Consider the following 144179-nt stretch of genomic DNA (forward strand, 5'->3'; position numbering starts at 1 on the left):
ACCATATCACATGTATTCTGATTTAGTCTCTTCAATACAAAGGGAAAAAAAAAAACAGAGGAAGAACCAACACCTTAATGCCCTGAGCAGTGGGTTATCATTTATACCTCTGTTCAGCCTGTAAAAAATGCTACACTTCTGAGGCAGGTGTATTAGGTGCAAATGGTTCTACAAGGTGCAAAGTGGCACCTGGGCTTGCAGCTAAATATACTCATTTGCTGCAGCACAAAGAAGGTGGAGGAATACTTGTTTTATGTTTAACTCTATTACCTGCATTAATTTATCAGATGAACCAAAAGGAACAAAACTAGATCAGGTCAGATTGATTTGTATTTTCTTTACTCTCACCAAAATGAAGCAACCAAATTAATTTGGTTGTATGACGTGTGATGGAGGGTTAACACAACTGCTCCAGGAAGAACACCTAGCTGCTTGTTACTTTCTCTCCTTTGTCTCTTACTTAAGCAATAGCTTAGTAGTTGCTTATGCAGAATAAGGAGACATAGTTTTTCAATTTCCTTTATTCTCTAAAGCAATTTGTACCCAATTTCATTTCTGAAGAGACTGTGCTAATCACTGTAATCTGTGTGTCCCTAATGCTCTGTACTCTGTTCCTGCCTTACCCAACCTTACCCTTGATGGTTGGGTAAGAACTGTAGGTTCCTACTGCTGTAGAGCACAACAGCAGTAGGAACCAGGTATTTCACTCTGCAATCTTCCTTCTTCTCTTGCTCCCCTATCCCATCCTCTTCAGGTAGACTCCTGCCCAGCGTGGAGGCTTCCTCAGTGCACAGGTGATAGAGACAGGACGGGAGGACTGACTGCTGACACCTTTGATTTACGCAGTCTGCCTGGGAAGTGTACTCTGTAAGGGATGTGCTTGCCTAAGTTCACGTGTCCAGCAGAATGCGGAGCAGGTTGTGACACAACAAGTGTGATGGCAATGCTCCAGGTCTTCCCAGCAATTGTGGATTTGGCCATGTCTGCCCTGTCTCCAATTCTTTCTTTTACCCACACCAAGGTGGAAGCTTTGCTTTACCCCATTTCCTTCTCCTCCAACTGTTAAACTATTAGGCCTTTTCATTTCTCTCCTTTATGCCCACTTTGAGCATAATGAAAGATATTCACTTGAGAGTGTATGAAGGACTTCCAGAAACACAGGTTGATGACTTTGGCCTGAGAATTTTAATCTGCATCTCTTTTTGATATTTCTGGTACTCTTTATGTAAATGTCTGTGATGAATCACACTGCAGTCTCTCTGTGGTGACGGTGAACTCTGCTCTTACGAGCACAAGACATAAACAGAGACGTGGCTAAGCAAAAAGTTCACTATTATCAGAGATTTTCTTCCAGAACTCATTTAAGAGGAAGATGAGCTTTGCAGTGTCAGTGTCAGTGATTCAGCAGCCCAGCTGCCCTGGGCTCTAATGTGGAGCCAAGAAGCTGGGACATGAACATTTAATCAGGTTTGCTGAAGGATGAGCATTTGTTTCTAACTACAAGTCTAGGAGTTCTCTGTTGTGATTCTTTGGGGCTTTAACCTGCTTTTTTTTTTTTTCAGTTTTGACTTTCAATGTTGGCTAATAATTTGACTTATTACTAAATCCCATGATTATGACTGTTTTTTCCTTTCATTTAATCTCTTTGTATCCCCTAGAGTAGTCTTTTGGTGTAGTTCACAATGAAGGAAAAGCTTTGTTCATGTTATAATCTCCTGTACAAACAGAACATTTCTAATGCAGACATGGTCTGACCCTGCTCCCCAGCACTGCAGTTGGGTGCTCTAGCAGAGAACTTGTTTTAAAACATGAAAATCTGATTTAATTGACAAGACTAATCCTCTACTTCAATTTGCCATTACGTTTAGTTTCAAAAATATTATCCCGATTTTGATGTTGTACAGAAAACCTTTGCTTGCAGAGACTAGACTGCATTTTTCCAAATGTATCGACTATATGTATAAACTAGTAGTGATGCTGGCAGCACATCATTTTTCTCTGGTAACCTGTAGCATATTTGTTTTCCTGGGAATCCTTATGACCCCTAGATTGAGAATCTAGGGGTCATAAGATGACAGATTTCTTATACATTTACTAATTCATCCTTGAGCAGTGATTTCATTACTAATTTATGTATATGTGATAGAAAAATAAAGAAGTAATTTGTCACTAGGGAGAATTTAAGGATTTTCCCTTAAAACCATGGATTTGTAGTAAAGAACAATGTTACGTGAAGCAAAAATGTATCAGGGAACCTCCTATGCAAGTATTTTTAAGCTTCTAAAACTTGCCCAGGATTATTCTGTCCTGGTCTTAAGGCTGCTTTTTGCAGCTCTGTTGGAGAGGGCTGGCGTGGCCAGCTCCTGCCGTTGCCCAGCACGGCGGGATGCAGCCTTGCTCACTTGCTGCCTTCATCTGCCCTCTCCTTTCTTGTGACTGGGGCACCTCAGGACAGTCCACAAACATGATCTACTCTTGGAGAAGTGTATCCATTATACCCTTTAATTAGACCTTTTCTCGTTTTAGGCTCCAGGCTGCTTCCCCTTGCTTTCAGCCTCACTCAGTGGCACTACTCTCTGCTTCTTAGGGTACATAAATCACAAGCGTCTTTCAAGATTTATGACATTTAGCTTGCTTTGAGGTCTTTGCAGAATTTACAAATGTCATAAAAACACAACAAAAGACTGATTTGTGAACTGGGCTGTGCAGTGCTCTACACAGGCTTCCTTATATTTAGGAGAACCCTTCAGGGCTTCCTTCTATAAGCTGATCTTACAGGATGTGTATAGATGCTCTTACAGGCAGGAAAGCTGCTAACCCCTTCCCCTAGAGTTGCTTAGTAACTGCAAGTGGTTTCACAGCTACAGCTTCCAAGTACCAACCTTTACATACGAATAGCCAAAGTGTGACTCTTAAGTAACATAGAATCCACAGCTTGGATTCTGTACCATACAATACAAGTGTAGCAGATGTTGTTTTTTAAATGTGAATTTAAACCAATATTTATTTTACATCTTATGTCTATTCAATTATTGATTTTAGCATATTTTACTTTGGAAGGCATATCACAGGACTAAAAATGTTACCTTTATAAGCCAGAACTATAGTGAGGTAATGGGAAACTGGGGGAAAAATGCAGCAGTACTGGTGGGAGTAGAAAGTGAAAGAAAGACAGAAGAGAAAATAGATAGGGTTTGGCTTTTATCCGAACTAAAATTTGCATCTGAGACAGATCTGAAATAAGTGAGAAATGGATCTTTCTGTAGTTTTTCTTAAAATTGTTAGGATTAGTTGTCTGAAATGAATAAGAAATTGCTGTGCAATGAAAATCCAGAGTTTTGTACTTAGTGGCTTAAAATTTTGCAGTAAAGTAATGAGATCTTTGAAGGCAGTTAGTCAGAAAGACCAACACTGAAATCATTTCATTTTTGATTTTTTATTTTTCCCTAAACAGAAAACAGGAGCTAATAGTCAGATAACTCTATCAGATAGGGTTGGGAATTGTGTCATTCCTTAACTCTAATTCATTCTGTGGAGATGGCTAAATCATGCCACGTGAATGCCAGGCTCCTACAGCACAATGTTGCTATTCCTATTTTAAAAAGCCTCCCGAGATGCTAGACTGACAGAGATGCTCTGAAAGGCCTCCGAGGGGAAGAGAAGCTGTAGAACTGAAGACAATATACAACTCTTGCAGTGTATTTTCTTGCATTATTGTTTGAGCTAAAAAGCAAAATATGTTTGAACCAGGTCCATGATTTTGCAAGCAGGAAAATGAAAATAAAAAATGTAGATTTTTGTAACTGTATTGCTCATTTGGGATGTGTCCTTGGTGCCTGGTTATCACAAAGCAATGCGAGATGGGGCTAGGTATTCCTAGTCATTTGTAGGTATTTCTCTTGTTCATATCCATAGCTCAGCCTGCTCAAAGCAGCAGTGGGAGAAGGCTGGGAGCTCCCTAAAGCATCTGAACCACAGGTCTGTGCTGAGTATAGCAGCTATAGCACTGGACATTGCCACGTTGCTTTGCATTTGCAAAGAACATGTGCTGTGTCCTCTAGAAATGTACGCATATTTCGAACAAGGACTACGCTGAGGATCTACAGATATATCATATCTGTATAAATATATATATATTTACTACTAGCTGCATACATCAGATCTTGATAAATGCGAATTGTCTGTGAATTTAGTCTGTTTTTAAAATTCATCAAAAAGCGCTGAATACCATAGTCTCTATGGCAGCACAATTCTAAACTAGGGAGATTTTATCATTATGTCACTACAAAGAAGTACAGTTTTGAGCAGCTCTTTTAGTACTAGCTTTTATTTTATTTTTGATATTTACGTGACAGAGCTATGTAAGCCTATAAAACTTCCAAAACACAGATATAAACCCCTCAATTGCTTGTGCCCTAGCCAAGTTCCTGTTGGGTAATTGCAGCCGGTCTGTTTAAAATTCACACTTCAATTTTGAGTTTGATATTGATTGGATGACTCTTTGCTGTCTTGTACTAAGCCATCTGTGTGCTTTTACTGTGTTACTGCACTGCATCTCACAGGTAACTGCATTTCAGTACCTGACCCTGAGGTAAACTCGAGAGGTCCAGGCTGGTTCAGTGTCATCAGCTGTCACAGGGGCTCCTCACTGCCCATAAAGCTTCCTGATAGCAACCTCTGCTCCTCCTGCTGCCGTCCCCCGGGCTCCTCCATCCTCTCTGGGGAGCTGAGGTGGCTCAGGGAGGTCACCAGCACCACGGAATGACCTGCTCTCTGCCAGTTCCACCCCAGTGAAACAGCTGAGACTTTTTGGCAGCATATCCCTTTAGAAATGTGGCCTGGAAGGAATCCTGGCCTATTAAATTAAATTCTGTGCCCTGCTATCTTGGGCAACCAAAGGCTGTGAAGTCCTTCTGTCCTGTCCTAAGCCTTCATAGCTTGTATTGCTCCCATGACTCCTATTAAAAAGCTGTTCCTGACCCTTGCCATTTTAGAGGTGCAAACTGACCTCTAAAGGCCTTAACTGGTAATCATTTTGTTTGCTTTTGGACTGTATCCACAACGATATTTTGATATTCCAGAGAACACACCTAACATGAGTATGATCTTGACAGCAAAAGCAACTGCTTCTAGAAGATCCTGGACAGAATGGCTGGAAGGTCCCTGCACAGCTGGTTGGGAAGGGGGAGGGGAAGGGGGAGAAAAATATTCTTTTTCCTCTTATCCTGAAATTTCTGTGAAGCAATCCAGGAAATACTTTATATTAGCTCCAGATAGTTTATTACATGAAAGAAAAAAATAAAATATGACACTGCTTTTCATTGAATATGTTACTGATGAACTGTTTGTATTTTTTGCTTTTTTTTTAAGCTTCACTGCATGATTACAGAGAGCAAGTCCCGGAGCTAACTAATGTTCTATTGACATCGTGGTAAATCCTTACCACTTGCTAGTAGTGTTTTATTACATCTTTCTTTCTTACTTGTTTGTCAGTAATGCCTACTGGGGCTGGAGGAGGAATCCTCCATGCAAGCAAAGGGATTCTGCTGTATTTTCTTCCTTTTTCTTCACTAGTGTGTCAATGAGACTTGTAAGAATGAATTCAAGGCACTCTGTGCATGCTTAACTTTATGTCATCACGGTTTGGAGTCTTTTTTCAAGAGAAGATAATTATCAAGAAAACAAATACCACTATAAATTAATGTGCTCTCTTCTGACTGATACCAGAGCCCACCTGTCTAGTGAGCACCACAGCAGGACATCATCTAGGGCTCTTTCTCTCTCCTACATTTGTCTGTTTGTAGTTTTATCTGTAGCCCCTTGAGGAGCATGTTTAGGATTGAATGAATTGCCCTCAACTGATTGTTTTGCTGTTTTTAGTTGCAGTTTTTTAAGGTATAGACCAAGGATAGAAAAATCATGTACACTATTCAGTCAGGTAAGTCCAAAAAAAGCATTGCATCTATTACTTTACACATATGTTCCTATTATATGTCCTCAAGTATGACATTTACAGTGCCTTCTTCTCTCTGTTGCCTGTTGACTTCATGATATATTTTGGTTCTTAAATATTAACAATAAAGGAAAATACTGATGGCCTGGAAGCACTGAGATACCTGCAAAAGTGAGATATTTAGTGATGTTCAGAATAGCCCCTTTACTAGAGGGACCTTATAAAAAATAAAATACGTAGAATGACAAAAATATGCAGTAAGATTGGGGGCAGGAGAGAGTCAAAAGCATAGATGGGCTAGGAGGCAGTTCAGAAAAAGGTGCCAGATTCAGCAGCCTGCTTACTTCTGATGGAAGCTCTTAGCCTGTGCTCTCAAAGGCAGCCGTTGTGTTCTTACCAACACCCCATGCATCCAAGCTGTCCCAGCAGTGGGAAGAATTAAGCCCAATCATCTGTTTTATTTGTATTGCTGTATTTCCTGGATGACTCCTGATACTTGCAAAGCGGCTAACATTTCTGTAATAAAGTTATTGGAAGGTTGTCTGTAATAGCTTGAGATGCTCTTCTTGGGGGACCTGCATAATGCTGGGGCAGATATGGAGCTGCTGTGAGCAGAACTGGAACTGGACAGAAAAATAGGAAAACTTATTTTAGTTGAGGACCTTCAAAAAGGGGAGGAAAAAAATGCCCAGTTAAAGGTTAGATTACAGAACACCTTATTTAAGCCCAAAAAACAAGCCAAGAAATACACTGACAAAAAGAAAATAAAGGTTGGATTATTGTAAGAGAATTGCTTTGAAGCAAGGTAAAAGTGTAGCTAATGATGCTTTTGCTAAGTATCTGAAGGCTCATTTTGAGCTTCTTGCTTTGAACAAAACCGTCAAAAGGCTATTCAAAAACCTGATATAAGAGACAATAATATCATAATTTCATCTGTCGGTTCAGCTAATGGCTTGCTATGATTGTACCCTATGCAAACATTCTCATCACTGTAGAAATACATATAAAGTCATCAAAAATGCCAGTCTAGAAGTGGGTTGGTTTTCAGTTCTAAAATCATGCGTGTTACTTGCTAACTTGGCAAGAAGGACAATATTTAAAAAATCTGACCTATCTTCAGAAATAGTCTCAATGTCTGATACACACTTCTTGGAACCTGAGTCCACCAAGAAGAAAAGGATGTATTTAGTGTCACTGGCATATTGGATTAAATTGTGTAAAGTTAAAATGTTGTTGCCACATTTAATGAAAATATTTTATGGAGAAGAATAAATAAAAAGAGCACTTAGGAAAATTTGAAAACAATTTGAAACACTAAGTCAGCCAAAGAGCTAGGAAAAAAAGAGGAATGCTTTATTTTATAACTGATTTTGGTTATTTTTGAGTCTCTTAAAAACATACAGAAAAATCCTTACAATATGTTGAAAATATGATTTCAATATGCAATATCTGAAAAGATTTCAAAGACTGTATCCATTTAAGTAGCTGAAGCAATGTGTAAGATTTAGTTGAAGCTTCCTCATAATAAGATGACCATTGACAGTGGAAATAGAGTAATAGTAGCGAGTAGTGATTTTTCAGACAGATTTGGGTTGAAGTAAAAATTATGTAAATATCTAAAATACATCAGATGCCTGTGGAAAATCTTAACTTGATGAATGTAAATAACTGCACTTATCGGCAAATATAAAGGTATTTTGAAAAGCTTTCAGTTTAATTTATTTCTTTTGGGATGTAAAATATATTAAGGAAATAAGTGCATGTGCAGCTCACTCAAAGTTAGTATTTTTTATTGAAATATGGAATAGGATATCTAACATTACAAATAGGTGTCTTCTCTTCATGCAGCAGTCAGCTCTTTTCCTTCCATCTCATTTTTGCAAAGCTGTTTTTTTGTAAATAACTTTCTTCTTGAATTATCCTCCTTTCAGCACCAGAGTAGAAGCAATGGAATATGTCAAAAAGATGACTGAAATTCAGCAGGTCCTAATGCAAGTTCTGAAGGTCTATTACAGCAAAATAATTTAAATACTTTCTTTTTTAAAAGTGATTTTTTTAATATTATTTTTATTAAGAGGATTAGAGGATGAAATATCCCTTGGGACTGTCAGTGTTCAATCCCACTGAATAGACCCTACACATTTCTCTAATTATTCACAAAACATTTTGAGCAGATGTCCACAAAATGAATTATTTGCTGTCTGCCAAAAACGACTTCTGGCAGGCAGTTTAGCAGGTAAATAAAAAGAGAGGTTGAAAACATGAATAAAACATGAATAGAACAGCTTAAGGCATTTTGATCCTCATACATTCAAAATCACCATTCAAATCTACAAGGGTACAGAAGGTAGGATAGGCAGCTGCATAAAATATGTTGAAAGGAGTGAACTTTGAAGGAAACAAGTGTTTCCTCAAGGTAGTGGCAGTATCAGCTCCAGAGGAAAAGACAACACAGCAGAGTACAGGTCGGCAGTACTTTTCAGTGGAAAAAATAGGAAGATCCAATTGTGACTTGACTTGGAGCTGTCATCTTGAGGCCTACGCATCATGTAGACCAGCATCTTGGTTTCTTAAATTTAGCTGACGTTGCGAACAGTTGGCACTCTTGCTTTTCTGCCATTGGTTAAGGTGTCCCTATGTAATGGAACTTTGTAGTCAAACTTTGACTTACTTACAGTAAGAAATATTTAATATCCTTCCATTCATCCTGCCAGTGAGCACAATGCTTTCCCATGTGAAAGGCTCTTTAGTTCTATTATTCTATGTTCTATTCTATTCTATTTAGTTCTATGTTCTATGTTCTATTCTATTCTACTTAGTTCTATTATTCTATGTCATGACAACAGAGCATCTGCCCTCTGAAGGGGCTGAACATTTACTAACAGTTAGTAAAAATACATTATTCAAGATATGTATTTTAGATTTTAAGTCCTATCTGCCCCATCTCAGCATGTATATTCCTGAGATCACATTTTAGAAATGATCTATGTGGCACCATTACTGGCAGCTTCATACAGAATCAAGCCAAAGAAAATGCCAGATTTTGGTGAGGGAAGGGAGTCCTCCTTCTCTGAAAAAAATAAAGAATCTTTAGTACTCTGGGAGGAGGCCTTATTCTACATCCATACCAAATTTTATCAGGTCAGACAAAATTCATTAGTTTGCCACAGAGAAAGAACCAAAAAAAGGATCCAGGAACAATGACTGTATATCTAAACATCAATAAATATGCATTAATAATTTTGGCGTATGGAAAGGCTGCTACCTAAGGAAACCGTAAAGGCAAAAAATGGGGTGATTAGAAAACTGTTTAAAGAAAATGAATGGTGTGCAGATAACTTCATCGTGGTTTCATTAAAAGCATTAATGCCAAGGAGTTGCCTTGTAATACTTTCAACCTATTCAGTAGAGCTATTATAGTTACTAATTCATACAGGATTATAATCGGGATGCCCAGTTGAGGTTCAGAAATGACAACATTCTCTTTTCTTCAGGGATCTATAATTTATTCCATCACCTTAGCTTGCATTATACAACATGACAAAATAAATTTTGCAAATGTTCTCTTAAATTCTGCTAACTTTGGTTCATACTGTATATGGGAAGGAAATGTTGAGAGGATTAAAAATATGGGAGAGAATTACCATTTTAATGTATTTGATTCAACCAGGAGGAGACAATAGAAGGTTTTCAGCCTCAGTAAATCCACTTTAATACATATAAATAGTTCAGATGAGCTGGTTCTATCCCATTGTCTTCATGAAAGCAGTAACAGCAGGATCTGAGTATGATAGGCCAAGTTTAGTTTAGTTACCAAAAAGGTCAAGCACCTAGTAAGGAGAAATTGGATGTTGTTCTTACAACCACTGAGTTATTATCATAATAAGTGTTTGAACAAAAGAATAATCTATTTATGTAGAATCAATATTGCAAAGGTCTCAAAAGGTTTCTTAGAATAGAGGATTTTCAAAGGGAGAAAATGGCTCATACATGTTGGGTTATTTTTGTTGTTGTGTCCTTGCCTTCATGCAAGCAACCTTATCCGAGTGAAGGGAGCAATTCTTCATATCAAACAGCAGAAACTGGAAAATGACTTTTGTCACACAAGTGTTACTGATGTTGAATAAAATAACTGCATGAGAACAGTGCTGGAACCTAACAGGGAAAAAAAAAATGGTAGAATTAGGCTGTCCCTGGAGGATCTTTAGGCATGCTAGAAATTTTCATACAAGGATATTCTAGCTATGAGAGTTATATGGCTAGCTTAAAGGGAAGAAATGATGATGCTATGGTAAGCTTACTGGAACTCAGAAGAGAAATATTCAATTTGTTCCCTAGCTTTGTCTTCAAGACAAGATTGGACAAGTGATTTCATTTGTGCTTGGATGGTTACAACTACACAATGTGCAAGTACATTTATACAGTTTTCCAGGGTTTGGGGAGAATATTAATGTATCTAACCCATCACAGTACAGTCCTTGGAAGCTACTGTGAAGAGTAGGCCATCAACCCGTAAATAAAGTAGCACTTTCCTATTAAATCTTGAAGGATTTTTTCACATGGACCAGCTATCCTTAAGTCATCTAAATGATACAGTAGGTAGGTTAGTTCTGACATGTTACGTCTTCCTACAAAGGCAACCTAGCTGTATGGTAGCCCTCTGCAAGGGCATGGTTTATGATACTGTTGTTTATGTGTAATACAAACTAGTGTGTCAGTTCTTAATGTCATTGGCTTGATGCTTTTTTTTTGCTATCCCTGAATACACTTTACTATGAAATGATTTAGAACCAAGTCAAAGACAACCTTGAATGTCAGAAATGGTACCTTTAAGGCGATTTTGGATGCATGGGCAGCCAGAGAAGTTCAGTTCCTCTTCAAAGTCATGATGCAAGTATTGTAATGCTGATTATATCGATTTGCTACCCGTTACTGACAGCTAGTAGAAATCTTTTAAAGATGCTGCACAGTACCCAGACAATAAGAAGCTCTTTGCATTAAAAGGAAGGGTATTTTTTTGTATTTTCATGCAAATGATCAAAAGTTCCATCCTAAAAATAGTATCAATGCTGTTATCATATGTGTAAAGTTAATTCAATTTTGTATAATATATTTTATGACTACAACCAGATTCAGCTTATAACATAAACAGTATCTACATTTAAGCGTGTAAGTAATGTCACTGTCTCTAATGCATGCTTAAGGACATGCTGGATTAAGATTTAGTAATTAATCTATTGCAGAGAGGCAATAGAAATGCTGACTTGCCACATACTGACAGTAGGTTTGCTGTGCTTCCAAATTATCCGTGTGCAGGGCTGGTGTACAGGTGTGTGATGAATGAGAGTTGACAAGCTTCCACAATAAATAGTGGAAATACCAAAGCAAAGACCACTGAAGCATAAAAGAAATATTGTAGTAGGCCATAATTCAAGCCAGCATTCCATTTACAAATGTAATAAGAGTAATAGAAAAAATTAACTTTCATAGGAAATTACAGCTTGTGTGCATAAGTGCATGTTTTTATGAAGTTCAGTTTCCTAAAGGCTTTATGTTTCTGCATCAATTTTAGCAGAATAATTTTAGATTGCAGTTCCAATACAATTTTAGATTGCATACAGAATGCAGTTACAGCATTCTCTATACAATACTTGCAAAGACTACTTCCCCACTGGGGACTGTGTTCTGCAAAAATGTCTATGCTTTTCAGAGTCAACTGAATTACAAACACTGTAAACTGCAGAATGTGCTCATACCTTTTATTTGAATGTAAATATATGCACAGACCTTGGGATTATGCCTGGCAAGGTGGGGCTGGGAACCCAAATATGTGGGTTTGCATATAAGAACAGTTTCTCAAATATCCAGTTCTATATAGAAGTGATGGAAGTGATGCAGATACAATTCACTGCTTGTCCCATATCATAAAACATGTCCTCTCTTTTCTACCTCCCCATCATATCAAGCCTAGGTGCTGCAATATGCAACCTCCCTATATACAGTGTGATTCAGTGCTCGAAAGAGTTGCTTAAGCAGCAAAAGATGTTCCATTTTCTCAAGCTACATACCTAAGGTCACCTAATGCTCACCATTAGGATCCATTTCCTCTAATAGCTGGAAAACTCTGGATGCAAGTTTAAGAGATTTGCCAGCAATTAGACTAAAACTTGTGTCTACTGAGCCCCTGGACAACACTATGACCCTTGTAGTGTTTATTCCTGCTGATAAAATCTTGCAGACTAATAACCCTATGTCAAAAACAACAACAAAAAATAGCCAAACCAAGAGCATCAAAGAAATCACATTGCTCAAAAATGGTTCATCAGAAATAAAAATAAAAATGTGATTATGAAAAGAAGAAAACTAAATTACTATCCTGCTTAATCCAGCCTCTGGGCTTCTATCTGACCTCTATGTTCTGCCCAGTTGTTTAGAATAACCCTTATTTAATAATTGATATCATATCTCTGTCATCTTTATTTTTTGCTGTCCTATCTAAATTGGAGCAGAACACTGAGAAATCCCCTTTGCTCCCTATTGCCGTCTGGGAGCAGCAAGCACAGCTTGCTACGGCTGCAATTCCTGCCTTGGATTTCAGCTGGACACTTTCTAGCAATATTCACAAGACAGCTTTATTGCATTCTGAGATCTGATTATTAACTGTCATGAAGGGCTTGATATCAGGCAGTGACATCCCTCAAGCTACACATGGAGAACCTGCCATAGAAGATGGCATAGTTCTCCTGCTCAAATACCACAGCTGTTTAAAATGCTGCTGTGGTCGTCGCTGGTCTCAGAAACATTAAGAGATGTCAGAGACTCAACAGGTTGTTGAAATAGAGGAATATGGCACTGATCTGTATGCACTGGCAGAGTGTGTGTTTTCTCTGAGTTGGTTTAGCTAGTTTTTGACAGGAAAAAAAATGTATATGGAGTAAAAGGAAGCTCCAGGAGGAAGGCTGCAAATGAAACATGCCTACAGTATTACACATTGTCGATCTTCATCAGTGATGAGGATTATTCTATCTGATACCAGGTAGTCCAGCTAGGACCATTACATTTATCATATTTCTGATTAAAACAGTTCGGTATTTTCTCAGATTTTCAAAATATTGTACTCCAATCTTTCATTTTGTAATTTCTTCACATTGTAAGAAGCCATTGGCTAACTATGATCCCAATATGTTTTCATTTTTATGTAAAACACCTAGAAATTTAATTTTTTTTTTCTTTAAACACAGTTCATTTCAAAAATTACACATAATGCTGATACTTGTGACTTGGCTTAATTCCGCTGGAAAGAACAAGCAAAAGCAGACTTTCCCATGACCAGTTTCTAGCTCTCTGCTCTGCTTTGAGGTCTTTCAATTTCTATTCCCTGTGCCCATCTGCCTCCTCCCACACAACACCTCACCACGAGTCCTGGGAAAACACCCTCAAGATCAATTTTCAACTTTCTGGGTGACGTAGGCATTGCAACAGGACTGCAGTCTAGGCTGTCCTAGTTGAATGAATGGCTATTTTATTTTCTTCTGTATTTTGCTCTGCTGAAACTATTCTACGAACTCTAAGTAAGCCTCATGTAGCTGATCTGTTTTTCTAATATGTAGCTCTGAGTGTGTTAGGCTTCTGGCTTTGGAATTCTCTTGACTTTAGCTTTATGACTGCATTCAGAGGTCTTGCATGACTTAAGATCCAAACTTGAGAGCCTTAATGTCATGGACCACAATCTACAGTTCTAATAGAGCTGTTCACTGTAATAGATTGGGGAAATGAGATGAAACATTATTCCTCATCTTTGTATTGAAAATGCAAAGGAAATTCAAAATAACCTGTTCAAAATAAGGAAATTTTGGACAAGCTATCAAAAGTTTGATTTGTATTTTCAGAAGAGTGTAAATAAATGATGCAAGAGGAGAATACTAGCTGAAACTTGAATAGCCTTACATAAGGTTTGGGGTTGTTTTCTTCAAGAAAAAGAAAGAATTTAATGTCTGAAGTCAAGTTAGACTCAATCAATACCTTCAGGACTCTTGAGAAATTTTGAAAATAGTTTCCTACTTGTAGTGATTTAGGGCAGTCAGCCATGTAAAAAGATCGAATCAGTTGTGTGAAATCAATGACCTCCCTGCAAGATTCCCGCTGAAATGAAAACGTGCCAATTACACCAGCAGTTTTGATAAGGCCAGCAGGAGGAGGATGTTCAAACCTCGATGAAACAGCATGAAATGTAATATCTATTATTTTTTTTGTGTCATTGATTATTAAACTGAGGCATGCAACAATATTCTGAGCACCTTATCTTAAGGCTCCCCAGAAGCTACGAGATAAGGGTTGCTGATATGAAGCAAATGACCACAGCTTCCGCATGCGGGTCATAAGCAGCCGGTGCTGCTGGCTCTGCTCTCGGACATCTGCCTCTGTGCTCAGCAGGAAGCCACAAAGCTGCTTCATTGCTGCTTTCCAAACCCCTCTTCAAAATTCCTTTTGGCATACCCCAATACCTCAAATACCAGTACTAATACCTCAAATACTAATACCAATACTCAAATACCTCAAAAATGGCAACAGAAAAGTCTGCTAATGTTCCAAAACCCTCGTTTACCATGAGGTTTGGCCTTTTCTTTGTCTTTCACCATGACAATTTGTTGTTTCCTTTATAATGTCTTTGAAGCTTGAAACCTTCCTCTTTGGCCCTCCAGAGACCCAAAGGCCAGTCTGTGGCACAGGTCCACGTGGCTATGCCTGCACCTGCAGGCAGGCCTGGGGCAAGGGACCTATTTCCTGCTTTGCAAATGCTGGATACCTTTTAACTTGAACTAGGGCTAGTGTCCTGTGGACTGAATGCTTATTGAGCATGGCATTAGACATGTTCATAGAGGCATCTTCCCTTTTTCCATATTTTCTTTCTCTTCTTTTTTCATCTGAGAAGAACCAATTCATGCACTCTTAGACTGCCCCAGAGTGTGCAACAAAGCATGACCCATGGGGAAGATGGGGAGATTCACTTCAAAAATGCAATCCTCATCCGAACCAGAACACTAATATTAACACATACTGGGTTTCCTAGTGTTGTTATAATGCAAGCAATGCTGCAAAGTTCTTCTTAGAGATGCAGTAAGACCCAGAGCAGATGTACATGATCGTTTGTCCATTCAACGTGCGTGTCACAAGGGTAACAACTGTGGCAGACAGAGAAGAGCCCTACGGCTGTACACAAGACAAGGAGATGGCCAGTCATCATGGGAGGAAATGATGGGTCTGGGAGGAAAGTATTAGGTCAGTTTGAGCTCAGAAAACAAGGACTGCAGGTTATCATAATGCTGCCCAGCCCTGTTGCTAGCCCTCTCCTCCCTGTCCTTCCTCTTCCTTCTCTTTTCCAAAAAACGATGGAGATTTCAGTTAGGGGCTGCATCCTTTCTTGGTAAGTGGCACGCAGGAACAAGCCAAGAGTAAGGATCTGAAGTTGTGACAGGGCTGGTGACAAAGCGATAAGACCTTAACCTAGATGTCACAGAAGCAGACTGGAATACCTGGGGATGGGAGCCTCGCATCCTGACTGCTTTGACTTTACATGAGCACTGAGTGATTTGTCCCAAGGGGTATGCACATTTCTTCTTTCCCTTGCCTTCCAAAAGTGGTATTACAAAGGAAAGCCAAGCAGCTGCGCTTACAGAACCACACAGAGCTTCCTAAAAGCTGGTAATAAGGTTTGACAGTCATGTCATAACTATTAACGGTGACATGAAGATGGGCCAGCAACCCAACACTCTCCCAGCTCTCCTCTATGGCAGAAACTGCTCTCTGGCTCTAAGTCTGCAAACAAAATTTGACGCAAAGGGACATTTCTTGCAAGAGGAAAGGCAAAGCAGTGCATTGTATTGTGCCAAAGAAGACTATAGTCTCAAAGGATGAAGTAGAGAATAAAGAAAATAGTTCATTCATTTTTGCTATTTCTGTTGTCCATATATTCCAATATATTAAATAGTTAAGCGAAGAATTAGGTGAATGATGGAACAGCCCAATAGAAAGGTTCGGCAGAAAGTATTGGTATAGTCCACTAATTTACAACTGGTAAAAAACAGAATTGATTCATACAAGTTTGCTGATGAAATCTTACCTATGAAAAGCCATTGTTCATTCTCTAGTACTAGGATGCTGTATAGAAGAGTTTTTGAAAGTAGTATTTGGATCTCGGTATACTTCTCCTGTAAAGCCATGTGTCCTGGTTAACATGGACCCAATAATGTAAGTGTCAGAATAAATCACAGCAAATGATACTTTTCTGTACAGATATGATGAATTTCAGAGCTCAGAGTCCTGGATTTTTTTTTCAGACCAAAGAAAGGGCTAGTTCATTCCAAAATTTGTTGACCCTCAGACAGCCATAATTCTTGGCAGCCTTCACTGTAGAAAGAATCAAAATAAAAATCAGCACTGTAAAAGTGGACGTATGAGAACTGTGTCCTTCTTGCTGTATTCACAATTGCTTTTAAATGGCTGTATTAGAGCTCCTGTAAGCAAACCAATGCAGATTTCTTCATGATCTGGGAACAGAGACAGTTGTTTACCTTAACATGGAAGCTATCAATAAACCAAGTTAATGATTTTTTTCCTTATCATGTGAATTTTAATTAAGAGTTTAGTAAGTCACAATCCAAATCCTCGGGTCTTAGGCGTTCTGGAAGGCATTATGCATATGCTCGTGCTTTGTACTAAGTTTAGGTAACTTCTAGTCAAGAATTATTACACCATTTTTGCACAGTGCTGCAGATGCAATCCTGACCACTCCAATTATCTGTCTGCTCCAGAATATAGCAGCAGTAACTTCAAGCCATCATAAAAAAAGTTTATTAATTTAGCTCCACTGAGTGCCAACCATTTTACTGCAGTGCAGTAGAAAGCTATCCACCACGTAAGAAATTTTCAACTATTTTTCTCTAGGCTTGGCTCTCTAAAAGGACTTTCTGAAATTTGCAAGGATGAATAGTGGGGCCAATTCTAAGTCTGCATGGAAGCTTTCCTAAGTCCCTGCATGTGTTCAAGGGAAGAAGCTGATGTTTTGTGAGCTTGAGAGAAGTGAAGGTTGGCTGGGGATAGCAGCAGAGTTTGAGCTCTCTTTTCTTGTAATTTCTAAGACCTTTGTGTTTGCATGGTAATACACTTCTTGCTGTGTGCCCTCTCCCCTTGCACACATTCTTGTGATAACTCTCATGGCAGTAGCTGAAGAGAAACTTCTACGTTTCTTCTCAAGCATACTCATCCCAACATTTCTCAGTCTTACTAGCCTTAACATTGGATTCATCTGGTTTTCAGGCAGAAGCCAGCACTGATGTTGGTTGGACCTTGTGCCCAGTGTGCCCATTGACTGTACGATCAGTGGGGTGCCAACAGGAAGGATTGGTGAGGCAGTAAAAAGAGATGCCCCAGAGCAGAAAAATGTTAGTATCAAATCACGAGCATACTGTGAAACTAAGGGATCTATCCTGACTCCCATAAACAAGAGGGTATAGGATTGCTCTGGCTTGTCACCCACCCCAAAGGATGAGAGGCCATGCTGGGGCATGTGGCCAGGTCTGGGGGGAGCTGAGGGGCACCGACGGGAGGTGATGCAGATTCCAGCCTGAGCAGGGCAAGGAAGAGGAGAGGAACGATCAACCAGCCCCAACCAAGCAGCCACCTCGCAGGTGTGGGAGTAGTGGAGGCAGGGGGTGTTTCACTGGGGCTGGCAGGCACATCCACCCGCTATTTTAACACCTGATTCTGGCTGACTGGACCAAGCTGCTTCTGATGTAGTTCTCATTCTGCATTTTCATAGGCTAGAAAATCCCGTAGGATTTCCCTTGGTAGAGAGGATTAGGTTTGCAATGCAAATATTTTTCAAGAGGATTGCTTAGTCTACAGCAGGAATGTTGTTTTTCTGTGTTTGAAATCTATTTGCCAAATTACTACAGAAAAAGAAAATGCCCCAAGATAATGGTAAGTCTGGCTGCTGCTGTAAAAAAAATGCTATTAAAACTAACCATGCTTTGTAACTTTGATGCCCACTAGTTCTTGTGGATGTAAAGCTTCTGGTGCACTTTTTTAAAAATTCAGTTAGCATGAGCATCATCATACAATTATACTGGTAGTTTGTCATTTCATATTCCTGTTGGTTTCTGAACCCAAGGATGTCTGAAACCCAAGACTACAAAGTCTGTCTTTGAATTACATAAGACTTCTGGCAAAATTGGTAGCTTAAATTTCATAAATACATCAACTGTGCCTCAATCTATAACAGTTGCCAGGTGTGTAGGCAGGACCCCGGGGAGTCACATATGGACACTATCCCTAGTGCTTTTGTGATCTGTGGATCTCCTAAAACTCTCTGTCAGACAGGGTATGGGTCTCCTAAAACACCCTGCATAGTGAATGTTAACTGAGAGTCAGGTTTGTTTTTCTTTGCTGTCTTTGTAAGTCACCTATAGATCCTCAAATCAGTGAAATAGAGAATCGCTGACCTATATTATCTCAATGTCTCCTGAAAGGGTGAAGCAGAAAAAAAAACCAAGTTCTGTATATCAGTCCCAGCACAGGCAAAACTGCATTAGGAGAGAGCTGTGCTGGGGTATGCTGCCCAGGGCAAAGGCACCTTCCCTGGCTGAGAGTAATATCAAGCATATTTTGAGAAGTCACAAGGTCTTTTTCTCAACTGAAAATGAGCTGTTGCAGTTCATGGACTATTACTAGTGTAGGTGCTTGAGATGATGAAAGTCTAAAGATAGAATGTCGATCTTTAGGCAGAGTACTAGTGATACAGAAGGATGGAAACTGGGGAGAAAATATGGCTTTTCTCAGATGCAATAATAAACTGATGTGAAGTAACCATTAAAAAACTGCTTCAGAACCACTTAAGTCAATGAGAGTTTCAATTTCTATTCCTTTCAGTAGGCTTTTAATCAGGCCAATAGAAGAGAGACAAAAATAGAGTGATGAAAATTAGAGAGATGTAATCAAAAAGCATGTATCAATTTGGATTTGGGACATAAGACTGTTAGTTGCAAAGAACAATATCCACGCTTTCATTCACAGAGAAAATTCTAGTTTTTTTCAGACTTTTTATAGTATTCTGAATACAAAACATCACCTATAAATTAAGGTTCAAAAGGCAGTACAGACTCAGAATATTAAATAATAACATCTTTCCCTAAGTTGAATTAACTGTTACAGCAAAATTTATTGCCAATCTGGCTACAACATCTGCACAACTAAAGGACTTGTTAAAGAAAAATGAAACTTGTCTTTCTGCCAAAGTTTGGAGAGGCTTAAGCAGAAATTAATATCCGTAAGAAATCTTGGAACATTTCTGAAAAATTATCTGGCTAACAGTACCTGCTGCTTTACAGAGAGAAAAAAATGTCACGGTGCAACTAAAACTTGCTCCACAAAAAATTATGATGCTTTGATACAATTGCCTTCAAATTTTGTTACTGCTGTTAAGGTAAATTTATGTTAATCACTGTTATTTCTAACAAAACAAATCAGATATGTATTGTCTGGAAACAGATCATAAACTCTTGTATTCTCACAAAAGGTCTTACATGTTGATGCCAAATAGCGATATGGCTGATAATGCAAAACTCATCCTTCTGTGCAGGTTCAAGGTGACAATTCAAGATAGCTGTCTCTCTTGGATCGTAAATTATCTCTCCAAAATGTGTTCTGGAGGAACAGCATATGTGTCTGAGGAATACTGCAACTGAGATGGTCTGCAAATGCACACATATGCTGTCTAAATACTGTTAATTTGAAAAATTAGCCTTGAAAACATGTAATGAAAGGTACTGAATTACTCGTCTTGCAGTTCTTTTTTGCTGTTCATGAGGAAAAAATGTTTTTGTGTATAAAATTGACAACTTTGTAATACTGGTTTCTGTACAACTGGTTTTTTGTAATGCAATTTTCTGTATCCTATCTGAAGATTAAAAATTTTGCATGTCTCAAAGACTAAGGCATAGCCTTTATGAAACCTTTTATTTAATTGAACATTATTCACAGTGGCACCCATAGCAACTAATCAATCTAATTGTTCTTAATTGTCAACCCAATGTGAATTTATTTATATCCCCTAATGTAATACATTTTCAAATTTTAAAAATATTCTTCAGATTTTGTGACTGGTGTTTGTTGACTATGCAAAGTAAACAGCCTAACCTAAAAACTGTCAAAAGTAGTAGTAAAAAGATTATTTTGGCGAAACTTTTGTGTATATATGAGGTCTTAATTTTCACTTCCCAAGCTGAAAATGAAATCAGAAAAGAAACATCTCTTTAACCAGCCTGCTATTTGTTTAACAAACAGTATGAAGAGTATGAAGATACCTGAGCAAATAGTTGGTGGTGCTCCAGAAAGCAAGAAACTGAGAATCCTGATTTTTTTCAGGAGCTGAAAAATGATTTTATTCAATGAAATCATCTAATGGGTCATAAAAGATATAGAACAGATGAACTTCTTCACCAATATACAGCCCAATCAAGCTACAAAAAAATCCTTTCACACAACTCATTGTGAATATCCAGGTCTGCTAACAAAGACTGGAGTACATAATAGTACATAATACCTTGGTGTTGCAACATCTTCTGCCAGTAGGTTGTGGCTAATTAACAATAATGACCATTTTAATTTTTTCAAGCAACTTGAGCTCTGGATTGACTTTGCACCTTTGAGGCTGGAGGGGTTCAACAGCAAAGACCACCCTGCTCTCAATGAAGGAGCTCAGCATATTGCAAGATCCAGCTCCGCTTGCACACATAAGGATTGAGATCTCTGAGATCTTTTCCCTTTGACATATTGACACAGAGAGAGCTGTGATGCTTCATGGCACTGGGATTTCGAACTTACCCAGTTCTCCCGGTGTCAGTAGTGTAACTCCCTCATGCATATTTGATTGCTGCCCTGGGTGGTAATATCCCTGCCTTTTATGTATGTGCACACTGTAGTCAAGTTACAGTTGCTGTGGGAACCGTAACTTTGAGGTTGCACAATTTTAAAAAGAAAGAATGTATTTATAGACTCTATTTATTTTGCTTATGAATCATGTTAATATTGATGCAATGAAAGAAGAAAGGAAAACAAACTTCTAAACAGAAAGCAGAACATCAAACACTGATCTGTTTATTTTCTTTTCCACAAAGTTCCCGTAACAGGCAAAATCGCAGCAATAGAAAGAAAAAAAAATATATGAAATAAGAAAGAGGGAAAAGGCAAGCAGCAGGTAGCAGAGTTTCATTATGTTATTGAGAGATCAGATTTCACTAGCCACAGATTAAAACATACTAGAAAACTTCGTGCAAAACCTTGCAGACACTGAGATCCGCAGAGGCCAGGCTCACTATGGGCAACCCAGCACTTTTGAACCACCCTCTAGTGTCATCCAGGGGAATATAGAAGGAAGTCACCATGGGCACTGAGCAGCACATGTTGCCTCTATATCTGCCTTCTGCAGTCAGTCCTTCACAAATAAGGCCACTTATGGGGTTCATTATAACTGAATTTTAAGGGGAATTATTTTGCTTCCACTGGTAAATATACTCACTGATTTCGACTACAGAGGGACAGTGTTGGAGCCAAAAGGGACAAGAATATGTTGGCCTCTTCATTTAATGGTTATTACATCTTCTACTTCTCTGGTTAATATAGTCTGATATCTATTTGATCTGTAGTCATTTTATATATGGTTAAAAAAGAGGAGCCCAAAATAATCATCTTTTTTTTCCTACATGGATGCTGCAGCAATTTCACATAACTTTATTGCCACCATGTTGAATGGATTATATATGATGGTATAAATATGTCAATTAGTATTTCAGTTAGCGTCTGTGACTAATCCTGCCCATGCTGGGAAGCTGCAGTATGCCAGTTCCGTATCAAAGGGTCTGGTTTTCTTTCTTTGTTACTCAAGTGCAATGCCAGTTGACAACTTCAATAGTTGGGGATAGGACAGAATATTATAAGCTTTTTTTTTTTAGTGAAAGATGAAAGTTTGGCTAGAAGCATTCTAGTAGATGGCTAGGTATTAAATTTTCTGTATTATAGGAAATTCTATATGCGACTGCATTTCCTACAGACTTTCTTTTAAACTTAGTGAGGAAGTATGCTATATAGCTTTGTTCACATGCTCTCTAGATGATAGTATAGCTCCTTAAAAGCCACATAGAAACAAAGAACCTCACTCTTGGCTGTATTAGCATAGCAAACACAGCACCATGTCCGTATATGATAAGGCCATTTTATATTGTCTTAATGTTGTAAATGGTCCTCTTTATAAATAGAATTCTGTATGTAATGTAAATAATCTGCTAAATTTCAAGTTGAAAATAATAAAGCCCTCAAATAAGACCATAGCACACTACAGCGAAAATGGTTGGTTTTGGCATTCTGTTTTGAAACACCTGGAAAGGCTTTTTCTTCTTATTTTTCATTACTTTCTTTATGCCAGTAGAGGGCACAACTGCTTAAATCACATTTATTTCTTAAGCAACATATCATTATAGGGCAACATAAAAATTCATAGAGAAATTTTAAAAATATACACAACAATTCTTCGTGATGACCATTTTGTAGAGTTTGACTGCATTAATAGGGAACTGCCAATAGTAAAAAAGATTATTCAAATAATTTTGCATTATAGAACTGCAAGAGTATTTGGGTGTTTCTATAGAGTTCAGCAGCAGAAATTAGTATTCATTTTATTTTTTACTTTTATTATTCCATTTGACATCCATGTAGAGGGAATGAAGGAGGACTGAATGAAAATTATAGGCTTGAAAAGGACAAAACAAATAGTTGCACATTTTATGCATATATTATGGTCATCTCTTTCCAGTATTTCAGGGGAGGTAGGTTCAAAATGAGTACAGCAGATAAATGGCCTATCTCAAATTGGGAACAAGTAATATGAACAGTAACCAGTAATTCAAATACAGAAAACTCAGGAAAAAAAGAAAAGAAAAAAAACCTTATTTTCTTGGACTTTCAGACTACTGTCTATACATTTTTGGAAAAATATGTGGAAGATTTCAGTGAGTCAAAAACCTAGTGTTGGTTTTATACTAATCCTGAAGTTAGAGATGTTATCTTTTAGCCAGCCAGCACGCTGCTGTCAAAAACTTTGATAAAATTATTGAAGAATGCAGGAACGTAAGTGCTGTGGATAGAATCATTGCTCGTGATAAGGTCACAAGAAGGATCAACATAGCTAAAAGTATCAAGACCCAACAAAACCATCCTCAGGAAGTTTGTGGCCAGGAAGTGAGCCGGATATCCTTGGCCCTGCAGGAGTCTTAGAAGGGATAAGAATCATATAGAGAACGAGAGAGTAATGTCTATACTGGAAAATAGCTGGCCCCAGCAGACTTTGTGCAAACTTTTCGAAAAAATTTTTGAGTTTCTGAGTCTTTTTGTGATTTAAAACTTTGATACTTTTTTACTTGTCACTTGTTTTTGGATCAAGTGCTACAGAATTTCTAGTGCATGCAATTTTTAAATATTCCATATAAGTAAACTGAGCAGCAGAAGAAAGTTAGCAGTTGTATCCCTGATATGTGTGAAATTCCCCGTCTCCATCAAAATTTCACATTGATGCTTTCCAAACTTTAACCTAAAAACAGTACCAGCTCGAAAGGCATTATAGCTTTTTTTTTTTTTTTTTTTTTTTTTTTTTTTTTTTTTTAATGTTTGAAAGCAGCTACCTAGTTGTAAGAAGTATTTGGTCTAAATTCATAAGGATTGTTCCCTTAGTCCCAGGCCATAGAATCCCACTTGCCTGTGGGACTGGCAATACTTTTCCTTTAAACAGAACAGATTACATCCAATTCTGGACCCTTTTTACTATCCTATAATGTTCACCTTGTAGAATAGAAATTGTTGTCCGAAAACAGTAAAATGGTAAGGCATTGAATGTAAAGTAGTTGGTGATTAAAAATAATAATAAAAGGAAAGATAATGGTGTACTTGTAGGCTGCCTTTCACGACAGAATTCTTATTAGTTTCCCTGGACACTGTGTTTTGAGGTTTCTCTAGGTATCGATTACTTTGTGTAATTATATATAAGGTGAATTGGAAACTGTTTATTTCACATTCTAGGTTTGTATATTATGTTTAAAAAATGTCAACCCTAAAATAGGTATGCACAAATGCTATAAGGAGTATGACTTAGATTTGTATTTAGAGATATATTTGTTGGATGGCAATACCATTCTAAAGGATTTCTAGCATAATTACCATGAACTGGGAGAGTCTGGTAGTCAGCAATACCAGAAACTTGAATACTCTGGCATGGATCTTTTTTATCGTAGAATTTACTAAGGATTTTTAAATTTGGTTTTGATGTGTTAAGCTACACAACTACCCTCATGTGGAGATGCAATGCCATTTTGGCTGGAGGTCATTTATATAACACTTTTTTCTTGTTTCTGTTCGAAGTAAATTTGCATAGACCCATTTGTATTCATTACTGGTGCAATTTTCCCATCAGAGTATTTATAGATCTTAGAATTATTAGCTCTTGATTTAGAAAAGTATTTTTAACCAAGACATAATGTGTATGTTCTCACAGTGACAAACCAAATATTGTCTGAAATGTGTGACCAAACTAAAGCTCTTAGGACACTCTTTTGTCTTGTTTATCTTTCAGGTATACTGTTTTTCAATTTGTTTTTTTCATAGGTCAGCATTATATATGCTGTTTTGTCTGCCTACACCTGATACTGTTGATAAAGTTTAGGCTTAAATGCACATATCTTTCGTCTCAGACATGGTTTGGTTGTCTGATGTAACTCATGAAGGGAACTTCATATTAAAACCTGAAACTACTTTATCGTATTGAAACCTGAAACATAAAATGACCTTAATTAATTCTAGCTGTGGGGCTAGACCACCACTGTGATTCCATGGAAGGTGCTGTGTGCAAAATATTAACTGATGGATGGTTTGATGAAGAACATTGCTAACACTTGTGTGTTACGATGTTTATGTTGCCGTAAATTTCACAGCTAGAACTGAAAGCTATTGAAGATAACTAAAATTCATCATTATATTTGGAAAAAAATATTGCACCAAAAGAAAAATAACTGTAAAAATAAGTCTTCTTGTAAATTTTTGGGGGTACAAAAAAAGGAAGGAGGGGAGCAGCCTGTGGGAGCTCACTGCTCCCCTTTAGTAAGTAAACAGTTACCTGATCATAGCAATCGCGTTTTAGAGGGCTTTGAATGAATTTATCCTCTGGGTGCTCACCTCTCCAAAAGTAAGTCTGAGAGAAGGATGTTTCAGGGAGCAGTAGTTTCTCATCCTATGAGAACCTTTATGCTGTGTGAAAAATCCTAGGTGCTCTAAGCCAACAAAGTACCTGATTTCTGTAATGTAAGGTGGATTTTTTGGTAGAAGTAAATCCACTAGCCTAGAAAATGCTCTATATTTTGTAAACTGTTAAACAGTATATCAAGCAGTTTGTTCAAACACAGGATGGCAGGATTAGAAAGAATCTAATTTTCTATTTAATTCTGTTTGATTAGGAAAGTTACACAGCCTGTCATTTAGCTTTTAGGACAGCCATAAAAAGTCTTTGCCTTCCACTGAACTGCTTGCCAGGCCTCCAGGCATCAGGCTTTTTTCTGCTTAACATTTGAGCTCAAGGTTGCCAATTAATAGGTAATGATAAAAACTGATCCACTGCATTTAATAAATGTGACAAAATCAGATAGAGTACCATGAAAATAATTTGATATATGGGGAAGTAATCATATTTTAATGTCTAGTAGCTGCAGATGTTCAGATTACTGCAATGCTATTAAAATGAGTATCTATTAATACACAAATATTTCAATGACACACAGAAACAGAGCTAAACAGAACCTGGATGAGGAGAGAAAAAAAGCAAAATCAAAAGTTAAATTTCCCTGTTTATCAGAATTAGCCTTCAATCACTTGCTCTCTTCTAGGAGGCAAACAGCTGTCCATCTGAAAAGATCATGCTCTCACTCTCTTCTTACTCCCATGGTTCATAGATTGCTTTTATGCCTCCATCCATCACATACAAGTATATGTGATATCCTCTCACCATTTTAGTTTTCCCTCTCTGATTTCAAGATATTTTATATCAGTTTGCACTCACAAGGTACTTAACCTTCCTATTATCATTTTCTTTCTGTATCATGCTCTCCAGTACAATTGCACGTAATTCAGTTTCTTTTTATCAGTTTTGTATTAGTTACTATGACCTGATCTAGGTCCTGGCTGCATTAAGGAATTATGCATCTGTACAACAGCATTGCTGTAGTTACTACGCTGTGTAAACCTTTAATGCATATAGCCTGTGTCAGGGTGAAGCAGGGCTTTCAGTGCTGCAGTTTAATCCAGTCACATAATTAATTTTCTTAATACAGACGGGGCCTCTCATTAGCCTCTCCTTCCCAGCTCTTCCCTCCTGCTGCTCCAGCACCAGCTATGCTCTCCATTTATTAGCAGGCGCTCATGGAGACAACAAAAGGGGATTTTTAAGATACTGGTGATTTAATTGATCGCATTTGATGCTAGAAGAAGTGTTTACCATTTACTTCATTGAAATTGGGCTTGACTGTTGCCGGATGCCTATAAGAACATAACTTTCCAATATAACATAATTTTTAATATAATGGTTCCTTGACCTATTGAGGGTGGGATTATACAAAACAGTGATAAAATACAGATGGCTGTGGGCACGAGTAGCTTCTGTGATGTTGGCTCCATATTAACAATACCAGCGACATGAAATGGCTGTGGACCAAGCACACGTGCGAGTGCAGCTTTTCCTCTGCCACTGCCACTTCAGGGAGTCTCTCTGTGCTTTGAAGAACTGGCACATTATCCTGTGATATACATATTCAGCAAACGCCGGTCTTGGAAAAAAATGCAAAATCTATTAACTGTGTGTGCAGAGCAAGGGCTCAGATAAGTGTGTATCAATGTTGGTGAAGAAGTATTTCATAAAAATAATTATTGAATTTATATTGAACACTTATTTTTAGATAAAATTCTATAAAAAGATCTGGAAAAGAAGATCTTCTAATCATTTAACTGCATATGAAGTATCATATTTTTTTCCATGTAATGTGACTACTGACATTACTATACCTGAAAGCATGGATGGAAAATGAAGGTTATACAGCCTTATAATGGGAAAGACAGAAAGTATATTTTCAAATATGCTTTTTTGAATCCTGAATATTCCAGGGTCTGGTGGCCATTTCAGATTAAGGAGTATCTTCTTTGCTTCCAGAGAAACAAATAGCTGTGAATGTCAGTAGCAAGACCAGACCAACGGTCCATCTAGTCCAGTGGACTGTTTTCCATGTTGACAGTGCTTCATAGCTCTTTCACAAAAGAAGTTCAGCTTAAGGTGAATTAGATGGCACTTCTGCTAACACCTAAGAGAGTCTTATGAAACAAAAGCATCCAGAGGACAAGCTATGATTTATTTTTCTGGAGGAAAAGCAGATAGGGGACAATAGTGGTGTACACAACAGATATAGGCAATTCACATGCTGAAAACATGTGAACACAATCAGAGAAATATTCCTTGGAAGTAGGCATAGCAACTGCAGCAGTTGGCATAGAGAACTGAGGGGGCATGTAATTAATGGGAACAAGAGTTCAGTTGGTAGTTTTAGGTCTATGCCAGCTGCCATCAGGATGGAGAGGGGGTAAGTTTGGCTCTCCTTAATGGAGAGTTTCCCTTCTTCTCAAAATGGAGTTTCTTAGCTGATTTGCTTCATTATCTTTATATTCATTTACCTGCTTACACTCATAAATTTAAGGTTTCCCCCACTCCCTTAGTTTAATCTTTAGGAACCATTTTAGAAACCAGTTTAGGAATCAGAAACCATTTAGGAACCAGTTTAGAAACATCTCATCTAATCAGAGACATGCCCACAGCAATGTTTGGATGACAAGTAGAAATGAAAAAAATCATTAGGTTGGAAGTAGAGTGGGACACTCAATTAGGTTGTTTTTATTAAACACGTATATTACAGTAACATCCAGAAGGCCTGGGTAGCAGAAGGGCATCATCAGAGCAGGGAGTGGATGAAGCCAGGCCATCTAGCTTCAGAGTCTGCAAATCGATTATCTTCAGTAAACACTCTAGGCTTTTACTCATTTGCTGTGTTTCCTGAAATGAAAAGTTGGAATACTTACTACACCACTGTATCTACATGTCTGTGTTACTAAGAGTGAGAAAGAATGCTTTCTTTTTACTTGTCTTCACAAAGGTTAGAGTCATCTTTTTGATCTTAGGAAGTGTTTCTCTGACAATCTTCAAAAAAACTGCAATTTTATGTAGTGTAGTTTGGTACCTGTGTTTGAAGGAGTTTGAAGTCCTCAATTTAAATAGTTACTGAAACTGGAAAAAAAAAATCATTGTATTAGTTGGTTGAAGTAGAAAGTGTGAGGCTTTTTTGGAGGTAGACAAGGTCATAAGGGAGGGCAAACTGCAAAAGGCATTTTCAGAATTTAAAGGATGACTGTGGTCGGTCAAGCATAAAAACACAGGCTACCCTTCCTATACAAAGCACAGTTAAAGCACATATTTCCCAGTTGAAAACTCTGCCACAGGTCTATGATCTTGTCAGGTCTCATAAGCCCAAGTGAATCAGGCACAGGGAACGTGTGAATCCGGATGCTCTGGGGAAGCTAAAATATTTAGAGGGAAGAGAGCCATCAACTGCATTTCCGATCTCCTCCTGGTCGGTACCAAACAGATGCCCTGCTGAGGTGCTAACGTCCGTGGTGCTGGATGTAGCACCTGGAGGTGCTACGCTGCAATTTGCTGTACGATCAAGGCTGGGTCAGCCTATCATGAGACTTTGTGCAATAATTTAAAAAGTTAACATTATCTTCGAGGCAAAAGTACAAAGCAGACTATTGGATACCTAACAGTAGTTACCGTACTTCATTACCTCCCACACATGAGCCAAGATACAGTAATAGACTCTGTGCCTGTTCCTACCCCACGCCCAATCCCAGCTGAACCATCTTTGTGCAAGGTCAGTGCTCAGCTCATGGATACTGCCTCCTTCAGTCGTGGCTGTGCGTCCTTGATGGTCACAGTCTGCCAGTTAAGACAAAGCTTGTAGTCTTTCTAATGCTTCCACGTCCCTTCCTCAGAGCAGTGCCACATGTCATTGCAGAAGTGACCGCGTTTCAGAGACGGATGTTCCTTAGGTGCAAGGACTCCCAGGTTCGTAGGGGACTAAAGACGGGTCTGCCCAGGCCTCCTGGTTCAGTCTGGCTCAGCGGGTGCTGGCCTAGTGTGTAGTCATATCCAAAGAAGGGGGTGCTGAAGTTTCTCTGGCTAGGACATTCCTGCATTTCACCACACATGGAAATGGAGATGGGATAGCAGCATCTTTAAAATTACTCATGGAGAAACTCAGCTCTCCACTTGGGGGAGACCTCAGCACAGCTGGGGCAGCTGCTGAACAGTTTCACAAGGCCAAGTCCTTCCTCATGTCACTGGACCTGAGTCCATAAAATCTGCATGTGGCTCCTACGCAGAGACCCGCGCGAACCCGATTCTCTCCCTGGGCTTGCAGCTCAGCAAGGGGCTGGAGTTTTTAGTCTCCCGCGCGCCAACTTCCCCGCTGTCCGCGGAGCGGCCGCGGACCCGGCGCGCGGCTCCGCGGGCCCTGGCGGCCCCTGGCGGGGAGCGGCGGGGCGGGAGGCGGCTCCCGCGCGGCCCCGCCCCGCGCCGCCCCGCGCGCCGCTCCAGAAGAGGCGGCGGGAGCCGCAGGACACGCGTGTGCTGCGCGCGCCGCGGGCTCCGCAGGTGTGTGGGCCGGCGAAGGGCGGCGGGGGGCTACTTTGCGGAACTTCGTTTGGGCTCTGCGCTCTCGGGTGGCCCCGGCGGCAGCGGCGGGGCCTTCCGCGGTCCCCGGCTGCCGAGGAGAGGCTCCGAGGGGCACGCGGCTCCCCCGCCCCGCGGAAGCCCTGCGCTGGGGCTCGTTAGCGGCGGCTCGAGCCGCGCTGCGCAGGGCGCGAGGCGACCGTTAAGCGGGCACCTGGAGCGGGCGGCGCGCGGCGACCGTTAATTGGGCGCCGGGTCTGGGTGGAGGAGGAGGGAGTTGCGCGGCGACCGTTAAACGGCCGCCCGGAGAGTAGCAGGGGGAGAGTGGAGTGGGGCCGCCCGCAGGAGCCGCGGCGTTCACAGCAGATCGTATCGCGCGTCACCCGCGAGCGGAGCTGGCGCCTCCCGGTGCGTACGTTTGGTTTTTACACTGCGTGGGGAAGGGCGCCTTATTCTGCGGGAGCGGGGTGGCTTGCTGCCTTGCAGATGTGTTTGCTGTCAAGTTCATTTTCTTTTATTCTAAAAGAATCCTTTCTGGCAAGGTGCAGTACCGGCGCTTCAGGCATCCTCCTGCAGCGCCCGCGGCACAGCCTCCCGCCGCTCTTGGGCTTCGCTCCTTCTGCGCTCCCGGGCAGCGAACCTCGCTGCATCTCCGCACCTAGCGCGGGCGCTCTCGCAATAAGCGCTCTCTGCATTTGGAGGCGTTTAATAAACCCCTTCTTCCCTAACCGCTGTGTGAGGGCAGGGAGGGCGCCCAGGTGAGCGGGTGGCGGAGCCGCCGCCTCGGGCAGCGCCTCCCGAGCGCCCGGCCCGCCGCGGGCTCGAGCCCTCCCGTGGGTTATTGGAAATCCTGATATTTCTGTATTGCCTTTCCCTCCATGGATAACTAATTCTCATGGCTGCAGAGTTGCTGAAGTTGTAAGGCTGCGTTTCTCTAACTTGAGCGCCGTGCTAATAATCCTCTGAAATTCAACTTCAGGGTATGAGCTTTTTATGCTGTCCCTGACGCTGCCGCGGATGGTAGTGTGTGCTGTACAGTTTAACTACAACAAACCTCCCGAGCGGAGTTGCGGATTTATTTATTTTCCTTTGCTGTGTTTTTTTAATCACCTATGTTTGTATGTGTATTTTTTTTGTCTCCTGCACACCATTCAGGGCATGTATACGTTTTTAATGTACAAAATGCTTTGAGAATGCTCTCCAAACAACTTTGATTTGCCTTCTTAGCTAATTATATACCCTAAACCTTTTTAGAAACAGATACTGTTTAAAAAAAAAAAAAAAAAGAAAAAGTCCTTCAGGTTATTTAGTTCTTTTCTAATTCAATTTTGAACACTATGTATTTTCATCCTAAAGTGAAGTTGTTCCTCGATTTCTATTGCATTTTGACAGAGGCAGGATCTTTCCATCAGAATAGTGGGGGGGGTGGCAGAATTCTCTTCCTGTTACACAGTCTTTCCTACACTTTCTCTCTAATTTTTGCTTGCTCTATCCTGCTTGGGTGCTTATTCTTCAACTACAGTGATTTGCTTTTGCAGGGCAGGAGAAATATTATCTCTTTTGTTATTCGTGCTTTACCAATTGTGAGCTACTGGTTTACTGGTGTGGCCCTGTTGTCACTAAATATGGTGCCAGACTTGTTTCATCTAAGTTCAGATACCATTTTTTATATGTGCTTGAGAGAGATCAGTCAGCTCCTGATGTGATATGATCCAGCAGTATAGCTGGGTACAAACTGGTCAGGCATCATTATTTTTGCTAATGATCCAGAGGATAACTAAAAGTGATAGACTACTTCTGTTTGTTTCCCCTGGTTGAAGTGCTTGTTTTGCATGATAAAAAATAGTGATTAATATTATGTGAATGCCTCACAACAAAATACAAGACTTTATGAAGGATAAGAAAACTCCTCAAACTGCTACATTTTGGAAAAGTGATTTGGACTCTAGCTTGAGCTGCACGCTAAGTTTGTCGAGTGTGATATATTTCCCATTTTTAGAAAAAAATGTGATGGAAAGTTGCAAGCAATTCTTGATAGTATTGTAATAGCAATGAAAATACTGGTGCATCTTTAATGTTTACATAGTGTTCTTTCTATATGGAGAGCAATTCTTGGAAGACTATTGATTATGCAAGAGACTTTTCATAATAATACCTGGCAAATGAACTTGGAAAAGGCACTTTGGAAAAGCTGTGTGCCAGAATATGTGTAATACCTATTATAATGTAGAATTCTAATTTGAAATATTATTGACTTGAAAATCTACTCATGATGTTCAGCTGTGGTTTAAAGGTTTGCCCCTGTCCTTTAACTGTGCTCAGCTCTGAATGTGTTATTTTTATAACCTTCTCACCCTCTATTTGGTGAGTTCCTTGGGTCACCTGCAGGCATTTACATCTCGTTATCAATTTTAGCATTGGCTTATGCTGGAGATCAACTATGGGGTTTCTTAGCTGAAAGTATGTCTTTTCTGCTTATCCTAAAGAAACGGGAGATATAGTTCACTATGAATCTGTTAATATAAGGAATAATTAACTGTTAAAAGTGCTGCATATCTAGCTAAATGAAACAGCAGCTGTAGCTACAGAGGTTGTGTTCAACAGTGAGCCAAAGTATGCCTGAAGGCTGTTTGTGGTCTCCTGGTGAAGCTTTTCTTGTGAGAATGGACAGTATTTGATGGTAGTGCACGCATATTAATGCGTTGAGGATCCTGAGCACAAACAAGAGGGAACTAGTTTCTGTCTGTGTCCTCTAGTATTTGAGTGTGGAATATGAAGTTATATGAAAAAGAATTGCAGAGCTCCTGGCTTGGTGAACCCCTAGGAAACAAGGCTGGCAGCATGTGAGCAAGTGCTTTGGACAACAGCAGATAAAAACTGAGGTAGCTAGGCTTGTTGCAGGGGATACATACTGATCACTTATTTACTGGATGACACTTCATTCCCTAGTTTTCTCCCCTTACTGTCTTATTTGCTCTCTCCCCAAAATTAGTCAGCACTTCTGTAATGTTGCATTCTTTCGGACTGTCCGGGTTCAGTGGTTCCTTGTTGCCAGATTCCTTCCCTCCTCTCTCATCTGAAGGATCACAGTGATGTGGAATGAGTATGTGTCTGGTGGTGTTAAGGTTGCTTGGATATTTTGACTAAAACTTTTTTTTTTCCCCCTCCTCTCTGCCTATTCCTGCAGCTTTTACATGAAAGTCTGTTTTCTGCATCTGTTTGCTATTCCCATCTGTAAAATTTCCACTCCTTTCAAGCATGTTCCTACAAAATCCTGTCTATGACCATGCAAATGCTACATCTCAAAACTGCTTCGTGTCCCTACTACTTTTCTACAGAATAGCAAATATACAGTACAGTGCTAGAATTGCAAGTATTTACCTGTACAGACATTTAACCACTTACTATTGTTTAAGCTTAAGGTAATGAATTTTATTGAGAAGTTATAGCTATCGAGTTCTAATTCAAACTTGCCTGGATTAACCTAGGTTACTTCACTTTTTCTATCTAAAACCAAGCCATGATGGACTACCCTGCATTAGTAGTTTTGAAAACAGCTATTCCTCATTTCACTTTTGGTATACTAATTCCTTTTTTAAAATATCACACTATTTCTGTACCTCTACTGAAATCATAGTGTCATGTTTGTAATTTGGAGGATATGTTTCAGTTTAGTAGATTTTGACAATTCTGAGCAGTATTATAGCTCAACGTATTTAGGTCTTTTTGTGAGACTTACAATCCAATAAACACAGCTGTTTATAGCCATAGGTCTCTCTTTAGAGTAAATTGGTAGGAAAATCAACTAGTTTTCCATGATGTGGCTTAATGTAAAACATAGTTGCTGTTTTCTTCACTTGCACTGAGGTCAGAACAATCATTTAAGTGTATTGTGCCGCTTGGCTACATAGAAGCAATCCCATCTAATCCAATCCAAAACAGGTCAGTAAATGATAAATTTTGTTTAGCTTACCAGCATACTTATTTTCACAGTTCGTTTACAGAAAAAAAGACATGAAATTCTGGGTTGGAAAACACTGTACTACTTGAAATCTCCTCTTATGGAGTAAAATATGTAGTAAAAATTCTTTTTCTTTTAATGGTATACTATTCCAGAGTTATTTTACGTAGAGAAACTGGGGAACTGGATTCTTGTGACTAATGTGAAGCCATAATTTACAATTCTAACTGTAATGAAATGCTCTGTTTTCATCCTGTCTTCCTAAGGAAGTAAGACTTATGCAGTTACTTTAGAAAGGTGTTTTGTCTGCCTGTTTTGTTCATGTCCCTCAGTTAGGTTGGCCTGAGGCTATTCCTACAGCTCTCTGGAAAATGGTCTGTGGCTGCTATGCAGCTACTTTCCAGTGCTTCACTGATGGTAAGGAGCTTCAACTATTTAGATACTAGAGAGCACACCAGCAGGATCTGGAGCTGTGGAAGTAAGGCTTTCCTGGGAACAAGGCAGCTAATGGTAGTGCCACTACAGAGTGATGAAGATGTCCTGGCCTTTATTGGGCCTGATCTTGTTTCTGCTGATGCAGAGGAGCAACAGTTAGCTGGTTGATGGGGCAGTTTGTGACCATACTGCACATTCATGCATAGCTATGGCTTGAATCATGATTGCTTTTATGTAGTCAACGCTTACATTTTTGTAGATTCAGTTTAAGCTTGTCTGCTATTTTCTGCTACAAGTAAAGCACAGATCACTGCTGAGCTGGAATGATGATGGAGGGGAAAGCTCAATTCTGGATCTTGGCTTATTTAGTATCTCTACCAAGCGTATTGATGTGGGCTGAAGTATATACATATCTGTTTTACTAGGGTAATTTATAGTGCACAGTATAGCTTGATTGCATTCCTAGGTTACTGTTCTCTTTGACCAACTGAACTTGTTTAACAAGTGTGTTACATATGGAACATGATGAAAATAATTTCTGCTAAATCTATTTTTTGTACTTTAAAAAACAAATGCTTTAAGGAAAGGCATTCAAACTGAAAATGATTAAGAGCTATTGGTGCACATCGTATCACATATATGTATACATTTGAGGTTTTTTTCCCCCTCTATTATAAAGACTAGTAGGAGATCCTTTATCTGCCTACATTTAATACTTTATGCTTGGAAATTGTTTTATGTTATCAGTTTTATGTTAAGGACTGGGGGAAAAATTCAAGTACTATTTTTCAAAAATGCATTTCAAAAATAATTATTTTTAAGGTTCTTTTGCACTTACTGTTTGACATTAAAATATTTTGTTGCAGAAAATTACATTATTGTAGTAAGCCAGGCTGTAGTGTTCTAAGTAATCTTAGAGTTGCTGGAAAAAAGGAAGTAAAATGTGATTTATAAATTTAATGATATGCGTAGTATAAGGTTATTATTTTATAGGCAAATATTGCATATTATTGAAATACTGCAAGTTTGGAATTGAGCTTTTTCTGGTATTTACACTGTATTTACACAGCTAGTTATAGCAGAGTTAAGTGAAAATCTTCCTTATCTCATGTTAATGGTTATCTTTCTGACCATATAAATCTCTCAAAGTTTAGTCAGGTCTACTACGTAATTTAAGGAAAAACTCACTTTATACAGGCTAGATAGAATCTCAAGACTTCAACAGGAATATTTCTGCTTTCCTCTAAGGAAGTTATTAAATTGTATTATGGAGTCATCTATTGATGCCCATCTGTCAATATTTCTTTAAAAAGCTCCTGAAAAGTTTGGGTATTGTATTAATTACTGTCACTTCTCTGGGTGATGGAATGGTGCTTTTTCTGCCAGTGCTTTGGATTTACATCTTTTCCCTTCCATCTATTGTTGTTTTTCCCATCTCTTCTAAAATTTAGTTGCATCTTTGAATAAGGAAGGAAGTGATAGTTGCAGAGAAACCAAAGTGTACTAGAAGGAACAGCTGGTGCGCTTCGTTACTTCTCATGCTGCCAACCAAGGCTCATGAAAAGGACAAATCAAGGGCATAGTTACAGAAGGAAGTCCCTCCAGTAGCAGCTATGCTTCATCACAACCTTTTTATTTCCCTGAACATCCAGAGTGACATAAAATGAACCCATTACCATGTCAGTTTTGTCATAGGATGCCCCATTTCAAGCTACTGGAATTGAGACTGTAGTTAAGGAGCAGAGCTGGATTTCAGCTAGAATGAGTGCTTATTATCTTTTTTAACAGTATCTTTTTTTATACCTCTGAACAACTATTAGGCCGCTTAGCCATCTTGTTACATAAGCATTTTATAATAAAACGCTTCTCTTTAAGACATTCAGGAAGCTATTATTTGCTGACCATTTCTGTTACTGTGATCTGCAATAAATTCAAGGATTATTTAATTGATATATACTTCATTGATACCAGTGATGAATATCATCGATATGAACAACATCAATTGGGGCTCTCTTAAATCCCAAAGTTAACAAGTATATTGCTTAAAGAATATTTGTTTAAAAAGGCAAGCCTGCATTGCAAGAAAACACATTTGTGTTCTTTCATAGAGAAATATGTAAACATTGATTCTATTTATTTACTTTAAATGAATAAGAGAATAGCCTGCCTCTGAAACCTACCTCTTAAGTAAGTACTGATTTCAAGTACTGCTCTTGGCTTTTGGACCATTCAGTTCTGCAACTGGTTTTTTAGGAAAAGTCCTAATGCTTTTGTACATGAATTGGCATTCATTATATCGTAGTGCTGCCTGCAACACTTTGCTTTCCATCTGTCTTTAATTTTGGGTAGTGTTGACTAAATATATTTTTTTCTGATTGGGCAAATAAATGTATGAAAGTGAATATCCCCTTTGCATTGTCTACATGAAAAAGATAGAAAAAGTGATGTTACAAAACCTTATGACATTACATATAGATATATGAATTGGGTCAAATATTAACATAATAACTCCTGAAAAATAATGTAATTTATTCAGGATTTCAAAGTGCTGTCGTGTAAGTGAATGTCTTTCCAATGAAGTTAAAATCATAAGGTACAGGGAATTGAAGCCTTCCTTGAGATCACAGAGTAAGCCAGTAGAATATAAATCTGAATTCTTAGCCAGATTTATACTCTATGTGGAAGATGAACGCTTCCAAATATGCCTACATACAAATATGCTTTTCCATATGGGAAATATGCCAAATATAAGGGCTGAGACTGCTGGCCCAGTGGGTTTATTAGTTCGTAAAGAAATACGAATTTAATTGGAGGTCATTTCTGGAGTCTTTGTGGGCAGTGTGGGGAGAGTGGTGCTAAGTACATATAGCCATGAAGAGTATGTTGGAGACCCAAAGAAAATATAGCATCTTCTGTGGGCTCAAACTTGTTGCTGCTTTCTTCTTAGATACTGTGGAAAAGGATTTTTCTTCTCTGCAAGTAAAAGGTAAAGAGAGGAATAAACAAGAAAAACAGAAGCTTTAAGTTAAGGCTTCAATATTTTTCATTAAGGAATGAGAATATTATGAAGCTATATTTCAGACTTGTTCTAAAATCATTCCTGGCTGCAGAAACAAGATTATAATTAGGATGAAAATAAGAAATAACTCTTGAACCTCGTAGACTTGGATCTATGGTTCTACTTTTTTTTTTCCTCTCAACAGGAGTAAATTGCATGCTGTCTGTATGGTTTTTTCCACAGATTTATTTCTTGCTATAGCATTTTGGGTAAAATACTCTTAATATTTCACAAACAAATTAACCTCTCCCCCAATCTTCTACTTCCATGATTTTCAAAATCTCTGCCAACCACACATTTCCTAATTTGAATTTCTTTCCCAGTCCACAAATTCATTTTCTGTAGTACTTTTAGTTATTCTTCATGGAAATAGCTGTCTTTGAATGTTACTTCTGTGTGTTGGTTGCCTGTTCCTTCCAGACATTGTTTGCCTCAAGCCCACTTCTTTTGTTATGAAATCAGGGCCTTGGTAGATGGGAAGAATAGAAGTGTTTCAGCTTTTGTTGTTAACAAGTCTAGCAGTTCTTTACTTTTTCTCTCTATAGCCATAGTTCAATTATGATCACACTTGCAAGCAATAAACTTGGGAATATTCAAGAGTCCACAACTTAGCAGAAGAAAATTATGTGGAAATTTTAGTTTTCTTATGGTTTCAGACTTATTGTCTTATGATGACTGAACTTCCTGCCCGGAGACTTTAGTATCATAGATACCCAAATAATCGTAATCTATAAATTGTGCAAAATGAAAATTATGTTGCTGTTTTCTTACCCACTGTAATAATTCCTCCTTCCTTCCTTATGCTCTCATTTGTAGGGATGTGGGTTAGGAAGGCTTTTGAGAATATCTTCTGCTAGTGGCAAGTTAACCGAAAAAGCTCATGTCCGAATTCTTGCAGGACATCCATGTGCAATAGTGGAAGTTGGGGGTGAGAAAAAGGGGGGAAAAAGAAACATCTGCCTGGGTTATCCCCAGTGTGTCCTCTCTCCCTCCAGGGGAGGATTGGAAGGAAGCAGGAAACTCTTCTATTAAAAATAATTTAAAATGTGCAATATCTAGTCATCTTGTTTGGTAGTAGCCATGAAATGGTTCATTTCTGTTATGCTGCACTGGAATGTTCAAGCTAATCAGGCATGCTAATTGACTGAGCATCTGTAACTGCTTTATCATAGTCTCCAATGGGTGTTATTCTGCCTGCTAAGTGTTTTTGCTGTTACAATCTACATCTAGGGTTAATATCTCTGCTACTGGTAATTTAATTTGGCTGAATTGCAGTATTCAATTTCTTGGGCAATACTTCAGTTTCTGTTAAAAATTTGTATAAAAATACTTCAGCATTTTTTTAACTTTTATTTTGGAGAGAGAAAAGTTTCTGGATGAATAGCTGCATGTGGCAGAGGTAATCATAGACATGGTGCATTAAGAGTACCTATCTAGGGCCATGTCTATTGAAGTTCAGTTCTACCTTAAAATTGGTGGGTTCTTCTGTCTAGCTCACTTCCAAATTCTACGTTTTTAACAATAAAAGCAAGTAAGATTATATGAAATGTAAAATATTATTTTTACTTGTACACTTTCTTTTTCCACAGAATCATAGAATCCTTAAAGTTGGAAAGGATGTTTGCTTATATATTTTTAAGTGTTGAGGTTTTGGCCATTCTTGCTGTCTGACTTTATAGAACTTTTTATTATCCTTGTTGAATTTTAGAACAAAATATCTCATACTTCATTGATTAGAAGAGGGGGGGAAACCTTTGCTTACTTTGCTGTAGGGGGGAAAGGTTGGGCCAGCTGCCCTTTTGGAGAGTTGTGCCCTAAACTTGTAGGATTAGATCTTTTTAGGCTTTTTTTCCCCTGTTATCTCTAATGATGCAGGGCTATTTGATATGGCTTGGTCTCTGTGAGTGACTTAGAGCTATTCGGAGTACCAGTGTTGCACAGAGGTTCCCAGGCCCTGAAAACCATGTGAAGGATGTGCTCAACTTCAGACGGCTTCCAAAGTGCTGCCTGTTGTCTTCCTTGGGCTAACCACTCCTTTTGTGAAGTCCATCCAGAATTCTTACCACGTTTTCAATGTCAGTGTACTTCTGACTACAATATAAACAAGAAATGAGTGCTACTTTGTAAGTTTGTAACATTCTTTACCCTTGTTTAGAATAGCAGGACTGTAAATATTGAGAAGCTGCAAAAAAAAAAAAAAAAAAAAAAAAAAAAAAACAATAAAAAGTATCCCCTTTATCCACCCTCTGCTAATCAATGAGGCAGAAAGCAAAACTGTTGTGTTTGTTTTATGTCTGCTTGCTTCTAGATCATCTTTGCTTCCTAAATTTAACTGGATGGAAAGAGAACTGTTTCCTCACAGCTTGTGAGCAATGTCTCTCAAAAAAAGGATGCATCAATTTTGGTTAACTGCTGTCTAGCGAGTTTCCTTCTTGCTTCCAAACAAGAACAGGCAGTTGTGCAGTGAAAGTTCCTTATGGGATTTTGGAATATGAATTACAGCTTCAGAAAAAGAAAAAATAAAAATACCACTACAGAAAATACATAACTACTACTTTTTGTAGCTTTTCATTTGCTTTTGTTTTATTGTGTGCCATGTGCTCTCCACTATCTGGGAAAATGAGTCTGGGAAAATCCAGATAACATTATCCTGTGGGATGTGTATGGGAATAGAGGGTGGAGACCCTAGAAAGGGTCTCTGTTACTGACGCACAGACAGCTCAGAGTTATAAAATTTCTTCCTACCCCCAATGTCTTCTCTTCATATTTTGCCATGTCACCATGTCATACTGTGCTGTCTGTCTTAGGATTTTTGGGGGTACTTGTTCTTTTCTAATATGTGGATGGGCTTCATCCTAAAATTAGATGTTGTCTGCAACTTTCTTTTGTTCCTTCAATGTTGTATAATATTTTAAGAATTGGTATTTAAGAAAACAGGTAATGAAAGGGTGGGGGAAGAAACAGCATGGGAGGAGAAGGAAACAATGAAGAAAATGTTGGAAGCAATCTTCTGGTAATGTTAATTTCTTATGCATATTCATTTGCAGATGTGTCTGAGGATCCATGCACATGAGTATGGTATAGAGTTAGTAATGCAATATTATACTTGTTTGGATTTTGCTATATTTTCTCTGTAATGACAAAAACAAAATGAATCCTCCCCTCCACAATCAAATCTCTGGAACAGTGCAGGGGAAGTCTGTCCTTTCTTGCTTTGAAAAATTTGGCAAGAGTCTGTATTAAAGGGTATTATTAAAGTCTTTACAATATGAAGTGTTGGAGGCCTTTTCCATTTAGTAGTTAGCAGTAACCTAGCAAAAATAGACTTTTTGGCTCATAGAACATAGATCTCCAGTAATCCATGAGGTTAATATTGGTGGTCTGAAGTGTTTTATGGTAATGCAGGCAACAAGCGTGTCTTCTGGCACTTAACCCCCCCAGTTTGGTGGCTTTTGTGTTGGTGCTTTGGTACTGGTGCTTTTTTTGTTAGTTTGCTCTTATCGTCTCTCCCTCCTGCCAAGACTTGAATGTGAGATTCTCCGTTTTCTGAGGTTTTTGTTTCAGATTAAATGGAAGTGACTATTTCAGTGACTGGAATTTGAAGGCTGTCACAAGGGTAGGATGATGATTACTGCTTCTCCTATGCCATGAACCGTTGTCATTTTACTTAGTGCATTTCTGTGGGAGAGGTGTGAGGGAGAATGGCACATTCTGTTTATTTTTTTTTTTTTAAAAGGGGCTATTTGAACTAAATGGTATTACTGTGGGCAGTAGGATTACTAGAGACTCGGTGCTCTACAGTTTTGATGAGGAGATACCTACTGACAAATGGCTTTATATAACTCCTCTGGCCAGGTCATTTAAACCCCTAATTGGAATTCTAAGGGATCTTTGGCCAAAGAAGGCAGTGCCCTGCAGGAAGTGGATGTTAGTGTAACCTGGGACATGACAAGATGTGTTGAAGATCTTCCTTCTGGCCAGCAACTATTGCAGTGAGGTTATATATGGAAAGGAAAATGATGCATTATATTTTGGCAACCTTGTAGCATAAAGGGAGCTTTTGAAATTGCAGTTTATAGGAGATGGAACCTAAGCTGTTTTGAAACAAAACCAGAGAAATGGCAAACCTTGCTCTCCGTGTGCCTCTGTGGCAAAGAGCAAGTCCTAATAAAAGTAATTCAAAGAGCCTAAAGGACAAGGGTCAATCTTATTATCAGAGACTGAAACACCAACTCATTGGCAACATTCTCTGCCATCCTGAGACTTGCTGAGCTAAAGGTTGCCACGGACTCTGTCAGTCTTTAAGAGACAGTAAGCAAAATGCACATAGTGCATTTCATCAGAGTTGCAGAAATAGAAATCAAGTAGTCGGATTGCTTCTGTTCACCTCTAGTACAGCTCCTTATGGTCTACTTCATCCAGTTTCATGTTTGATCTTTGCAAGAACTTCCTCACAATTTTATAGTCCTGCCCTATTTTTTTGAAATTATTCATTGCATCTGATCCGTAGGGGTCAAATAATTTCTCACCTCTGGTGGAGTAGCTGTCATGGGATGCTGGTTTGTAGGTGGTGACCCATATGTGATATCAAAAGGGTTTCTGAAATTGGTAAGCTACCGGGGAAAGCTTTTGGCATACGAATAATAGGAATAGCAGCCTGAAAATAAGAGAAATAAGAGTAAGCTTTGGGAGGTATGGGTGAGAGGTGGGATGCCTCTTCCCCTCCCACCTCAGTCATTTCAGTAGGGCTTTTTGAAGTTGGCCCTTGATTTCAAATATTCCAAGAAAGGAGGAATTAATGGATAAAGCACAAGTCATTGTCATTGCAGTTTTAACATGACAGTAAATTAATCTTAGCTGTCAGAAATGCAAGAGATATTGCTGAGATATTGCAGTATGTATTTTGGGAAGGTATTCAGTAATCTACTGAAGTATAGAGGAATGCATCTGTGTCACAATGAACTGAAATATTTAAAGTAATTAACAAGCTGTGTTTAGAAGGTGACTGGTAAATGCAAATAGAATTTCAGAAGTCTTTCCTTGATTCTTTTTACTATAACTTCACCCCTTTTCTTGACACGGAGTAAATACATTTGCAAAGTCTAAATTGAGTTACACCATTCCATGGTGGTTATTAGATTCTAAGTCGGGGGAGAAACCTGAATGACGAGTTCTGTAATGGCATGTAGGTATGTTTAAAGTAGATCTTGGTGTGGTGCAGAGGTACAAATTAGAAATACTCCATGAATTTGCTTGTAGAGAGATTAGTATGCAATGAAAGTGGGCATTCAGTTGCTATAATCATTCTTTTTTTTTTTCAGTGGGGAAAAAGCAGGTATTAAAATGCGCATAGGAATCTGGGAGATGCTATATGAACTAGTACTGCCCATGTGGTCCTTAGAGCAGCAGGATTCCAATACAAGAGTTCCAAGTGCCAAGAATGTATTGTAGATCTATTGGTAGATCAAGGGATCATAAATGAGAGAGTCAATAAGTGCACTAAGATAAGAGGTGTTGTAATAATTCTCAGAACAGTTTTGGGTTCTTCTGCTTTAAGATTTTGTAAATACATTTTCTTAACTCTTACCACTCTTCTGACTAAACCCCTGGTGGTGATGAACTGGAAATAATTTTATACCTCCTTTTGAATAGGTGCTTTTGATTTGGTGCATTTGAATGCTGAAGTTCCTCTAAAACTTTCCTACTCTTATGTTTACAATCCAACTTCATTAAGATGATGGTGTGTTTATTGTTGATATTCCTGTAGGGATAGGAAGGCTAAGAGCCACAGGGCAGCCTCACAACTGCTACCTGCAGAGACTGCTTGCTAATGAGTGATGCTACCATGTGACTGTGGAACAAAGATCTAATGAGATTCCAAAGGAGGCAGAGCTACCGTGGTTTTCCTTGGAGCACCATTTTAAACTTTTTTTTTTTCAATGAGCCATTGCATTGCTGTGTATGTATTTGCTTTTTATTGCTTGTACTTTGTCATGCTAACTGGTGGATTACTCTATTTGCTGCATTTCAGATATTGGAGCTATTTGCATTCCTTTCAGAAGGATGTTGCCAGTACTGGCCATCTAGTACAGTGTTCAACACATGCACTGCAGTTTGTTTTCTTGCATAGCCTTTCCACTCTGACATTAACTTGGTTACCTTTGTTAGTTACCTTTATCTCTAGGTTTGCATGTTTGCAGATGGATGTCAAAGGGAAATAGTTAACATATGTTTTCTACTCCAAGTTGGATAAAAATCACTAAAACAGCTGCGTAGACTGGATTCTCTGAAGCCTTTCTATGCAACTCTTGAGCAGTGGCCCCACAATGAAGTGACTGAAGAGAAGTTAACTTCATCACTGCAGAGAAACCTTTCTCTTCAGTGCTGAAGACAGATACGGTATAAAATAAAGACGCTGGGAGGTTAAAAATCTTGACTTGCAGGATCTAGCTGGCAGTGCTTTTGACACAACCTTTGGAAACACAATGTATTTTTGCTTATTATAAATATATTTAAAAATATAAAATCTCAAGTCTGCAAATATTAAACAAATAGCTATGGTACCTTTCTGTGCCTATGTGGTTTCTTTGATATGTACATCTGACTTCAGATTTTTTTACACTCTCACAAAGAAGAGTTTAATCTTGCCAAAGCAGTGGCTGCTTTTCTTATGAAAAGTTATGAGAAGTCATTGTACTTGTGTGACTTTTTCAGAAATCCCTAATGCTTTAGAGGCTGCTGTTGCTTCTTAAACTACTTGTACAAGTCTTAGTTGGTGAGAAGTGGTCATGGTCTCGACTCCTGTTGAGACTGCTTGAAACCACCTGATCCAGGCAGAGTTACTTGATGGGGGGGCTGATTTGTCATTCTCGGATTGGCTTTACAAATTTCATAGCTGATTTTTTTGACCTTAATATTTCTGTGCCAGAAAATATTTGATCTGTATGTTGCAGAACATTAAACTTTGCCCAGCTACTTTCCTTTCAAAGAAAGTACTTGTTATGCTTTTTAAATGTTACTTCCATGAAGGTGATGATAAACCTAAAACTTAAAAAGACCTGATTTTTTTGTTTTAAGCACTGTACTCTGACAAATTTCTGTCTTCTGACATCTCTGTCAAACAGAATACATCATTCCCTTGATTCAGAATGAAGCCAGAGCTCAAAACTGTCACTTTTTCTTGTTGCGGGGAGGGGGAGGCAGCGGGAATGGAGACTTCTGTATGCTCCCTGGTATTTTTGTTCAGCTACTACATCTTCCTCTTTAAATTTCTCCAGTGCAGTTGTGCATACTGAACACAGTTCCAGGACTATAAACAAAAAGACTGGGAAAGTGTAGGCATGTTTTTAATTAAATCAGTTACTTCACATGTTCAGATTGTTGGTGAGTAGTGTATACAAAGCAAGTGGAATCCAAGCTGTTTTAGTAACAAAAGTGAATGCAGGAGAATAATAAAAATGGTACTTTTTCAAAGTGAATGTATATTACAAGAAGCACAATTGTACTGAAGCACAATAGTTGGAAGTGTATTTTCTCAAATTTTAAACCTCCTATTTCATGAAAATAAGTATCACAGAATGGGAGAACTAGTTAACCATAAAATGAAGCTGCCCATCAGCTGTGCTCCTGCTGAATTAGATAATCTCTAACACATGGCTATGCACATGAAATGTACATTCAGGTACTCTCCAGGGTTTAATCAAAGAAAAAAGAGGAATTTCGAGAGATTAGTCTTTCAATCTCACTTAAAGATTCTTGCTGCAAATCCTGTCGTGATTCCTGTGTATCTGTTTTTCAACAGGTTAAATCTTTCTCTTGGAAGACTAAATGTACAATTCATCTGAGTGTGAACCAAAATTACTGAATTCTGGCAAACGAAGATGCTGCTGCTGTGGAAACAGTTGTTCCTGCTATCCTTTGTTGGCTGTTCTGGAGGTAAAAATACATGATGGTCTATAACTTCTGGCTTAGAATTGCACCTAAGTCTTCAAATTCCTGATTTGAATGATGTTTAAAGACTAGAACAGTCCATATTTCAAAATGAAGATGCACTAAGTTCTTCAGAAGATAAGCATGCCTTAGTAGGGTCACTAGGGAGGACTGCTGCAGCCTTTGTTAAAACTGTTTGTTTTGCAGTGAGTTTATTCATGAGGAATAGCATTGTCCTCGTATGAATTCAGCAGTTCAGAGGTTTCCTTTTTCTTCTCTCACATAAAACTGAGCTACTTCTCAGCGTTTGGAACTTCTCATGCTTAACAAATTCTAACACCTGTCTGAGTAAAAACAAAATCCCAGGAGACTTGAAATTCTTTCTTCTGTGCTGTAACTTCTCGTTTTGTGGACTGCTTTCAAAAAGCTTAACTTGTTATTGCAATGTCAGAAATAAGAAAAAAATGTGCACATAATTAAATACTGAGGTGTTTTAGTTTTCTCTGCTTGAAAGTGATGGGGACAAAACTACCTTTTTTTAGTGGTGTTATTTTTGTTTATTTTTTGTTGCGCTTTGCGGTGGGGGTGGATATTGCCTTTCTACTGATTCTGTTTTCCCTAGTCCTGGTTAGTCCTGCTGAACCCTCAAGCCATGTAAAGTCTGATTCCCTTTCAGCCCATAGGAAACACAAAGCAGTAAGAGAGGGCATGGCAGAGGGTTACCCCCCAAGAGGATTATAGTGGAGGTCTCAGTGACATTCTTGTGCTTCTTGCTCTTCTGCTCTAGCAGTAAAGGTAAGCAACAGTAAGCAAGCCCTAGAGAAGAGGGAGTGTTGTGAATATCCTGTTAGCTCAAAAGCAGGACTGTGCCACTTGGGGCTGTGCAATTTCTTTGGACTGTGTATGGAAATACTTCTAGCAGAAAAATGTGTGTGTATTTTAATTTTGTGTGCATTAGATCACTTGGTTACTGGTATCATGCATAATATTTGTAGCAGAATGACTGATCTTGTAATAGTCATTATTGTGGTGAAGTTAGGTAGATATTGTACTTTGAAATCAGTACAGTCATCTTAATCAGATGATTTCTGATTTTTTTAAAAAAAGTGTCATTCTATGCACATAGAGCTGATGCATACCTTTTGAAAGAACATATTAAGGAAAGCTTGTATTAAATATTGTGGAGTTTGAAGTGGTAGCTGCAGTAATAAAAAAATGTTTGATATTCAACTAATAGAATACTTTGCAGTGACAATTACATTAAAAACAAATTTCTGTTTTGGAATGTAGGTGGTTCTGATTTCTTATAAAGCTCTGACCTTTCCCCTCATTCATTCTCCTAGGCATTTCAGCTGTTTCAGTTCATATCACTTAAATCAGATTATATATCCCAAACATCAGTTCACTAGCAATGGGAAGTTAGGAGGTTGGAGGATGAGCAAGAGCCAAGCAGAAAGCTATTTATTTACATTGCTGAAAGCCAGATGGTTTGGTAAGAGGAGGACTGCTTGACCACCTGTTAATATATGTGACTTAATGTTGCTAGATTGCTATCCTTGAAACTGTTGTTTGTAGTTGCTGATACCATTTGCAGACACAAGCTTGAGCCAGACATGATTTGTTAAACTGTTCAAACTTGCTCAAACCCACAGTTAAAGGTTTCAGTTCTGACTTGGTACTCATGTTTTGGACATATGAACTCTATCAGTTAATTTAAATAGCTTGACAATTACTAGTAGACAAATGTAGAATTCTGTTCTTTAGTTTGTTTCAAGTCTCATCTTTAAGAGTGCTGTCAAAATCAAATAAGTTATTAAAAAGTTGAGAACATTTTTCAGCTATCACTAAGATAAATCAGTAGGTATCCTGACTTCTTATAGATTTTTTCTTGTTTTTTTTTTTCACACAGTATTTTTGTTGGCCATAAGAGGTGGGGTTGTTTTTTGTTTGCTTTTTTTGTTTTTTTCTCAATTTTCTTCTCTTGCATTGTTTTGAGAGAGGAATAACTGGCATTCACAATCTTTTTTTGTTTGTTTGACTTCGGTCATAAAAGTTACGTTGAGTATTGCTGCCATTCTGCTGTTGTGGACTAGATGAGTGCACGGTGCGGTGGATCGAGGGCTGGCTGGATGGCAGAGCTCAGAGGGTGGTGATAAATGGGGCAGAGTCCAGTTGGAGGCCTGTGGCCAGTGGTGTCCCCCAGGGGTCAGTGCTGGGCCCAGTGCTGTTCAACTTGTTCATCAATGACCTGGACGAGGGCATGGAGCACACCCTGAGCAAATTTGCAGATGACACCAAGCTGGGCGGAGTGGCCGACACTCCGGAGGGCTGTGCTGCCATCCAGAGGGACCTGGACAGGCTGGAGAGTTGGGCAGAGAGGAACCTCATGAGGTTCAATAAGGATAAGTGCAGGGTCCTGCACCTGGGGAGGAATAACCCCAAGCATCAGTACAGATTAGGGGTCGACCTGCTGGAAAGCACCTCCACGGAGAGGGACCTGGGAGTCCTGGTTGACACTAAGTTAACCATGAGTGAGCAGTGTGCCCTCGTGGCCAAGAAGGCCAATGGGATCCTGGCCTGCATCAGGAGGAGTGTTGCCAGCAGGTCAAGGGAGGTGATTCTGCCCCTCTACTCAGCTCTGGTGAGGCTGCACCTGGAGTATTGTGTTCAGTTCTGGGCTCCTCAGTATAAGAAGGACGTGGAGCTTCTTGAGAGGGTCCAGAGACAAGCAACAAGGTTGATTAAGGGAATGGAACACCTCTTGTACGAGGAGAGGCTGAGTGAACTGGGCCTGTTTTCTCTGGGGAAGAGAAGGCTGAGAGGGGATATGATTAATATGTATAAGTTCAGGAAGGGAGAATGCAGGGAGGAAGGGGACAAGCTGTTTTCACTGGTGGCCAGCGATAGGACGAGGGGTAATGGCCACAAGCTGGAGCACAGGAAGTTTTGTCTCCAGGTGAGGAGCAACTTCTTTACTGTGAGGGTGACAGAGCAGTGGAACAGGCTGCCCAGGGAGCTTGTGGAGTCTCCTTCTCTGGAGGTCTTCAAAACCTGCCTGGATGACACCCTGTGCCACATGCTCTAGGTGTGCCTGCTTGAGCAGGAAGGTTGGACTAGATGATCTCTAGAGGTCCCTTCCAACCTTAAATATTCTGTGATTCTGCCATGGTTTGTTTTCATTTGATATTACCATAGGATCTCATAAAGATTCTATTTGCAGATGAAGAAAACTATTTGCCTTTGTATCAGGAGACTTTAAAATTATTGTAGTATCAGATATCTGAGTTTACTGCAAATTCATTCCATCGTATGCTGCCTATCTTTATGCCTTTGTTATGTACTGTGACCAGATATTTAAACCTTTTTCTTTGTCACCACTTCCTAGTGAATAGGAGATTTTGACTTCTAGTCATAAGCTAATCTGTATAGGGACATTTATATTATACATAAATATAAAATGAATAATATTTATATTTTTATAGCAGAATTTACTGGAGAACACCATGGAATGTAGTGTTTTCAAGTATACCTTTTGGAGAGAAGTTTAAATAAAAATAGCACCTTTTAGGTTTGTTTGAACTTGCATTTTAAATATTGTATGTTACTGAGGAATACTTAAAAGTATCTTGAGAAATTTGAATGACTTTGAAATGCAGAAGTGGCTGGCTGCCTCCTGCTTGGGCTCATTCAGCCCCAATCAGAGATGTAAGCTTTTGGGTATAGGATATGGAATCACATAAACATCTTACCTTTTGTGAAGTGGGTTCACTTTTTGCTATGAAGCAGTGTAAATCTTGCCTCTGGCTCCCTGCAGCAATGTTTGTTTTTAATACAGCTATAGCATACTTGTGCATTGCAAGCTTTACTGTGTTTTGGGCTTAGCAATGGTGCAAAACTGATGCCGATAAGTTTTTGGGGCTTGCTTTTATTTTCTCAGTATATCACCAAGAAGATGAATGGCAGCAGACGGTGGTGGCACTGCCTTCCCTTTGAGTGATGTGAGGAAATAAACTGTTTCCTTTGTCATGATCTTCTTTTTATTAGCTGTAAACCTAACAAAAAGGCTGTTGCTGACTTGCTGGAGCATCACTATGTTCACTGGATTTATAAGAATTGATATTTAGATGGTGGTCATCCAAAATATTTACTACTTGGAGTATAGAAAGTGTGGTGGCACTACTAACCTTTTTTCAAAGAGAGACCTTTAAAACTACCTCATCCAGTTCCACTGTGTGTTCCAAACCAAAGGAAACCTCCTTGCTTTTAAAGCAGCTGCTACTTGTTTTTCTGTCTCATTAAAGCTGAATCCTCGCTTGCAAACTAGTGCTCTGTCAGCATGACAAAAGCTGTTCTTATCTTCATTAATTAAGCTTCTTCCGGTATTTATGATAACTGAATAGTTCTGAAGTAGCTGATTATACTACCCTCTGAAGTATGTATTTTTGGCCCCTGTTGGGGAGGAGGAAAAAAAAGACCCAGAAAAGAGGAGCGATCTCAGCTAGTGTGTAATAATTCCTCAACTTTGGGGCAGTACTTTTAATCTTCTATTTATTACTGTTAAAATATATCTACTAGTGCTCATCTGTTTGTGAAGGCTAGAGATCAGCAGATGAGCTATATTGTGACTCTGCTATGATGGAGGCCATAGGAAAGGTACCGTAATGTGAAAAGTCTTTGGTTCCGTGGTGCAATTGCACACCTATATAAGCCATTGAGAAGCTCAGTATACTGAAAAAAGATAACATGGTTGTGAATGAGAGTTGAAAAGTGAGTGAAAGTATGTTGAGGATGAAATCTGAAGCTGAATATCTACTTAATTAAAAGACACAACAGAACTGAGAAAAAATACACTATATTTTAAAACCCTCCTGGAAGAAACTGTGGTCTTATTTCTTTTTTTGTTCTTGAAGCATTTATTTTGAATGTAATAATTGACTTAGCAGATGTTTGCCTCTTGGACAAAAGCCCTTTTTGATTGATTGTATGTTTGTTGTAATTAACCTTCTAATTTCTTGTTTAACAGGTGGGATAATCTTAGTTTTTATAGCTTTTCCAGTACAAGTTGTATATCTCTCTAGTGAGACTTCAGGGTTCAATATTCATTGGGGATTGGAACAATTTTCTCATGTTTTTTGGGGTGAAGGGGTGCAAAAATTGCACAAGATTCTGAAGTAAATGCTTAACTCCAAACTTGCTTTTATACGTGTTTGAAAATTTAAATAAAGATCCATTTATATTCTTGTATGATTAGCATGATCAGAGCTTACTGATGCTAAAATGAAGCAATCTTCATAGTTAAAAAATATTATCAAGATATAGCTATTTAGTGTATTGTAATGTTCTCTTCCTTTCCGGCTTGAACTAACAATTGCAACTTTGTCAACTGCTTAGCAGTCCTGTTACAAGATGGAAAACATTTTGAGTACCTACATTTTGGCTGGAATGTAGATATTTTTCTAGACAAGCACTACTTGCTATCTTGGGAGAGAAAGCAGAGTGTTATTTAACATGGTATGTAAGGGAGTGTTTGCACTTGTTTATCCTTTACTCATCCCTAAAACTTGAGGGTCAAGTGCTCAGGGATTGTGAGCTGGGCAGAGGAGCATTTGCAAGTAGAAATAATTTTATTTGAACTAATTAAATATTCCAACTATTTTAATAGAGGGAGAATCTAGTGGCTTAGTAAATGAGGGAGCTATGGGGTAACTCTAAGTACTAGTGAGGCAAGGAACTCCTTATACTTAAGCTAATTGGATGCCTCTCTACAGTGTAAAATATGGAAGCAGAAAAGTCCAGTGCCAACAGCCCAGGCTGTGATTAAGGAGATCCGGGTTCTAACCTTGTCTTTGCTGGTGTGACCTTATACAGGTGTCTAATCAGTTTGTAGTGTGAGGAAAGTGTAATGACACTTGAAAGTTTGTATAGTCTGTATGTTCTACACGAGAAGAATTCTAAAATTGAAATGGCTTTGATTCCTATTGCTGTTAATCTCTCCCCACGTCATCTTGCAGCAGCACTTTAAAGAATTGTTGTGTATACTCTTTGTTCACCTTAGATCTTTACATAGAGCTGAAATGCAGATAAGAATTGGTCTAATCTTTTATGTCGTTAAGTTGGGGTGTCTTTTCAGCTAATTTATTCCAGATTAACTTTTGTTGTTTTTATTACTGAGAGATACATTGTGAACTGAGCCTTTTAATGTTGCATGATGTTGCTCTCTTTGGGTTCACACTGTAGAGAAATCATGTGACATTTTTAATGAGTCAGAGCAGCTCTGGGGATATGTAATGAAAGCAGTTATCTTTCCCCACATTTTTGATTGTGTCCTTTGTCAACATTAGATACATATCGCTGCACTGACTGAAAAACAGAACAAACTCATTTATTTTCATGTTATTTTTTTTCTGCTGCTGGAGTGAGATTTTAGCCAGCTTTGGTAAGAAACTGTGTTTTAGATAAACCACCAACATAATGATGGCTTCTCTGAGAGAGAGAGGGTGGTGTGACAGTTTTTTGCCTTTAAAATTTTTACAAAAGACCTCTATTTTCTGCAACTATGAAAAAAATAATCTAAATATATGTAGACTTTAGCTTAAGAACATAGAATTCTGTCTTTTTTAATATATATAAAAGATTCACTTCAAGTATTATAATAGTAAGCAACAAGTAATATCTTCATATTGCTTAAACTTTTTTCTTTGTATTAAATCTTAGCAAGAAGTATTCTTCAAATAAAATAGAAAGAAAAAATGCAATCTATGTAGATGTAAATGAAGGAGAGAAAGCAGTTGTTACAGATCATAACTTTATCTATTCAGGTGACAGTTTCAATCCTATTTGAGTTCTCTCCAGTTGTCAGCTTTTTTATTTTCGATTAAGTAACTTTTACATCTTCCCATGGCAACCCTATTTTTTAATTGATATAAATCTGTTTGTCTCATTATTCATGTCATGTCTTTGAAAGAATGTGAAAGAGGGGAGTATGGTGAGGATGGAATAGACTTTCCTGACATAGATAATAAAGGAAAGAATATTTTTGGATATATGACCAAAACTATTTTTATCCATGTAGAAGACGTGTATTTTTTAGTTTCTTCATGAGAATCAAATGTTCCCTCTCCTTTGGTAGGTTGACAAAACCCTTTCCGAAGGCTTGAGGACTGGGCTATCCACAGACCAAAACCAAATCCTCCTGAACTGGAGGGAGGATCTGTGAATCTTCTATATCCCAGGGATATGGCCCCAAATCAGAATGCAAGCATCCTTATACAAAATGTTTCACATAATGTTACTTGTGTCTGTTTTGATTTTTAAGGTATTAAATGAGGTTGATTTATCTCAACAAATCTTTTTCCTGTTGAATATTTCACTTGATTGGGCTTCCATAATATAAACTTCTGAACTGGAGAGCCATGGATCTTGCCCTAGTTAATTAGTGTGCTAATGCAGTGTTGGTACAGATGCTAAGAAAGAATGATCTCCTAAATTTTGTCTGGATTTTTGTCTGCTGCCTGTTCATTCAGGTGTTCTTGTTTGTCCATCACCTTTTGTTCGCACTAGAATCCTAGGGAGAACAGTGTCCCTGTCACTGTCCCATGTCTTCAGACTTTATAGTGGTGGCTAAGGAATGGACTATTTATGCAGCGTAACTTGTTAGCACCCTTGGATTTCACAGGCATTATTACTAGGTGTCACATATTTCTAAGTGCTGAAATGTTCACAGTTATTTTCAGTTAAAATATTAGTATTCTTTGGAGCTAGTTTGTAACTCCCTATGATACATTATTGTATGAGGAGACTGGTCTAAAGCCAGTTGCATCTGATAGGTATGTTTGGTAGAAATTTAACCCTAACTACAAAAACCTATGCAAAAGAAACTACAAAATGTTTGTTCAAAAAATGGCATGCAACAAGTTCATTTGCCTTGCCTAGAGCTGTGACTTACTGAATTATACTAACACTAAATCATTGTATAAATATATAGTAAATCTTAAGTAATACACAGCTGCAACACAACTTCAGATTTAGAAGGGGTTGAGAATCTCTGTTATGAATTTCTTTACTCAGGTGCCTTTTTACTTCATGTGTTACTGCTGCTGGGCTATCCAGTTTGTTTCTAGATGTTGATTAGGAGTAGAGCTACTTGCTAAACTAAGTGAATATTAAAAGTAATGGCATCTGGAGTGCTGTTGCACCCTTTATTTTTTGCGTTGATAATGCAGTTACATAAATGTTCCCAACAGTACAGTAGTGAATGGTAACAGTGCAGACTATGGATTGTACATAATGTCATTTAATAGGCAAGGAAAATTAGTACTTGGAAGATGCAAAACTACTTGGTTTTTATCTCTTTCTGTTATTACCTCTCAGAGCCCTGTGCAGTGAGAGACCTTCATTCTCTTTTATGAAACTGTATCTTTTCAGCTATTGGCTTTTTACAAATTGTAGTTAACAATATATTTTTGAGGCTTATACCACTCTACATGGAAAAACTTGGTTTACACTGGAGATTAGTCTGCACATAATACATCTGTCACTTGGAGTATCTGTTCAGATATCAACAAAAAGACTTGAGGCCCCACTGTGTTTTCGGTGTTTCTGCTTATGTATGTGTTTCAATCTATTAAACTTTCTTCAGTAGTGCTGGGATTATATTTCTTTGTAGAAACAGAGCAGAAGAACACATCTGTATTTTTTTATTAATCTATGCAGTTTGCTCAGGTGTAATCCCTTGCTCAGCCACATTTATTCACCTATGGAAGGATGTGCACATTGGTACATGATGGTATATTAAAGGTTTTCCACAGCCTACCACAGCTGTCATCTTGACCCTTCCATAAGCTAAGTCTTCCATGTAATTTTGCTTTCATTTAAGTGTAATGCCATTAAAGCACAGGCAGATGGAATGCAATTCTCTGTAGATGTTGTCATATTCTTTTCTGTTCTGTGGAGATTAATGTGCTCAAATCATCCATGTATTTTCTTTTTCATTCTCTGATGCTACAAGAACAGCAAAAAGAGAAAAAAAAGTGCACTGAATAATGCATTAGCAGTAGCTTTGAGGAGTAAACTAGAAAGAACTCACTAGTTGGGCAGAAGCCCTCTTGCTTTTCCTGCACCATTGCTTGCTCTTCCTCGGCTGTGTTCAGACCCTTCCTAATCCTTACGAGCAGAGCTGTGTGTGTCTCCCTTGGTTCACAGCTACTGAGAGCTGTACTTAGCAGCCCTCCCTCCTTGGTGGAGGGGGGGATGGAGGGATACATGTGGGTTGTGTTGGTGTGTGTTTGTTTCTTTTTTTTGATCATGTTAAGATTTCAATTAATGACAACATCAAGGCATCATCCAATTTGATTCCAATTAGCTTTTCCTTCAAAGGACAATTGGTATTATCTTTAACATTCTACAAGAACTAGAGTCAAGGACAGTGCCATGAAAGTTATGCTACTGTGCAAGTGCTAAATGGATGTATTTTTTTCTAATTGCTGTGGAAATGAACAATTCAATCTACACAAAAATGTCTAAATCATATTTAGGTGTTAACATTGCATTAAGTAGTCTCAAGCAATTGCCTATAAAGCTCTTTCCTATGTATATTCATTTACAAACAGATACCATGAAAACAAATCAACAAACCAAGAAAAAAACACACAAACGTAACAAAGCCCATGCCACTCAGGACTTTCTAGGGGTGTTTGCTTTCTCATAGCACTCTGCATGGATAACCTTGTTATCACTTCCTTTACTGAAATCAAAAGAATGGAAAGAACCAAAGAATTTTAAGCGATGGGCTACAACTGGTATCTAGGGCTATCTGTTCTAAATACATGCACTAAAGAAGGCAGCTATCACATTGTCTAGTGCAGTTATTCTTTATGACCTTACATTCCTTGCAATTTCTGGTGGTTTTTCTTTTTCCTAGTACTTATTCAGTAAAAAGAATCAATATATGTTCTAATATCTTATCTGGTAATCAAGATAATCAAATAAGTCAGTAGTTTATTGGGTTTCTTCTCACAAAGCCTAGTTCTACAATGCCACTGCTTCTTGTCTTTTCTCATGGGATTTTTCCCCCATAAGTGTTTTTCATGTTTTGTCAGTTGTCTTGTAGGCTTTCTTACTTACTCGGGTGCCTAAGATGTGTATGGTTGGGTGCTTTTGGTTATTGATATCTAATTTTAACCATTTGTCTTTTGTACTTCCTTATTGAACCTAAAGGTACTTCTGGGCCTGCAGTGCTGACTCTGGGTAAGGGTAAAACACAAATGAGTGCCACTTCTTGTCATGGCACTGTTTAAAAGCCACTATGAGTCGTGGCTGTTTTCAGTGAAAAGCAAGGCACTTGAGCACACTGTGGTACTGCACACTGAATTATCTAGATTTGTTACTATATAAGATGTCAAAGTAAATCAAGTCAGTGATTTTTTTCTCACAAATCATTGCATTGTGTAATGAATTTAATTTATTCCAAGTCATGCTTGCAAGATTCTCCTCCTCTTCCACAAGCAATGGAGTACCATATAGCAATTCATTTTGAGCTGAATCAAATCCAATTTTATCTTCTATTTACCTCTGTGTTTAATTGCATAACCATCACTATTTATGATTTTGTAAATCAAAACATAGAATTTATTTTCCACATGAATATTAAATTACTATTTTTAAGGTATCTGCATTTTATCTGGGTCAAAACAATGATTAATATTGAAAGGAATTTAGTAGCCAGGCTGAAGCTCTGGCTTATATGCTAAAGAGACTGAGAAAAGGATTCTGATTTTGTTAGAGGATGTGATGGGCAGAAGTGCATGATGAACAGCACATAAAATGTTGGCTTTGTCACAGGCCGCAGATCTCTCCCTTATACCTTTCAGCTGTAATCAGGCTGATAGAGTTTAGTGTGTGTATGTCTGTAGCTAGGAGGAACAGTTCTTTGTTGGGATAAAAGGTAATATTTGTAGTACTTGAAATGTTGGAAAATAGGTTGTGAAGTAAGTCACTTGGATCTTCCTCAGCTTGAAGTTTAGAAGGAACTGTTAGTTCTTCTGTTTTGACTGCATATTGCAATCCAGTTTTAATTCAAACTCTTGTTTGAAGCTGTTGTCTAGCAGCAAGATTACTGCTGTCTCCTAAAGTGTCCAGCTCTGCTTAGAGTTCGTATGTCTCAGATATTCCCCCTCAATGTCTTACTGCAGTGGTAACCTGCCTGACCAGCCCTGGTAGCTGTTGCAGAGTCTGAGCTGCTCTTGCAGGTTACTTTTTGTTTCCTTTAGTGGTCTGTATCAGCTGTCCTCTGAATTATCTCTCTTACTGACTCCTGCAAAGCTGGTGGTGGGATGATGCAAGTGGAAGATAAACTTGCTTACGGTGGAAACATTTTACCTGAGAGAAATAGAGCTGTTGCAGAGTGCCTAGGTCTTGCTGTGTGTGATAGAGTAACTGCAATGATCTCTGTTCATGAGTTTTTCTTAATTGGCATACCAGAAATATAAGCCATTTCTCAACCAAAAAAAAAAAAAAAAAAAAAAACTGTAGTGTTCAGTCCCTGCTAAAGCATGTCTTGGGTGCAAAAAAAATCTGTTATCTTCCACAGCAAACTAGAGACTACAGAGTAAAATGTTTGTGCAAGTATGTTAACTTAGGACCATATGGTGGTGCTTTTTTGTTTTTGTTTTGTTTTGAAGGGCTGCTTGCTCAAAAGATGGCAATGTGGCTTAATTGTATGATATTTGTCACTTTACTTTCTTCAATGTTCAGTATCATTCTGTATCCCATAGAGTACACGATGTTGTACTTAGTGATCAAGTTGCACTGTGTGTGGGTGTGTTTCTGTAATGTGAACTTGGCAACTTTTTATTCCTCTAAACTTACCTGAACTGTTAGTACTATTAGTATTGTGTTGAGTAAAATTCTTTCTCCTGCCTGTACTTTCCAATGGAAAGCACTAACCATACTTGTCAGCTTGCTGCTAGTGATATCCCAGCAAGAAATGCTCTTTGAGTTCCTGTCCCCTGAAATCTCCAAGGAAAGTAACTACAGACCATCTGCTTTAGGAACTGTAAAGCAAATGAACAAATTATATTATGATTTGCTTTGATGTACTACTGCATACCTATTAAGCTACAGCTTTAGTGATGCTGTATAGTACCCTGATAGAAATAGATTGTTTTTTATCTGTCCTGGACTTCTGAGCTTGTCAATGCAATGTAATCCTAGCTAGTCACCAAAGAGATATATAGTCATAAGTGTTTGCAGCAGTCTTCCAGAATCACTCTTATGCTGTTGGGACATCTTTGTACTCTGCTTGATATTACAGCAGTTGTAGTGAAGCATGTGAGGAAGAGTGTTATACTCCTACTTGAGAAATGTGAGATTTGGGCAGTATAGAGGCAATTTTCAGGGCATTAAGTCTGAGTTACTTTGTCAGATGTGAAAATTCACTTACCTCTTTCTAAAAATACAGCTAATAAAATAGCTGTCCCTTCTAACTGCCCTATTAACCAGACAAGTAAGAGGCTATGCAAATGTCTGAATGTTGCTCTTAGAGTGATTGGTAGCAAAACAGAGGCAGAAGTGAAATGCAAAGTTTTGGTTTCTTAGAATTAATATGTAAATATTCACCTATTCCAACCATACTGAATAAAACTCTGTAGTTGTAGTTGTCATTTGTCTCACTTCAAGTTGATAACTTTTCATATAAATGATTTCAGTAAGCCCCTGGACGTTTATTCATCTAATCATTTGTTTCATTATTTGAATTAAATGATTTGATACCCCGTGTGTGTTGTTGTTTTAGGTTGACAAATAGGATATTAAAGAATATTACCAAAAAAATCTGTATGAAGAAAAAGTTTCAGACCTAAGTGTGTAGAAATCAATTTAATGTCCCCTATTCCTTGAACTGGGACTAAGATAAAATTTTAGTTAATGTTCAATACAAAAAACTTTCTGCGTCTCGCACAAACTCAGCTGGTTGCGTGTTCAGTTTAACGTTGCTGGGAAGGAAGGCAGAGTCTAGTCCCTGTGCCGTGGCAGAGCTGGCTTGCGGGAGCGTTGCCCACATGCCCATTTCCTGTCTCGCGAGTTTTCACGTTTCCTGTGAAAACTCGGTGCCAACTTTTTCAGGATTTTCAAATTAGTTGTAATAGTTAACTGTGGCTAATGGTATTCAAAGGATGTTCCTTATTTTTGCAGCATTACACAAACTCGGGCAGTTCCCTGTTGTTTTTAACTCAGGTATGTCAAATATTTTCATGATCTCAGAATGTAAGATTCCTATGCTGCCTAATAATTTAGTGTATGTTTTTCTTACATGTGCAGCAACAGCTGTAGTAAGACATCTGTTGATAGGATATTTTGTCATCTCCTGTATCTGCTATTTGTCATCTTTACATCTGTTATAGTCCACATGGCCCTAATGAAAACAGTGTGGCTCTTAGCCAGGTGCTCCCTACCCAGTGAGGTGCTGAAAATGATGCATCTGGGTTACTCATATCCTGGCAATCTTCTGGTGACAACCCAGCTCTGTTCTATAGGATATGTGGGAGAATACGTTCACCTCTCCAAAGAAGGGTTACCATCTTTGGAAAGATGAGTGAAGTCCATAGCAAAAAAAACTCCTGTTGTCCTCAGCATGTTGTCAGTTCTTCAGAAGTGCATTGCCTACAAAGTCTTTTCTGAGGAATTCTATCTTAGAAACTGTCATTTATAAAAACCTCCAGGTAATTAGACCCAGATCTGGCAAAGCATTCAGCCATCTGTTTAACTATTAAAATGTGAATAGCTTAGTGTTCTTCCAACATTAAACTTGCCTTTTAATCGTAAGCCATTAGAGTGATAGAGGTTCTAGTAGAATATTGTTAGGACCTTCTTACAGGTTGTTTTAAGAAGGCTTTGGCGGGGATGAGAACTGCAGTGCATCTGAGGGCTCAGCTGTAGGATTACTTGCTTGAGCAAACATTGCTCCCTTCTGAGATGTTTCTTAAATTATAGCACTGAACAAAGCAATTCAAGTATTTGCTTTGAGTGAAAGGTAATTCCCAGGTAATATGAACTTCAAGATGACATTTTTGGAAACATTAATTAGTTTTTTTCTTCAAAATGAGTTTTTATTGCAATGTTCATTTCTTGTATTTTTCAGATGTTTTCTTTTTAATAATGATGTTCTAATAAATAGACAACTTTCAGAGATATGTCTGTCTCCTCCAGAAGTCATTATTGCCAACACTGTTGGCAAGGTAATGCTGTTATGTTATGGCTCTGTCTGTTATTCTGTTATCTTTCTTAATTTTAAGAGCTGGGAAGTTGATACTTTGTAATGACAACTAGCTCTGAACAGGTTAACTTTGTTAACTTTTTTTAATAACAGCTAGTACTTGATTAGATGATGACTTGAGTCCATTCAGAATTAGATATTCAAAGTTAATATTTAACAGTTAATATTTGGTTGTCTGGCTCGGGTACTTGAGCATCTTAACTGTAATTTTTTCAAGATTATACATTAAGTGTATATATAATAAGACTTCTTCAAAATAGCAGACTTTATTTGTTGTTTCTGTGTGTGTTCTATCATATTAAGATATTTCTGTGGGATAAATGCTTCTCTTTTCAGAAAAACAAATCAACCTGAAAAAGAAAATCTTTTCTTTCTTTGCTCACCTCTTAAAATATTTTACTTCTGGTTTTCTGGGAACTTAATGTTCCTTAGCAATGACTTCACTTAATAGCCAGTTTTGTTAGAAGATTCAGCACTCCTCATTTGTATTATTACTTTTAGGAGACCAGCTTTTATAAAAAGAAGTAAAAGAAAACAAACAATCTCTCTTGCTGCTCCACAGAACAGGACTTGTTTTGGCTTCTGTAATTCTCTGAATATGCTAATGAAACCCCAGAAAATAAGATCAGAATATTGTATATGAGCAAGGCATACTTTCTAAGGTCAGAGGTCTGGACTTCATTGGCCAATACTTTTTAATATAGCATTTTCATAAAAACTTACATTTTCCATTTACCATTTTCAAAGCACTATATAAAGTCTCTTATATGAAGAAACTATATCTACATAAAATATATTTATAAATGAATTAAATGATATATCTGCAGCTGTGTGATTAGTCTGGAATTTAACCAGTTCTGCAAGGTAGAATGGAGAGCTCCCTGCTAATTAATGGAAAACTGTTCTTTCATTGTATTAATGTTCATGTTCTTTGTTTCTCATGGATTTTGCTTTGCTTATTCCCCTGGGACAATCATCTTTATCTGTAATCAATGATTAACAACTTCTGCAGTGTAAGTTGCAGCAGGTCAAACTGTGGAGCTCTGACAGGGCACAGCTGGGTACCTGCAGCCCAGCAAAACGCTGCCTGCCTGCGTGTCCCAGGTCGTGGCACCTTCCTTCTACTAGCACCTTGTCGAGGACAGTGCAGAGACCAGGCTTTAAAGTATGTTTGCAATAAACGAGTATGTTTGCAGTAAATAAATTTGGAAAGCAGTGATAATATAGATATCTTAATTACTAGAAGAATTGAGTGCGAGTGGAAGCATAGGCAGCTGATATGTGTATTATACAGAAAGTCTCAGAAAACTGGAAAGAGTCCTTCAGAATCCTCCTATGTGCTTTAAGCAGCATGTGAGGATGATTACAAAAACATAGCTATACGAGCTGATTTCCGATGTGTTTAAGGTTGATGCTACATGGTCAGTACTGGTGAAATCAGTCCAGCTGTGGAACAGCTGATCAAATGAGTCTGTAGCAAGGTATTGATGCAAGACAGACAGCTTTGTACATGTAGGAGACCCTCAAGAGCTCATAGGTGTTTCCCCTCTCTTTCTTCTAATTACACAATTTTTCTTAACAGAGCAGTAAATAGTGAGGCAATAAATGTTTTTAATGAAACACTGACTGTCTAATCTACTGTAGATCTGATGGGAATGGCTGTTACTTTTTAATATTAAAAATATCTTTATTTAGGGGAAATTGTTACTGTTGGTCAAGTCATTATGATTTATACTTAAAAAGAGGGCTGTCTTTATTTTGAAGACTGTTTTGAGCATGCCTGTGAGAATATATCTGTTTACGAGGTTGTAAACAACTTCCCCCTCGCCACACCTTGATCTTCAGTTGTTTTCTGTTTGATGTATTCATATTTTGCTTTCTTGTGTGTAGTAGTACAACTCAACACTCAAAGAACTTTCTGAAACTAAAGCTGGTAGCTTCTCTCCCACTTCCCTCGTTTTCACTCTAATTAAAAAAAAGGGTGGTGGTGTTTTTTGTTGCTGGGTGTTTTGTTTTTTTTATGCCATTTAAGACATGCATCTCTTTCTGAGCAATTGTATTAACATTAGTTAAATATGGTTAAGGAGGGTCAGTAGGATCTTGATGCTGTTTTCTTTAGAAAGAAATTTTGAAATCACTTTCTTCTAAGTTACTGTAACACCTTTCTAGCTATTGACATTCTGCTAGTATAGACCCAGCATAAGAATAAAATTAATCATAGGATCTGTTTAATTATATTCTTTTAAGTTAGTTCTTTAGTCCTAATTTTGTCATTCTTAATGTTGAATAGTCATTTATTTTGCAAGTAATCAGCTGAAATCATTGAACCTATTTGCATAACGAATCATTTGACATTTGGAGTTAAAGAGCTTGAAACACCTGTGTATGTAGGCTTTTCTATTTCCTAATACACATGTTATCTTTCTTTCAAAAACAGATCTTGAAAACTCCAGAACTAAAATAAGAAGCGCAGTGTCAGTTCGAGAGGGGCAGGGAGTTGTGCTGCTTTGTGGAATACCGCCTCACTCTGGGGGTAAGAGCCACTTTTAATATTTTTCCTCTTAAGCAACAGCAATTTTTTAAAATGTCTTTTGTGATCTAGATGCACTAGATGTTTCCTTACTCTTAGTGCTAAATTCAAGTATCACCTGCTAAGACCAGCAAACCTGGTATAGAATACTCTTGCAAAGATTTATCAAAGTTACTTCATGGAGCCAGCTATTGCCATAGGTCGTAAATAGATATGATGAAATAATTATCTAAGATTTCTTAGTGCTGTCTATTTTAATTTGGTGCAGACTACTCTGTGTTCAACATCTGTTGTGACATTCAACTTATAAAAGCCTTTTTCCAAGCCTTTCCAGGCAGAAGATGTCTTTTCCAAGGAGATCCTAAGCATATGCCCTTACGTCATGTGATATCATCACTCTCATTTGACCCATTGTTTTAAATAAATTCTATGAACCTTTGAGTTTAGTTTTTCAGATGCACAATTTTCAGTGGGTAATAAGAAAGCAACATAACTGGGCTGACTGACTTTTTAAAACTTGTCTCATGTCTTGAAGTCTACAGTTTCAAGAAATTTAATACTGTGTACCAACTTGAACTAAGTTTCAGGATTAAATTTACAAAATGTCTATCTAGCTCCTTGCAATTTCTTTGCACTTAACGTGTCTGATTTTTATGGTATTTCCACTAATTCATTATCTACTGCAATTAAGTTCTGTCCAGTTTCACAATTGTTTAGCCTCAATGAGTCTAGCCTTCTATATGATCAGGCAATTGTAACAAATCAGATTTTTGTCTTTAACTGTGCTAGTGTACCCTGTTTCTTGGAATTAAGAGACTTGATAGTATAATGCAGTGATGCTGGTATAATTAAGAAGCTGCTAACTTATGAGGGATCAGACAACTGAATATATTTTGTAGACCCAAAATTGGGAGTGTATTGTAATATTCATTATGTGTTCTGAGTCTTAGGCTACTTAGCATTGAAAGTAACTGATTCTGTTTTGTTTATTGGTGTGCAGTACCCCCCTCTTTTTCTATGAAATTCAACATTACTTTGCCTTTACAATCTAATGTGAACTAAACGCTGTGAATGCAATAATTTAGATATTGTGGCCTCTTAGATTTAGCAGTGTACAAGTTAGACAGTTACCGGTCTAACTTATGGTAAACTGGAAATTTTACAGCTACTTGGAACCAGCAGAATTTTTCTCTACTAAGTGACATATACGCTTAAATCATCAAATTCCTTAGAGCAGCTTTGTCTTTTTTGTCTTGGTGACTGAGAAAATGGGTTATTGTCCCAGCTCTCTATACAAACAGAATGATTAAATTCTGCTTCTATATACAGTCCAAAGTCTGAATTATAAAAGCCCATCTGATGCCCACATCATTTGCACATCTCTAAACTGACTAAAACCCTGCAATATGTCCAAAATGTGAAAGTCTGAGGTGCGGAAGAGGGAACAAAACCTGATTGTACTTCTAAGATCTGTGGTCCATATCACCATATGGAAAAGGTGGGAATTTCTTTCACAGTCAACAGATGGGATATGTTAGACACTCTCACCCTCATTTGGGGGAGGGAGGGGGAGTCTGAATTACCAAATAATAATTCTTGCCAGAATTATTTAGAATTTTCAGATTTGTTTATGGAGCAAACCTGAAATGTTGATTCTCTTCCCCTCTCTCCAGTAAAATAGTCTATATCACAGTGATGTCAAGCATACGTTGTTTTTAGATTAGGCATGATGGGACACAAGTCAGCAAGTCTCTTAAGATATTGATTAAACTCATTCAACAGAGCCTTTAAGGGAGCAAGAGAAGTGATCTATTGGGCATGCCAGAGAGAACTCTTGGAATAACCAATAGCATTTAAAAAAAAATAATAAAATGTGTAAAACTGATGCAAAGAGAAAGCAATCAACTCTTCTCTCTAGCTAGGAGAGAACAAGAAGCATCCGTGGGCTTCTGTTGCAGCCAGGGAAGCCTGGCAACCTGGGTGAGACAATAGCTCTGGAATGACTCCCGTTATTAAGCTGTGGAAGTGACTGCCTGGAGAGCTGGCAGACTTGAAAGCTGGATTTTAAAATAAAAATGAGTTAGACTGTTACCTTCCTGGGATGGCTTAGGAACAGCAGGTGGCCACAGGTCTCTAAAGGCTGTTCAGTCCTTTCCAAACCTGCAGTTTCGCATTTTGTGATTTCCTATCTGTTTTGCTGAGTAAGTCAAAACAGTAACTTTAAAAACTTCCTCCAACACATTGTTTTCTTGTCTCCTTTAGTAGCAAAAATATTTTCCTTGTCCCAGGTATGTAAGATGTAAGAAAGCAAGCATATTTGGGGCCTGAATGGGGCAAAGAAACTCATTGCTGCCTTTATGCTGAATTTGGTACCCTATGCTGAATTTGGTACCCTTTTCAGCACTAACCACCTAGTTAGAAGCATTGGTGAGCACTTGTTCATTGAAAGTATTTTGAGTTTTGCCATCTCATGGTTTAGAAGCTCTTGCTGTCTTGATGGCAGTTGCCTTTTATACTCCCTATAAAGATCTTTTAAGGAGCAAGGAGCTTTGAATAAAGTGTGATTATTCCTCCATATGCATCATTCCAGTTACAATACAGAGAGATCTTCTTGGAAGATATAGCAAGTTCTCGGTTTGGAGAGGAAAAAATAAAAAGGAAATTGACTCTGTAGCTTTTTGATAGCTAAGACTCATTTCAGTCATGAGTAATTGTTGTGCTGTGGGCATGTGACCACATTTCTTTACATAACTTTAACATCTTTCTAGTAACTAAATTAAAAATATACTGTTTTTCATAAAACAATTTCACTTATCAACATACTTTAGAGTTAAAAATGAATCTAAAATTTATGTAGGTCTACTGCTGTCATTTCTAGTTATGTTAGACCTTTTATTATCTTACTCTATGATTTCAAGGGAGAGACAGCTCAAATGAACATACAAAAGTTAATATCTGTTTAATATGTAGCTACTTAAAAAGACACTAGGCATATTGAGATGTAAAAAGAGTTTCTTTCTGCTCATGGTTGTGATCCAAAATCAGTAAATGAAGGTATGATAATTCGCTAAATGACAATGCCATAAAGCTGCTTTAGGGAATTCTATACTATTATTACTGTATGTATCTTAATTATCATGTAGTGTACTTCAGTTTTAGTCATCTGACTGATTTTGAATTTTGGAAGATTTTACCAGTTTATAAGGTATTTTGTGTCCTCGGGAGAGGAGAGACCAATGAGGCACAGTCATTTCACTTATAGAGATGGAGATTAGCTTAATGGTTATTATATTTTTCAAGGAATTAGGGTTTTGTTGGAATTACTACATTAGTAGGTATACCCACCCTTATCTTGTTTCCTTATGGGATATGAACATATCCAAGAAGAACTTGTGTAATTGTCCAGAATGTGTGGAGCCAACAAACTACTTTCATGCTTACAATGCTGGGGAAATCTTACGTGGATTCACCATTAGCTTTGTGAGGTATGAATGTTCCTGTTTTATATGGAAATGATCAATGTGGCAAAGGCATTTCTACATGAAAAAGCAGCAAGAATGTTCTTCATCTTACTATCATGTCCTGATAAATGGAGTTCTAATAGATAAATGATGCCATACTTGAAAGATAAGCTATATGCTAGATTGCCTATAACTTGCAACTGTTACTTAAAGCTGAGGCATGCTGGTCTGAAGTGATAGGAGATCATTGAAAATGGATCACAGTTTATTGCTCACTGGTATGACAAATCATCCAGTTAATAATGTCATGTCTGTAGCAAATTAGTATTTAGATTTGCAAATTGTTGCTTGTGCCTCTGCATTGCCATTTGGAGGCCTGTAGGTTCCAAAAAGACTGCTTCATGAATAACACAGCACTGAATCTCTTATATGCCAGAAACTTTGATGTTTTTGGTTTTTCTTCTCTCAAATACCAACATGTCACTTTTCAAGGAACTATAATCTGAGTTTAACTCATTTGGCTTTGTAAATGTTTAATACTCTTAAAGTAAACTGATAGAACTCTAGATTATAGTTTCTTTTCTGTTGCCCATCTGTGTGTTTTCAGTAAGGTACAAAGGAATCTGATTTTTTGTTTTGCACAACAACTTCTTGTTTTTGATGCAGATTGTGGATGTTATGTGGCTACGAACAATAAATCCTACATGCATATAGGCACATTGAGGACTTTGCATGAAAATGCATTTTAAGGAGAATAATAAGTTGTATACTGTTAAATTTATGGTCTTGCAAATCTTTTCGATAGGGTTCTTGAGCTGTTTCGAATCTGCCAAGGAGAAATGGTGTTTTTATCTAAAAATATATTTTGCAATAGTCCTGCTGGTGTCGTCATCATTATCTGCACAAATTTCAGCTGACAGCTTGAAATCAAATGCTGCCCAAGAGACATTTATATTTGCCCATACAAGGGACAATAATGCATGTTCCCAGCTGGAATTTACAGTGATTTCTATCTGTCAAAGCATTATTCTCCCTGCTAGTAACAAATCAATGTCTGCAGAGAGAAATGATCCCTCAGACTAAGTGTGTGTGTGTGTGTGTGTGTGTGTAAAATACACTTTTTTGAGTTACTGCTTCCATGTAGAAAAAAAGGCACATTAAAATTAGTATATTCTTATGGATAATACTACACAGTAGATGCTTTTAAGCTAGCGTGATGCTGTATACCCAGCCTAGGGAACTTGCAACAAAGGATGTGTGATTCCAGTTTGGGAGAGGGCAAGCTAAATGAGCAGTAGAGCTTTCCAGATTCTTTACAGAATACTTCCTCCATGTTTCACTATGTATAGTAATAACAGTGAACATGTGACAGTATTATTATTTTATTTCTTAAATAATTGCTTAGTAAGTCTCAGTTTGGGTTATAGGTTAGTGTCAAGGCCATTTAACAGATGTTCAATAAGGTCTAAAACGTGGGAACATCTAGAAGCAGTGTTATCGGCTCCTGTAAATGTTGTGCTAATCGTCTTCAAAATCTTCTAAAAACAAAATGATAAAAAGTTACAGTATTACTGTTAGTTTTGCTAAAGAGAAGTTATGTCCTGCATTCATTAAGAGTATGTGAATGCATGTACATATAGCGCATCCCAAGTATTCAAGTCTGAGTGAATGAAAGCAATATTGTTGAAGTCTCAGGATTTTAAAGCTGGTTGTTTGTTTTTTTTTTTTTTTTTTTTGAGGGGTGGAGGAAGGAAGCATGTCAAGCTTGGGCTTGATGCCCAAGGTGCAATGAGAGATGCAGCTTCACCCTAATGCCTGAGGAAGGATTTTGGTTGGACTTTGGTTGATCTGCTAGCTTCAGTATACCTGGTATTGAGTAAAGACTCTAGTAGAGTTTGTAACATCATGTGTAATGTTGGGCAGCTATGAGAGAGTAGAGGAGGTTTTTGAGACTAGAACTGCACAGGTTTCATCAATAAAATGTATATAGAGTCTCTAGAAAACGACAAAAAGCATTAGACGTGTCCACTTTTATTGTTGAATACCTGGTCTCCTTACCTGCCTTATTTGGTTTATTTAGGTTCAGGAATATGAGACAAAAGATTTTTGTAATGATAGACTGTACTTCATGTCTACTAGAGTATTTGTAGGAAGAAGGGGGAGAAAGACAGGAAGATAAAATGGGAAGAACCAAAGTACAAGAAAATAATATTCACATAAAAACACTTTTTCTTAGCCATTTCTGAATGCTTTTAATCCTTTTCTTAGCAATCTACCGAGATTGCCTATGCTGCTAAATTAGTAGCTTGTCTATTTCTGTATTTTATTCCCTTCCTCCTGTAGTTGCTACTAAAAGATTCCTACTTTTCCCTAAGAATATGGTAATTGGTCAGGAAAAGGCAGGAGGAGGATGGCTGCAGTCCTGGCATATTGCCAGTGCTGATCATTACACTAGTAACTGGAAAACAGAAGGTAATTCTCATGTTTTTCCAGGAGGCTTTGCCAAGTACCTTCTCCTAAACGAGTGCAAGGCTATCAAATGAAGTTTGTCACCTATTAAATACAATTTTTCATACAAATTTACTAAAATACTTGGGTAGTTTCCATAGTTTTTCACATGCTTAGCATTCAGAAGAAATCAAACATGTTTTTAGTTGAGCCATAAGCCAAACTACTGTCTTTTTATCCTCAAAATGATTATAGGCAGGAAGCAATTTAAAATACTTTCAACCATTGAAAACGCTCAACAGAGTTGTTATAAAATGCTCTGAGCAATTAAATGGGAAGTTCTAGAGAGGTGATTAAGAAAACAATTCGTCATTTGAAATGGATATAGCTAATGGGTATGTGTTTAAATATTGCTTCCTGAAGCACTTTCTTTTGTGCTTACTTTTAGGGTAAGAAAGATTTGATCAGAGCCAGTACATTTTGAATGACATTGCTAGTCTGAAACAATTAGTTCTGGAATGTGATAAAGAGAAACTAATCCATCACCCTTCACAGCTACAGGGTAAATGAAATTGGGTTCTTATCCAGCACTGGAACCCCAACTAAAGCATTTTTTAGACTTTTCCATTAGCATTTGGATTTCCTTCAGAGCAGGAATGAACATTTAGCCTGCCAGTTAAGGACCTCTTTTATATTGCAAGGTCATGTTCAGTTTGCAGCTAATACTAGCTAAGGATCAAATTCCATGTGCATTAGAAGGGGGTGGGGAAAAAGGGGCGGGGGGGAGAATACCCAGCATACAGTATCAAATTGCTGGGCAGCCTTCCCAGAGCCTGCATTTTATTACTATTATTATTAAATTATAATGAATGTGAGTGTGGTGAGGTGGTGGTGGTTGCTTGTGGTTTTTTTGTTGGTTTTTTTGGTGGTGTTGTATACAAGTGCTGTCATTGTTCTTAAAGACCTCTGTTTCTGGCGGATGAGCTTAGAAATGTTTTTTTTAAACTGCAGTTGTCTGCTTTTCAGACTTTTTGGAAACTTTTATGTCACTAGAGTTTTGTTGCATGCAGGTGCATAGACAAGTTAAGCAAACTATTTCTGCAATTACTACTTGGCTGCTTTATAGTTGTACACTTGTGGATATTCAGAATGGGGGCCAGCAGAAAGAATACAAGTATTGCTGTGACTAGATTGAAAAAAATGCATCCTTCTGATTTTTGAAGTGAACTAGTGCTGCTAGTATGATTTAAAAATAATAATAGATTCTTACTACGTTAAAACTTAAGATTAAAATTAGGTGTTAGCTCGAAGAAGCATGCTTGCAATTCCAGCTAAAAGTTTTCATCACTCTTTCTGAATGTGTAGATTAAAAGCATTATGTAGGTTTCTCACCCTGCTTCCCGTTCTTTGGGTTGTTCCATACGCAGAAGTTGCATGCCTAATTACCTGCACAGCCTACTGAAAATTGATCTTTTCTATATTACCTACAAAATAATTCACCTTTTATGCCAAAATGATTAATGGTATACATTAGATTTGAATCAGAATGTTTCCCATTATAGTATGGAATAAAACAAATTTCTTGGAATATATTCCTAACAATAGTTACTTGTAACATAAACTCTTAATGAGATTTTTTTTAAGAGTTTGGAGAGAATTTCATAGACGCTTGCAAAAGAAACATTTCTATTTAGTTTTTATAACTGTTTACTCTTTTAACTTAGGTGTTTTTTTCCCAAAGCTCATAGATGATAGAAAATGACGGAGTCAGGCCAAAAGCTTAAAAAAAAAAGGATGATTTAAGTTGTTGAATCTTTATTTTACAAGTTCAAGTTTGAAAATTACATGCAGTTTTTATGACTTCTCTTTTCATTGAATGCTTTTGTATGCAAAATGCCTAGTACCATGTGAGCATGATCCTAGAAGATGGCATGTAGACTGCACAGTAAATAATAAATAATGCAAAATAAAAAGTAGGAGCCAAGATGTAGTAAACAAATAAAAATGGAGTAATAACTGTAACTTCCAATACCTTATCCATCTGTGGTCTCCCAGTAAGAACACAGTACCTTGGAAGGCGAGGGATTAGCTCTCTGAGGAAGCCCAGAAGAGACGGATTACTTTCATTTATAACAGAAAATCATCGGCAAACTTGTAATTGACAGAGAGGGAGTGAGTTTATGTCCCTTGACGTGCTCTAAGATCAGCAATAGGAAAATGGGGTAAACACAATAAATCATAGAACAGGTTGTTTAATATGAATTTTTCTGCAAAATAAGACTACAATTTTGTAAAGTACAATAAATATAAAATGAGATATTGGCCACAGGGCACAGGGAAAGAACAAACAGGATCCATTTTTAAGAGAGTCAAAGAAAATATATGTCAAATGGGAAATTAGTTTACTTATAGGCTGTCAATGGTTATTTGATTTAACTGCAATGTGCTTTACATTTTGTGTTCAGAATGGCTGGTCTTAATGAATTTGCTCCTGACTTAAGGTAGTGTAATGGGAATGAAATCAAGCTGTTTATGTTTCTACTAGGTATCCAGATTGGTCCCCTTCAGTTTTTGTTTTGTGGTTTTAGTTTGTTTGTTTGGGTTGAACATCAGGTGATACCTGCTTTTTGGTATTTATATTGTAAAATGGATGTATATAGTAGTTTAACATGGGCTATATAACTTTGGCTGACTGAAGAGATTGCTCCAGCACTTTAGAAAAGTATCACTTGAAGTTAAGCTGTAGCATCTGTGGTTCTTCATGCTGTGCAGGTATTTTATCAAAGAATAAAATAGGTTGATCAGTCTTAACACTTTGTTTTTTCTTAACAAATCAATGTTTTCTTTCTGTATCTTAAATTTATTATTCAGCTCATGTCATGTAGGAAGCGACATTTGGACAAAGGCGTTTTCTGCCTGAAAAGGTTTCTGCTACAAGTTGAGCAGACCAGATGGCTTTCAGCAACTTCCTGATGTGCTGAAAGTGTCACTCAGGAATGCACTAAGGAATGTCAATAGTTTGTGCGTATGGATCAAGAAGTTACATTAACAGAAGAAGTATAAATATTGATGGAAGAAAATTAAATGCAATTAGGCTAAGCCGTTCAATTTTCATGTATTTTTTGCATTAATCAGACTGCAAATACTTTAATAATTTCATTTACTGAGCTTTTTCCTCTTTACAATCTTTTGTTAAATTCTTCTGTTGGCTTAGTGTTTTCCTGGATGCATATTCATACTTAATGCTGAGGACTATATTAATTGCCTGCACTTCATTTCATGGCTGTGTCCACATCTATGCACTTTCAAATTAAAGTTCTACAAGAAGGGACGATCTTTACTCCGTAAGGGCAGTACAAGTGCTTGAAGATATTTTAACATCAAGACAGGGCAATCAAACTATAATTGTCACTAATTAGTACTTGCAGAAGCTGAAATTTTTTTAAAAACTTTAAGCTGAGTGGTACTTGGGTGCAAAATTATTTCTTGCCTTAAACATTAAAAATTGATTTCCTTTTTGTTTCTATAAGCTATGAATGAGACAGGAACTTCACCTCTTAGAAGTGACTTTTACTGAATAAAATTGGCTACAGAGTTTAATTTTCTCTGCAAATAATGAACAGCAAAGCCAAATTATGCTGTACTTTCTCCCATGTCTGTTTGTTTATTGTTTCAAAAGAGTTTTCCTTTAAAGGGACCATAAAAATAGTTTGGAGGGCTATTTTGGCATTTCATGCAAAAAGATCCAATTTTTATGGGAAATGTACTTTTGCTATGTGCTGCCTCTGCCAAGTGCTTACTCTTTTTTTGGCATTCCTTTCATTTGTCAAGAACTCTGCACTTCTAGCTGTAAATCTGAGCTGTGTAATAACCAGATTTTCTTGAAATGCAGTTTTCATTTTTATCTGATGTGTCCATGAAGATTATTTCTTAAAGTGAAGCAGAAAAGTTGTTTTTGTATTCTTTGTATTTCACCTTTTTCCCCTCTAATGGAGAAACTATGGCTTTTGTGTGAAGATATTTTGCCGCCTTTTGTTCTATTTCCAGCATCTGTATTGCCACCACCCCATGTTTTTGGGCTACCTAGTCCTCTTTGTTTGCCACTGTTCTTTAAAGAAGAAAAACTCAAAACCTTCATTTAACTTTCTCGTTTCTTTTAATATTGGTTAGAGTTGTCATTTGCTTGGATCTTCAATGAATATCCGTCGTTTGTACAAGAGGACAGTCGTCGATTTGTGTCTCAGGAGACTGGTCACCTTTACATAGCCAAAGTTGAACCATCAGATGTAGGAAACTACACTTGTGTTGTTACCAGCACGGTGACTAGTAGCAAAGTTCTTGGTTCCCCAACTCCCCTAGTGCTCCGGACAGATGGTATGACTTCTTTTATATGTTTTTATACTGTGGGGAAAAAATAGTAGTATGGTGGTATACTCATGTATACCTCTAGCCTCTAGTGAACATTTTTATCTCATAAAGTGTAGTTTTTACATCTCAGAATAGTGATTACTTATAAGAAATTGTTTTGTGTTTCTTATCCCTTTTCCTCTTGTGGACAGTGGTTTAATTGGAAGTTCTCTATGCTTGTTTTCCCAAACACCATGCAAAAACAGTCTTTGTTTTTTAAATTGAATGTGATGTCTGTGTGAAAGAGAAAAGCATAACTATGAAGAAGGAAAAAAAAGCTGTTTTTCACTTTTCAATTTTCCCATCCAGGTGTGATGGGAGAATATGAACCCAAAATAGAAGTTCAGTTTCCTGAGACACTTCCTGCAGCTAAAGGTTCAACTGTGAAGCTCGAATGCTTTGCACTAGGAAAGTAAGTTCCCATTTTCACTGGATTTGCAGAGTTTAAGCATGCCGAGGTTTATCTACGCAACAGGTGCAACTGTTTGCAGCCTTTGCAAAACAGCCTTTGTGGCTTTCTGATGTTCATATTTTAACTGTCACACTTATTTCCGTGGTAATAACCAAATAACTGAGATGGTAAACAGTCTTGGATTGATTTTATTGTTTAAAACTGAAATGGGAACACAGGAATTTAAGTTTAATTTCAAATTGGGTCAAATTTCAACCAGTTTTGCAGGTGTCCTCTGACCTTCCCCCATTTTCTCTGTGTACAGTGAACTGTTCTTGAAGTTGCTGAGAATTCTGTTTAAACTTAAATGTTAACCATACCTGATGTTTTCATAATATTACTGTTCTTGCATGTCTAAAATAAAAGTAAAAAAATGCATTTATCTTCTGAATGATATTCCATACAAAACTGATGTCTTTAGTGCTTCACAATGCTCAAAAAATGCCTCTGTTTCTGTAAATGTATTTACTAACCACTTTAGGGTTTATTTGCAGATGGCTTTGTGAGGTACTCAATTTTAAGTGCCAGCTTTATAACTTAAAACATGCCATTGCTTCCGTTCCTTGACTAGGTGAATGAAGTTTTAAAATCAGACAGAGAATGGTGTTCAAGGACTGAAATCTCAAAAGTCTTTGCTTGTGTCTCCTACCATTAAAGTCAATGGTAAATCACCTGTCTACAGGGCAGGCCAGTGCTGATTTACAGGAAATTTTACAGTCCATGGACAGTCACACAGATATTCATGAAAGTTTGGTACGATAAGTAATAGTATGTGAAGCAGAATCTATTTATATGCAAATCAGTTACAGTACTATATCACTATGCGTAATAGAGTATGTATCCACAAGCCTTTTGTCACTTGGAGTTTTTTCTTTTCTCTTGTTTTTAGTCCTGTGCCTCAGATTAACTGGAGAAGAACCGATGGTCTGCCATTTCCACATAAAATAAAGCTAAGGAAATCCAATGGCATGATTGAAATTCCAAATTTCCAGCAGGAGGATGCAGGACTATATGAATGTATTACTGAAAACTCAAGAGGAAAAAATATTGCAAGAGGCCGTCTCACTTACTATGGTAGGAAGCCTTCCCTCCTACTTTGTCCCTCCCTTACCTGTGAAATTACTCCCATGGGATATGTTCTAGGTGTACAGCTTCTGCTTGGACAATTAGATGTTGGAGCTTAAAACTCCTGGCATTATAACTGTGCAGAAGAAGAGCAAAACTTCTGCACTGGGTTCGTGTCAGACAAGACAAGGACTTCTGAGCAACATCCCTGTTCCAAAGGGTAACTGAGAGCAGAGCGGAAAGCTCTTGCTTATCCATGATGCCAACTTTTTATTTTTGCAGAGGTAGAAGTCTCAGGGTTGTAGTTTGGTTAGATTGGTTATAACGTCACATTAATATGACATTTACAGGAAATACAACTTCATTTTGTTTTTGGATAAGTTGATTCATACATATTGTGAAGCCTTTTCTTTCACAGTAACCAATTCTATTTTTAAAGGAGTAAATAAATAAGAGAACATAATCCAATGTAGGAAATGAGAAAATGCAAGATTTAATAGCTGGAGAATGGCAAGAGTCTCTTGTGCATTTAAGGCTGTGGAGTGATTTGAATAAGAGCAAAGCATATTGGTGGTCTTAAGGCTACAGTGATTTGCGACAAAGCAGTAATTGACAGTTATTGTTAAAGCAAATCTCAGCAAATAGGATTTACCTTAGGTAAATGCCCATTTAAACTGTCAGTTTAAAGTCTGTTTCTTGAAATGTGTGGGATTTTTTTCTCATACATAGGCATATTTGAGCAAAGATCAAATGAAAATCCTGCTGTTGTGCAACTTCTTAAAAATGTTCTATTTTTTTCTTGGAAGCTATTGTTTACTACAACATGCAGGACTCTACAATGTCCATTTTATTCAGTGCAGATTTTAATTTAAGAAAACACAAATTTTATAAGTAAAAAGGAAAAATTTCTTCTTTCCTCACATGGGCCCAACTTCTAATAATAATAATTATTTCAAGAAAGCTTATGCTCCGTTCAGAGTTTTTGTGCACGTCAGTAATGTTGCATCTAAAAAGTAAAATGTTTTGTTTTTCTAATAGCAGCATAGGTTTTAAAGAGTATCTCTCATCACTTAGAATATCTCTAAGTATCAGCCTTAACTAAGATAATCTGGCTTCTTCAAAATATTTCTAATAGAATATTAACATTCCCTATTTTTTTCCACCCAAAGGACTACATCAAGAACAGCCCAAGATCAATGTGCAGTTTATTGTCTTCTCTAGGGTTCCAACATTTGCTTAATGTCATTTTTTTCTTCTGGATTTCAGAATAGGTTATCTAACTTTTGATTTTAAATTAAAAACCACCATATATAAATAACTTGTTTTCCCTAGAAATCTGTTTGTTTTGCCACCACTGTTATCACTTCCATAAAGATGTAATAGGAGAGTTTCCATGAATACTTTTGAGGGCATTGAAAAATGAGAGATGAAACAATCGCATTTTTGTAGTTTAAGATGGAGTTAACATAGAGAAAGTTAAAGCAATTCATTTAAGGTATAATTGAAGAAAACAGACACTTAATTAGTATTAATTTAGTGGAACTCACGCTTAACAGTGAAGTCAAAAAAAGTCAGTTCTGCTGAACAAGAACTTGCTGAACAAGTTCTGCTGGTTCTGCTGCTGTTTGCCTTTCCCTCAGTGCAGCTGGTGTGTGATAGCACTGGAGAGCTACAAGCTGCCCAGCACACTATGGTTGAAAACAGTAGAGCTTGCAACTTACGTGTAATAACAGCCACTTTTGTTCACTTGGATAAATCATCCAGGAACATATGGGAGCAGACTTGCTCTTTGAAAATTCAACCCGCTAGTAATAAATAATTTTATGTATATTTTTATGTATAAAACAGTAATGTTTTGATAATAGTGTACCATTAAAATTATACTGAAGTCACTCATGAATGTGGCACAGCCTCACCGTTTACATATTTCATCTGATAACCTGACTCTGTCTTGCTCAGGGAGATGTGATGTGGTTATGAAATACAAATATGTAAATAAATATTAAGGAGTTGATGAATTTAGCATTGATATTTAAAATTCATGTTGTCCAATAACTTGTCTTATTGCTGAAATGATTTATCTTTTTTTGTGTGCTAAACTTTCCCTGCCACTATAAAAACTACCTGTGACATTGAGAACATTTTTATTTTTGTATGGAAGTCAGATAACCTAATTTCAAAAGTCAAAGGAAATGATCAGATGCTTCCTTAAGGCAACTTTGTTTAGCAGGAAAAAAAAATGTTCTTTTAAGTTACAAAAATAGGCTCATCTCATCACTGTGAGAGTCATCATTTTTCAGGGAAATACTGCCTAGAAAAATGAAGGTGACAATTTTTGTTTAACAAAACTTTACAAAAATTCTTATGAATTTCCAACTTGTTTCATAGCTACTTTCCGATAAACTACAGTAATTTCTTTTGCCTCTGATTTACTGCCCAACTACTGAGGTGCTCAACTACTACCCTCAGAAGATGTTTCAAAAGAGATTTCCAGGCCAGCTTTTAGAGTGTAAATTTAAAAGTAAAGATCCTCAATTAAGGACTTTCCGGAGGAGCTTTCTGTAGCCTTCTGGCCCCAAACAGGGCACATGGCTGACCTCAGTACTCTTTGGTGGAGCTCAATTTCTGGATAAGAGTTGCTGTTCTGGAGCTCTGCCTTTCATTTACAGTGTTCCTGTGAATTACAGAATAAAAACATTTTATTGGAGTTTCATACTCCCAAGGAACTAGGATGTAAAACTTCCTGTTGAGATATATATATATATACACACACCTGTGGAGGGGACTGCAAGGTATACTGTGAATTATTTACAAAGTGGATCTCGGCACAGCTTCTTACTGCTTTTCAGCCTTTGCTTCCACCAGCTTCCCAGCTTCTGTGGAATCACTTGTTGCAATTCACTTGTACCACATCTCAGAAGAAAGGTTCTTGAAAAGTCTCATTTCCTCAGAGATGGCCTTTTCTCCATGTATGCAGTAATGGATACTACACAGTGCAATAAACTAACTGCTGTTTCCTGGAGGGAGATCTGCTTGGTCTCCCTATAAGAGTCTCCCTGTAAAAAAAAAAAAAAAAAAAAAAAANAAAAAAAAAAAAAAAAAAAAAAAAAAAAGAAAGTCATAGTCTCTCTTGCCTCACTCCTTCCAAAAAACAAAACAAAAAAAAACAGTTTCTCTCTTTTATTACATGGCTGTATCACTTCTTGCATATGTATTTAACTTTTTAATATATTAAAAGAAATATATTGGGCAAAAACAGAAGCAAAATACTAGCTACTGCTTCTAAGTTAGCTAAGAGGGTAATGGCTTAATCTTAGAAAAGCAGCTACCTCTTGGTTTGTTGCCCTAAGGGAACCTCATATGAATTTTTCATGAGGACTGTGAAGAATTCCCTGTATAATTATCACAGAGTATAGGTTCCTAGCATGGTCTTGATCCCTGTGCTGTATGCTCTATTAAAATTAACTCTCAGCTTCATAACTTACAGGACATTCTTTAATCTCAATGAAACTTACCTGCTTATCTCCTTCTCTCTCTTCTTACCTGTGACCGAGGAGAGAATGATGTCTGCTTAGGAAGACCTCTATAATGCACTCAAGCCAGCATATTCATTCAATAAAAGAATGAGGCTATAAAATTAATCACTGCAGTCTTCCTTTGGGGGCACAGATGTGGTGTGTTGCACTCCTGAATGAAACTAGGTGTTTTAAACAGGTAAAGTTTCTTGACCTAATAGCAAGTTGAGCTCCTGAGGAAAGAAGTGGCACATTCAATATGGTTTAGGTAGGTAAAAGTGCAGTGATGGACTTGCAGATTCACAGATCTTCTCAAAAAACAAGCATGACCTGCTGTTGGCACTTTTCTCGGGTGCTCCAATGTGAACATCTTTACCTTTGCCAAGATGTTAGTTGAGGGAATACTGCCAGGCGGAAGTGTCCCACATTAACTGTCCTTTCAATTTTGAAAGGGTTAGTTGAATTGCATTTTCCTAAAGAATTTGAAATGCCTTTTTCAGCCATTTAAGACCTTTAGGCGTGGGGTATGAAAAAAGTATTGTTCTTTCTGTTGAATCCTTGGCCAGTAATTAAAGGAAAAGGTGGGGGAGAGGAGGGGAGAGCTCCCTGAGGAGGAGAGGGAAGGCTGCATCACAACTCCGGGCATTGCTTAGGAAGCCACCAGTGTAAAGTCCCACCTTGTGCCTTTGGAGACCCTGCTTCCTGTATTTCTGCTTTGAGTGTTGATCTTACTACCCCAACTGCTCTAGAGATTTAGGAAGCCCTGTGCTGGAGACTGCATGACGTGGAGACAGAAAATGAAAATTTACAGTGCAGCTGCTGATGAAATTGAATAAAGGTTGAACTTGAAAACAGGCTCTGTCTAACCTAGCTTCAACTGCAGATAGGCAGCAGATGCAAAATATTGCTCGTGTATGGATCCATCAATAATTCAAGGATTGTTGCTTGTTATATAAATATTTGGCAAGTGTGCTATTTTTCCTGCGCTATTATGCAAAGTGTAGGAAATGTGCTAACGTGTAGCCTTGAGCTTTCGTCCCCTTGACAGATGTAGGACATAGTCCACATAGCACTGTGAATTAAAGCAAGGGCTCTTCCTGACACTTCAGTATACCCATGTTAGCATTGCAGATTTAACTCATATCATTTTCCATAAGAAAACATATTTGTGTGACACAGAGATGACGTTATCTTTTTTTGGGGGTAAAGAGGCAGGGAAAAACATATCATCCCCAAATCAGTGAGAAATATTAACCATTCTAGTGCAAGGGGCACTGAAAACAAAATAAAATTTCACTGTCTGTAAAGACTAGTTGAATTTCACAGCGTATTATGTTAATATCTAAATAACTATAATGTACGTGATTCTTCTGTGGAGGAGTCAATTCTGATAATTTATGAATTTTTATGTACATATATAGCATTAATCCTTGTTATCATAAAAGTATTATATTAATGTGATATTTGTTACTGTTCTGTAGTACATAATAGGGAGAAAGACTTTATATGCTCGAAGAGAATGAGTCTTTCTTAATAAAATTGATACCAATTCCCATCCAAATGCTGGTCTAATGGTCCTGTGCCTATGGCATTGGAAAAGGTTCAGCTCTCAGCTGCATTGCAGACTTCCTTTGTGTCCAAAGGCAAGTAATTAATTTCCCTGGTCTGAATTAATTGCTGGTGTAACACCACTGCAGTAGGAAGTTCAATAGGAACGTATCTGACCTTCTATGTTTTCAACAGTCATCCATAAAATAATGATCTTGCCTGCATCACCACAGTTTTGTATTTTTTTATATATATTTTTAAGTGTTCTTATATGAAAGTGTTAAAGCCTCTATTTAAGTAAATAAAGAATAATATTTCAAAGATCCTTTCTGTTTTAGAAGCTAACCCTTGCTCTTTAGGAGCCAAAGCCTCATTGAAAGAAAACTTCCTTCCAAACATACAACTGTACAGCATGGTCTATATCTTGTGTACCTCATTATTTTTTGGTATTAATAAGGGAACAAAAGCAACAGTATAGAGCTTAGTACAATCGGCACAGTTAATGTAGAAAGTAAAATAAATAGTTGGTAATTGGTGTGCTGAGCACCAGTCTGTAGCATTTGCAGTATTAACAGTATCAGAAATAACAAGTGAAAAGCATACGTACAGATAGTTTCACTTAGCATAGTTTTACAGTGAAGACATATGCAAAACATGAATTTTTGGCTTCTATATTTCGGGATGAATTAGAAGCTTTCAGCATTGTGCTTTAGATAGGTAAGGAGTTGTTGTAAAGTGTATATATATAATAAAAGACTAATTCAAGTGGTATTTAGATATAAGACTGACATGTCATTAGTGTTTGGGTTTTTTTAGTGATTAAAGATTTTTTTCAGTATTAGTTTTGATGATTTGACTGCATCACTTATTTAATTCGGATATTGTGCTTTTTTATGGTATTGCTTTTTTTATGTTACATCAATTTCAAAGCTGTGCTATTTAATCATCAGTAATTTTGGTATTGGTTTCACTAGTTTAGCATCAGTGATCTGTAACCTCCATTTTCTTTTGTTTTATTGCTGTAATAAAAATGTATAAGAAAAGTGAATAATTTCTTTAGGCGACTTGGACTGAAACCAGTGAGACTCTGTTTGAATAAATCAGTCTACATACTGACTAATTAGTCTTTTGCAAATTAATCCTTTGATTTTCATTTGGAACACTAATGTGTTATGTATTTCACTTGCAGCAAAGCCTCACTGGGTGCAGATTATAGAAGATACTGAAGCAGCCGTAGAGGACACCTTGTACTGGGACTGCAAAGCAAGTGGGAAGCCCAAACCATCGTATAGGTGGCTGAAGAATGGAGACCAGCTGTCAATAGAGGTAACACTCTTTCTCAAAAAACACGGTGACTTGTAAAAATTAACTGTACTTCCTATGACAAGAATTTGCAAAACTCTGTGTAATTAGTCCAGAGAAATCTTTGGATTTTTTTTTTGTTGTTTTTTTTTGGTTTTTTTTGTCAACATGGAATCTTGAAAAGCTGCAGTGAGACAAGCACAAAGACAAATTACGCTTTACAAAATATCTTGCCTAAGGGAGATTTAAAAGCAGCGATAAAGATATAAAATTAAGTATATGAAGAAATAATTTAGAAAAAATTCAACAGAATTAGTAAAAGCTGCATATTAATAATCATAAATGAATTATAGAGAATTTTTCTTATAATGGTGATTAATTTTTTGTTAGAGGTTTAAGCAAACATTTTTAAGCTTTGTGATGGAAGAGCAAAAGAATCCTGACTAGCCATAGGTCACTGCTATTTGAGGCAAAGAATGAAAAGTAAACAGCAGTGGGTAACATATTCATTTGCTTTAATGTTGTACTCGTAGGTATTTGCTGTAATATTGTTATTAACGTGATAGAAAGTAATACTTTGTTTTTTTCTGGAGAAGAGGGAAAAGAGGTTATATACTTTGAAGATGAGACGCTTGGTCTTGCAGATCAGTAACTCAGAAAAGTCTCTCACGTCCATATCAATTTTAGTTGTCTCTTCTGTGCTGGGGAAACTGTCTAGCTCAAATTATAAGGTATATAAACCTAACAACACTAACAAAGACAAGAAATTTTACCTTCAATCCACACTGATAAGACTACATTATTCTCAGTGTAGGCACCCAAAATTGAAGCAGAAATATAAAATGCTCAAGTGAATTTAGTAAATGGCTATGAAGAATTTGACCTAGGCAATGAGAAACAGTTCTTAACATTCAGAATATTTTGTGGACAGATTGAGTGACAGAATACAATATATCATCTTAAGGTTTCAATGACATTACTGTAGCATACAAAGTCTCTAAATTTTTTTTTTTTTTTACTTTAGTAAACACAAAAATACTTTCCCTTGTTTGGTGTCTCTGCATACCATTTTCCAGTCCAGACCATTGATGTCCAGCCTTTTGCCATGATGTAAGGGCATCAGTGTGACTTATACCAGAAATGCGTAAGGACTATAAACTGTAGAATTACCTCTGAAAGATAAGGGTGAGCAGATAACAGGAGTCCTCTGTCACTGTGTATCATGATCACTTGTCCTCAGCTCCTCTCCTACTGTATTGTCTCTTTATGCTGGGCTTCCTAAAATCCCCTGTTGGGGTTATTCTACTTAGTTCCCCTTCTCCACAAATGAATCTTTTGTAAGGGAGAATAGTAGGAAGAGCTCACAGTGCTAGAAACGGGATAAAAACATGGAGTTTGAGGCAAGTTCATCTTTGGGACTGTTTCTGTCCTTTGCTTAGCTGACTGAGCAACTTTCAAATAAATGGGAAAGGACCTGTCAAGGAAGGAGCTGATCTGGGCTGACTTGTCTGGCCAGTAGAGAGCCAGAGTCGCCCTTCAGTGGGGGCCAACTGTAAGTAGAAAAAAAAGTAAAAGAAACAGAAATTGGGGAGTACCATTGCATTAGGCCTGGTGAGCCACATCCAGATCATTTCTTAGTCACTTCTGCTCCAAAAGTTATATCTGAGACAGTAATTTGTTCTTCTGTTCATTATCATTTCTCTGGTTTTCCCCAAAGGAGAAGCACTTCTATGGCTTTGTTTGTTTGTTTTTGATTGCTGTTTTGCTTCTTCACCACTTCCCATCACTCCATCCTTGAAATTAGCCACTTCTTATCCTAATTCATACAGTTTTCCAAGAGAAAGATAGGTGAAAAGAACCTTGTACTTAAATAGCTTTGTCAGCTATCAGACACTTAAATGTTCATTCTCCATTTAATGTCTGTTGGAATGTATTCTGCACAGTACTATATAGAGCTCCTAACAAATCACATCTAAATAGTATGTAATGCCATTACCAGCTGTATATTTTAGTTTATCGTGAAGACCCTAGCTTTTTTCCATGTTTTGAAAGAAATGCAAAGGTATTTCAGATCACAAATATCTATAAAATTGGCCAAGTTTGAAGAAGTTGATTCTACAGACCATCTTGTCAAATCCAAAGACTGTCTTGTCAAATCTCATAATTTTGCCAGTGTTGCCGTAACATGATATGACCATATCACTTACTTTTTTCATAATTTTTTTCATAATTATGTTGTCATATTTACCCCATTTATCGTATTTATGCTGTCATATTTATCTTTCTTACTTATTTTAAATTCTCCACAGGAAATATATCATCAATAAAGATATTTTTCTTAATATTCAGGGAAGGATCCAAATTGAAAATGGTGCACTTACAATATCAAATCTAAATCTGACAGATTCTGGCATATATCAGTGCATAGCCGAAAACAAACACGGTGTCATCTATTCACGTGCAGAGCTCAGGGTTGTGGGTAAGATCGCCTTTCCTTTCTACTGAAACACAAACCTAACTTTTCTCTTCTTCTTACACCTTTCATTTCCCTGCTATTACATCTTGCAATTTGTAACTTGCCCAACTACCATCAGTAAGATAAACATTTTTGTCAGCCTAATATTATTTTATCTGCAGGGCCAAAGAGATTATTCAGCTGATTCCAGCGGATTTGCAGTCCAATCATTCATTGCTTTAAAAGAGAACATAGATAAATTATTTATTAGAGAAAGAGCAGAGACAAAGAGTTGGACACAGGCCTGAAGATTAAAACTGATTATATCATCTGGAAGCAACACTGGCTCAACACGTCAGTCAGTTGCACTATCTCCTGCATCATGATTCCAGCATTCGCAAGAGAGCAGTGTCATTTAAAAGCAATGGAGTGCTCTTGTGTGCAGCCTTTCTGCATCGAGGGTGCAGGGGATTATCAGTCAGTCATTCAAATGATGTGTACTTGAGTCTAAAATAAATGACAACCATATATTAGATGTGAACATGCACAGTGCTAGTGCATTCGAATGCCTGTGCGCTTCCTACCTCTGATATAGGAAAGCAAGATTTCGAGGCTAAGCCTGGAGGAACAGTGTGTTGTGGGACCATAAACTATTTTCTTCGTATAGTTAAGACTGCAGGTTAATTAGCAGGCTACTCCTGCACCTACATACATACATTCAGTTGCCTTTCAAAGATCAGCAGTATCATAGATAGAAGCCTGTCAAGCACCTCTACTGTTGGCTAATACAAACTAAACACATAAAAACTGAGCTGCTTTGTAGTTTTGTGTCATCTAATGTATCTGATCTGACATAGTATTCTGGTAAAAACTTAGAAACCAGCAATTCTTGAGTTTTAAGTAGACTTTCCTCACTAGAGTTAGGCAAGTCACGTAAGCACAAATTCAACAAACCAATGTTAGGCATGTGCTTAAGGCTCACTGGATTCAGTGAGCTAGAGTTTGAAAGAAATCATTTTTTCTTACCTTATGTACATGCACCATTTGGTAGCATACTTTGCAAATTTGTGAGCTTTAAGTTTTTACCCGTGTTCCTTTAATATAACATCGAGAAATGCGTAATTGTTCAACAAAATAGGTGGTTGGGTTAACGGTTTAATGCCTTATTTTAATTATGGTTGGAAGATGAGAAGTACTATATAGTGATAATTAGTAGCATCATTAATAAAATTCAAGGTGCTTTATTTCACTGTTAGTATCCCCTCTGTTTTAGCTTCTGCTCCAGATTTTTCTCAAAATCCAATGAAGAAAATGATTCAGGTTCAAATAGGCAGCACAGTTAATTTTGAATGCAAACCAAAAGCTTCTCCTAAGGCCAAATTTTTGTGGAAGAAAGGAGGTGAGCAGCTACAAGAAAATGAAAGGTATCAAGTCTTTCTTTGTTTTAATCTTACAAAATGGTTGTTTGTATTTTTCTTCCTTTTTTTTTTTTTTTTTTTTTTGAGAAAAGGTTATATAATAGTGTCACCTGTGGATCCAAACAATTCTAAAGTTAAATAAATATAAATTTTAATAGCTATAGAGTTGTTGGTTGGTTTTGTAATTGTCGTTCTATCTGAAAACAGAGAGTGTTAAGGGCCAACTTTAATTTTCAGTGTAATGCGGGATGTGGCTGATTTCTAGAGAAAAGCAGGTAAGCAGAGGAAGGCTGGAATGCTGAAAGCTATAAAGTAATGCAAAATGCCTGCAACAGAATTTTTCCAAAATGCTGTCCAGGAGGCAGATGAGACATAACACAGCCATGGTCATAATCTCATTGAGATATGAAAAATGGTCAATGGGCAAATGATCAATGGCAAAAGTTAGTAATTTGGAGCTCTGAAGTAGCATTTTTGCCATTCTAATATTTTGTTTTTTAATGTTCTGCTGTTTATATAGAAAGTTATTGTAAAGATAGCTCCAGTATGTAGATGATATTAAGGAGAAAAAAAAAAAAAGAAACCATCACCATTTCTGTATTTATAATTGATAGTGAATATATTTTGTATTAGCAAAATGCTAACACACAAAAAAGAATTCTTGGTGGAAAGGTTTTGATTCAGCATTTTCAACTGTTGACTTCCAATAATGTAAACATTTTCTGTAGCAATAAGCATTGCAGTATTGCAGAATTAGCCATGAAATGAAATTGTACCAGTCACTAGATCTTTTTGTGAAACACAGAAATGTACCGCTCTGCACTCTGGAGCAGAGATGTCCTCTTCATCTTTCCAACCACAAGGGTTTACCATTTTTTCAAGCTTTTTGTCTTGCATGTCAAAATTTGCAGAAGTTGGAATTTGGGGACTGCAAATGGGAGTGGAAAAAAAAGTTTAAATAGTGGTCAAATTGGTATAATTACATATCTGACATCGTTGAATATGGAAGCTTGATCCTTAAGATGTTCTACCTGCTATTTTAGCCCTCAGCAGCTGCTGTAAAAAGTCTCAGGAGCAGGGTAACTGTTTGGGAGGTTTGCTTGCACTGAGGTCAGTCAGTCAGCAACAGCCCCAGAAGACAGTTTGACTGGGAGCGGGGCTGAGAGGACGATTACACATGTCCCTCCCCATACTTAAGAGGATACTGCAGTGAGCATCGTGTAGCTGAAGTGTCTGAAAATCCAGAGCTGAGCCTCAGGGAACAGACCGGTCCATTTTGCTCTTGGAGGCAGATTGCCAGGGCAATGTTCTGATTTCACGATTGCACCTGTGCTTCTCTAGCTCAGTTGTGTTACGTTTTACAAAGCTTCGCCTATCGCTGCGAAGCTGTTCTCATCCAGGTGAAATTCTTTTAGCGCAATTCCTGTAAAATGTCATATAGTAACTTTGTTTTAAAAATTTTAAGTGCAGAAAATTTTACCAGATAGATGAAAGCCTTTTAGGAGAAGATTAGCTGCTATTATTTATAAGGCCAGAGTTGTCTCCTAGTATTCAAAAGGCAGGGAGATGCAATAGCTTCTTTGTCTGTGTGCCTCTGGTTCTTTCTTCACAGGGGACACAACAGCTTTCATGTGTTCAAATGTTAAATGTTGACAACTGTGGCAATTTGGCAGGAGATAAGACATCCATCATTACAGAGCTTTATGCAGTACCACAGATTTGTTTAGGTGGCTGCCTGCAAGCAAGCAAAACCTCACTCAAAGCAAGCCCTTTGGTTTATCTTCCTTTGTGAAGAACCTTCCTCCTGTTGTAATGTCACAATATCACAGTCATAAGAGCTTGTAGCAGGGCCGCAGTTAGCCCTGTTGTTATTTGATGATTGTTCTTATTTTACAGGTCACTCTCGTGACCCATGTGGCGTGTGGATAGCTAACACCTGCTTGTCTTCTCCTTAGAAAACTCTGAGCTTTTGTCGTCCTGGTGCCACTCCTTTAAAAAGGCAGAGAATGGCTGTCCTCCTTCTCCCTGCCTGCCTCCTTTGCTGCAGCTGCCTCTGAGCACCCCTCAGATACCTGTGTACACTCGATTCATGGTATTTATAGCAGCAATGGCAGCTCTTAAGCTGCCAGCTAGGCTGGAATATGCAGGACTCCACACATGCTCAGAGTGCTGCAGATGTTAGCAGGACTGTGCTTTGCAAGCAGTCCGTCTGAACAGACATCAGAGCTAATCGGAATGGTTGTTAGAACAGCCCTTCAAAGGCAATACACAGTATTTTCATTTGGGTTGATCACAGCAGGCAAAAGAAACTAATGTTCAATTTCTTGAAATGTGTTGAGCACATATAACACTCCCTGCTTAGATTTGTGCCTTTGCTTGAAAGAGCAAATTACAGTTTTTAGTTATGCAAACAAAGTGCAGTTGTTTCCAGAATATGGCCCAGAGTATCTTGTACTGTATTTTCAACAGTACAGTATGAATAGCTTATAGAAGAAATGTAATAACAAGCCAATAATCCTGCATTAGTCCAAATGAAGTGTACTTGCCTTCTGAGCAAAGGAGAAATTTGATTCTCTGCAGAAAGCACTCTAGTTCATTACTGTCTCCTATGAATAATTGCAATTCATGAATTTATTGCAGTTCTATAGTTCTTGCAATTGAGAAAAGCATTTTCAACTAGCGGTACATTTTTCAACCAATAACTATGGTTCTAATAAAGAAATGTGTTGGGAGAGGTTGTTTTTAATGGAAGATAAAGGAACAAGCTCAAAAAAAGGTCATGCTGGCCAGAGAGGACCAGTAAGCTCTTTACCTGGGAGAGGAGAACAAGCTTAATTACATTTGAACTCAGGCCTTTGGCAGGAGCACTCCTATCCCAGAGCACTCCTTAAAAGAGGAAGGAGAGGATAAAAAAAGGGTTTCTCCTCCCTGGGCACCTTGCATTTGAATGTAAGGTGGTGGCAGGGAACTCGAGCAGCCTTCAAAGGCTGCATCTCCTGTCCAGGAGTCTGTTTCTACAAGAGCATAGCTCTGCGGCTCATATTGCGCTATATCCCACCTCGATAAATATAGTTTGCCAAATCCATTTTCTCTTGCATAGTTAGAACTATATTCTTGCTGTTTTTTGGTAGTTTTACTAGTGGCATAATAGAGTATCTCTGGTAGAGAATTTGGACAGTGTGATATTTTGTTTTTCATGTAAATATACACACATAATGGAGCATGTTCTCTTCTGAGGTCATGGGAAGGCAGCTCCAGACAGTCACAGGGATGCTTTGCCAGCGCTGTACTAGGGGCACCAGGTTTGGTCAGTGCTACTTCGGGCTGTGTACCAGAGTGGGAAGGCTTAGCACGATGGTAGAACTGGATCTTAGATGTCTGCTGTGAAAATAAGAGGCAGCAACATGGATAGAAACAACACTTCTTAAGAAAACTTCCTTTTGAATTACAAATATTCTATTATTTCAAAATATTGTTCACATTTTGTGGTAAGAGAATTTCTGTTTCATTTGGGGTAGTGGTCTCAATACTTCTGTGAAGCCTAAAGGATTTTCATTTTGATGTTGTTGTTACTTGTACTATTCATTTATTTTTAAATAGTGCTGTATTTTCAATGTAAAGATTTGGATAATGACTTGCTAAGTTTTACTTAAATGAGCTGAAAATGATATATGTTGAGAGAGCAGATGATAAATTTCAAAATGGAAATTCATAAGCTCTGGACTGAGTAATCACTCAGTATTGGAAAAATAAAATCTTGCAACTTGTTAATTGCACATTTATGTGATTTTTTAAAGAATGTTTTTAATAAAGAGAGCTAGATTGAAGAGCACTGCAATGTGAAGATATAGGGGCCACTGTAGAGCACTGCACATCAAAGGAGAGAAAGGAAAACCGAATTTGGGTACTGAGGCAAGAAAGGGCTCCCTTCAGAATGCAGGTTCTTTCCTTTGAAATGAATAATTTTGGATGATGTAATGAGCGCAATAATCCTAGTGAGAATTCTGCTGGTTTTAATGATGCTGAATCAGGTACTGACAGAGCAGGAATGTGATTACCTGCCACAGGTCATCCTTTCCTATATGTGTTGTGTGCACCAGCACAACCGGAGCTGTTTGTAGTTACTTATTATAAAGCCTTTAAAGAATTTCTGTATATTATATTTTGAATTTTAAAAAATATTTAATGTATCCATATTATTGCTGATTGGTAAGTAGTTCTAGAAATTTGTAAGGACTAGGTTGCTTGTAGCTGGTGTTGAGCTCCTGGCTCAAATATCTGACTGGAAAAAGATTCATATAAGAGATTATGAGATCATACGGAAGAGTGTTTCAGCTGTTAACAGAGCCACCTTTTTTCCTAGAATTTTCTAGATTTATGAAGAGTAGGAAAAGATAAAAAGAGCACAAAAAGATAATTGTATACTTACAAGTATTTTTGGTTCCTTATGTTGCCTATTGATTTCAAACTCTGTGATGTAGAAAGGAATGCATTTGTTTACCAGTGCTTCAACAAGAGCTTGTTTTTGCTAGCTTTCTTGTTAAGTAATGTAGTTTGAGTTGGAATATAATTGATATATAAAAAGCAGTTTTCACCCACTTTTCCACTAATCCTTCATACTGAAGTGTTACAAATTGGAAAGTAGTATGTTTGTGTTTATTATCATATCAACAAAAATGTTAAACGGTTGGCTTTTCTGTTGAATAATCTGACAAATACAAAAGACACTGGTTATTTAATTTGGATATAGCTGCTATGTTAGTAATAAAACAGTCTCAGGAAGCTGAGCAAATTAGCATTCATTTACACTTTCATTGATGACAGCAAATGTCTGGTGACAACCAAGGTAAGGACTGTGGCCCTGAATCTCAAGACACGTGTTAGGTTTGCTGCACAGCAGTATTTGAATTTTAACAGGATTTTGGTGAGTAAAGTGTAAAATACATAAACCTGCAGTAGGACTAGGTGAGTTCTCTGAGCCAGCCAAACAATCCAGTCAAAGTTTAGGGACAGTGAATTGCAAATAGCCTCAGTATCCTATGCTACAGGCACTGAGGTCAACAGATGATCTTGGCTTCCTGGAGCACCACTTGCCTTCTATTCCCAGATGATACTTTTGTAAGTTCATACATATATATGAAAATATGAAGCAGTATGTAATTGTTCTAAAATAATTGACCATTATGTGAAATATATGAGCAATTTTCATACATGGTCAGTTATAACTAGGGTAACTACGGAAAACTATCATCTGATGACCAGGGAAAGGTGACAAATCAGTCTCCAGCCATGCTAATGCCTATGGGCTGCACCATTATTCAGCCACCTGCTCCATTTTAGAGGGCTAGAAGTTTCTGCCATTTGCCAGTGCTCCAAAAGTCTGCAGGCAGCTGAAAATGGAATTCAGTCTGAAATTGCTAGGCTTTAGTGAGCTGTAGTGAAAAAATATTGTGATACAGGAAACATTAAAAGGTGTCTCATTTTTCTGCTCAGGAAATTGAGAGCACTTCCTGGCAGCAGCCAGCCAGAGTGTATTTGTTTTATCACAGTGGGTGAACGTCTAATAATTTTAAGTATAATAAAAGCTTCAGCTTGTCTAATGCTTCAAGAGGAAGGGGTTGAGCTATTTCTGGGTTAGTTTTTTTGTAAGCTGAACTACATTTGCTGCTTTTGTAATGGAAAAAAAGTAGAGTTGCTTTTTTTTTTAATTTAACAGTAAAGATTTTATTTTGACAATACAATTTTTCTAGAATTGATTTGTTGTTTTTTTCCAATTCTGAAAAAAAGGTTGAATCTTAACTATATCATGATTTTAACAAACTTCCTGCTTCATTATTTCAGATGAGATAGAGTTACAAATAGCTCAGAGCACTCTAAATGTCGTTTGCTTTAATTAAACAGTAGACATTTTCTCTTTTATACTCTGATCTATTTTTTACTTTGCTTGGTCTAAAGCTTTGTCAACACAACTTATTTTTGTTTTGTTTTTCTTCAGGGAAACCTACTGAAAGTAGGAAACCTACTGTAATGCAAGCCCTTGCAGAATATATACACAGCCCCATAGTTTGCTTGCGACCATAACCAATTGTGTTTGCACACCTTTTGGTGATGTGGTTATGATTACCTAGAAAATATGTTAAACATGTCTGTAACATGCTTAAAATGCCTATAAATCATATAGTACACTTAATTAGAAATGCTCCATCTTATGTAAAGCATAGCTAGTTACTACCCAGTTTTGTAAAACAAAGTCAGCTTTGGGCAGGAGGAAGAAGGCGAGGATCCAACCCATGAGGTTAAGCTTTCAGACATCAGCAAATAGTTTATACTCACTTTTGCTAAATGCAGATGTCAATGTTGCAAATGAAATATTGGCTTAAATATTTGCTAGGCTTGTATATATAAATCCTCAAAAGTGTTAAATGTGGATTGCTTATTAAACAGGCATTGATGATATATAGTTATAGCAAGTTTGCCATGCAAGATTGTGTAACCAACTAGTACAGTTGAAAATTATTCTAGCTTCAGCTGAAAATGATGGAGTTAATGAGTCCTCTTTTCACTCACACACAAACATACATATATATATATGCATACATACTTTAAATGCTGGGTTTGCTGGTGTCCAAAAAAATGAATAATATGAAACCAGGTTCAACTTTATGGCTTAGTGGTGGCAGCAGAATGTTAAAACAACAGATTGGCAACTGGTAAAGTTTATTATATCTAGTGTTATCATAATGTGTATTCAACCACATTTTCTACAAACCAATGCTATGATTAAAAAAAAAAATCCTTGTAATTTTTTAGAATCATGTTATTAAGTGATGGAAGATTAAGAATAGCCAATGTGACCAAAATTGATGCTGGAAGCTACACATGCCTGGCAGCAAACCAGTTTGGAACAGCTAGTGGCACAACAAACTTAATAGTTACAGGTGAGCTGGAAAGGAGAATTATTTGTAAGATTGTTTAAATTGAATTATAAAATCTGCATCAGAAGTCTGCAATGATGTGAATTCTGAGTTTGCTCTCTGAAATACCAAATTTTGGAAAGTAATCTGAAAAGTTATATATTAAAGCATATATAAAAATAAAAGGATTTGAGTTACAGATCTGTGATCTGTTGGGATAAGAGAGGCTGAGCAATTTTCTCTCCCTGACAGAGATGCTTCTTGGCCCTAGATCTCTGTCCAGAGATGCTGAACACTTTCCTCTACTTTTTCACTTACTAAATGCCAAATAATGCAATTATGCTTTTTAAAGTTTTGTTTTAATTTGAAAAACAAGAAACAAAAACAGTTGATGGCAATAAGAAAAGTATTTGAGTCATACACTTCTGAATGGTAGTTGTGTCATTGTGGGTTGCAGCCCATTTAGCTTTGTAAAGTATATTGATCTGCCCACAACAAGTAAAAATCTACTTTCTCAGTTTCTAGAAGCACCTACTGGTAAATGTGTAAGGATACAGTCCTGTAACAAGAGAGTTCAGTCAGTAGTTTACAGTCCTGCTGCCTAATTTGAAGCGACTCTCTTTAATCAAGTCTGAGGAAATTAGTAGCAATGAAAGATCAGTAATAAAGAAATCCAATAACTGGTATTTCTGTTCTCAACAGAGCCCACAAGAATTACTTTGGCACCTTCAAACATGGATGTTACTGTTGGAGAAAGTGTCGTCTTGCCTTGCCAAGTTCAGCATGATCCAATACTGGACATCAGCTTCTCCTGGTATTTTAATGGAACACTCACTGATTTCAGAAAAGATGCTTCGCATTTCGAGAAGGTTGGAGGGGTAAGTTCACGTTATCTTCTCTAATCTAATACATGTATGAAGTACCTACAGGCTTTTTTCTTTTTATACTACAGAATAAAAATAGGATGTTTATTCTGTTTGGGGGCTGTAGGTTGTTCTTTTGTGATGGAGGCAAGTCACTGAGTCAGTTGCAGCACATAATGCTGTACTGTGACCTAGATTTTAGACTGGATAGTAAGTGCCAGCCTCTGTTTCTGGCATTACGTGTTTTTTCAAGAGTGCCTAAAATGTATCAATGAATGTGATCAAGGAACAGGATTCAGATTTTGTGGACTACAGTGTAATATCAATAAATAATAAATAAAAGGGGAAAAAAATACATTTTGCTTTTTTGCTTTATTTTTCCTGGTTTGTATCTCTAATGAATCCCTCAGCATTCTGTTTCAGTTTCCTGAGGTGAACAAGGAAATATCACATCACATACTACTTATTTAGGATGTAGAGATGTTGTGACAGGGAGATGGATGAAATTGAGGCTTTTTGTTATTTAGCCTTTTAATCAAAATATAAAAAGTAAAAGTTTAAGAGAGATGTAATATGTTACCGAGGATGAAATCAATTATAGTAAAAAGCCCTATTATAGTGCAAGGAATATCCAAGTAATAAAAAGACAAACAGCTGTGCATCAGCATATAACTCTGACCTGTGCAAGTTCAGGTAAAATTTTGTCATAATCTTGCCTCCTTTCTAAAGGAATAGCCTTGGCTTAGAAAATACTGTCTGTGAAATTCCAGCACCCATCTAACTTTTTGCTTTTTTGCTTTAACATCTCAAAAGATATGACATTCAATCTGTAGATATCAAATACAGATTGTTCTGCTGTTGTCAGCTGATCAAATACAATTGCATGTGAAGATTAGATTAGCAATAAGATACTGATATATCATGCACATTTTCATAGAAATTGTTGTTTCAGGGTGTTCCAGGGTGAATATTAATTCAACATTCTGAAACTATGTTTTACTTGAAAACCTGTCCTAAGAAACAGAGGTAGGGATTCTTATGGGATATAGATGGTTTTGGTTTTTAACTCTTGTATAAAAAGAGAATTGAAGCCCATTAGTAGAAAACATCATAGATTATGAAGGAATGCACTGAAACATTTTGTGGGCTTTCTCTGGATTCCGTTTAGGTTAATGGAAAGATTTCGTCTGGAAATAAGAGTTCAAGGTAAGTAAGGAAAACAGCATAAATACATTATAAGCCTTCCGATAGCTGCAGTGCTTATTTGCTCAAGCAAAATCACTTCAGCTCTGTTGGTGGTAAACATGGTAAATGACTCCTCAATGGATGGATTGCCTCGTTGAGGTGAGGGCTGTGTAACGATGTCTTGGGAGTCCCTGTCACGTTCTTAAAGGACGTAACTTGCCTTGAAGCCACCAACATGCGGTAGCTAATGGAACTGTTCTGGGACCATCACCTGGTCTTCCAGATGGTTATAAAAATCCAGGATATGGCACTATTTAACTGCCTTTTTTGTTGTTGTTGTTAGATGATTTATATGAAGAGTATGGCAAAGCATTTTCCAAAATTTTGAACAGATTGGCTCATAACTGCTTCTAGCATCTCCTGTTCAGGCAGGCCAGCAATGGCTGAAGTAGTCACACAGTTGGGAAAAGTAAAAGCTATTTCAGTGCCAGTTACAGATGTTCATACCATGTGGACTACTCTTTATCTGAATTCTGTGTAGCATGGAGAAAGCTGAGTGACCTTGCTGTCACCCGGACTGGTCCACACTGGCAAAGATTTAATCTGACTGGGCAAAAATGTGCCTGGGGCCAACAGTCTGCAGAGCAATGAGGGCCAGAGTGCCTTCTGCACTGCAGCTCTCTGCTGCTGCAGGTTTCTCTATTTTCCCAAGTACTTTGGGATTCCTTCCCAAAAGTAGCCAAGAAAAATTTCCATCTGTTACTATTTCAGTGGCCATATATTTTGCTAATGTTACTTAATGGATATTAGAGCTAACTCTGTAACAGCGTGTTCTTCACTTCCAGTGTAAAAAAAAAAAATAAAGGAAAAAAAAAAAACCCACAAGTAGTGGTCTAGCCCACTTAGGCTTCTCAGGCCAAGGGGAGGCAGGCTTCTCTTTCAAGTAATAATAATTCTGTTTGATGATCCCCTACTGTCTAGATGTTTTAAATGTAGTCTGCTAAAACAAATTAATGTAGAACATGGCTCCTAAATAGGATTCTGTCTTCAAGTGAATTTCTACTTTTCTAGAAAATTAACTTTGCAGCATGCTTGGAAAGTTAAGGGATTTCAGTAAACTCTTCCAGATGTGCAGTTCACCTTGCACTGTGCCTTTTTGCTTTTTATTTGTAAAGCCCCAGGCCAAATTCAAATTTATCATTTGCATACTTGAACTCCTTAGCAGCCTGTAACAGCTAGAATTTCTAAATTCTGTTTAGACAGCAAATCGGATTGCAGCCATAGTAACCACATTTTCTCTTTCTTAGAGCTTTCACATAGTGTGCCACAGGGTACCAGCTTTTTCATGCTTCATAATGGCAGTCAATAGGTATATTTCTAGGATGAGGTAACCATGTTATTGCTTATCTCTCATATTAAAAATAAAAAAAAAAAAAAACAATTGTGTAAGTGTGTGTATCAGGACCCGTTTGTATTAGTAACATGCTTACAGTTAGCATGCAGCACAAGATTATATAATAACTTGTTATCCTGAATCTGTGTGCCAATGAAACTTTTGAGCCCCTTTCTCTAACTTATTTTGACTGTTTTTTCCATTTATAAACAATGGACTCAAATTACAAGACGGGTCAATTGAATTTTAGTGAGAACTCTGTATCTTGACAGAGTGCATCAGGCGATCTAATGATTAGAAACATCCAGCTGAAGCACAGTGGCAAATACGTTTGCATGGTGAAGACAGAAGTGGATAGTGTGTCTTCTGCAGCAGACCTCATCGTGCGAGGTAAATCCCAGCCTCAGTTATATGAATCATTTCCTAAATTTTGTGTATTGCAGATTAGAAGAACGAGCTCATGTTAGAGATTACTAAACCATTCTATCTCTGATTTCAACTATATGATTCTGTCATGCAATTAGGGAGAATTTTAACACATTTTTTCTCCATGTGTGCCTGAAGCTTACTTTTTCCCAGAAAAATGGAGAGATGAAGAATGTAACAAATCTTGACTTCACACTTTCTCCCACTGGCAGTTCCTCAAGTCACTGATGAGAGTGATCTCAGTACTGGCAGCTGCTGTGAGACGGTTAGGAATTCTGCCTCTGCTAAATAAAAGCGTTTGATGCTCCTTGATCCACTATCCTCCCTGTGAAATGGGCAGCTGCTGCCAGTGCTTATGGAAGCCTGTGTCCCAGCGTCAAATTCAATTTTATGTAATGAGGGATATTTATTTTTCTTCAAAACTGAAATTAGAGCTGTTAAGTTTGAACTGTAGCTTTCAGTACTTAATTATACAGCTAAATGTAGTGCAAGCTATAATCCACTAGAGCACATTATGAAATCAGCATTTTTTCAATATATTTCAAAATAGGACAGGTATCTCTTTGGATAATACATTTTATGTATTATGGATATGATGTATTGCTGTACAACACTGACTGTGATAACATACCACTGTTTGGATGCTTTTTATGCACTGTTGAGTGTTTTGCTCCTTTGCTGGTACAGACACACACCCAGCATTTTTGCTAGGATGCACAGCCTCCGGATTTTCCAGAGTGAGGCAGAAAGCTCGCCTGAGAGAACTGCTGTTCTGGGAGCTGATCAGATGCTACAGCGCATCATAGAGGAAAAGAGCTGCAGATAACAGGTTGGCAGGCTATACAGATCTATTAGTAGATTAAAAGAGGACAGCAAGGACTAAAGTAAAAGAACTCAATTAGGAAAGAGAGATCATGGAGAAAAAAGCACCTCCCCCCAACCCCCCAAAAAAAACCAAAAACAAAAGCCCCAAAGCCTGTTATCTGTCATGGTGCAGAATTAATATTTCATAGTTTATCTTAGGTTCTTATTCCAAGCTGGTTTTCTTCCTTCCTAATGCATGGTGCTATGTTAGTTATTTCCAGAGTGCTGCTCTTCCTTACAAAGCACCACCACCTGCTTTTCAATCTGATTCTAGGCTCACCTGGGCCCCCTGAACACGTGAAAGTGGATGAAATAACTGATACTACAGCTCAGATCTCCTGGCAAGAAGGCACAGATAATCACAGCCCAGTAACCACCTACACCATACAAGCAAGAACACCCTTTTCAGTTGGCTGGCAGAGAGTCACAACAGGTAGAAGAGAATTCTTCTTTCAAATGCTTTTAACCATGTTAACATGTAACATGTTCTTAATTTTTCTATCTGTCCCTCTTTTTTTTTTTTTTTTTTTTTTTTTTTTTTTTCCTTAACAGTTCCTGATATGATTGATGGAAAAACATTTACAACCACTGTAGTGGACTTAAATCCTTGGGTTGAATATGAATTTCGTGTAGTTGCCAGTAATAAAGTTGGAGGTGGAGAACCTAGTTTGCCCTCCAAAAAAGTAAGAACTGAAGAGGCAGGTTAGTGGGTTTCCTTATTTGTTTTTAATTCAGAAGTCTTTATCTATCTGTCTATCTATCTATCTATATATATAGTGTGTTCAAATACTATTGGCCTTTGCAAGCATTACTGCACAGGTCTCAAAAGCCAAATATTTAAAATACTTTTAAACTATATGGTAAAATTCAGTCTGTTCAGTAAGTACGGTAGAGTCTGAAGATGCCAATGGATGGAGAGGGGCCAGGGGGTTTATTCCTTCCTCATGTTTGATCAGGGTTTACTTTCCTTGTAACACATGTAACAACCTGTCCTCACCAGCAGTTACTGGGAATAAGGACATTGCCCAATGTATCTGCACAAGTTAGTTCTATTGAAAACTTGCCTGAGCTTCCAAAGGCCTTGCCTTGATGTGCAGAACAGGTCAGACTGCAGCTATACACCTGGGTTAGCTTCAGAGGGAAAGGGTGATGTTATATAATGTTGTCTCTTTTATCTGCACAGTGTAGACAATTATACATTTCTTTTTCACAGTTCCTGAAATTCCCCCATCTGAAGTCAGTGGGGGAGGAGGCAGCAGGTCTGAACTGGTCATAACATGGGATGTAAGTTTTCTGGCAAGCAATTTTCTTCAGAGAATGATTGTTTTCATTCAAACTCTTCTTAAAAGATGAATTTCCCTGGCTGCAGCAGCTTCTCATCTAGGATGTATATGTGCTCGGTAACATTCTGTAATGTGAGCTATGCACGTTTGCCTTCCCTCTTTCACTTTCATTTGTTACTGTGCTAGACTGCAATCCATAGGAAATATCGTTAGTTTGACTAAAATTGCTTCTATTGTCAAACAACTGTTAAGCTCAAGAGGGGTGCGGGCTGGGGAAATGGAAGTGTTATTGTTCAAACGTTGAGACACAGAATTATGCTTTTCAATGAAACTTTGCAGTTGGTATTTTATTGCCATTAACTCTGGACTCATGTGCTAGCTACTCAAAAAAAAAAAAAAAAAAAAAAGCCCAGATATTACTTTATGGCATATATCCATTTTAATGACTTTTAAAATGTTAATGAAATATTACTAGCATGACAACTCTGTGGTAAGATAAGTATAGTTTTAAGCCACTGTGCTAAAGTAGTTTTGGTGTCTACAACAATTGACTAAGCAAGCATTTATTTTTTTTCTGAACTATAAATTCAGACCAAAAATTGAAAAAAATAATATGTATTTACTGAAGAGTGTCTTAAACCAGTATACTTGCTGGAAAACAAGCAATATACCAGATCTCTTCTTGATGAAGGCATGCATAAAATGCAAGCCTTAAGGTGGGATGAAGAGAACATATTTTGTTGTAGTGTACCAGAGTTAATTTGTTGATAGAATAAGCCCACTGATGTACTAGAACCCACTGATGGTCACGTATGTGAGCCTTTTAGTACCTTCTTCCTGTCTCCATGCTGTATATATAACATGACAGACATCTGTTGTTTTTCACACAGCCCATTCCTGAAGAGTTACAAAATGGAGAAGGATTTGGCTATGTTGTTGCTTTCCGCCCCTTTGGCACCACAACATGGATCCAGACTGTAGTCACATCTCCTGATACACCAAGATATGTCTTTAGAAATGAAAGCATCTTACCGTTTTCACCATATGAAGTCAAAGTTGGTGTATATAACAACAAAGGAGAAGGGCCATTCAGTTCAGTCACCACAGTGTTTTCAGCTGAAGAAGGTATGTGTTTGAGTTCTCACCAAGTATTTCAGCATGAGCTTTTCCACACAAGAGTACAGCAGCTGTTAATAGAAATCGGATTATTTTAAATAGGAGCATATTTATTTCCACAGTCACCAGTGCTACTGATCTTTTTTATTGATTTTCGACTACAGAACCTACCATAGCACCCTTGGGTGTATCTGCAACCAGTCTGTCATGCTCAGTCATTGAAGTTTCCTGGAATGCCATTCCGTGGAAGATGAGTAGTGGAAGGTTACTGGGATATGAGGTAAACCCATCTAATATGCATTTCCTGTTGTAAAGGACCATGACCTGCTATGATTATGTTTACATGCATAACTTTCATGTAGATGACTCCCATTCATCTGAAAATGATGCTTTAAAAAAAAAAAATCCATCTCAGGTGACTCCACAAAACCTGAAAGGAAAGGTGAGAAGTCAGGGAATTAGTGGGCTCACAAGAGCAGCCTACAGGGGATTAGACCTACATTGTTTCAGAATCACTTTATTTTGAGTGGCCAAGCTAAAGAAATAACACATGTGTCTGATCCTGTGTTTGCTGTATTCCATCTGGAAGCAGCACTGAATGAGATCTGGGCCAGAACCCACCCTGCACAGCCAGTTTTGCTTGGGGCATCATTATCTCCTTGCTAAAACTGTAAGAGGGATCCTCAGACTGTCCTTGTCATACTGTCCTGGCCTCACTTGCATTAGTATTTGCAACATTGCTTATTATAGCATTTTCCTCTCTTGAGAGAAAATTTTAGCTACTTTATCTTAAATTTGATGTCAGCATTTAGTGCTTTGGGCAGAACTATTTTTGGGATACCAAGGCAGACAGTGTCCAGTTATTTGCAGAGTCCATGAGATGGAGGAAGCTTTGTCACAACATCCAAATTCTGTTTAAAAACAGATATTGTTAAAATACTTTTTCATTTAAAAACATTTCAAATTTGAAGAATAGCTGTCTTTATTAATGGACTCAGGAAATGCCTAATATACAGAGATTACTACCACACCTTTCTTGCTGTCTTTCTGGCCCATGTTTATCCAGAGAAAGAATCTTTTCTTCTATCTTTGGCAGTGAAGAACACCACAGAATGAAATTGTGTTTTAGTTCCTGTGATGACAGTCATGGCTCTATCTAACAGTATTTTCAAACAGATACTTTTTCTGATTACATTTACCTGCAAAGAAACTATTTTGTAAGATGCAGTTTTTTTCTAATGAGTTTAACTTGTTTTCTTTGTAGATGAAATAATGCTTTTCCTCTTATTGTCATTTTTATTAATTCAAGCAACATCTGATATTTGTTTCCTTTTTTTCTAAAGAAGTCACACAAAGAAAAAGCAGCAAGTATGACAGATAAATAGTAATTTTATTTATGTAGCATACATATTCCTAAAATTTTAATGTATTTCTAGCTTTTTCAGCTGGGGAAAAAAATGCACTTAAAGGAGTTAAATGCAATGCTGTGGGTGAACATTGCATAGCAAAAGAATTTTAAATGTTTTTTTTATTATTTTTATTTTTTTTTTTTTTATCATCTACCAGGTTAGGTACTGGAATAATGGTGGAAAAGAAGAATCTTCAAACAGAGTAAAAGCTGTAGGCAATGAGACATCAATAAGAATAACAGGTTTGAAGAGCAACGTAGCATACTACACAGCTGTCCGTGCTTATAACAGTGCTGGAGCAGGTCCCTTTAGTGCCACCGTAAATGTTACCACAAAAAAGACACGTAAGTATCATGAATTTAAAGCGGGGAGAACCATAATGTTTTAGCACTTGCAAGCAAATGAAAAATAGTTTTGTTTTTTTTTTTTTTAACCAGGAGTCACAGTATGCATAAATGACCAAAATTTTCATATAGACTAGAACAGTCACACAGTTAAAAACCAAGCTTGGATCTTTTAATTTCAGTCCTCTGCTACCTCTGTAGGATGATTAACAAAATTCGAATACACTACTGGACCTGAAGCAAGATACCTCATTTCTGCACAGAGCCTTTAGCATTCTTCTGGTGAACTAGAAGACTTTTAAAAAGTCAGGTGTGACTTTCTTCTGTTAGAAGAAAGCTTTCTGTTATTTGGAAGGAGAAACAGTGACTTGCTGAATTTTTCAAGGTTCTATAACATATTTATAAGTTCTCTAGGGCATGAAGTGGAATGTTACTCATACTTCCTGCAAAATAATCACTCATGTCCATTGTTTCTCCTTGAACAAATTACTCAAGAGCCCACTTGACTATTGAAAAAAGAGAAATTAAGCTGGAGAACAGATTCTCAAAGGCTGCACTAATTTCTACAAATGGAAATATTTTTAGTAGATGCTTGCATTGTAATACAACTGAGAATAAGGGTCATAAATCTTGAGGCATTTCTGTCAGACTCACAAGAATGCAAAATTGAATCTGTATGAAAGAGCAAAATCTCTCCTACTAAAAGCAGCCCTATCACCAGAACTAGGAAACAAGTCAGCTTATTAGAAATGAATATATGCAGAAAGAAGTGCCACTGTCAGTGAGGACTAAACCAACACAGATTAACTTATATTTGCTAAAGGTTAGATGTATTATAGGCATACAGGTTACTGTGAACTGGTGCACATGAAGTAACTCCTTGTGTGCAACTTATGTCTGACCTGTGATGAAGAGCATTCCTGGTGCTGGGCTCGGCAGGGCTGCTCCGCACGGCTAAACCGGAGCGGGACGAGCACCGCAGCTCGCTGGCAGAGCCATGCAGAAGGGGCAGGCCCTGGAGCGATCCCGCTGCTACCTGGGGTCAGTCAAAAGGAAAAAAAAAAAAAAAAACCCATAATAGTTGCACTAAACCCATACATCTTTTGCTTGTGAATAAACAAGACAAAAGCACTCCAGTGCAACCTAAGGACATTTTCAAAAATTGTGCTACTTGAGTATTTTGTTACTAGACTAATGAAGATAAAAAATTTTCTGTACCATTGTAGTGGACATTAGAGCAAATTAAAACCTAACTTTTCCAGTCAGAATTGAGAACTTAGTACTGATAAAGGAAACTTTAATTTCAGACTGGATTTTTGTTGTTTGAGTTTGAGCTTACGAAACATGCCTCTTAGGTGAAGAAACCTCACATCCTTTATTCCTTGTTTCTTTTGAGAACTGATTTAAAGATGTCCAGAATTGAAAAGGGGGATGGAGGGGTAAGCTATTTTTTCATTCAAATGAGTGGATTTTAACCAGTTTAATTTCTACTTTAGCTTCCAAAACATAACTGCTTTTGATGTATTTCTTGCTGTGAAGGAATTTTTGCATGTATTTACACATTTATATTTGCCCACACATTCTACAGGACACTCATTAGTAACTATTAACCTTATAAGAAATATAAGGCTTTGCAGCCTGTTTCAGGTCTAAACATTCAGTTTTTGTCTTTGACCACTAAATATCATTACTTTTATATTTATAATTGCATATTCATGTTTATGAATTCAAAAATTTCTTAAAAATTGCAAACATAGCTTTATTTTATACAATATTAAGTTCCATGTAATTGCAAATAACTGTAAAAGAATTACCTAAGTTTATAAGGCAAGATGATACCCTTATTTAATAGTGAGGAGGTCTTGGAACTTAGCAGTATATTCTGACCATAGCTTCTAATGGAGAGACATACTCTCTGCATAGGAGTGACTTTAAGCAGTTAACATCTGGGTAGGCTCAGTGAATTACTGCAGCTGTTTGCATACTTTGGACTGGCTATGTACTCGGGCAACTTGGTGGCTTTGCATCTGGTCTTTATGAATTAAGTTTTGCTGTTTTGATCACTGAAAATTACTAGGCATTTCTGGTAACTAGTAACAGCAAACTGGAGGCTTCTAAATCGTTTCTATGAGTCAAGTGGTAGACAGAAGCTTATAGTTTTTAATATATAATTACTCTTCCTTTTTCTCAGATGTCATAAGTTGTAGATGATTCTTCTCAAAATCAGCCTTAATAGCTAAGTAGAAACTACTTTTTTGTATGCTCATATACTACTTAATTCTCACAAATAAAACAAATGCATCTGACAATCATCCCTTAAATTTATTAAAACTGATTACTGTATATGAGGTTTAATTCTATTTAGTAGATAGAACAAGGCAACTCACAAAAATATAAATAGTTTGAATAGTTGTGAATTTGCAATTCATGAAAGCAAGATTTGTGAATAATTTAGAATTCTTCTGACAGCTCATGAATAGAAATTAGGGAGCTACCTGTGTAGAGGAGTTCTTCAGAGTTCTTCAGGAGTTCTTCAGGCTGTTTCAAAGCCACTTGCACTGTTTACTGCTGGAGCTTACACCACAGCTCAGAGCTGGCCACCTCAGCAGCGCTTGCCTCCACTAGGTGACAGCAACAGTAAATTGTTTTCCTCAACATGTTTAGGAAGATTTTAATAGTTGATTGTGTCTCTCAATGACCCATGTGGGAAACCAACCTGAGACCTCTTAAGAGGTTTGTACTCATCTTCTTTCCTGAAAGCTCTGCAGTTCCAAGGTGTAGTAAGGGGACAGCCAAGGGTGTCCACCTCTTTTTGAAACTGATGGCCTCAAATGGTTAATGAACATTCAAGAGCAAGGAAGAGCTTTACCTGGTAGAAACCCAGTACTGCTGCAGCTGTAATTGCAGTGGTACAGCTTGCATTCTAAAATCATGTCTGGAGTTAAAAAGAAGGGGAAAAAAATGTCAAACATTTTTGCATAACAAACACATTAAAGTAAGTCAGAGCAGCATATAGGTTTGAATGTTCACTGAGAATACTAAATGTGAATGACAAACAATTCATTGTGAAATATTTGCTTATTCTTGACACTGTGTTAAAGATAGAAATTGTCTGTTATCATCACTGGTTTCATTGGAGTATGTTCTAATTGATCACCTGTGTCCTAAGACATACTTTTATTCAGCTGTATTTAATGAAAGCCCATCAACATATAAATGTTATTTCTGAAGTTGTATTATGTGCCATTCTAGTTTTCCTTCCTTCTCTTTTTCCAATTTAGTCTCTGAACCATAAAGTGTACAAATGACAATGCTGTATTTGAGTTGCTTTTATATCCAACATGTAATGACAGCCAATTACCTGAACTATTATTTGCTACTGCAGAATAAATCATTAATGTCAATTAAGCTAAACTCATGCTTTTACTCCATATTTTAAGCACCGAGTCAACCACCAGGAAATCTTGTATGGAATGTTACAGACTCCAGAGTTATTCTCAACTGGGAGGAAGTAAGAGCTATGGAGAATGAATCTGAGGTAACTGGATATAAGGTGAGAACAGGCCGGCAGAACATCTGAAAGCAGTGCGTGCTCTACTGGACTCTTTCTATTTGCAAGACAATGAGTTTAGCAACTCAGACACCTGCTGTTTTTTTTTTTTTTTTCTTTTCTCTTTTTTTTTTTCTCTCCTTCCCATAAGTCTTGATTAAGGGCTGAACAATATCTTGCCTAAAACATTTCTGTAGTGTCTGTAGTTTTTAAGTTTACATGGTGCTGTTGTGATAACTCTCAAACTGTGTCCCTATACCATGACCCCTCTCTTTATGCAAACAAAGCCTTTGCTGTCAGCTCATGGAATCCCAGATATCCAAATGTATAATATTGGAATGGAAAAAAAGTAACCCAAAATGTAGCTGACTGATGGAAAGCATTTCCATTCCTGGCCTAGCATACTTCTTGTTACCACATACCAATCTGCTTGTCTTACCGCTTTCCTTTTTTCATTACCTACATGCACATTATCTTGAAATTACATTGTAATCTCTATTCTAAACAGTACACAGATATGCAGGTATTTCTCTAACTATGCTATATATCTTACCTATGTTTTAAAGACATGCAGAGGAGGTTCTTGATGATCTGTACAGAACAGATTTCAACGTTACCTAGTCCTGTATAAACGATTTATGTTGAAGATCAGCCTGTGCAGTGCTCTGGATAATAATGCTGGCAAGGGATACAAGTTCACAGCCCAGATAAACCACCTAGTTTCATAGCAGGATGGCAAATTAAAAACATACTATGTACAGTTTCAATTTGAATACTTTGTCTCCTACAACATTTTCAGGTTTCCCAAATACAGCATTGCAAACAAAAAAAAGTGCTGTTTGCTTCCATTGTAGGTTTTTTACAGGACTAACAGTCAGAATAATATGAACGTGCTGAACACAGACAAGACAACAGCTGAACTTTTGCTCCAGTTTAATGAAGATTACATTATAGAAGTAAAAGCAACAACTGATGGTGGAGATGGCACAAGCAGCGATCAGATCCTGATTCCCAAACTCGCTAGTATGTTGACACTGAATTGTTACTATTCTGCAATGTGTATGGATAGAGTCTTTGGCCAGTACCAGAACCTCCTCAATACTGAGCATGGAAATAAAAGGACAAGGAGAAAACAAGCATGGGGGGGAAATGGGTCTTGCCTAATGTGTCAGTACAGCAGTAGAACCCGAAACATCTGCTGTTCAGCTCTGTGCTTTAGGTAATCTAACCAGAGTGGTTCTATGATTCTATCTATTTAGAGATGGTCTTATGTTCTCGGCACCAAGGCTAAAGACAAAGTGTGATGGGGTTCTGAGGTGGAGGGGAGCAAGCTGGACAAAGCCAAGTGCTTTGGGAGGGTGGTCAAAACATAAATGGAGGGAGTGAGCAGATGTCCCGGGCAACACCTGGCAAGCACCCAGCCCTCCAGCAGCAAGGAGGAAGGTTGTGCTGAGGGAAGGCAGGCGAGAGCCGCCGCCTTGGGGCAAGGGGGACCAAGGCCCTGCGAGGTTAGTGGTACAGCAACGGTTCAGCATCTCTAAGCTTAATTTAAACATGCCTGAAAATTCCAAGGACGTTCCTGTTTGGCAGCACAGGTGAAATAAAGCGTTGAGGAACAATTAACATTAAATTGCTTTATCAACAGAACTAAGTAACTAAGTGGCATGACTGCCTATAAATACATATATATGCCTATACGCAAACACTCCCTCACAAAAAAAAAAAAAAAAAAGAGCGAGAGATGACTCCATCATCACTTTGCCGTAGCGTACTGAGGGTGGACTAGCTTTGCACCTGACACCCAGAACTGAATACATTGATGGGAGGAAGAATAAATTAATGCTTGAATGCTGAATGGTAATAAGTTAATAAAAAAAGCAATTAACAGTCTTCATGTCCTTACACATGACAAACTTCATTCTATTGCACTGCTAAATTACCATGTAAATGAGTATTGAAAATATTACATTTTTGCTTTTTAGTTTAAAGATTATTTATATTCTTTCAGTGGTTAAATTTCAAAAAATATTTAGCATACTTTTATGCATATTTCATTGCATATCAAAATTAAAAATTTATATTTTTTTTCTTACAATCAGTATTTGGCATTTCATAAGAGTAATAATTTTGTTCAGCAGCTATTCTTGATTTCATTTAATCTTTACCTTTTTCATTTGTCACAGGTATGGATGCAAGAGGTTCTTGTCCATCAGTCTGGAATATCTTCAACATATACAGCGCCCTGCCAACAATATTTTTCTTGACTCTTAACTCAGTGTTGTGATGATACATTTTCATTCACAGAAAAAAAAAATATCACAGAAAAGTGCTTTTTAAAAAAGAATGCAGTGGCTAATGCATGTGTTTTTTCTTCTATTCTGATGTGTTTTTAAATTCTTTATATTTCACTGTAGGTTAAAATAAAAATATCATGTAAAGTTTAGCAAATCCTTTAAAAAGGAATCTAAAAAATGCCTTAATACTTGAACCAAAGGAGTTTACATAACACTTCCAATAACAGCAAGAAGCTGGAGCGAAAGCAGTGGCCCTGTGGCTGCGGAGCGCGCGGCAGGGCTGCGTTACGGCGGGTTCTGCCATCCACGTGCAGAGGAAGGAAATCAGAGACATCTGTTGCAATTTGATGACAAAGTGTGCACCAACTGGCAGGTCTTAAAAATTAGTGTCATTATCAAGTAGATATGGGTAATTTTGCCTGCTTCCCTTTACATAATTAATTCTAAAGCTAAAAAAAAAATAGAAGATAGAGAAGAGCCAGAGGAGAAATGCTAGTTTTGCACTGTCCCTGGTGGGGTGTCCAAGAGGCAGGGCCTCTGTGGCTTCTCTTGAGAGATGTTTTCAAAGGTGGCTCTCCATTTTATTTCCATGTACAATTACAAACCTTTCTCCTAGTCAAGAGACATTTAAGTAAGTTAATTTCCCCACATCACCATCTTTAAGTTCTTTACTTGTAACTAATCTTCCACCTTCAGGATCCTTTTTCCTGGCCTCTGAACACCTGTTGGCTTCACTAACAAAGAGCCCAGCTGTGTGCACTACTAAAATGCAGTTGCACCACGGCCTTATGGTAAAGGACTCTTGCCACCTCCCTACCTTGTGATGTGGTGCTTTCAAATATGCAGCCCAAAATTATGTTGCTTTTTTTTTGGTCTATCATGCTATATTGTAAACCCATGCCCGTGTTTGTGTTTGCTGGTATTGCATAATGCTCCCTGATGCTGCAAAAGCCTCTCTGTTCAGCCAGCTCTTGCTGGTTTCCACCTGCTCCAACATGAATGCATCCTATTACTATTATATAATTCTGATAGGATTATGACAATACACTAGCCTAGTATATAAAAAGAAAACACACACAGACTCTTCAGGCTTGCTGTTACAGAAAACCAATGCTACCTTTCATAGCACTTTATTAGCAATTTATTAAGCCTGATAATATTTGACTTACACAGCTGTGAATTTAGAGAGACTGGTGTTTTAGTGACCTTTTAGAGAGCCTTCCAGTTCCATGGTAGAACCTGTGCAGCTGCCATAAAGCCAAGCCTGCCTTTTAAGGAGCTAAGGTATTTATTTATTTTTAATCTCCTAATATTGCTACAACAGAGATAGAGAGAGAACCAGGATTGATTAATGAAAGTTTGAAAACACAGTAGAAATGTCTTGATATGCATTCAATAAAAATTAGCTTATAACATCCAGAAGAAAATACATGCTAACTGCTGGCATAAGCAAGCTGTGTATATACTGTACATATATAGTTATAAATGGCTAGTTGCTGTTCAATATGTGGCTAACCAGTGATGTTTTTCAGACACTTGCAAATGGAGGGGATGGGGGGAGTTGGAAAACAGGTGTTCCTAGTAAATGCATAATACTGTTTCATGCAACAAAGGATGAATCTTTATATTCTAGTTTCACCAAATTCTAGTTTGTGTTCCTGTATTCCTGTTTTCATAACTATTACATTGTATTATTTAATTTCTAGTTATATATCTCCATGAGATATGTACCCAGTACCTTGTTTCATATTGAAAAGTTTGAAATTTATCCTTAAATTTCCAGCTGTGTGTGTATCCTATGGTTATCTGTATGCATTTTTTTCTATTATTCTAATAAAATATTTATTACATTGAAGAACATTAGGCTATTTCTAAGTATTATTGCATTACAGTATTATATTTTTGCATGCATGGGGATGTACAGCAGCTAAAAGCTAACGTCTATGTTCTTCATAATGATTCTGCTAACTGGTATGCGGTGGGGGTTGAGAGGGAAGGTGGAAAAAGGAGGTGGTTTTTTTTTTGTTTTGTTTTCTTAACCTCCCTCTTAGTAAGTCTGCTGGCAAAACACTGTTTCAAAGTTGTGCAATTCATTAAAAAAACAACAACAAGAACAACAACAAAACAACACTCACAGTTTGGGTCCCTACTTGTTTCCTCTCACCGCAACTTGTACAGTAACTTAATAAGTTTTCAAAAGTCTGTAAATGAAAAGTTATTTTTAATGTTTAATAAATAGCCATTACACGTCCCGAGAGGCTGCCTTTGGGGACGTATCTCAGCAGCTGCTGAGTCTAGAGCCAAGAAATCAAGAGCTAAAGGAATGAAAAAAACGTAGCCTTGGTTTTTCTGGAATATAAATTTACTAGCAGTGAGAATCACGTATGAGAGCCCAGTTTCTACCTGCGTAAGCCCAGCACCGTCACAGGCACTCGTGGTGCAGCAGCAAGAGGCGAGGCAGAAAACATTATGTTCAGTAATCTCCTTGGAGACCTGCAAATAGTTTTTCTGGAAATGTTAGTGAAAGACAAACTTGGGAGAAAAAAAAAAAATCTTAATTATCATTGTGAAATGGATGGAGAATCTAAGAGCCTCTTGCACTCATGTGCGTGTGCGCACGTGCACACCCACACACGACTTCTATGACCTAAAGAAAAGTTTGCAACTCGCTCCTTTAGAAGCAGTTATTGTAGCTGAAATGAGGGCTGTGGAATGGGAGTTGAAGGCCTGTGGATGTGAGGGTGTTTGCTGGGTTATTTTAGGCTTGGTTTTTCAGGTTTCTAACCCCTGTACCACTAGTCTGCTGAGACTTGCTCCGTAATTGCTTTCCTGTGCCATCCAAGTAGTGGATATTTTTCACTCCTTCCTTAGACTCGTTTTTATTGGGAATTGATTCTTGTAACAGAAGTCTGAATATGAATATTTCAGATGCAGTTCGTCTAAAACTTTTTTTTAAAAAAGGGAAAAAAAGAACATCCTTCTTTGGACATTTTACACTAGTGGATATGCTGTGAACACATAGGAACCTTTATGAATACAAAGTAAGTTAGAAACTAATATTACCTTGGCCCTAAGAAATATTGGAAATCTCCATTTTCTACTTAATTTGCCTTTCACTGGTGGAATGCAGAAGTGGGCAGTGCCTGTCAGGTTGTATCTGTTATAGCTTAATAAGAGGCAATAAAGCAAGCTGTCCTGCATGAGGGAGCGCAGTAATATGACAGCTTTCTGTCTGAAATAAATAACAATGGAATATTGTAGAAATAAAATGAGTTTGTAAACAGGCATTCTCTCTCAGGAAAAACAACCTTCTCAATTGTTCTATGCTAATGCTTTGAACTACTGAAAAGCAATATAAAAGGACATGTTTAGCAGAGATATAACTGAACGTATATTGCTGTTTTATCAAGCCTGCTTGATAAAAAGAAACACTACCTTTCTATAAATCTTTTGCCTATATAATGGAAACTAAAAAATGGGGAGGGGAATAAAAAGGTTTAAAAAAAAAAAAAAAACCCACTAAAAAAGACTTACTTTCCAGTCATCTGTTCTCCCCTCACAGAAGAAAGTTTTTCTGTGGGAACTGTTTAGAGGTCACCGTTGTCTTCCTGCCACGTGTCCAACTTACGCCTCACTGGGAAGCAGGATGCAGAGCTGTACAGAAGGGCACGAAGCTCGTCCTGCTCCATGCAGTTGCTGCAGTTCAACTCCCCATAAAGGGGCTCCCTGCACTCAAGCCAGGCTCTGCGCCAGAGCCCTTCACCCGCAGGAGCTGCCGCTCCGAAAGGCTGCTCTGGCTCTCTCAGCGCGAAGCCTTTCCCGAAGCCGCCGAGAGTACCTGGAAAGGCAGGGGTTGGGTTTCCTCGCCTATGGTCACATGGCTGCCGGGAAGGCCAGGAGATGCAGATGCTGCCCTGGCAAGTTTCCCAAGGACAGTGTCCTTCCCCGACCATGCCAGAGTGAACCTGTGGCCTCCACTGAGCTGCCGCTCCGCAGGGACGTGCTTTGCCACAGCATGTGGCTCTGCTTTATGTCCACAGCCAGTGTCGCAGACACCACCAGGCTGGGCAGCAGCCTCTCAGCTCTGCCAGACAAGGACATGTCCCAGGAGAATGTGTGTGTGGGAGAAGGTGACAGCTGGAGCACAGAATAACCCTGGCTTGTCACCAATCAGGTTTGAATCTAATCTCACATTTTTTCTCTTATATCTAGTCTTTGTGTGTTGCCTGTTCCTGGCTCTGTCCTATACTGTGTTACACACATGAATAAAACTTCACAACAGTTTGATTTTTCTATATCTTTCCTTGCTTTTCTATATCTTTCCCTTCTCCTCTTAATAGCCTTTGCTTTTACAGCTTTCTTCAGCAGCTTTAACTACCTGGCATGTACAGGCTCTCACACACTGTCACACTATAACATCTGTCGGGACACGTTTCAGCATCCAAACCACGCTCTTCATTTGACTCAAGCTATTTAGAGACTCTCCAGTTTGTGCTGGACGGAGTGTTTTAGCGTTAAAATAGCACAAGATCTCCACATGCATCTTTCCTTTCTTTTTTCCCCCATCTTGAAAGGTCAAGTCTCCTCTGATAGGTCTCTCTTTTTTTAATGGACTAATTTATGAGACATGTCAGTAGCCCTAAATATGCTACACAGACACTTTCTTTCCAATGTACTTAAGATGATTTTCTTACCTGTTAAGAGCATAATTAAGTAATTGGTCCCTGGAGGTTTGGTCCATGCCTTCCTTCTGTGCTGTGCTCTTCACACCATCTTGGTGATTAATTCCCTTTCGGGTGGAAGAACGTCAAGAAATTGGCAAATACTGAAAAAAAGACCCCAAAGCATCCCCATTAGGAGCCTAAAGCGGGGTTGCAACTCTGAGATATTTACTCTGAGATACAGTCAAACCATCTGGCCATTAACACCAAAGCAGAGGGCCCCTTTCCAGCCTTCTTTGGGTGCCAGCGGTGGCTGTGGCCTGGAGGGACCCGCTGCATCCCCGAGCGCCCCGGGCCTGCTCGGCCTCCTGCCCCGGGTGCAGCCCGACCTCCAGGCTCCAACCCGGCCTCTTTGCAGCCCACAGCCCGGAGCTGCTGGAGCTCTGCGAGGTCGTCCCGCTCAGAGGAGGCCACAGCAGCTTCCTCAGCGTCACTTCCCTCGGGACTTCATCCCTGCAGAGCCTTCTGTTTCAGGCAGGAACACAAGCAGGGACCTGCTCCATCAGCTGCAGCTGGAAAGAGAAACAAGGCAGGGAAAATAATAGAAAGCCCTGCCCTCCATGCACGTTAGAGACAAATATAAATCACTTCCCCAACTGAGGATCTGTAAAGAAGGCTACCTAACAGGACATATGCTTAACAAGAAGCTGTCTCATTAACAATCCAAAAAGAGCCGTGGTTAAAGAAGACAAATAATTTAATTTTTGTCACACTTCCTAACATTGCCACCAAACCGAGGCATTTCAAGTTACACTTGTCACAACACTAATTATCTATTCAAACTCTGGAGCTCTCACTGATTGAATGAGCTCCGCTGCAGTGAGAACAGATTATTTCATCAGCCGCATGTGACTGTCATCACTTTGGCTGCAGGATGGAAACCGGCTGCAGCCTGGAGAGCCGGCAGCGGGACCTCTGCGGCGCGACACGGAGCCGAGCTCTTCTCCAGCAGCCAAAAGCTCCTGCTCGTGTAATAAAAACTGATGTCTCTGGGTTTTGCGTTGCCTTGGAAACGCGGAAAATAAAGCATTATTAATTATTTATTTCCAAGCACCCAGAATATCCAGTGCTGGGACCTGATCCAAGGCCCGTGGCATCTCACACCAATCCTAGCCGACTCTGAGGAAGCCCCAAGAAAAGGACTGGGGTTCAGGGCAAACACGGTCCTGCCGCATGGCTGCGTTTCCTCTGACCATTCCAATAGCCACACGCTGCCCACGAGCACCCCCTGTAGCTGTGCAGAGCCCCTCCTTGTTGCTGAAGCTGTCCTTCCTCCCTGCCCCTTGACATCATCCTCCTCCTCCTCCTCCTCCTCTGCCCAAGCTACCCAAGGGGCTGGGCAGCCGCCTCGCACCGACCGGGGCCCAAGGCTTCGCTTGCAGAGATGCATCTGGCCTTAGCATCTATCATCCATCTACGTTTCAAAATACACACCCTTTTCCCTCAAAGAGATATTAGAGCAGCTGAGCTCATAAATATCCATGCAAACATCCATACGAAAGCAGAGTTATAAATCCCATAGAAGCATTTTCTCCAGATGGGAAATCAGGCCAATATTTCTAGTTCTTGGTACAGGAGCATGAGTTCAGGCAGGCTGAGCCACCGAATATGCTGCCAAATAAAAAGCTTTTATTACCTGTAAAATAATTTTTAAGCATACGTTCAGCACATGAAAATTACCTGTGTCTTCCTCTGCTGGCTAGCAGTGCCTTGGTCTGGCCTGTTCCTCTGTCACCTCTGGGGAAAACCCAAAATCTGGATAGACAAGAACCAACCTTCTTATGGGAGCCTGACACCCAGCAAGGATTTTCATCTGCAGAGACCACTCACTTCCCTTGCAGTGCAGCCTACAGCTACTAGCTGGAACTCTAGCCACAAAAGTCCTGATATGATAAAAATAATTCTATAAAAATCCTATTTTTTCCCAAGAAATCCTGCTAATTAACAAACTACACAGGCTGTCCTTTCTCTTTCATTTATGCTTTCAGCTTACTTGTTAAATGTCTAATAACCTACAAACCCAAGCACAATTTTAGGTTACTTCCCACTCCTGAACAGTGAGAAGTACTGTGCAAGCGCAAGGTTGACCATGGCACCTAAACAGCTTTAAGCAGAAGGTTTGGAATGTGGGGCAGGTTTTAGCGCAGAGTTGGTTGGTATCGCTCAAAGTATTTTGTAGAACAGTTCCTGGAAGGCAACAGCGTCACGCCAGCCCTGCAGCCTGTTCGGGGCCGGACCCGCACAGTCGCTCATGGCACCTGCCCAAACAAGGGGTGGCCAAACCCCTTCATGGGTCTGTCACAGGAGATCAAGGGCTCCAGTTGGCCAAACCAAGAGGACACGGCACACGGGGCGCTCACGGATCGACCTGCACTTGCTCACAGCAGAGCAATGATAAAAGTGATGTTTTTTCATGACATTTCTCAAGAACTTCTCTCTTGCTGGCCAGCTCCGCTAATACAGAATAATGGGTAGTTCAATGTGCATATTGATACTTATTCTAATGACTTCATCATCTCCCCTTGCAGATGCACTAGAATCAAGGACATAAATATCTCAATATCAAACACCTATTTTGGCTCAGCAGGCAGAGCTGTCCGTCCTGCAGCTCTCAGCGAGGGGATCGGAAGGCCCTGCCTTCACTTACACCAACCTGGCAAAGGCTTCCCTGGAACCCTGAGACTCAGGTCACAATTTGAAGCTGTCGGAGGTTTCAGCCGTCCCGAACCCAGGCAATCCTCAAGCTCATCCATGACTCCACAGCTGCTGCTTGTATGTGATGAAGGACAGAGGACAGATCCTTTTGCTGCCAACAGGAGAATTGGAGACCTCACAGAAGAATCTAAATAGAAAACCAGGCATGGAGATTAGGAGCACAGTCAAGAACCAGTACCAAGAGAATAGGATTATGAGGACACTTTTCAGCCTCTGTAGGATCTAGAGCCCCAAGGACACTGCAGGGACCCCCCTGCCCTTCTGGCAAGGGACTGAGCCCAGCTCCAGCTCTGAAGCATTAACCAGAAAGCAGTTGGCCCTGGGATGGGCTCATTCCAGCCCCTCTGTATGCTCTGTTCCAGCATTTGCACCCTTGGAGCAGTGCTCAGCACCATGCAGCCCCAAAATGTAAAACTTCACAGAGGTATTAAAACATTACATGTTAATCATGGAATGGTGAAGGTTGGAAGAGTCCTCTAGAGATCATTTAGTCCAATCCTTCTGCTCCAGGAGGGACACCCAGAGTACATGGCACGGCGGGGCATCCAGCTGGGTTTGGAAGATCTCCAGGGAAGGAGTGTTCACAACCTCCCTGGGCAGCCTGTTCCACTGCTCTGTCAGCCTCACAGTGAAGAAGTTCTTCCTCACATGGAGATGGAACTGCCTGGGTTTCAATTTGTACCCATTGCCCCCTGTCCTATCACTGGCTACCACCGAGAAGAGTTTGGCTACTTCTTCCCTATGTTGTCCCCTCAGGTACTTATACACATCGATGAGATCTGCTCTAAGTCATTTCTAGGTTAAACAGGCCCAGCTCACTCAGCCTTTCCTTGCATGGTAGATGCTCCAGCCCCTTAATCATCTTTGTTACTCTCCGCTGGACCCTCTCTAGAAGCTCCGCGTCCCTCTTATCCTGGGGAGCCCAGAACTGCACCCAACACTCCAGGTTAAGAAGAATAACACACTGAAACAGCGCTCCTTGCCTAAGTTTGAGATCACTGACATATTTGCACATCCTTTATTTTCTACACAGACTTTGCAAGACCAGTTTAGAGCATCACGTATGCTGACGACCGTGGATTGAGCCACCTGAAAGCACCTATAGCAAGGCAAACACAGCCTGTCACAAGGGATTCACAGGCCCGAGGCTGCAGAAAACTGCATCCCTGTTGCCACTCCCCAGGTGGGAATTTCCTAATGCCAAAAGTGACCACAGTAGGCTTGCTCTTGGAGATATTTTGTGTAGGAAAACGAGCAGCTACTACCTTCTTATGAACGAGTTATTGACAATATCTAGCTCTGTTAGTGCAAGTTCAAAGCCCACAAATGAAGCACTGGCCTATCACAGAAATATATGAAACACTTTTATATTAACATTTTTTTTTTTATTCTGATTGCAAACTATTATGCTTAAGCCTCCACATTTGTTATCCATGTTTATAATGCAGTTACTTACATAATGGACAAAAATGTAGAAGATGCAAATAAGGCGCATGGTAGAAATGTGGGTTGTTTCCTATTACAGTGCAAGTAGAAGACTTCATTCAATCCATCACTTCAAAAATAAAGGACAACATTATTCCTAGATGCACAGCTTCTAATGGTCTTGAAAACACACACTCAATATTGCAAATGTTGGAGATGCAATAGAGAAAATTCAGCCTAATGCATACACAGGACAATAGCCAGAAACAGGAATCCTTGCCCTGGAAACTTTATGCCTTTCTATGGTCACAAACAACCAGAAAAAAATCCACAATTTTTTCTCCTCCTCCTTTAGCTGCAAGAAACGTTCAAAGGGACCTTCAATAGTCAACACCAATATTCTCTTCTTAAACACAGACAAAGCCAGAGGAGAAGCAAAACCACAGGCTGATGTGTTCAGGGTTTCACTTTTCAGCCCTCACTCTGCCTTCCAATCATGCACGCGCTGTTAAATGTAGTAACTCATGGGCTTGGAAATTACCAAGCAGGTGTTTAAAAGCCATCCGTAAGCACTTCTGCTAGTGTCTAATTAGTGTTCTAATACATATTGCAGTGCAGAGTCATCATTATTTCCTCTTCATTAGCTCCTGATATATAATGCATCTTAAAAAAAAAGAAAAAAGTCTAACCCTCTTTCTTTCTTAGAAAAGAGCTTATTTCTTCTATTAACATAACAAAGGCAATAGGAATATGATTAATGCGCGCCATCTAAACTATGTGCATTAAACATTAAAAACCAATGCATTCTCTCAGCCCAATGGACATTTGCAAATTATAAAATATGCTTCTCAATACTCACACCAAATGAAATGCTGGTTTAGAAAGAAAAAACAAAAACAAATAACAACAGAAAAATAAACCTTACACTTTTGCCCTGCAAAGCACGTGAAGAACCAATGTGAGAAGCCAAGGGCCAGGTGAGTGTCGCTCCACGGGGCGGCGGCGCCCGGACCCCGCGCACGCCCACGGGCTCAGCCTCCTCAAGGCCCTCACTCAGTGCAAGGAAGCAACTGCCTCTGCAGGAGCTGCTCCATGAGTCACACACAGAACCAGGATCTGGTTCTTCCGAACATCACCAGAGGCACCTTAACTGCTTCCTTTGGGTGCCCCAGGCTGAACCCTCCAGCTTAGCAAACGACATGAACCAGTGTGCAGTTGAACCAGCTGGAAAGAAAACTCCATGGGATCGTCTCCTTTGCTCTCCACCTTTTACTCTCTATCCTGGGTATTCAGAGCAGAGTAGACACTTGGTACTGGGGAGAGAGGGCAGAGGGTATCACACTCATCAAAAAATCATTATCAAAGAATAATCAAAGTTTCCAAAGGAAAGCCTAATTGCATCAAAAGAATGCAACACTTATTTGAGATGAATTCAATGTAGCTCTATGAGCTTTAGGTCTGCTCTTTCCTATAAAGGCACGTTCACATCTCAGCTTAAAAAACTATTGAACCACGTATTACTGAAGGGGTATACCTCGAGGCACATTAAGGCAGCCAAGAGGCAGAGCAGCCTGATAATGTTTTAATGCACCATGGACATAACATTTGATTTCATATATTGATCACTCCATATACAATTAGTTGAGTAAGTGCCAGTTTACAATTGCTGCTGCTCCTTACTCTTGTTTTCTGTAGTGAATAAAACTGACTGAAGCGTAAGTGTGGGAAAGCAATCATATTTTATGACCTTAGAAGTTACATCCATCCACATTAATGAAGCATGAAGGTTCTTTAAAAAATCTCACAGAAGAGCAGTTCGTTCTTGGGAGTTATGCTGACTGGCCCCTCATCCATGATTTAAAATCATTTTAAAGGTACCCTCAGAAAAATATGATTTAAAAATGCTTTTTTAAAGCCACATTAACTCACAGCCTCAAGGAAGTAAGAGGAAAAAGCAACTCATTGTTCAGTTTCAGTTCCAGATACTTCTATATTTGAAAAGTAAAAATTGCAAAAGTACTTAATATATGTAGTCTTTTAACATATGTAATGCAAGAATACCATTTTCCCTCCTAACTAAAGGTTGCAGATATTTACATTGAATTCTAACTGTTGGTTACTCAAAGCATGTGGATAAATGCCTTTTATCATCAAGGCTTCCAAAGTCCTTACTTTGACGTGTCCAACATCAGAAAGTAACTGTAAAATCAATTAACTCAACTGTTATTTTGGCAGTCTGAAGTGTAATTGCCCATGAAATGTTGATGCTTTTCTGCACAGCAGAAATTCACCACTTATGCTCAGCCCGGACTGTGTCCTCCCTCCACATACCGAAGAGCAGCAAGGCCACCTCTGGATGCGCGGACGGGAACCGGCAGATCCTGCTGGGTTGGCTCCTCCCGGCCTCCTTGGGCCTCTGTCCTTCTGCGCATCCTGCTTTAACACTCAGCCACAGACGGGCCCGGGGAGCGGGGCAGAGCTTACAGAGACAAAGCCAGAGCACAACCAGAGCCCGCACCAGGGAGGGTCACCCCAAGGCAGGGCCCTCCTCCGCCCACTCCCACCTTTACGATGTTTCTTGTCCCACTCCCAGAGAAGGGACCTGGAGACGGGGTGGTTCCCAACCCCATTCCCAACCACCCCATTCCCGCTGGGCCGCACACGCTTTCCCCGTGCCAGCGCTCCGGCAGCGGCTGCGAGCTCCCACATTTCACCGGCATTTACCATCTGGAGCTTTCGGACATGCTCCACAGCCTCCACACACGGTTATTTCCAAAAGTTTGTGCCCATTACCAAGGCTGGATCCTGACGAAAATTCCAAGCATAATAATTATTTCAGATACCTCAGCCTTAAAGCATCTTTGTGTGAAATATTTTACAGTTGAATGACCTGAAGCTTTTTTTAGCTCTATGTAAAACAGGCAGTGTCACTATAATCCTTGGAATCTAATAAAGATTCCATCAGTGTAAAATCATTATCCTCAGGCAAGAAGGGAACCAATTCAATTATGATGTTGCTTGAAAAATTAGGGTGAAAAGTTGTAGTACATATTAAACTTGAGGCTGGAAAAGTTGTAGTACATACGGAAATGGTTACTGCAAAATTTGTGCATCAAGGCTAACAAATGCTAATACGTTCTTTTGTTACCTTCTAATTTATATGATTCATGTAAGCCTGCAGCAAGAGAAACTTGTTTGAAATTTCATCTACATTAAAAAATAGCAATGCAATGAATTGTAAAGTTATTAGCATTCATGTCTAGTTGTGTTATTAAGCTGTACACATCAAATCTGGTAGTACAAGTACAGAAATGTCATAATGAAGTAGAACAGCATTTAATCAGAAGAATTTCTAAAGGTCATCAGAGCATCATATAAATCCATCCAAGCATGACAGCAATATGAAATAAATAACTGAAAGAACATAATGAGAATAAACTTAAAGCTTTGAGCATTGTTTCCAATTGTAGAAAAATTAGCTGAATTTTGTGCTAACAGAATAGTTAAAAGAAAAATCTGAATTCTGCACCTGTAGTTGATGAAAGACTAGTAGGATGCAGATAAGGAGGATTACACTGGGGAACTAGCAAGGAACGTATGGCAATAGCTTTCAGTGAACAGCTGATCTTGTATGTCTCTGTATGAGACATAAAACTGAAAAGAAGTTTTCAGCTCACTTATTTCTTCCTCATTAACCAGATGAGCCCTAAATGATTTGATTTAAATAACCAACAATTTATTAATATTTTTGTACTTGCAACAACAGTTTGATTGCTCTAGGACATGTATTATAGGTCTGATATTTGGCAGCTCCTGACTCTGGAGCCATTTTAATATTTCATGCTAATGTAGTGGAAGCCTCAGTTTTCCTTGCTGAGAGCTCTGCTGCGGCTGAGGCAGATACAGTGGTCACCGAGGGCCAAATCCTCCTTCTCTTCGCCACGTTCAACTGAGCCTTCCCCTGCATGAAGACTAATTGATTTCACTGGGACACTTCCCAGAATAAAGTTCACAGTGATTAAGGACCCCAGAATCTGGCTCATAAGGTGGAGTCAGATGGCCTGGCAAAGTGATGCAGGGCCTGCATATAAGCTCAATGAGGAGGGCTGAATAACTAATTCATCAAAGACAGTTTGGGAAGCATAGCACATAGGCACGTTCCCTGCCTAATTAGTGATCTTGGACTGCTTGGACAAGCAGAGAGGCCATTTGAGCAGAGCTGGTCCCCAGCGAGAGCTCCAAGAGCTACCAGCCCACGCCGGGAGGCTGTGGAGAGGAGGGGACTCTCAGGGAAGCACTTTCCTTCAAGAGGCCACATCCTGAGCACCAAGAAATCTTAATGTTCATTCTGCTTCAATTTGACCACTGCTGTGTTTCCATGATAAGGAATTCTAACAGTTGTTGTCTTCTAAAATTAAGGAAAACCACACACCTAAAGCTAATGACGTGAGTACGTGTGCACCAGCAAACAGAAGAGCGAGCACATAAAGTGCTCTAGGGCTCTGATACCTTCCAGCTGACCAAGCCTCCTAGCACAGAGGAGTCTGTAAAATGCATCTCCAGGCCTTCTTAGCCTCATGACGAAGGAGAATTTCTTACAAAATAACCATTTCTCTCCTGCTGGGTCTCTAAGTCCTTCGATTCTCACATGTGCATCCATATCTGCATAGGCTTTTTCACTCAAAAGAACAGCGTCAGCTTTGCCTCTGTAGCAGAGAAAAAAAAATAGAGGCGAAACATATTTCTACAGCCACAAGCCAGCTGGATTATCTGTGTGATTTTGCACATCACTGAGAGAGAAGGAGCACATCCTGCTCCTCAGGCTGCAGCTAATTCAGAGCCTCGGCCGCCGTCCCCGTGGAGAAGCGGCTGCTCCTTTTGTAACAGACGACGTCTCGGCCTGGCCACCAGCACCTTCACCAGCAGGCTCTGCCTGCGGTCTCCTACGCGAGTTGTTATTATTTTTAAATTTGTTTGTATTGGCATAAAATGAAAGCATTTATAACCACAACCAGGTTTCCCGAGAAATTTCCCTAGCAGCATATTTACTGAATCAGCAGGAAAAAGCATGAACAAAATGAACCAGGAAAACACAGGACCTGAGCAAAAGCATGAGGAGCTGACAAGGACCACGAGATTCATCTTAACAGAAAGCTGCAGCAAGGGTGATATAAAAGATACTCTAATCACTGCATCCAATTAAATGAAGTAAAACATTAAGCATACTAAGTGCCTTAACAAACAATCAAGAGTCAAACAGAAATCAAGAGGCCTCACAGGAGGGGCACCGTGTGCGGGGCGCAGAAGGAAGGCGAGAGGGGCCGTGGGGTGGGCGCTGAGCCCCCGTACGGGGCAGTTCTGAGGGACCCCGGCTCCTCCCGCACCAGGAGGCCGCGACCACCACCAGCACCATGGCTGGGACAGTCACTGCAGTATCACTGATTTACGCCGGGTCCCGTGTGCCCCAGGCAACGTCCAAGAAAACGTTGCACTTCAAGGGCAGTGCCCTGAGCAAACGCTGCTCTGGGGACGTGATGGTTTCAACACCCGAACTGCTGTGGCAAATGCAGGACTTGGGGTCTTCCCCTGCGCGGTGCTGCCCGCAGCTCCCGACCGCTTCCTTTATGGAATACTTCCACAAAAATGCTCTCACTGGCTCAACCAAAGCTTATGCACATTTCAAATCTCTTCAGCCTGGAATGCTCACCCCAAATGCATGGCAAATGCTGGTACGGATGCTGGGATAGGGATCTCTTGAGGGATTGGCCCGAGCCTATGCAGGGGTGATAGATATTTTAATTAGCAACAAAGAAGCACAGCTAAGAAGCAACATTTCTTTGCCAACAGCGATTCCCCAAGTCGGCTGCAGTAGCTGGAGCTTCCTCTGAATAAAGACTTCCAGAAAAACACCTCTCGATATGAAGATTTCCAGTAAATCTCTCATTTTTATAGTCAGAGCGTCCCTGCTTATTAAGGGCTGTTTTCACTAAATCCCATGCAGCTGGGGCTTGCTTCCCCTCAGCAAACCTATAGCAGCTGAGCTATACACTGCAGGTTAATTGAAACTATGTGAACTCCAGAGCTAGCGAGAGAAGTTTGCTTTGCCTTAAGGAAACATACTTGCATCTGGGAATGGCTTCGGACAGGTCCAAGGGAGGGACCGGCTCCTGGGGGTGCTGGCTGCTTGCAGACGGCCTTCAGGGCACATCAGGACCTTTGCACAAGGAAACATTTTGTCTTCTGTTGTGGCTACATAGATTATATAATCAGTAAAGCTATAGAACTAGCCAATTGCCCTACACTTTAGGGAGGAACAACAAACATCTTCTGAAGGGCCTAAAGCACCCAAGTAATTACTTTTTAACAGTTCTCTCTCCATTCTCACTCTGCACATCTCTTTTATCTGGCAAAAGTTGGTGAATAAAAAATTCACTATGAAAAAGCATTGAAGAGACAGTGAGGCTTCGTTCCATTGTTCGTATTTGTTTTCACTGTAAGAAAAAAGCATTGAAGTGCTCAGTGTGGGATTTCATGTGTTGCAATTTTCTCGCAAGAATGTAATGTCTCCTACACTGCCTCATATGAAAAAGAAGAAAACACAGCATTAATGTGGTTTTTTTCCATACCTACATTTGTCTACTGCTGGCAAGGAGCTACACTTACACACTGGGCATAACAATATCTGCAGATCTTAAACACAGATGCATTATATCTAATCCAAGTCCATCTGCAAGCTACCAAACCTTCATTCAGGTAAAGGAGAAGAAAAGCAAAAGCTATTGCAGCAGTCTGGTTTCCCTTACATTCTTGGCAGCAAGAGCTTGCACAGCAATATGAGCAATCTGCGGTCTAGAAAGACCATTCTCCCGCTTAACCAACACCAAAAGTTTTATTAGAAGGCTGTAACACTCCCTGCTCTGCCGTTGCACTTACAATATTACATTTAAGCAGCCCATTTTCACTGAATCTGGCTCATAATCACTTTTATGTCTTGAACCATAAAACTGTTAAAATTTTACAGTATTAGAGTAAGCCCAGGTATTTCATTAGCACAGCTGATTCTTACATTTTTTCTTCACTCCTTCCCTGACACACAACCCGCTCCTGTTCCAGCACTAAGGGGTCTCGACGGCCTTCGGCACGTGCAGAAGTCAGCAGAAATTCTCTGGAAAATGGAAACAGGCACAGTCCGAGCAAGCACATCCCGGGAAGCAAACAGTCCTGACCAACAGTGCGTAGTGCTCAGTCACCTACACAAAGTCGAAGTCCCAGCACCAAGTGCCATGGTGAGGACAGGGACCCCACCAGCCACTTGCCTCTCATCCCTATCAGCTGGGAATGTCTTGGAGATCTCCAGCTCTCTCCTCTGGAGACTTCACAGCTTCCCAGGTCATACAGCCAGCTCATCACTTAAGAGTCTCAACATCCCTGGGGAAATATTTTATCTTTCCCCATGTAAAGCTCAGCTTTTCCTTTGTTTGAATTTCAGTCTGCTTTACTTTATCTTCTAATATACCTAAAAGTCCTCCTGTTATGATTATGCATTTGAACAAGTGTCCCCTAGGGGATGACCTTATCTATAGGTATTAAAGCCTGTGATAGTTTGCAGCTGTTCTTTTACTGCTGGATTTGCTCACCGGGTTGGCCAAGGGCAGGGAGGGTTCAGTGGATACCAGTAAATATCCCCTGAGATCTCCCTGCCCGGCTTTTACTCTTTCTCCAGCCTCCGTTTATAAAGTCGGGGATAATTGCGCTGTCTTCTCTTTCTTAAACTTATCTCAACAAAGAAAAATTTGCAACTCCAGCAATATTTTGGAAGCTTGGCACTTCTTAAATGAGGATTCTTTCCCTGAATGTAATGCAGGAGGATTTGGTGGGAGCAGCAGGCTACAGAGCTGATCACTCTCCCATGTCAGGCACACCGACTGGTTCAAAGAATAATGCCAGAAATTCAGAAGAAGGCAGTAACTAGCCCCCAAATGGGCTTATTCTGAAAGGAGTTAACATACAAAATTTTAATTTTCCATCTATCTTTCCAGTTCTTTTACAATATATCCTTATTAATGTGATTCTAGATATTTTCTTGCATATTCTGCTTTTTAAGCACAGTAAATTGTGATCCTGAATACTAACTCGTGCAAGTAAGTTCTTGCAGTTCTTGTATACAGCACTGCTCCTCTCATTAAATTTTCAATTAAAAATATACATTTTTATATCAGAACTCCAAGAAATGGCAATATAAAAAACAAGCATTTTATTCTTAAATTGAACACAAACTGTTTTGCGCGGCAGGAAAGTATTTCCAAATCACTGTGGCGCTAGACAGGGGCTCGCTCTGTTGTATTTGGTGAGCTTAGCATGTCCATGGCAACTGATGAAAATTCCTGCTGTTATCACTATAAATAGCAACCTGCTTGGCAAAGTCAGAGATGTAAATACTAAATCCAGCACAATTCTCTGTTCCTTCCTCCCGTCCCTCCGGAGTTGGGAGCACACACGTGCACGTCAGCCGATTCTTTCCGAACTGATCCGCAGGTGCCACAACCCCGCGGACACACATGCTGGGTACACCTCCCCAGCACGGCCACGATATACACGTTTATTCTATACACACAACTAATGCTCAATAATTAAGCCATTACATCCCATATTTACCACCTGCAGTCTGGCAATAAGATTGTGTCTGATTTCAGAGGGAATAACTCACTGGGCACTGCAATTGTGAGCTTGTCACTGAGACAATCTGTTAGAGCAGAATAATAGTTTGTGGTTCCTTATCAATCTTAAAGCTGATAGGAACCAAAAAACAACTAAAATATTACATGGTAATTTATGTGAAACGCCTTTTTTTTTTTTTTTTTTTTTTTTTTTTTTTTTTTTTTTTTTTTTTATCATAAAGCAGTATTTATATAGTTCTACCCAAAAGTAATGAGGGAGATGCAAGACTGAGGATGGTGAGGTCTGAACAGTTTGGGCAGGGGGCTCAGCGGGAAACACAGGCACAGGGGGCACAGAGTTCAGCTATTCACTCTGTAAAAACCCACAGTAAGGAGAAGCCATTGTGAAAAATCAAATTGAAAAATACTTTAATTTGCACATGCACATGGTAGCCTCTCAATTGTGCAGCACATACAAGATGGCGGGGGAAACAATGAATAATTCATCCATTTCTTATATAATTTACAGGCATAAGTTTTCTCTGCTTAGAAATCTACACATGGGAACCTGCTTACTCCTCAAAGGTGAAAGAAGCTGATGCTAAATCCTTGAAGGTGCTAAGCCTTAGCTCTACTTAGCTATAGCTAAACACAATATATTTAAAGAGAAAGTCATTACACGTGAAGGGAAAGAGCGCTTCCCGAACAGAGGGAACTCAGTCCCATTTTGCAATGATCAGTAGGGTTGATTTTCTCTCTCCTCAAACAAGGGCTAAACCTACCAGCCGCTCGGGTCACAGGAGCAATTCTGCATTATTCTGCCATTAAATGACTTGTTAGCCCAGGTACAATGGCAGGAAGGGGAGATGCCCTTGCATAAGCAGAGGGGATATGTGCCCAACCCCGGGTTGCGCTGCCAGGCAGCTAGGCTCTCTGCTTGAGGATGCACTTCCTGCTAAGATTCTCTAATACTCAACGTTGCAAGTGCTTAAATCCTCCCGTGAGTCTAGCCCTGGGCCACTTTAAATGCACAAGCAGATGCAAAATGAGTCTTTCTGCAGTGGAAACACCTCTCAGGAGCTTAACTGCCTTCCAAACAGCTCTGCGCTTTGTTTACTGAGTTCTATTGTCCCCACTTCCCAAGTGTCTCCTTTCCAAAGCTCGGCTGCTGCTTCCCTATTGCTAATTCTGCAGCTTTCAGCTATTTTGAGTCTCTTTCTGCCAGTAGCTCTTTGAATTCTCTGGTTATTAATGCCGAAACAGCCACATCTTAGCCCCAGGGCCATGACTCTACAAGTACCTTATAATCTGTTGCATTCTGCCACACACACCTTTGGTGTTGCCTCTCCCTACCCGCGATCACTCCCCTCTGCCACAGGCCGTGGTTCTGGTGTGCAGCAAGTGCTTGCTGAGTTATTTTGCCAGCCGCCTTTTATCTCTGAGTTTTTGAGAGCATATGAAAGTCTTCCACAGAAAATAGGTTTTTACTGCCAGAGACACTAGGAAAAAATCAATTTATCTTTGTTCTTATCTATAGCCTTATCTGCAAGAAAATACCAGCCCAGTATTTCAATATCCTGCTGCCAGTTCTCCTTGTCTGGATTAAATACTCCCATTTTTTCCATAAATTGTCACACTTTAAGTACTTTATTGCCAATTTTGGAAACAGAAAGCTCCCTTTATTAAAGAAAAAGATCATCTGGGCCGTGCTGGGGGGAGTCACCACCTCAACTGAACAAAAACAAGAGCAAGAGGGAAACCCCCAGTGGGTGTTTCCTGAGCCTGAGACCAGCAGCACTGGGACAGATCAGCTCCTCCGGTCTCTCCCTTGGCACTTGTGCCTAAGGTTACCCTTAGCTAAAGCCTGTTTATTAGCAGGGTGCCAAGGACCCAGTTTTGCCCCGGCTGAGGCTCAAGGGCAGAAGGCATGTGCCAGCCCAGCTCCGTTAGTTGTTCTGCTGCAGACACCATCTCATTGCAGCTGCAGACAGGACGATGTCTCAAGTGCCGCAGCTTGTCTCTTCAGGCTACCTCCAGAGCCTTCCAGGGCTAATAAGCACTTGCACCCCATTAAAAGCTGAACGAGGCTCTGGATAGTTCACCCAGGGGAGAGCAGGCTGCATCCCCTGGGCTGTCACTGCGCCCACAATGTCTGCGTTTGTGCCAGGCCGGGAGCGGCCTCCCCACGCGAGGCTCACACGCTGCTCTGCATCCCCCAGCGCAGGCAGCGCGCTTCCAAACACGCTTCACATACCATAAACCCCATAATGTGCCAAAGAAAAGATCTACAAACCGCCATCATTTAGGATGATGGGTATGTGATTTCATGCCATAACGCTGCCGGCACTTACTCCAGCACCTTCCTGGTGAACGTTTCAGTGGTGTCTAAGCTGCATGCACAGGGAGCGCCGCGCTCACGCTGCACTCAGGACACGACAAAAGCAGAAAGGTGCGAGGCAAATGTCCAGTGCAGACATTTTTTTCCTCTATTTCTCTGCTGGGCTTGCTGCCTGCAGCGCCTCCGAGCTCTTGGCCTGCTAGCTGCCTGGTTCAAAGCAGGTAGAAAACCTTAGCCCTGGGGTTCAAACAGGTATTTGGGTCTTTTATTTTTACAATCTTATAGGTTCTTCCCTTTTCCCTCCCTCCCTCTTGGTGCCCTGTTATCTCTTTTCAGCTTCTGCTAAGAAAAAGCAAAAAGGTGAAGAGATGCCCAGCTAAGGACCTGCTCTGGTGCCTGCTGTCAGCCTTGCCTCGGCATTCTCCAAAGCAGCCATTTTATGCAATCTTCTCTGATAAACATCTCCTTACAATACACTTTTGTAACTTTCTGGACTAATTTGCAGTGTGTTTTATTTCTGTAAATTTGCTGAATTGTAAACTACAGTGAAATGTTAGCTTTTTTAGCTGATGTATCCCATGTGTTTGCTACTGATAGCCATTTCCAAGCATGTTTTGCTATTGCTCCTTAACACACATTGCAGAGCCCTCACACAGTGATTTCAATGTGGAGACTAGCCTGGAAAAGGAGCAAAACAGGGAAATAATGTCACAAACAGAAAATAAGTGACACTAGGAAAATGCCAGCGCTGTAGAGTCACCCTCTGGGTGGGCTGCAGGAAGGCCATTAAGTGCAAAATAATGAGGGTGCCTGATGATAGCAAGGCATGTGCAAGTCTAGCACAAGGTTCATTAAAAACAAAATAATTATTAAAAGAAAAAGACTGTTCTGTGCTGCTTACAAGCTGTTAGGACTCGCAGAGAGGACCGTGCGCAAGGGCAGAATGTGCCTGTACCACCAGCTCCCCCGATTCACAGCAATGGCCTTCGCCGAGCTGCCTGCGTGGATGCCTATGCTGTCTGGAAAACTATGCCCGATTGTTGCAAGATTCCTGGAAGAAAGGAGACCAGTGAAGAGCCATCCTAACGCTAACATTTAACACCACAATTGGAAAAAAAGGCCGAGGGAGGATGCTGTCAACGTGCAAGTCGCTCATGCCTTTGACACGGATATAGCAGAGGATTAATAAAGATATATGATACATAAATTGCTACATGGGATTAGAAAAAGCTCCCTCTCCAGATGATCCTGTGTTTTTTGGAGAAGCAGCTGGTGCTGGTCCTTGTGAGAGGAAGCAGAGTCTTACAGGGTGTTGCAATGTGTTTGCTCCCATTCTACTCTGTCAATATTACGTCCTTGTTTCATTTATTGCACCTTGTATAGTGGCCTGGCTTCTGACCTGAGCACAAAGGCTGGCCACGTTATTCTCACTTTGTTTTTAGCACAGACCTTTGTAAACAAGAGATACAGGCTCTTCTGGAGACTGTTCTTTCTCTGGCTTTGTTTTTTCTCCTTGTCTCAAATAAAAGATGCTCTTGACCAAATGTATCCATGTATTTTTTTTGGGAAAAGAGTTAGTTTTTGTGAACACATTCAGAGCTAGCTGGGACACAAAAACTGGGATTATTCTTCTTCAAAAAAGCTTTTTAAGGACTACTCTTATTCTAAATGATAATTGTTCTACCATGTAATTACTGTGCAAAAGAGTGGATCAAGTTTTTTAAGCAAAAGCTCAGCCTAGAAGCAACTCCAAGTACAATTCAGGCAACACAGAATTATAAAAAACAAACAAAAAAAAGCACTAGGAGAAAGCTTTTGTTTAGAGAAGGCGAGCAATGCTAAACCAAAGACAGCTCGTGTCCATTCTGGAAACATCTCAAAAGCGCCCCGAGGCAAAATGCAAACAATTCTCTGCTGGCACTGGGGACACTGGGATGCTTGTTGCCCTGAGTACTTAATTTAATATAAAACAAATCGCCGGGGGACACACCAAATGGAAAATCTGCTAGTAAACAAAACAACTCTAATTATTTAACAGCAGAATCCAGAATAATTAAGCCACAGTGCCCAGAGCCACTAAAAGCCAATTGCATAAGCAAGTATCCAAAATATTCCAACTATCTTCTGAGAAATAGGAAACCAGCTGCTTAATTTCAAGCCTGTGAGTAGCTCATCTCTCCAAAGGGGACCCTTTCCTGCTGCAGCACCAGCGCTGGCAGCTGCAGCGACAGGTCTGCAAAACGTGAGGGTTACAGTCGAGGCCAGGAGAGAGCACAGAAGGTGCTCAGAACAAGACAGCCCCTTTCCCCTCGGTGTGGGTGCGTAGGGCACCTCCCAACACAAACCTCCCAAGACACCAGAATCAAGAGCTGTTTGTGAGACCGGGCTCCATCTGATGCCTTCCTGCCAAATGCAGGTCCAGACCTTTGAACGAGAGCTCCTGCGGCAGGAGCACGCGCCGAGCACCAGCCGGCGCCGAGGCCCTCGGCCTCAGCAGCGATGATTCACTCTCGGCTTCCCTTCAGACTCCATCATTACAAGGTCGTCAAGCACAGCACGGTTCAAAGCACACACGGCGCAGCCACCGAGCCCTCGCCGGCATCAAGCGGCGTCAACATCTTTCCACAACACTTCAATCAGCTCGCTGGCTGCTGATTAACCCCAGCTTTAGAGCTGAAATTCGCCTTGCCAAAATAACGTCTGAGGGGGTGTATGACTAGCTGGCTGACTGTAATTACAGTCAAATAGATGTCGCACAGTTAAAGTGGGATGGCTTCGCAAAGACGAAGGAGTGAAAATAAATACTTCAGACAAGTATTAAAAAGACATGAATGAGTGCCCCAAATTAAAAGTATTTTTGATAATGCTTTTCAATTCCTTTATATTTGCCTTCTGGCTTTAGGAAGTCCTGTTCAGGTTTTTATCTGCCATTACAAGAGCTAGAAACATGCCTAAAAATAACACCACGATTCTCAGCTAATCACATGGCTTGGAGAAGCAGGCCGTGAAGAGCTCACAAGGTATTTCACGGCTCAAACCTGCATTATGAGAGTTGCAGTATTGCCAATTCCCTGGGTGCTTCTGCACCTAACTCAAGGTACCCGCAGTTGTAATTGCCTCTCCTCTGCTCACCTCCAGTAGGACCTGTGCTTCAACCAAACGCAGCGTCTTTCTGCCCAAACTCATCCCCTTTCTTCTCTCCCTCCTCCTCCAAACTCTTGGCTTTTGATTACAGCAACTTTCTGTGAAGCCTCTAGGCTTTCCAGCTCTCCTTGCAGGAGCACATGCCAAGTTGAGTAGCCAAAACCATCTTTTGTTCTTTCTTGGTATTTGAACCCCCTTTTGAGCCAATTTAAAACTGTATTCACAACACATGGCAGATGGGAGCTTGCCTGCACCTTCCTGTTTCTTTTCTCATCGCTGATGGCACCAACGCTGTGCTGTGCATGGACAGACACACGTGCACCTGCCTGTGCTGCTCCTGCCTCCTTGTTCTCCCGCTGCCAGGAGCCTCCAGCCCTTCCTTGAGGCTGGACGAGCGTCTTTGCTTGATTTCTGCAGCTGCTGCTCCTCCAGAGGCTACAAAACATGGATATCTGTGGTCTGCGGTCCAGTATAACAGCTCTTTCCTCAGAATAACAACGTAAGGGTGAGAGGCGTCACTTGCCTAAGGCTGGGATGTTCATGACTCCGGGCTGGGCAGTGCTGATCGTACTGCAGCTATCACATTCTTGCTGAAAATTCACTTGTTCGAGCTGACTTACTTATTACTTGAGCTGTTAATTTTACTGTTTTATTAAATGACTCTGAATGAATGCCATTAAAGCACAGGGTAGTTTGGCTGATTGAATGATTGATCTTAAACAGTTGTCTTTTTCCTACACTCTTAAGTACTTCTATTTGCGACTAACAAACCTCTCCATTTCGCTATTCCATTTCATAGCTCCCTGGCTCATTTTCAGCTTCTCCTTTTACATGTTCTTTATGGGACAAAGATCCTGCTTAACCATCTCTAAAACTATATGGAAAAAAAAGTTAATCAAGCTATTTCCAAGAAATCTGAACCACACATCCCTCTTCAGGAGTTGTAAGCTGGACATAATGCACGTTCTTCCAGCAAGACACTTGCTGGCAGAAATCCTCAGTTCATCAAACTTGGTGTCTTTAGGAATTCTGTAAGATTTATCTGCCCAGCACGGGTATGGACAGAGAGAAAAGAAGGCTGAAAGTGAGGAAGGTTTTTACTTGGGCAGTACTAATTCAGCTTAGTTTTTTTATTTTGTTGTTTTAGGGAATCTCTTTTTGGGGTTTCCAGAACAGCTGAGACATATGGGACCAGTAACCACAAACTACGAATCAAGGAGTGTTATGCCATTTTTTCCCCCATTTTTTGTAAGATATGAATTCACTTTAGTAAATACTATAATGCTATTATTCATAGATCACAAGATATATATCTTAAGTTATATACAGGATTTAAGATATCTTACTAAAGTCAAATAAAATGCAAAGTTCAAAAACAAGCAAGAATTTTCACAAATGTCTGTTAAGAAATTAGTGATACAAATTAAGATCAAGAAAACTAAAATATGTAAGAATTTAATAAATGTTTTGACGAAACAAATATTCAAAGCCTTTTATTCATTCCACAACTACCTGACATTCTGGACTCTTCCCTCCTGAAATTGAAAAAAAGTTTAGACTCTTGAAATTCAGCACAACTCAACTGCAACACTCCATCCAGATTACAGAGGTGATTATTTTTTTATCGCTCTTAAAAAAAAATGTATGTATTAAATTTTTAAAGAAGAAGTTATTTTGATCTACAAAAGGTATGGCGCAAAAGCAAGAGATATCAAGTCCTGAGCTTGAGGGAGGGAGGCAGGATGACACAGAGGATACAGAGAGCTCAGGAAGATCAAGTGCAGAAGTGAAGGAGCATTTGCTTTAAGAAATCCTTAAAACAGAAGAAGTACAAGATGATATCTCATAAGGAAATGGAAGATTGCAGACCAGTGTGATGTTCTGTTTGGTAAGTGTGGGAAGAAATCAAAAGTTTAATACACGTCAGAAAACACTGTACTGCTCACTCAAAAAAAGACCAGTGCGAACAAATTTTCCCTCAATTCCTTGGAGAGTCCAAGGGCAGCACTAGCTGAGACGCTTGGACCGAGACCAGTAGGACAATTTAAATTGCTTTTCAACTGATTTAGGTTGAGGATCACAACACAGGAGAGAAAAATCATCAAGCAGAGATTAAGGCAGAACATAACCTGATGGTAGGAAGTGGATTTCTGAAACACAGTGTGCGACTTCAGCCACAAGCATCTTCTCCTTAATGCCCAAACTCCCTGACCTGAAATCTCGCTTACCCCTTTGGAAAATTAAGGCAATAACAGGGTTTGTTCCCAGGACAGAAAAGGGACACCGTGCACATGGATCTCACATCTAAGAGTGTTTTATTAGTCCGGAGGATGTAGGGGGAGAAAGCAAACAAGCTCCTGAGTGCACAGCCCTCCTTGATTAGCCAGGTTCAAAAGCTGGACGTTAATACAGTGGGCAGCTGGAGCAGCTGGTACCGCTGCAGTTTGAGCAGCCCTGCCAGCCAGGAGCCAGCTCGGCAGCTCCGGCTCTGCTCTCCCTTCTCTGCCACAGGAGGCGAAACAGCTTCCATGGCCCTAGCTGCCTGCACACGGGCCTGCAGCTGTGACACCCACTATGGGATAATCAAAGATTTGCCATCTGTGCCATTCAAAGAGAATTACTTTTATTTATTTATTTATTGGTATTGCTTAGCCTATAATTCAGAGCATTCATTCAGGAAAGGGGTGACTAGGGGTCCCAATCCATGCTCCAATGATTATCTGAGTATCTTATTTAGTGACTGTTCAAAGTAAAACAGCCAATTTACCAGGGCACCGACCACAGAGGAGGAAAGAAATCAAAGTATTAATTCACAAAGCAAGAGGAGCATCTCTCAGCCAACTATAAAGACTTCTATAGAAGAAAATCAGCCCTGCTGATGGAGGGGATAAGAAGGGAGGCAGGAGGTAGGTGATGAGCTCTGAGATTACAAAAGGAAATAGAGGAGTTTGGAGAGAAATGACAGGGGAACAGAGACTCTGAGCGTGTCGGAGTGGAAAATGTGCGTAAGCAGAGATGGGGTGACCAGGTCACCCGGAGCGAGGAGCATCTTGCCAGCCCCATTTAACAGGTCAAGGTGGTTGCACATCTCATGACCAGCAAGAGCCCCAGAGAAAAGTGCTTCACCTTCAATGGGTCACGTTTACAGCAGTGGTGAAAGGGACAGGCCGGCGCACGGGGCGAGTGGATAAAGTTGAGGTAGGACCATGGCCAGCAGCTCTGAGACTAAGAACATGGGGACAAGCTGGCCTCCCTGGCCAACTTCTGGCCAGTCCCCCCATAGAAGATAAGGAATATCCTCCTGGCACACTTCTGTCCTGGGCTTGACAAAATAGCCATAAACACCCCGTCCTGGTGACCCCCTGCACCCTCAGCAATTAGCAGAATGGAAAAAGATCATTCCAGCTGTACTGCTTCATCTTGCACAGTGCACAGAAGTATTAAAGTGGTCTATTCCTGCTTCTCACATACATTTTACTGAATATTTTAATAGCAATCCTCACACAAATTGGTTTAATAACCTGACAAACACATTTTTTGTGAAAGTCACGGGCCCTGGTGAGGCGGCAGGAGCGCTGCAAGGGCTGGTTTCTGGCCCGCAGGACCTTTCAGTAGCGTCCCGGTTACTTTGCTGTCGTCAGTGCTGGATGCCAAAACCCAATGCACGGTTTACGGACACCTTCTGAAGCAACACATTAAACAAAAATTACTTTCAGTCAGACCACGATTACCCACAAAGACTAAATGCTAGCAGTTCTCACTGAAAACAGGCATTATATATTTTTCATTAAGGATTTTTATAGAATTGCCTAAAGCAGCAATGGCCAACCGTTCTTTTATCCAAGCACAGAAATATTCCCTAAGCGAGAGCTGAAGGATGTGCACATGGAAGACCCCATGGAGCAGAGGCGTGAGCTCAGATCCCTGGGGCCACAGTAGGACTCCCCACAGATGCTGTCTGAGGACAGCAAGGGACGAGCCAGCTGTCCCATAGCCCCTGGATCGTGACTGCAGCTCGTATACCACAGAGGTCCTTTTGCTACCTACACAGCCCAGAAGTCCCTGAAAAACCAGGGACCACAGCTCGATGGCTGCCTGTTCGGCAGACTCTCCCTAGGGCTCATATAGATTTGTTACGTTGCTGAGCTGGCTCTAAATTGAACTTGTCATAGGGAAGTGTATGTTTTCCACTTCTTCATTTCTTTGGTTCCTGTTGCTATAGTGACCATCAGAAATCAGAGCAAAAAAAGACGAACAGAAAGAAGATCCTGTTTTTCTACTTAAATAGCACTTTCTACATATGACATTCTTCGTTTTTCAGTTTTACCTTGTTAGGAGAACTACACAAATGCACTTGGTTCTATCAGAGCTTAGGGCCTCATCCAAACCTACTGACAGCAAAGGGAGTCTTTTCCCAGGTTTCTCGGAGCTCTGGCCTGGGCCTGCACTGCCTAGAGGAATTAATGCAGATTTGCTGTGCGCTGTAGCCTGCGTTTGCACGGAAGCCCCAGCACAGACCCGTGCAGAACCCGGCTCCAATCAGTGGCTTATGCCAGGAGCAAAACGCACCATGTACATGCAGCCACCTCCAACCTCATTTGTGATCACAAACCATCTCCTGGACACGTGTACCACTTCTTTGCTTAGAAAACACAACACCTGGTCCTTCCTCCTGGGTAGGAGAAAAGCAAGCTAAGAGCAAGCCAATGTTTCAATCACCAGCTATAAGCATGATCTGACCAGAGACATAGACACGTTAAAACATATACAATAGATTAACTCAGTACATGCACGTACCCGATAAACTCAACTATTTAGCACCAGAAGAGGGTAATGTTAGATACTGCACACAAGAACCTACCACTATTGTTGGAAATGAGGAAGGCTCTAGGAATATATATTGCATTCCTGGAGACCTAAATCCAAAGTAGCTCAAGCAGAACCGGGCTACTGGTTAACTAGGGGTGCGCAGGTCACAAGTGCAAGCAGTAATAAAGCACTATCCTTAAATACTGTCTCCTTATCTACCCAGTGGGGAGCTGCACAGAGCAGGCCCTCCCTGCAAGCCAGCACACCCAGCCACCCCTTGTTAATTTATTTTAGATATGTTGTTTCTATGTTTAGGTATCTTGTCACATGAAAACACCTGGCTAAATAAGAAGATAAATTAGATGGAGAACTAACATCTAGAGTAGTGGTGCTCAAGCACCGGATACCCGGTATGCATGTCCTTCTTTTTGAAAGGAACCTGAGCAGCACCTCACAGTGCTTGTGACTTTTGGACCATTCTGAAAGGCTCCTGAATTTCTCTGAGCATTCCCTCCACTCCCAGGGGCCTGCAGGGTCTGGTGGCTTCTCCTTGACCAGGAATATGAGGCACATACAAGGTTGTGTTCCTGGTGGAAGGACCAGCTCCAGTGACACGCAGACATGATTCAAACGTGACTTTGTCTCCCTCTGGTGCTAGACCAAAAGGAGACCAAAGGTTTGATATTTTTTTTTGGTAAATTTGCTGACTTCACGTAACATTTTCAAAATTACCTCTATGCCCTAGGAACACAGAACCTGTGTTGACACCAAGTGACATAGTCCAAAATCCAGGAGGCTTCATTTTGCTGGAGTTAGACTTGGTCTAGGTAAAACTGCACCTGCCAGCCCAGAGATAACCATGCAGACAGATGCGGTTTCAAGTTCTGAAATCAACACGTACCTCTAGACAGACACGGGCAGGTGCTAAAGTCCCTGTTTAAATCTACTGCAGGGCATTTGCTGCTGAAACTTCTATTCTCCCGGAATCCTGTCTGCAGCAAATGCACTGTGCAATTCTCCAACATTTGTGTTTTATGGCCATACCAGAAACAAAAGACCAAACACATATTAAATAGAGCTGTTAAGAAAAAAAAATCACAAAGTTAATGCTTCCTAAAAGGAGAAAACATCAAGAGTTTGCAATTTGATAGTTGGCATAAATAAAAATTTGGAAATGAGAAGTTTAGATCTTATAAAAATAGGTGAGATTCACGGCCTGTCTTGCACCACAGGCGGAAGGATGGATACCTGTCTGGCAGTAGGTGGCAGCAGGACTGGCACCAGATTGAGAACCCCACGTTCCCTACACAGCGTTTACACCAGCCCAGCCATGCCCATGGGCTGCACAGTATGTGGACTGAAATAAATCTGGGCTGAATGTATCAGCAGCCACACGAGGGCAGTCTCCCAAGCAGCTGCCCTGCCATGAGGCAAGAGCTGAAACTACTTAGATTTTGCATTTGAAGGTAACAGGTAACTTCTTTTGCCCACTGTAAGCCCAGAGTGGGCATTGTGCCTTCAACGCACACGCTGCTACTGCCTCGGAGCTCTTGTTGTACAGGAGCCTGAGGAACCTGGGCTGGGAATCCAGCGAGGAAATGTGTTTACATGGTGCCAAGTAAAAGCAAGACTCTCTGGAAAACATATAAAGCTGCATTCTATACCCTCTCCCCCTAGCTGAAGTTATGGATACCTTTGGGAGAGGCAAACCCAGGAAACAGAGGGACTTCATTTTATTGTGAAAAACGACCCCCACACACTTGCAAGCTGGCCCAGCCTGGCTCCCAGAAACAGGTTATTATAAAACTGCGCAGGTAGTTCAGGTTAGTTCATCCCAATAATCAGAGACTGCATAAAATCAAGCAAGCAAGGCTAAGTTACCCGATTCCCAGGGTTTTCCAGGCTGGTTCCTCCCCAGTCTCCCTGAAGTTCAGGGATGTCCACCAGGAGCTCCAGGCAAACCAAAGGCTGCAGAGGTCCTACCAACGGAAGCTGCGAGGCCGACACGTATTTATGTGCAGGCTTAAATAAAAGCACAATCCTGCCAAGGTGAGAGGCAATTCCTTCCTCTGTCCCCCTGTCATCTGCTTTTACGGGAGGAGATATAAGTCACCCATATTACAGCGACTTAGCAATTCATTTACGCAGTTTTACTGCTTTGGACAAAACACAGCCAAGCTCGGAGCTTGATGAAATATTGTTATCCGCATAATTCATTTGGAGCAGCTTCAACAAGGTATTTGGATTTGTGGCTGCTCCCATTTGAGGTGGAAATTGAATTGAAAATATGCGTGTAGGCTGCAGGGACGAGGCAAGTCTGTATACCAGGGAAGTGTCAATTAAATTCACCTTCCAGTCTCAGAAATAAAAGCCTGAGCTGAAGGCCTTGAAAACAGTTCCCATTATCATATCCACTGAAAACAACGGAAATAACTCAAGCTGGAGGTGAATACAAGCTTATTTCAAGGTATGATAATCAAACTCCAATCTGTTTTATTAAGACTGTGAATGTTGACTGCTGTACAGAGCAATGGGATACGGTATAGCTATTTATGCTTTTTCTTGGGATAATATGCACTTATTAAAGATGTTATTGATTAAACGTAAATTACCAACTCACTGATTAACTCATCCTTCATCTTAACACTTCCATCATAGCAAACACCCTATACACAATTCAGGGATTTAGAAATTGCTATGAAGTCGCATCCAGCTGTCAGCCACGCTTTTAGAGAAGCGCAGACCTAAGGGGATGGCAGGAAGCCCTACTGCCCTGGGATTGAGAAGTAACTAAAGGGATTTGCCTGCCTTCACTGAAAAGTTCTGAGGACAGCAATGGAAATCATGACAATTCTCCTTTAACTGATTCTCATTTTACCTCTATGCTACATTGTCATTTGTGACCTTCTACAAATCGCTCTTGAATTAAACATTTCTGTCTCTCCAAAAAGTTTCCTGCCAGATTATTAACAAAAAGACCCCAGAAAAGGCAACACCCAGGAGGCTGCTGTGTTGTTGCTAAACACACTCCCAAGCTGTAGTTATTTTAAAGCCAATCACCCATAGCCCTGACTGGATGGAGGTGGTTGGAAGCAGTTACCTAGCCATGAGCAGGGGCTTGTTCTGCTCCCACCTGGCTAAAGCAACTAAATCAGATAGAGGGATTCACCTCTGCGGGCAGCTTTAATGCTGAGCAACCTGCTTGCAAGCCCCAGCACGAGCGTGGAGAGCTCCGCGAGATGGGGAGGAGACACCAGCTGCCGCACGAACTGCAACATGGATTCATCTCCTGACCAGCAAGGTTGTCTCTGGTGCCCATGGAAAGTGAGGGATACACCAGTGCACAACTGCTGCAATTGCAAATTACCTGAAAATACACCAAGGAATCACATAGAGCACATAAATGGTTGTTGGCAGAGATTTCCCTGGCCGAGCTGGAGGCTGGGATAGCATTTCCAGCTCCAATTTCACCAGTTTTTGCGAAGGAGAAACCTCACAGCTCTGCCACTAAAACCAACAGGCAGACAGTAAAATGCAGCACTTCCTCCTTTAAAGCACACCTGCCAGGCCTGCTAGCGCAGACAGGATGCCACTGACTGAAATACCTGGGGAATAAAGGGATATTTGGGAGGGACACGGTATTTTCAATACTTCTACCCCCAAACAGATTGCAAAAATGACTGTCAGCTTGTCATGGAAATTTTCTTCTCACTGAAAGACAACTGCCAAATATAAAACTTGCACAGACAAATGGCAACATGAAGAGTTTAATGACCTGGAGAAAAAAAAATATATATATCGAAAGACAGAGGTGGGAGTAGCAGCTCCAGTGACTGGCAGAACCAGCTGGTAACTTGAAATGACAAGAGATGAGCTGCATTGGCTCAGAAAAATAAGAACAGATAGCAGTAAATAGAGTGGTATTGTGGAAATCTGAATCACATCATAGTACAACAAAATAACAGGCATTATTCTAGGAAAACCTGAGCGAGAGGCGGCATGGCTGCGGAGCCAAGGAAAGGCAGGGGCTTTGCTGAGCAGAAAGCAGAGCCCCAGCTAAGGCATTTAAGGGAGGCCCTCCCAATAAAAACACACTTTTCTTTCTCTCTCTAGCAAGCATCCGCAGAGGAGACTCTATGCTAGAAGAAAACATGTACTATATTCGCTCGGAAGTTGCATGATCAGGTCGTTGGTAAAACTTAATTCTAATTTTTTAATTGCACCATTAAAATTCTCTCTGGAGTCAGTTCTCACTGGAAACCGGATTGGAATAATTAAATAAAAAGAATATTCCAGGAACATAAAAATGTGAGCCAAATCAGCACAGCAAGTTGAAAGTTATACATCTAATTCAGAATAATCACTTCATTTATATTTCAGAGCTAATTTCAGAGCTAATTGCCTATAGCTATAGGCATCGGAAAGCACAAAAATTTGCAATGTAACAAAGGTGCAAAGCTTGAAAAAGTATCAGATTCGGTGAGGATCTACCACACCAGCAAAGCTTCCATTTGTTAGCTTTCACAGGGGCCGAACTTGTCCTTGCCAGTCACTCAGCTGGCAACGCTCCCGCAGTGGCAAAAAGCCGGGGCAATGACAGGGGCTGTCAGCGGAAGGAGAGAAGCACAGGAAGGGTGAAGCACACCGGGCACGGGAGACCTCCTGCCATGCTATTCAGGGCTATTTTAACTTTCACTCAGGGAAGTAGTTCTGGAAGCATAAAAATAGCTTCACTGTCCCTGCCTCCCTAGTCCTGTCCTGTCCTTAACTTACCTATAGGTCAAAGTCGACATTTCTCATCAATTGACCTAGGAACTGAAGGATACTCTGGTTCACATGTCCTAGGAAAATAAAAAACGCTTCCAAGCTGTTCAGCTATTCCCATGTGGGACGCACCGGATGGAGGATGAGACTACAGGGCTAGCAGGAGTGCTAGCAGGAGCACAAAAGGCTCCCAGAGTGATCAAAACCTCCAGGCAGAGGGGAAAAGGCTGACTGAGCAGAAAAGAAATAGTGAACAAGCACATGAGAGCTCACAGCTTGGTCAAAACACTCAGAGAGCTGTTTACTAACCTCATTTGGGGGAACATTTTGATATATTTGAAACAAAATACTACAGTTTTCAATTCTGAGAATATATTATCATCATTTTTAGACTCTCTTGTAATATCAACTACAAAGGCACCACTGGGATGAAGTGATTCAGGTTTATGTGTCTTCAGTGGCCAGAAATTAAGCTGGGGTTTGATGATCTTCTATTTCAGGAAAAAAAAAAAGATACTGTTACCCCTGTTTCAAAGGAGAAAAGCATGAAAAATTATAGTTTACGCCATGCTTCAGCAAAAGATGCTCCCCAGTGCTTCTCAGGTAGGGGGGAAATGGAAACGCAAGCAGTGCGTGAGCGAGAACTAACCATGGTGGGACAGTCGTCTCTCTCATCTGACCTATGCTTCAAAGCCAGGAACAAGCAAAGCCCTTTGCATTCGTGCCACTAACACGCAATCCCCCGCAAGCTGCTAGAGCACTTGCACCTCTTCAAGCTGCTTTCTGTTTAGAACCTGAATCCGGTTTCCTTCACAAACCTGACTGCAGCCGTTCCACAGAGCCCTTACAGCAGCTACAAATGCCACTTTGAAAGCCACCCTGCTGGAAATGCTTTGATTATATCTCAGATGGGATGGCTCTGCTCAAAGGGGCTCCGTGCAGACACTTCTGTCTGCACGGCCCGGGGAAGCTCTGCCCAGCCAAAGTGTTGCAGGAGCTACAGCCAAATCCCAGCCTGGTTCTGTGTGAAAAGTATGAGCTTGTTTGCAAAACCTTCTACAAAATTTGCATTTCTTTGTTTTAATTTCTCTGCATTTCCTCTTACTTTCTCAAAGCACGTAACTATATAATCCATATTATCTTTCCTGTCTTGTATTTTCTTTCCCCACATTTTATTACAAGCATCTAAAACTCCAAATACTGATATGTTTTACTGTTTGGATGAACTAATACAAATTCCATAATATAAATTGACAAAATATATGACAGTAATATAAAATATCTATATAATATTTTATAAATGACAGTATATTATATGTCACATAAATCGACAGTGATATATAAATCCCATAACATCATCTTGGGGCACGTTAACTGCAGGTCTGAGTTTCAAGGGCCTCCTTCCCACTCCCGTCCTGGGCACCCACGTTCCCGCGCGCTGCCCATCATCCTGCCATGCAGTCACGCTGCCAGATGGATACACGGCACAGCGTGAGCTTCTCACAAACCCTGTGCCTTGGAGTGATCTAATACTTGAATATTCGTATTAATTTGCACATTCTGACCTGCAGCAATGGAGATATTTGATCGTGCCAGCAGTAGCTGTATACATAAGGAGTATTTTTTGTCCTGGTCTAACATGTGCACAATAATAATATCTATGTCAGTGTTTCCCTGAGAGTTTTTAAGAAAAAAGCGAGATTCATCTTCATCTTTTCGACAACTGGGATGTGCAGACATAGATACACTGCTTTCTTTCAACAATATACACACTCAAACCAAGCCTCAAGGATTAGGAGCGCATTTTTTGTATTTTAATTCTATTCAGAACGTAGACTGGATTTTGCAAGAGAAGCAAGATGTTAATGCTCTGCATTTCTCAGTTTCAAACGACTTGGAAGCACCAGCGAGGCCCTGCAGACCAGCAGTGAGTTGAGGCTATCAGAGCTGCTGCCCCGCGCAGGGGACGGGGGGGCTTTCCCCTGAGGCTTCTCCTTGATCCCATCACTACACCCTGCACCTCTCTTTCTGATTCTCTCAGTCTTGTGTCCACAAAAAGGCAAGGCAGGTGGTTACAACTACCCTGCGTTCTGTACTGTGCACCATGGGGAATATACCGGGTTTCTCCATGACCAGTCACAATTATTAACTGCCACCGAAAGCAAAAGCCTTTCAAACGCTGCAAAAACAACGGAGGAGGAGTGGGACTGCGTGTGCATCACAGCCAGGGACTGCACCAGGCTGCAAACACCTGCTCCTCGAGGGACTCAGGGGCAGGACACTGCTGGGCGCGTTGCTGCTCGAACCCCTGGGGTTTTCGCTTGGATGTGCACTTGGTATTTATTTCGTGAAATACTGTTTTTAGAAAATACGAAGTTTTTAAAAAATCTTATATGTAACATCTCCGAATTCAGGTTATCTCCGACCTCGAGCATGCTGCTGCATAACATACAGCTTCTTCCCCTGCAACCATTTTTAACTGGGATGTATGGAAAGGAATTAGAGAACAGGAATACTTCGCATTTCTGCAGCTCACAGCCATGACATACAGGCATCCTAACAAGTGATGAAAGAAAAGCCAAATACTCCATAGAGAAATCTGGTGATTTATATAGACTGAGCTGAGAAAGGAATGAGAGCCAAGAAGCAGCGAGGCTCTTCTCAAAGGCTGTGAAGAGGTGAGGCGCGTTTAAACACCTCTGCGCAAGAAGGGAACAAACCCTGTGAAACAGGGTCAGGGCGCCATCAACACCAGCAATGTTATCAAAACTGGCTAAAACGAAAACACAGTATCTGGCCTCAAAACACATCATGGTTAAGGACCATACTTATCCCTGCCCTCCTGTCACATGAATGGTTCCTCCTGATGTCACTTTGTCACTTCCCTGCGTGATCCACTGCAAATGTCTGTGCAAGAGTCAGGGGCACGTGAAACGGCAGCCTTGTTGCACCACCCTGAGAGCCACAGGATGGCCAGAAAACCTCTCAGGGAGGTTGCCTCTCTGTATGGGTTAAAAAGCATCCCAACACACAATTCCTGCATCATCTCTAAGCATTTCTCAACAATTTTGTGTATCACATCAACATGCTCCATTTTAAGCTCTAAATAATATCCCTCAGCCACATGCTAGGAGTATCATAATGCAAAGATTTTCTTTCTTGCAAACAGTTTGACTATAATGTATACCTAAATGTCTTCGCTAGCACGGAAAACACCAGTTTATTTCTAAAAGCAACCTATAATTTAAAGGACGTGAAGAGAAAGGATTAATCACGGCATATTAACTGACGGGTGTAGAGTTTCTGTCACTACAAGAGGAGATCGGGATGTTTTTACACAGCTCCACTATCCTAATTAAAAGCTGTCAGGCAAGCGCAGCGAATCACAGTGCTGCCATCAGCACCGCTGCCCTTCTGCCTGCCCAGTCCTCGGGGTAAGTCAGTTAACAGGGACTGAAGATTTTGAAGGGAACCTGACACAGGAGTGAACACTGAGAGAGCAGCAAAAAGGGCAAGAAATGGCTGTTCTCCCTCCCCATTATTCCGCTTATTCCAAAACCTCTGCCTGCTAAATCAGGTCAAACTCCAGAGAAACATCCTGATTGATAATCACAGGCAGGCGGAATCCTCCATCAGCCCCAACCTTCTCAATCAGTAGCCTTTTCTTACTTAATTACATGATTTTAAGTAGCACTAAGGAGGTGCTGTCAGATTTACATCTGCGCTCGGGCCAGCCTCACCACTGTCGCCATGGTGATGGCATATAGGAAGGGACAAAATGCCGGAGACCTGAGGAAATGCCAGGGTTTTGGTTCTCCCACGCTGGCTCCTTGTCTGGGATTTGCTCAGCGCTTCCCACATGGAGCTGATTCCTACGTGCAGCCAAGGGGATTAAGCGGCGTGAGGAACCCTGCTGCCAAACGCCCCGCAGGGCGAGCGCCGCCTCTCGGCCCCGCTCTGCCTGGAGCCGGACGCCGCTGCCCGAGGCACCTTCGGGCGCCAGCGGCTCCCGCCTCAGCGGCAGACGGACGCGGCCGCCTGTGTCTTTGCAACCCGCAGAGGCAAAACTAAAGGTGGTGGGTGATGAATATTTGGCAATTTAGGGAGCTGTCACCAAATCTTCACTGTCTTCCAGTATTCCACCACCTGAGTTGAACAAAATGGACAACTAATCCCCACCCATGGTTACGTCCATTTTATTACTAGTTTCAGGAATGCTGACCTGCATTTTGGTAGAATGAACATGGTGCATACTCTGTATCTATGCCTTGTGCAGGGCTGTAATGGGATCTGGATGCTCCGGACAGCGATGGGATGCTACTGTCTCAGACAAAGAGTGGACCACACGCTCCCTATGTCAAGCTCTGAGCTGAAATTCTTATCTTTGGAGAGAACGGAGGTCAGCATTTACTGTGTGCACAGGCAGCACACTGTACAACAGGCATAGTTTGCCTGTTTGTAATTTTTATATTTAGCAACATTTCAGTTTGAAATGTACAGCAACCTTTACAGGGGTCATGTGGACAACGCTTATTCTGCTGTTTTAGATAGGTCTTTGTTGTGTTTTCTTCCCTTATTTTGCAATGAAAAGTGCAAAACACCCCAAGGAAACATGAAATAGGAGGCAATCAGTTCTTGGATTCAAGAGGTGACAACTCTTTTGTGCTCTCAGGAAAAAATTAGAGGATATAAATCAAGAACAGAGCTAGGAATTAGAAAAGGCCACATCAGCTAGAAAACCAGATCCTGTGAGTGGCATAGCAGCGGTCACCCAAGGTAATGCAGTTGTAGATAATAATGTCTTTTCCACCTACATTTATCACTGTACAAGGTATTTCAGGATAGAAAGTAGCTACCTGTGCTCAAGCTAGAGAGTTCACGATACATAATATGTGACGTATCCAAATAATAGACCTTATGGGGATAGGGAGCAAAATCCTATTTCCTAGATGGGGCATGGTTGTCAGTCCTGATACCTCCTTCCTTCATCCTGCTGATCGCTGATAAGTGTTTGCTTATTACAACTATCTTGTCAGTCACAAAGGCCATCAGCACAAGTTAATAATGTACTGTTCTGCTGGATCGATATCTGTACAGATCCTCCTGTCCTGATACAGAAAAGTTATTAGAAAGATTAGACTGCTCGAGCTCAATCCATGTGTTTGGTGACACAGTGGCTACAGGGCTCATGAGCCGGTCTATCGCAGACAGACACGATGAGGAACAGCCTGGGAACATCATCATGGCAAGAAGGAAAGAGGAGACTGGCCTCTTTGCCTCTAGGGTAAGATTAACAAATCAAAGCCACATGCTAACAATTACAAAGGTCACTGCTAACCTCCAGCAAGCTTTATGCATAAAATCAAATTTCATTACCAAGTATTTGGTCTTAGCAGCAAGGATGGCTACCTTTTCACATTTGCCTGTCCGTTTACTGTCATAGCTGCTGTGAGCACTTAAGATGCTCCACCTAAAGCTACTAATTTACTGGGAAATAGTAATGTATTCCGTACAGCAAAACCCGGAGCTGGACATTTATTCCCACACTGAGTCAAAACAAGAATAGGTGAACCCCAAGGTACACGCTCCCTGCCCTGTTAGACCCACCACAGGAGGAAGGTCTCACTTCACCTCTCCAACCAAAGCCACTAGGTGAGGAATGAGGACAAAAGTTAAGCGGCATTGACATACATAATATATTCACTCAAGTATTTACCAATAATATAGCAAGTGGCCAGCATTTGTCTCCAAGGTTGTACTGAGTTTAAAGACCCACCTCCCCCAGCATTATCCCCCGCTCGGTGCAGAGCATTTATCTGCTGTTGAAATGACTAGATTTAATTAAAAAGGTATTAACTATCTCCAGAGGGTTTGCTGCTTCCTGTCCATGAATGCTGTGCCTC

General features: G+C 39.5%; 1 protein-coding gene and 2 long non-coding RNA genes across 3 annotated transcripts; 1 reads left to right on the forward strand and 2 right to left on the reverse strand.

The window, feature by feature from the left end:
• Window positions 1-30160: 30160 nt before the first annotated feature.
• On the forward strand, window positions 30161-105740 carry CNTN3 (contactin 3). Its single transcript, XM_026052508.1, has 21 exons — window positions 30161-30218; window positions 45066-45199; window positions 61900-61995; window positions 72072-72275; window positions 72618-72720; window positions 73649-73833; window positions 80077-80213; window positions 82539-82668; window positions 83918-84068; window positions 90873-91000; window positions 91679-91854; window positions 94690-94807; window positions 95982-96140; window positions 96260-96409; window positions 96921-96991; window positions 97881-98115; window positions 98271-98386; window positions 99673-99859; window positions 103300-103412; window positions 104264-104432; window positions 105593-105740. Exons 2-21 carry the CDS (start codon window positions 45145-45147, stop codon window positions 105691-105693), a joined length of 2784 nt encoding a protein of 927 aa, XP_025908293.1. The 5' UTR covers window positions 30161-30218; window positions 45066-45144; the 3' UTR covers window positions 105694-105740.
• On the reverse strand, window positions 76126-98336 carry LOC112958618. The gene is made up of 4 exons (XR_003251462.1): window positions 98278-98336; window positions 98023-98177; window positions 76598-76880; window positions 76126-76498 (listed from the first exon to the last, which is right to left on the reverse strand). It is a non-coding gene; the product is annotated as an uncharacterized LOC112958618 (long non-coding RNA).
• On the reverse strand, window positions 98505-102588 carry LOC112958617. Its single transcript, XR_003251461.1, has 4 exons — window positions 102576-102588; window positions 102355-102480; window positions 100762-100895; window positions 98505-98536 (listed from the first exon to the last, which is right to left on the reverse strand). It is a non-coding gene; the product is annotated as an uncharacterized LOC112958617 (long non-coding RNA).
• Window positions 105741-144179: the final 38439 nt, after the last annotated feature.

The sequence above is a fragment of the Nothoprocta perdicaria genome, unplaced genomic scaffold (assembly GCF_003342845.1).
Source record: "Nothoprocta perdicaria isolate Ctin4 unplaced genomic scaffold, notPer1 scaffold_9, whole genome shotgun sequence".
Lineage (NCBI taxonomy): Eukaryota > Metazoa > Chordata > Aves > Tinamiformes > Tinamidae > Nothoprocta > Nothoprocta perdicaria.

Excerpts from the sequence above, each read along its gene's own strand:
- CNTN3 (XM_026052508.1), top strand. The coding sequence starts at position 45,145 with ATGCTGCTGCTGTGGAAACAGTTGTTCCTGCTATCCTTTGTTGGCTGT. Across the intron at positions 72,721-73,648 it reads GAATGCTTTGCACTAGGAAA|TCCTGTGCCTCAGATTAACT; the intron begins GTAAGTTCCCAT and ends TCTTGTTTTTAG. Across the intron at positions 96,410-96,920 it reads AGTAAGAACTGAAGAGGCAG|TTCCTGAAATTCCCCCATCT; the intron begins GTTAGTGGGTTT and ends TCTTTTTCACAG.